General features: G+C 42.1%; 1 protein-coding gene across 1 annotated transcript; it reads left to right on the forward strand.

The window, feature by feature from the left end:
• The first annotated feature begins 6,860 nt into the window (after positions 1 to 6,860).
• On the forward strand, positions 6,861 to 96,179 carry sez6b (seizure related 6 homolog b). The gene is made up of 17 exons (XM_034528481.1): positions 6,861 to 6,867; positions 7,787 to 8,245; positions 9,969 to 10,102; positions 45,985 to 46,174; positions 57,778 to 57,963; positions 60,037 to 60,205; positions 64,287 to 64,453; positions 66,199 to 66,393; positions 68,209 to 68,347; positions 72,403 to 72,599; positions 76,827 to 77,021; positions 79,206 to 79,397; positions 82,527 to 82,721; positions 91,313 to 91,348; positions 91,647 to 91,752; positions 93,211 to 93,310; positions 96,060 to 96,179. The coding sequence occupies exons 1-17, from the start codon at positions 6,861 to 6,863 to the stop codon at positions 96,177 to 96,179; spliced, it is 2,787 nt and encodes a 928-aa protein (XP_034384372.1).
• The last annotated feature ends 10,844 nt before the right edge of the window (positions 96,180 to 107,023 follow it).

A 107,023-nucleotide genomic window follows, 5' to 3' on the forward strand; every position in this document is an offset into this window, starting at 1 on the left:
GGCTCAGTGGTGAGCAGATTCATTCTTCAATTAGAGGTTCGATCCCCGGCTCCACTACTTCATGTCGATGTGTCCTTGGGCAAGAACACCCAAAATGCTCCCGCAGCTGTGTGTGAAAGTTAGTTAGTCCTGGTGTGCAGGTGGAACCTTAGTTCCTCCCATCAGTGTATGAATGGGTGTGAATGGGTGAATGATGACAAGTAGTGTTAAAGAGCTTTGAGTGGTCAGAAGGTCCATTTCATTATCATAATGATGAGTTGCTGATAACCCTGAAGAACAGTTTAAATGAACTCTATAGAGGGAAATCAATAACTATACTAAGCTGCAATGATTAAAATGAAATTTAAAGATGTGTGATATTTACAAATTGATGAGAAATGCCAGCTTTAGACAGGTTCAATAGCTCATTTGTTTCATTGACTGAACAAAACAAAAAGGAAGCTTGAGAAGTATTCTGGCATGTCGGAGCTTGACGAAGAACTAAACTGCAAAGCATGTAAAACAACACATGACATGTGATATGTCACTTTTTCATTCTTAAGCTGACATTAATATCTTAATGACTCAACGGTGACTAAAATGCCACATTTACAGCTGGTGCCTGCTGCAGATATTCACATGTGCCACTGCCTCTCTCATCTGCTGCTAGAAAAACAGGCCGGGCATCTCGGCACAGAGCATCGCTCGTCTTCTCTCTAAGCAGATTAATGCATCCGCACTGATATGAGCTGGAGCCGCCTATTGATCCACTCTGCTTCGTCTTTGTCCTCGGTCATTATGGAGATGAGAGAGTGACCTTTTCCATAGGTGTCAGGAGAGAAAAGGAGACTGTTTAACAGCTTTGAGGAGAATAAAGAGACGCTGCTTTACAGTGCTGGTTACTTCAATGAGCACAAACATTGCTGTATATCCTCATGCTGATATATGCAGTACATGTACAATATGCATCTGCCCCACTATGGTATTAAAAATACCATTCAACATGAATGCAGGTAATTCTCTATCATGTCTCATCATGTCGACATATTTTAATATTTTTCATCTGTTGATTGATTTAAAGAGTGCTCTTCCCTATTGTAGTGACAATAGTAGTAGCAGAAGTTATGTGATAGTAGCACTTGAAGTTCAGTAGCCTCCATAGTTGCAGTACTGGTACCAGTAGAACGAAAGTACAGATATTAATAAATGTACAGTAGCAATTATGATTTTATTAGTACTGTTGTAGTATAGGTGCAGTAGGAGGGTATTAGTAGTTGTATCCAATTCTATTCAGTTTATTTTGTATAGCCCAAAATCACAAATGACAAACTCCCCTCAGAGGGCTTTACAATCTGTACACATATGACATCCCTGTCCCAGGACCTCACATCTGATCAGGAACAACTCCCCAAAAAGATTAGTAGCACGGGGAAAAAAAGAGTTGGTTACTAAAATATTTTTTTGTATTTAAGGAGGACATCCAGACAATTGTATTTCTCCTCACAGCCCAAATACATGCTTATTAAGTCAGACAGGCTTTCACATACTGTAGTTTTCAGCTGCATGAATGAGAGAGTTTTAAAAAGAATCCAGTAATCAGGGTTTGAATCCTTTCTTCCTGGTGGTTTTGTCACCTACTGTTGACTACTCTGAACTTCAATAATTGGGACTCATGGTTTATTCAAGGACACGCTTACATTCTGTTGTGGCTCTCTGACAGCCTAGGGGAAAGACATCAAAGTTTCCCTTAAGGTGGTTCGGACCTTTTCACATTCTTCCTCTTGCTGCATCACGAAGACTAGAAAACTGCTACTGAAGTGAAGAAAAAGAAAAAGAAAGGAACAGCACAAGCTGCATCCTTTGTCGAGAACCTTTAACAGGCTGAGGCTGGAAACGAGTGTCGTGCTCCTTGGATATTATTCTAATGTATAGATTGGATGACCCTGGTGTTTGATATCATGTTGACTCAAAGTTGATCTCTCCTGCATTGTGTGAAAGCAATAATTTACATCTGTAAAATGAACTGACAAATATAGATGTACACCTTCTGAAGTTTCTCTCTTCACTGAACTAAAACAGGCCTTGTTAACTCATCGTAAAACACACTTCCTCCAAACTGACAGAAGCTAAATGAAACTTACAGACCACGTCTTGGTTAGTCTTTCCACTGTTCCAACAATCAGCAGCTGTGGTTTAGTGGAAATAAATCCTTACTTCACAGAGTAAGATGTGAAAACAGTGTTTTCTGCCTGGTTCTGTTGCCCAGCTGCTCTCACTCCTTCAGAGGCAAACCATAAAATTAGAAAGAATTATAAAATCCTCCGGCTGGTCTTGATCTTATTTTCCAGTTTATCTTTGGGATCCTGAACTAGGTCCCCAGTAGAAGAGGAAACACTTTCATGCATAGAAACACGCTCGCACTGGGTTATCGTCGGCATCAGCAATCAACAGAAACGGCCCACACTGACATCCAAAGCAGCAGAATCATTTTTCTGTGGGCATTAGAGTGCAATTGAAGCAAAGGCTTCTCCAATCAGTGTTTGCTTACAGCAGCTCAGATTCCAGAGAGTCCCTGTTGGCCAAAACACTGTCAAATTTAGCCTTGGAAAAATACTTATCTATAACATCTTCTGCACTAATAATAATAATAATGCATTCTATTTGTAAGGCACTACATTCAATCCCAGAGTGCCACAGAGCCAGTACATATAGTTAAAACTAACTATAATTAAAAAAAGGAATAGTGGACAAGTCATAAAACTCAACTCAAAGTCATAAACGCCTTCCTGAATAAAAAGGTTTTTAGACCAGTCTTTAAAGAGTCCAGTGTCTGTGTTGCCCTCAGTTAGTAAGGGAGACTGGTCCATAAGCAAAAGGTCTTTAAAGAGTCCAGGGTCTGTGTTGCCCTCATGTGGTCAGGGAGACTGGTCCATAAGCAAAAGGTCTTTAAAGAGTCCAGTCTCTGTGTTGCCCTCATGTGGTCAGGGAGACTGGTCCATAAGCAAAAGGTCTTTAAAGAGTCCAGTCTCTGTGTTGCCCTCATGTGGTCAGGGAGACTGGTCCATAAGCAAAAGGTCTTTAAAGAGTCCAGTCTCTGTGTTGCCCTCAGTTAGTCAGGGAGACTGGTCCATAAGCAAAAGGTCTTTAAAGAGTCCAGGGTCTGTGTTGCCCTCAGGTGGTCAGGGAGACTGGTCCATAAGCAAAAGGTCTTTAAAGAGTCCAGGGTCTGTGTTACCCTTAGGTGGTCAGGGAGACTGTTCCATAAGCAAAAGGTCTTTAAAGAGTCCAGGGTCTGTGTTGCCCTCAGGTGGTCAGGGAGACTGTTCCATAAGCAAAAGGTCTTAACGAGTCCAGGGTCTGTGTTGCCCTCAGGTGGTCAGGGAGACTGTTCCATAAGCAAAAGGTCTTAACGAGTCCAGGGTCTGTGTTGCCCTCAGGTGGTCAGGGAGACTGGTCCATAAGTGGTGTACTGCTGAGCAGAAGGCCGGTCCCCCATGGGACGGAGCTTGGTGTTGGGGACCCGAAGGAGCGAGCTGTTTGTAGATCTGAGGGTATGGGTGGAGGTTTGGGGAGTAATGGGTTCTTGTAGGTAGGGAGGTGCATGTCCATTTATGCATTTATGGGTGAGTAGGACTTTGTAGTCAATCCGGGTTGAGACAGGGAGCCAGTGGAGTGAGTGGAGAACGAGTGTTATGTGCTCATATTTCTGGACTCTCATCAGGATCCTGGCAGCGCTGTTTTGAATGTATTGTAGTTTCTGGATGTTCTTGCCAGTGATCCTAGTGAAGAGTTAATTACAGTAGTCCAGTCTAGAGGAGATGAATGCGTGGACGAGCTTCTCTGCATCTGACAGGGTTAAAGTGGGGCGGAGTTTGGAGATGTTTTTGAGATGATAAAAGGAGGTTTTGCACAGGTGTTTTATATGATCATTAAAGGTCAGGTGAGGATCAAACCTAACTCCTAGATTAGTGACTGTGGAGGAGAGGGGTTTGACCTGACCGTCAAAGGTGAGATGAGTTATGGAGGATGACTGAACCTGGTGTGTTTTGCTACTGTTTAACTGGAGAAAGTTGTCGCTCATCCATGTCTTTATCTTCCCAAGACTGGCGGTGCAACATGAAACGGCTGCAGAGGGGCTTGGGGCAGTTTTTATATAAAGCTGTGTGTCGTCAGCATAACAGTGGAAGGACATCCTATGTCTGCCGATGACATGACCGAGAGGTGCATGTAAATAATGAAGAGGATGGGGCCGAGGACCGACCCTTGGAGAACACCACAGGAGAAGTCTGGACTTGCATCTTCCTAGTGAGACATATTCAGTTCTGACAGAAAGGTAGGACTGAAACCACTTGAGTGCAGAGTCTGATAGTGGTGTAGAGGCGCTCTAGGAGGATAGTGTGATCCACTGTGTCAGGTCCAGGAGGATGAGGAGTGAGGGTGATCCTGCATCGGCTGTCATTAGCAGATCATTCCTAACCCTGAGCAAAGCTGCTTCAGTGCTCTGGGCTGAACGAAATCCTGTTGTTGTGTTTGAGGTGGTTCTGAAGTTGAGAGGCGACTACCTTCTCTAACACCTTGGACAGGAAGGCAAGGTTGGAGATAGGTCTGTAATTGGCTAGAACCTCCGGGTCCAGGGTGGGCTTCTTTTTCACTAGTATTTTGGAATGCCATTTTTATAGTTGGGATCGTCTTTTGTCATTCCACAGTATACATCAGACTGACACATACGGACGGATACTTTGCAAAATGTCAAAGCCAAGTTATGACAAGTTTGTCTGCATGTATTTCTTGTCAAACCATTATTTGTTTAATAGACATTGCGAACCTTAACGGTCACAGTTCTTATAAATCAAGGGCTATTGATCCCCTTTAGTCTTCCCTGTCCATGTGGAGCAATTACCTGTCATAGTGACTGGATATGGCTTCTCCAAAATATGTTCATCAGGGGAGACCAGTCAGATGAAGAAAAGATAGTTTATGATTAACAGATTATGTGATGATGAGTTTTGACCTGCGTCTTTGGCTCTTGGAATCTACAGGGAGATGTGTGTGCAGCACCTGGTGGTGGTGGTGGTGTCTGATGAGGCCAATAGAAATATGAGTTGATGAAGTTAATGACTCTGAGAATACTGGGTAGGGGTGGGGGGTGCAACAGCAGCATGCATGTACTGAAGGTAGAGAGACAATCATTTAGAAGAACAAAGGCCAGCACCCCTCTCCTTTGTCCACCTGCACACTTATAATGGGGAGCAATCACCATTAGCCCCAGGTGAGGCCAATTAGGCCTCCACCTGGTACTGTTCGCTGAGCGCATTCCCCCATTTCCCTCTGCAGCTGAGCCTAACCACACCCCGCCACCACATATGCTATTTCATGAAGCCAAAAAGTCAGATACAATGTTGTCACTGCACCTTCACAACACACAGTAAAAATGCATGAAAAGGTAATTGTGCATACAGGTAGATGGATCTTGCACAAGTTTCCCGACTTGGAATTCAGACTCGAATGACTGTTCAATTGCACTTTTCTTAAGTTCTGAATTTCTCTTCCTGAGTTCTGAGCACAATGGATTGCAGCTCTTCAAAAAAAATTGAGAAACAGATCATCTGAAAATGACTAATTTTTGCAACTATTTCTATAACTTTTTTTGATTCAACATCATTAATGCTTTTGAGGGAAGATTGTCTTAGAGTTTGCGCTATACTGCATTGGTATGATTGACATGCTAACATGACCAGTACCAGAGTGTGGCTTTATGAAAAGCGTTGTCCCACATTTGACACGTACATTCTCACACCAGTCTTAGCACAGGTGGGAGAGGGTTTCATCTCCAGTTGTTATTCTGACTGGCATTAACTTCGAACTAATCTGATTTCACATATGTGTTAGTTCATAGTTAAATAAATCTTGTAAAGCAAATGTATTTATGTTCAGATTCATCAACATCTTTTTAAAATGAATTTCTTTTTTGTTTGTTTGTTTTCTTAACTACTAATAGTGAAAACAATAGACATTGTAAATTGTTTGTATTAAGACTTACACTATCTGTCACATCTTGTGGCAGCAGGGTCAATTTGGGCTTCTGTGTCATTCACTGTATTTCTTGTGGATTTACCTGCCAATGTGTGCAAAAAGCCATATGTGTTTGAGCATCAAGGAGCAGGGTGGGAATAAACCCTGATTGTTTGAAGCAGATAGCTAATAGCCGGCAGAGAGTGGGAGCTATTATTGTGGAAATGAAGCATTGTTAAAGAAACATAAGAATTCCCTCAGCGGATGATAGCCTCGTGAAGGGGTCTCAGATTAGATCTCACAGGTGCACTTGGGAGGGGAGCGCTGATCATTACACTGGGAGAATTATAGCGGCTCATCAAATCTCCTCAGGAAGGAATATTAAGTCTCATTACAAGGAGGATAGGCAGGGAAGAAGCCACTGATGTGAGCAATTTACGAGAATTGTTTGGCTTTTAAGCTTTGGCTTTTTACAAGACATTTTCAGTCTGCCAATTGACTCACAGTAGTGTAACAGCACTAATGCAGTGCTCCACGTAAAAAAGTGGTGAAGGGAAATACGGCTAAAATTCAGCTTTGAAAGATGGAATGGATGCAGAGCTTTGTGAGTGAATGTTCCTGTCTCTGTCCAGAAGCATAAGACAGGTTATCTCTGCCTTGATGTCAGTGTGAAGTACAGCGAAGAAGAGCAGTGAACGGGCAGAGGGTGACTGAACTTTTGATTTATTCTGCGGCTATGAAGTTATACTTTCTGCTGTCAAATTCACTGCAGCTCTGTGAAATAAAACTTCAATTCTCACATTCAAATATATAGTCATAATGTGCATATGGGCACAGCTTATCGTGGCACATTGTTAAACTCAATCAAAATGTCTGGTCAGTTCTTCCGGGTTTCATTTGACAGCGACTGCTGAATTCAACACTAAATAAAAAGTAATGGATTTGTGTACACTGCGACACAATGTACAATTGCACGGTAAACATCTAGTATTAATAGCTTTATTATTTCACTGTTTAAATGAACAACTGGATTGCACCCAGTTGTTCATTTAAAGTGACAGAAATTGTTGAATGCAACTAAATTCTGACATGGGCCGGGTGGAGGTGAGGGACATGCACACACTGTTTAAAGCACCCTAACTCCTTCACTGCCTGTGACAGTTATACTTAGAACTTAGGTATAACAGCATGTTCCTAAAATGACTGTATGTACTGATTCATAATACTCTCTCTGTCATCCATTCTGACCCACGAGAGGTGTGTGGTGGTTTCTGGTTCTACAGAGACCCTGTCCTCTGCCTTGACAAATATCTGATAATAACAACAGGTTGTGAAGCCTGTTCTCAGTCCCAGGTCATCAAATACTTCCTGTTCCAGATATTCTACGTTTCTATTTTGATGTGTGAAAAGTTTGATGATCATTATTATTATTATTTTAGGCTTTGTTTAAAAAAATTTAAAAAAAATACTAAAAGTAATACATACAGGAAAATAAATATATAAAATATTGCTAGAATATGGCTGCTCCATCACTTGGTGTTTTTTGGATTGAAGCTTTCTGCCATTGTTGCAGCGATGTGTTATGGCACAGGCTGTAGCACCATTCTATATAATCTAACAATTTAAAACGGGACTGGCAGTGTGTTAAATGGCAGTGGATGAAATCCAAAGCAAAGAGCAGGCAGGAAAGTGAAAACAGAAATATCTGCATCTGCACAGCCAAGTGATCATTGAGTCTATGGTACGAATCAACATCCCTCCAGCAATATCTGTTATTCTCTTTCATTCTCTGCAGCCTCTGTCTCTGAGGGTGGTGGATCTACCACCCAAGGGAGCCCTCCAGAGAGCGAGGCCCAGGACTCAGGCAGGGGGCCCCCCGTTGTAACCACCGTCTCGCCTGTCAACATCCCAAACCACCACTCACTCTACCGAAAGCCCCTCTACTTTGAAGACGGCGGGTTATCCGGGTCTCAGCGCACCTTGTCCACCCTGCCATCCAGGGGTTCAGATGAGAGTGCTGAAATCTCCAATGTGCAAACAACCCTTGTAATGCATGCAATAGCAGCCACTTCTCACTCCAATAACCCTGTTCCAGTCACCAGCAGGGCTCCACAACATGCTGCCAGCCTTGCATCTGCTGGTCCTGCTGCAAAGGAGAAAGATGTAGTGAGGCCCGGTCAGCCTGGACTGAAGCCCAATGGCAGTGATGAGGAGGAAACAACCACCACCATCATCACCGGCGTGCAGAGTCCAGGTAAGAGTATTTAGCCTTTTTTAAATATATCACTTGGCATAACAATCATATTCCTTCATGATTCGAAAACAACTGTAGGGGAAAACGTTTTCTTTTAGTGGAGTATGAAAGATGAGGTGGGGTTGAGGAGTCTCACAGCCAGAGAACGGAGCTGCTCTGAAGTCTGCTGGTTCATCAGCTGATACGTCTGCATCTCTTTGAAGGAGCAGCAGGTGAACCGGTTGTGGCTCGATGGGTTTGAACCTGAGAGTCCCGGTGCTGTTGAAGACGTTGTGCCTGGTCCCTGTATCAAAGAAGTCAACTCCATCTGACCTCAAGGACTTCCAACCAGTTGCCCTCACATCCCATGTGATGAAGGTGCTGGAGAGGCTGGTCTTGGCTCACCTTGGACGGCGGGTGAAATCATCACTGGACCCTCTGCAGTTTTCTTACGAGCCTCGTGTGGGAGTGGACGACGCCATCATCTACCTGCTGCAACGAGCTCAGTCCACCTGGCTGGAACCGGTGGCTCTGTGAGAATCACTTTCTTTGACTCCTCCAGTGCCTTCAACACCATCCAACCACTGCTGCTGATTGAGAAGCTGCGGGTTGTGGGGTTCAACGCGTCCACCGTCTCCTGGATCACTGACTACCTCACAGGCAGACGGTGGTCAGTGATATTGGAGCCACACAGGGTACTGTTCCGTCTCCCTTCCTGTTCACCCTGTACACCAGTGACTTCCAGTACAACTCAAACTCTGCAGTGGTCGGGTGTATTAAGGATGGACAGGAGGAGGAGTACAGGGCAGTAACGGATGACTTTGTGGAGCGGGCCGGTAGAAATCACCTCCTTCTGAACGTGGCCAAGACCAGAGAGATGGTGGTGGACTTCAGGAGGAAGACGACGGCTCCACAACCGCTGAGAGTTCTGGAAGAGAATGTGGACATGCTTGAGGAGAACAAGTTCCTGGGTGTCTCTATGGACAGCAGACTGAACTGGAAGGCCAACATCAACGCTGTGTACAACAAGGGGATGAGTCGACTCTTTTACAGGGGAAACGGTTGGAGGGAAAAGTGCTGGAAGAACGATCTGGTAGTGAGTGTGTGTGAAGCTGGGGTTTAAATACTGAACGGAGTAGGTCTGAACACATTTAATGATCTGTAAATACATTTTAAAAAACTACTTTTAGACATTTCTCTACACAGGAAGCTTTTCGAAGGCAAACATGATCAGATCTGTGAAGTTGAAGAAAAAAATCTGTATGTAAATTATGAATATTTATTCAGATTGTGATGTGTGTATTTGTCAAAGTGTTCAAATTGCTTAGTATTTGTGTTTAGATTGGAATATGCATTTGTGAGTACCTCAAATTACACACAAATCCTTACATAGAATACATTGTTCACATTTGAAAATCGTATTTTTTATTGTAGATCTTATAATAGACATTTATGACCATTTTGGGACTAATTTCACACCAAAAAAACTAAATAGAATTTGGGTCAGTGCCTTCCAAAATGACTCATATGCTCATTGAACAACTAAAATGGCCTGGTTAAGGTGAGGGAAAGGTCATTTTCATGGTTTAAAGAACTTAACAGCTGGTAGTTTATGTTGTCCCATGGCCTCAGTGCCATGTCTGGACAATAAAAATACAATATTGAGGGTAAATTCACCAGCCAAAACCAGATTGCGTGTGCGTGCATCTCAGTCTCATTGCCATGCTGCTGTTTGTCCTTTCAGTTGCCTGCCAGCTGAACTTGACTGGGCCAGAAGGATACATAGAGGCTCCGCCACAGTCCAGCTCTGCTCTTCACTCCACTGTGGACTGCAGCTATGTCATCACTGTCTATATGGGCTATGGTGTGGAGGTGCAGGTAAGAGCAACATCCATCACTGCATACGTTGGAGTCCTGATTCTCTCCAGCAAGCCAACAATTCCTACTTAAGAAGTGTACTACTGTGATACATTTCATCTACTAAATGGATGGAAAGGTGTGTACTTAATAACTATAGTAGCTACATAGATGTGAAATAATACTTTTTATATTTGAGATTTATGGTATCAATATTAAAAACATGGCAGTCTGATTTGTATAATATTCAAGTGATGGCTTTCATAGAAGAGAAATGCACCTCGAAGGGAATGCTAATTTATCTTATTACTGGTTATAGTCTGGTTATGGACTGGTTCTAGTGGAAAATAAAGACTGAGTGGATTTGTTATACTGGGACAGAGAAACTGAGAGGACTGGTTAAAGTGGGAGAGAGAGGTTGAGAGGACTGGTTAAAGTGGGAGAGAGAGGTTGAGAGGACTGGTTCTAGTGGGACAGAGAGGCTGAGAGGACTGGTGACCACATATATATATATATATATATATATATATATATATATATATATATATATATATATATATATATATTTATTTATTTAAATATTCATTCACTTCACTAATGCCCAGGATCAGGGTCGGGTGAAAGGATGAACTAGGTGCAAAGAAACCATGACAGCACATTAGTCTAATGTTTTTTACATGGACATATACTGAAAGTGCATATACTGTATGTTGACATCATCGTAGGGGTATGTGGTTATTATATCACGGCTATGAACCAATCAAATTTGAAATTATTTAATTGTATACATATTCACGTTGTGTGTGTCATGTTAATGCTGTGACTGATGTTGAAATTGATTGTCTTCCTAGAATGGAGACAGATTTTATCGCTGTTTAATGATTATACAATATCTTAAAACATGTTGAATTCGAAATTCATAGCATATGCCTGTGGCTCTCAGCTAGAGGTGCTTACAGCGCTAACAGTGTTAAGAGGAAACCAGAGGGTGGTTGCTACCCTTCTACCACATTGACATCAGTCAGGACGGCAGTATCAGCTGCTACCTCCGTGTGAGAGCCGTGCAGCGCGGCGGCTGTGAGCTAACCAGTGGGGCACGCTCACATGCACTTTGTCTTTATATAGTATTTGTTTTTTGTTTTCTTCATTATAACCATCATTTCAAAGGTCCCCTGGCCTTAACGAAGTAGTCATTGTAAAACAAACCACAATGTTTTTGAAACCTTAACACAGTTCTTATTTTGCCCAAATTACAATCTTATTGTGTCTAAACGTAAACAAACCTTAACCGTAGAATCATAAATCTGACTTTTCAACACAGATCTGTAACAGTTTTGAAAGTAACCACATGTTGTCCCTGACCAGGGGTCCAGATCAGAAAACTCCTGTCTTTCAAGAGCAGGGGTATTCAACTAAAATTCAGTGAGGTCCAGTTAGAGAGAATTTCCTCATGCAAAGGTCTGGAACATCAAAATAATGTAAATGATGCGCTCTATGATTTTGTGCCATGTATTGAAGGAAGCCAACAGTTGTATTAACGTCTGTTTGTAGTCAACAACTAAATAAAGAACATCTAAACAATATTTATTATCGAAGTAACTGGATTCATTATCAATAATAAACACTCTAATAATAAATGCATGATCTTCTCTTATTTCAAGTAAACTGAAGGCTGGAACTAAAACAGAAAGCTTTTGAAAAATGTGACTCTTCAAATAAAGTACTACAATTTTCCTGCAGCTTTAAATTCAGTTTATTCGGGCGTCAAGTGATGTCAATCAAAAGAGCTAAGATATTATATTCTTGCCATCTACAAATAAAAATGTGTGTTGTTATTAAACCACTTGTTTCAGCTCATTTCTCCTCTCCGTTCACATCATTGTTGGTCAGTTAATTCATGTGTTAGGATTCTGATCATCTTGGGCTCTAAGGTCCGAATAGCATCACTAGAGAGGATGTACAATGTGTGTTATTGGTTGGTGTTTGGTGGTTGATGTTTCCTGGACTGCTGAACGAGAGCCGGAAATGCTGGAAAAGCTGCGCCGGTTAAATAGAAGTGATCTATGAAAATGTAAGAATTCTCCGGACCGCGGTCCGCTTGTTAGTGACCCCTGTTCTTTGATGGACTTGGTATAGCCCACCAGGAAAAGTCATAATTCAGAAAATTTGTATATGAGTCCTTCAGTAACCCTCTGTTAATTCAGCAATTATGCTAATCATTTCAAAACATTCTAGACATTTTGATCTTTTCTGTAATATTTTTGTTATCTATTTCTGTCAGTGTGTGAAATAACACAGCCAGCTTTCACTCACCCTAAGGCCCATGGTGTTAGCATGCAGCACTTTGAGCCAAGACGCTCCAGCAGAAACACAGATGCATCACTTGGCTACACATCGCTACATTTACCTACATTACCTACATTTACCTAGATAAACTAAAAAGATTTTAACACACACGAGTGAAGGAAGAAATATTTTAACCACCTTTCCAAAAAGTGTGACGTATCAACGAAGACTGTACTTGCATACAGTGGCGATGCAAATGCACTGTAGATGTCCAATGTCACCTCCACAAATGTGTTTGGCCCGTAGACAATGGCGAGCGCTCCAAATGGTTACGGCCACTCTATCCACTACAGGGCATTCACAGTCGCTTTGAAGCGTCTGACCTTTTTGGGGAGGCTTATGTGATGATTTAAGTAGCGCCCTTGTCTCTACCTGAAAACCCCCTCCTCCACATGATTAACTCCAAGAGCTTTGCTTCCTGCTGCTCATAAAATATACAATGGCTATTACACTGCTGACCTTCCAGATGCCTGGCCTAATATATTTAGGATAAAAAATGAATATGTGGTTGCAAATCATGGTCAATGACGTCTTCCAGCTGCCGATGTGGGAAGAAAAGGACAGGGATGAGAAATAAATGACATGAAAGGAAGACATGTCAGAAAGCCAGAAAGCAAAAGGAAGAGGAAGAAAAGAAAATGGCTCAGCTCCTTCCTTCTCAATCTTCAATTTTTTAATATACGCATATTTTTTTGACTGTCTGCAATTTAATTATGTTGCTAGTACATGCCATCTTCAGCATAAAACATCTGATCAGTTCCAGCTCAATTAAATTCAATTCAGTTTATTTTATTTTGTATAGCCCAAAATCACAAATTATCCTCAGAGGGCTTTAAAATCTGTACACATACGACATCCCTGACCTTTGACCTCACATCGGATCAGGAAAAACTCCCCAAAAAACCTTTCACAGGGAAAAAAGTGAAGAAACCTTCAGGAGAGCAACAGAGGAGGATCCCTCTCCACAACCATAGATGTCATGTGTACAGATGAACAGCGTTACATAAACACATTCAATGAATATGACTGACTGATTGTGAATAATGAGTAGTAGGCATGGACCACAATACAGATTTCCACAATCCATTAAACAGAAGGAGATAGAGAGGAGGGCATGGCCATGACAGGAGGCAGGGCCACGGAGGCAGGAGGCACAAAGAAGGAGGCCAATCAGGAAGGAGGCCAAGGCATTTTGGCTTCCTCCAGGCACCTGTTCCCTGAGCCACTCCCCCCACTGTGGGAGTCTTGTATTACCCCCATCTCCAGCAAAGCAGCAAATTCCCTTCGTGTTCAGGTAACCTCTAGGGTCGTGACCGCACCGTCACGTGGAGTCTCAATATGATGCGCTATGAGGTTTGTGCCACCTGGCAGGACTGAGAACAAGTCAGCAAACTGCTAATGCAACCGGGCAATGTCTGTTCTCTGGGTCCCGGAGAGATGGTCTTCACAAAGGAGCGAGGCCGGATTAGTAGATTTTGGAGCCTCAGGCCCCAGCTCCTCTCTCTCAGATACCGCAGACACCAGAGAAACAGACTCCGCCTCCCTCCATGCTTTTAGGAGGTTGAGGTGGTAGATCTGTGTAGCTCCGCCCCTGTCAGAACGCACCACCTCATAGTCGACATCCCCCACTCGCCGTGTGACCACAAAGGGCCCTTGCCACTTGGCGAGGAGTTTAGAGCTGGAAGAAGGAAGCAATACAAGTACCTCCTCTCCCAGTGTGAATTGTCTCAGCCTGCCCCCTCTGTCGTACAGTCGTTGTTGACGCCCCTGGGCCTGGAGCAAATTCTCACGTGACATCCTACCCAGTGTGTGGAGTTTTGGTCGCAGGTCCAGGACGTACTGGACCTTGTTTTTACTGGTGCTTGGCCCCTCCCCCCAGCATTTTTTAATCCGGTTGAGCACCCCCCGCGGAGTCTACCGAACAACAGTTCAAAGGGAGAAAATCCTGTGGAGGCCTGGGGGACCTCCCGCACTGCAAACAACAGAGAAGCTAGCCATTTATCCCAATTACGGACTTCAAAGTCTTTTGCAGATGCTCCACCAGACCGTCGGTCTGTGGGTGGTACACACTGGTCCAAATAGATTTAAATTACTTTTTAGTATACTTACTAGACAGAGGAGAGGTTAATGAGGCCAAATAGAATGATATGACAATTCATGATGAAAGCAAGGGCGTATAGGTTTACTTTTAGCAATGGGCAGATTCTACAGTCAACGAAAAGAAAGAAAAAACTAAAAGAACTATGTGAATAGCTGAGATTTGGCCTCGAAAATCTAGGACTTAACAACAGTCCCGGCCGCATGGAGGGGCATTGTGGGTACAGGCCCTCCCGCGTGTATATGTTCTGTTGGTTTTGCTGTTTGCGACGGCTTTCCCAAACCTAATTACGTGGTGTTGTTGCCTTAACCTTTCGTTCCTTATGTTGCCTAAAACTCCTAAAAAGTAGTTATTTTATGCCCAACCATGTCCATCCTATCCTAACCTAACCTAACTAGGTGTTTTTGTTGCCTAAACCTAACTTTCATTTTGTAGCGTAGAGACAGAAACAGAAATTGCTCCAAGTGACACAAAAAACGTTGATACATGTTTGACTCCGAACAAAACCATTTGCATGTTGTGACTATCACAGGAAATGCGGTGAGGTTGTGTTCCATACACACACACACACACACGGCCTGGTTCCTCGGCGAGTTCTGCTGACCTGGTAATTATGGGCGCAGAATTTTTCATTTTAATATAACCTATTGACCGTCATGGTTAACCGGTCAAAAATCTTCTTGATAGTTAACTATTGGCATCCCAAATTAAGAGCCAATTAATTGGAGCAGCTGTGGCTCAGAGGCAGAGTAGGTCATCCACTAATTGGAAGATTGGCGGTTCGATCAATGGCTCCTCCAGTCCGCATGCCGAAGTGTCCTCGATTGAACCCTAAATTGCTCCCGAACGTGCCATTAATGTGTGTAAATGTGAAGTAGTTTAGATCACCTTACATCCGTATATGAATGTTTGTGTGGATGGCACTTTGATTGGTCGGAAGTCTAGAAAGGTGCTGTAAAAATGCAAAAAAACAACAGAGGTCCAAATGTTATGTTTATATTTATGTATCGATCTGATGGTCCAAAATCATGACACATCTTGTCAGAAGATAGCTGTGCTTTGTGTCCTATGCCTAATGTAGATTAGAAGAAATATTCTCCTGATCAGAGCATTTTGTACACATGGCATCTATAGTTCTTCTGTTTATCCTGACAGAGGAATCCTCCTCTGTTTCTTCCCTTTTTCCCCCATTAAAGTTTGTATTGGGAGAGTTTTCCCTGATCCGATGTGAGGTCCCGGGACAGAGGATGTCGTATGTGGACAGATTGTAAAGTCCCCTGAGGGAAATTTCTGATTTCTGATTTTGGGCTAAACAAAATAAATAATTGTCCAGCTAAGCAACAGTAAAGAGGAGAACGACTCCAATGAAGGCTTTACTTGATGGAAAAGTAGTTTTCACTCTTCTCTCAACTGGCTTCGGCAAGAGTTTGATTGACATATGGTTCATCCAATCACCTGCCAAATATCCTCAGATGGTTCTGCGTAACAAACCATCTGGCAGATCAAGTGACTGTTTACGAGAATTCCCACAAAATAAGTTAGGCTGGTATCATCTAGCATTCGTCATCATCATCTTCCTAAATATCTAGGCAGGGACCCAATTACCAGGGACCCAGTTACTCCTGTCAAACGTGACATTGTGGATCATTTGAAGAAAGGGATTGCCCAATGGATATTTGTGGTCTCTAAAGCCCAAGTGCATCATTCGAACTGTTAACCACCCGATGTGTCCAAGAACATCAGCTGCAGCCACCTTGGTTGATTTTGGAAATGTTGTGATTGTCCAGATCTATCTGATAGATAAAATAAAACATGCCAGGGGCTGGATGCAGGCAGCAGGGGCAAGGAGTCAGGACCCAGGACCAGCTTCAGACACAGCCAGGTCCAATGGACCCTATGAGGCGAGAAAGCAAAAAGTAGAGTTAGTAATGTGTAATGAAGAGACGTATCAGGAGAGAGCGAAGAGGAGAGAAGAGCTCAGTGCATCCTAAAACATCCCCCAGCAGCCTATAAGCCTATAGCAGCATATCAAGGGGCTGGACCAGGGCAAACCTGATTCAGCCCTAACTATAAGCACTATTAAACAGGAAAGTCTTAAGTCTACTCTTGAATGAGGTGACTGTGTCTGCCTCCAGGACTGAAAGTGGAAGCTGGTTCCATAAAAGAGGATCTTGATAACTGAAGGCTCTGGCTCCCATCCTACTTTTTAGGACTCTAGGAACCACAAGTAGCCCCGCATTTAGTGAACATTTAGCCAACACCTCTGGATTAAGAGTGGGCTTTTTCAGGAGAGGTTTAATTACAGCTACTTTGAAGGAATGTGGTACATGGCCTGTTAGCAAAGACACATTAACAATATCCAACAGAGAGGTGCCAATTAAAGGCAACACGTCTTTAAGCAGCCTCGTTGGGATGGGGTCCAAGAGACAGGTAGACGGTTTAGAAGTAGAAACCGTTGAAGACAATTGGTCTAGGTTAATGGGAGAAAAGCTATCCAAATATACACCAGGGCATACAGCCGTTTCCAAGGCCACTCCACTTGAGGACAGATCTGCAGTGGCTGAGGGCAAGAGATCATCAATCTTGCCTTCAATAGAATCTTTTCATTGAAGAAGTTCATGAAGTCGTTACTACTGAGGTCTATAGGAATACACGGCTCCACAGAGCTGTGACTCTCTGTCAGCCTGGCTACAGTGCTAAAGAGAACCCTGGGGTTGTTCTTATTTTTCTCTATTACTGATCAGTAATAGGCTGCTCTGGCATTACGGAGAGCCTTTTTATATGTTTTAAGACTATTTAGCCAAACTAAGCGAGATTCTTCCAGATTGGTGGAACGCCATATGCGTTAAAGCTAATACCTGACAACCTGCCCTTTAGTTACCTAAATTAAACCGAGTTGTATAATCCCAGCCAAACCTTCATTAGCTGGGATGGCTGGTGGCTGTTCCTCAGCTACTGTATTATCAGCTACTTAATTTAACCATAATTAATTTGCAGGCACAGAACTGGAGAAAGTATTGAGTGATGTGGTGTTACATTCAGCAGAGGGATTATTTCATACTGAGCCTAATGACTATCTAGACTATACTATAGTAAGAGCCTTGGTTTCTGACTCCCAAGAAAGAATGCGGGTCCTGCAGTGGCTTTACTTGTCTCCTGAGTTAACTTATTCGCTGCATGGTGAAAGCAGGAAACCACTGGTCCTTGGAACGCCTCGGCAATAGTTGCAGTTAACTTAGGTTAACAAATAAATGCACAAAGTACACCAAATTAATTTAGGGATGAGAGTACTCATTCATCGTCCATAACAGCCTCAACGAAACAGTTGCCTGCTACCTGCAACATACCAACGTTCCTGCATTTACGTCCCCCAATCTCCACCTCCAGTTGAAATGATCCATCCATCCATCCATTTTCAATACCGCTTATCCTCATTAGGGTCGCGGGGGCACTGGAGCCTATCCAGTTGAAATGATGCACAAGGATAACAGAAAATGAGTGGGGAAAGGAGAAAAGGAGAAAAATGGAAATGGAGTGTTGAAGATAGGAAAAGGACAGTGACAGTAAAAGCCATCAGATGCAGAGGAGGGGTGGAAGGCAAACATTGGGAGGAGGGGAGAGAGAGCAAAGAACAAGAAAAGAGGAGATGATGAGCATGCACCTGATAAAATACATGCGTTTTCTCTCATCTTCCAATTACTCATTATCAAAAGTGACTCTATTGTCCTGATGTGGCTGAGCTGACGTGGTTAATTAATTACTCATGGATTATCTGTCCTCTCCTTTTATTTGTTTACAGACCTCTTTAAATGTGGCTCTGCTAAAATGTCTTATCAGCTTCTCTTAACTAAATTGAAAAGCCTCCATCCATGGATAGAGAGATGTAAACACAACTGTAATTAAAATACTCTTGGACAAAGATATCAGGTGGACCTGGGAGGTCAGTCAGAACCTTTTATACAACAAGAGGTGACTCCTAATCAAAAAATCACATTCATTAATCTACTTCAGAGGTCTTTATTAGCCCTGGAGGGTTACCACTTCCTAATTTTAATTTGTATTTGTGTACAAGATAAACCAGATTTTCCCCTGATGCAGGACATTGATAAGATTGATTATCGGGTGGAGTTTGATAAGACCCCAAACCTGCAGCAGTAGCAGTACAGTAAAACAATGAAGAAGCAGGTTGTATGTGCTGTTTGATGGTGGTTGGTTTTAAATTCAGAAATGTAAATACTTTTCATTTTGTTGTTTCCAATGTGTAACATGTCAGAATATTTCCTTCACCCAAATGTCCTCCTGTTCTTCCACTTCTTTTGATATGACATGAATAAAACAATGTGTCATAGCATGGAGCATCATGGCTGCTGAGCTGTTCTTTTAATGTTTTTAACAGACATGATGCCCTCCACCTTTACAATTTCAAATAAACAGAAGATGTATAGCTTCATGCTCATCATCTCATAAACTATGTCACCTATAGATTTCCCCAAAAAAGTGATGGCCGTTTAAAAGTGGATTTAGCCATACACTATCTGAGAACCAGCCACTTCTATAATTAATTCAATTCAGTTTATTTTATATAGCCCAATATCACAAATTACGAATTTGCCTCAGAGTGCTTTACAATCTGTACACGTACAACATCCCTGTCCCAGGACCTCACATCGGATCAGGAAAAACTATGAATGGACCTCTACAATCCATGAAACAGAAGGAGGTAGAGAGGAGGGTGGGGGGGGGCATCAGCAGGGCCAACGCGGGAGGCCGGCTCACCAGGCATCAGACACCTCCAGGTCCAATGGACCCTATGAGACGTGAAGTCACAACGACTCCGGGGAGGAAGCAGAGTTAATAAGGTGCAATGGAGAGATGTAAATTCATCCATAAGGAGAGAGAGAAGAGGAGATAGGTGCTCAGTGTATCCTAAAACATCCCCCAGCAGCCTATAAGCCTATAGCAGCATATCAAGGGGCTGGACCAGGGCAAACCTGATTCAACCCTAACTATAAGCACTATTAAAGAGGAAAGTCTTAAGTCTACTCTTGAATGAGGTGACTGTGTCTGCCTCCAGGACTGAAAGTGGAAGCTGGTTCCATAAAAGAGGAGCTTGATAACTGAAGGCTCTGGCTCCCATCCTAATTTTGAAGACTCGCTGAACCACGAGTTCCTGTTTGCTTTCATGCAAACATGAAATAAAAAAGTCTATCGAGAAGTAGTTTTAAAAAGTCTCAAAAGATGTAATTTATGGCTCACTCTCTGAATCTATGACAACCAAGTCAGTGTCTTGAGGAGCAGCTTTTATCCACAAACTCTAAGTAAATTCAACAATTAATGCAATTAAAAAAGATTCAAGTATACATTAACTTTTCTTCTGATTATCTTATTAGTAGGTAAATACTGAAAAACATTAAGCAGCCCTCACTTCAACCTTAGTATACCACTGACATAGACCTGAGTCTGGAGGAATTCCTGGGATGTTTTATCATATCATGTCTTTCAAGCCGTCGCAGGCCACATAAAATGACATAGCGGGCCTTGTGTTTGACACCCATGTGCTATACAATTAACTTATGTAGATCTATCTTATCAATTATTATTGTATCATTTATTTAATGTATAATCTATGTTGATTTTCTAAATTATTGAACTATTGATATTACATTTTTTTGACTGACTGGTCACTAAAGTCTAATATTATGGCAGCTCTTTAATGCCAGTGGTATTGAATTTACTTTATGGAACCAAATCAAGCGAAAATTAGTCAGATTAACCAAAAATAAGCCTGCCTTAACTCTCTTAAATCGCTTCATGGAATGAGCCCCTCCAAAGCTTCTTCTCACTGGTTTCCTCCACAAAAAGCCAATGGGATTTGGGGATTTGGGATTATTGCACTAAGCTCTGTGGCAAACAAACATATATGATACTTACAAATTTTGCTCGGCAGGATCATCTTCATAAATGAATAACAATTGCATGATTTTTGAAGCGTAAAGGCAATCGGCAGCAGTGAAAGACTAGTGTTATAGTAATGAGGTTTAGTCATTTATTGACTAGTTAATAACTACCTGTTTTAAGACAGACAAATGCTTGCCGTGATTTATATGAGAAAACTGATACCACTCTCATGTTTGTGGCTAAATATGAAGTTATTACAGCAGCTAGTTAGCTTAGCATACAGGTCAGGCGGGGTGAACAGCATCACCGTTGTTAATTAGTGCGCTTTAGAGACACTAGTAGACAGATGTTGTTCCTCTGAACAGAGCCAGGCTTTCTGAATGAAAAAAGAGAAAAAAGTTGACAATTTAGGGAGATTGCTTTTCATACAGTTTTTACATGTATATGTGTACGTTGTGTTTCAGTTATTCGTACAGCAATTATTTGTACATTTATTAATTATTACAGCAGTTTTTCCAACGTGTGTGGTGTTTAAGTAAATTGGCCTCACTATTGATACTGCTGTGAGCTGTGACACTGTGTAGTGAGTCTTCTTCTTTAATGAGAGCCTTCCTGGTCTGTGCAGCCCAAGCACAAATCACATCAGACCATATAAAGATGAGAGCCAAGGCCAAATAGCAATCTCCCTGAAGAGAGCTCGAAACAGACACAAACAACAGTCAGCAAAGGTTTGGCCACGGATAGTGGAGGGTATCGACTGACGGATCAATACCCTCAACTGCTTTAGCTCAGCCAAACTCCACCTCCGTTCGATAAAGGACAGTTCTATCTTCAGTCCCTGCCCGGACTGATGGCAGTGATTGATTAGGAAGCATTTGTCAATGCTGAGACAGTTTCCAATAGGAATAGGTTACATTCACGTCTTGTGGAAGCAGCTGCCACATCGCTTTTCGGTATTTTCTTGCTTTTTGTTAAATGTGCAGGTTTCTCACAGGTTGAGTTTCTCTGCTTAGTTGTTAGCCTGTATTAATAAGCCTTGACGGGGTATTATGAGTGGTTGAGCTTGCGTGCTGTTGCTGTAAACCCACCTAACCGTGTTTCTCTGCTGAGGCCTGTAAGTTTATCGTGTTGTCACGTAGACTATCACTCCCATGCATGCTAAATGACAGGAGCTGAGAAGCAAGAAGAAAATGACATACTTAGGAGGGATACCTGAAGCAGAGGATAATTAATTCAACCTAAGCTGCAGGCCAATGCTACATTATGCATGAGCTTCATTACCATAAACATGTGTATCTCTCCTCTTTGCCTCGTTCATTACTTTGTGCACCGTCAGAGAAGGAGAGGTCGACATGGGTTTCCTTATTTCCTTTCCTTAAAGTTAATTGCATGGGTTACACTGAAAAAACAGCAAAGCAGAAATTCACAAGACTGTAGCCACAGGCTAAACTTTGTTTGCAGTACTGTAAAGGGCACACTTTATTGCCTCATTCATTCTGTTGCTGCATGTGTACAGCAGAGCGCCCAGTTGTGAAAGGGAAAGCTGTTAAGTCATTGAAAGCTATTAGTGGCTTTGCCAGTTCTTTTTCAGTTTTCTTTTCCACCAATACCTCTAGAATCTCAACCCAGTCTTCTATCAAATTCAGCCATATGCAGTTATTCTGCACGGGAGATTTACATTAAATGGCAATGCTGAGTGCAGAGATCAGTGTGACCTTCACATAGAGTAGTGTAAAGTGAGAGGGTGGAGGATGGGTACATAAAGTGTTTGCCTTCATCAGCATCCCAGGTTTCTGCCACGTCAGCATTGATATTGGAACATTTACCTATGACCACAATTTCCGTGACCTTACATTACAGTACCTAATCTGAAGCATACCATAATCCTTTGCACAGGAAGTAGTGTGTCTCTGGGACTGAGAATGTGTTGCCGACATCCTGATCTTATTCTCCACTCACTTCAAACTTGTTAAATCCTGCGGCTTGGTCAGTGGCCCTTGGCATTGGAGATTGTTTCTATAGGTACCCCGCAAGCATTGTGTTGAACCTCACTAGCATTGTGTTGTACCTCACAAGCATTGTGTTGAACCTCACTAGCATTGAACTAGCATTGTGTTGAACCTCACTAGCATTGTGTTGAACCTCACAAGCATTGTGTTGAACCTCACAAGCATTGTGTTGAACCTCACTAGCATTGTGTTGAACCTCACAAGCATTGTGTTGAACCTCACTAGCATTGTGTTGAACCTCACTAGCATTGTGTTGAACCTCACTAGCATTGTGTTGAACCTCACTAGCATTGTGTTGAACCTCACTAGCATTGTGTTGAACCTCACAAGCATTGTGTTGAACCTCACAAGCATTGAACTAGCATTGTGTTGAACCTCACTAGCATTGTGTTGAACCTCACAAGCATTGTGTTGAACCTCACTAGCATTGTGTTGAACCTCACTAGCATTGTGTTGAACCTCACAAGCATTGTGTTGAACCTCACAAGCATTGAACTAGCATTGTGTTGAACCTCACTAGCATTGTGTTGAACCTCACAAGCATTGTGTTGAACCTCACTAGCATTGTGTTGAACCTCACTAGCATTGTGTTGAACCTCACTAGCATTGTGTTGAACCTCACAAGCATTGTGTTGAACCTCACTAGCATTGTGTTGAACCTCACTAGCATTGTGTTGAACCTCACAAGCATTGTGTTGAACCTCACAAGCATTGTGTTGAACCTCACAAGCATTGTGTTGAACCTCACTAGCATTGTGTTGAACCTCACTAGCATTGTGTTGAACCTCACTAGCATTGTGTTGAACCTCACAAGCATTGTGTTGAACCTCACTAGCATTGATGAGTCACGTGGCTAACAACTGATGTGATGTAACTCATGAGTCAAGTGACGGGTTAATCTAATGTGACAGAAATATACGTGAACAGTCAACAGTTACTTTTAGTTCCCCATGGGACACAAATATAGCGGTTTCCTGTATTTGTTTGACCCATCCACCACCCCTGCTGCCCACTTTAAGCAGACTATCACACACTTTATCGTGCGTTATGCACTCTTACCAACCAGTAATGCTGCAGGAGGGTTTACATTGAAGTTAGTTGAAACCTTGGTGTGTTGTGTAGAGTCGATATTGTGCATCTGTGAGTCGATCTCCGATGCTGAGGGACAATGACAAAGCGTTGGTGTTTGATGAGCTGGGAGTGAGAACATTTTAAGTTGGGTAGTCATGTGAATGTGTACCACGTCCCGCCTGTACTGCATCAGACTTTCATACTTGAGAATTGAACTACAATTAATGCAGGTCTTTACTTAACCGTAACAATACCTGTGGATGTTGGGACAGATATGGTGGAACATTCTCACCAACCAGAATCATCATGAACTATGAAAGCTGTATGTGAAATTTCAGTAATAAGGCAATGAATAAACAATTATACAACCAAGCATTGGGGCAAACAAAATCATTCAAATGTGAGATAAAACATGTTATGGACAATGGCAGAATGTGTAAATGAGTGACATTTAGAAGTATGTGTTGCTGTAACCAACAGCAGTGCAGTACACATTTGGACCTATAAAAATTGATGATTTCTAATCCTGAATCAATGACAGACACAAATATGTCTATGTGATTATATTCTATGTGATTATATTCTTCTTAGAGAATGTGTCATATCTGAGTCAGTATGAGTTGGGTAGATTGGTTTAGTAGTTGCAGTTATCCATCTGCAGAGATATCATGTAAGCAAGGTCACAGCTCTACCCTCCTCTCCACAGCTCCTCGCCTACCCTAGCAAGTGTGCCATCCAGAGTGCTTCACATGCACGTAAAGATGACAATCTAATGAAAGATCCTTGTACTGAGTTCATGGTGCCTTCAAGTGCATTCTGCCAAATAGCTATTAAAATGCCCTACACCCTGTGATTGCCTTTCAGAGGGGAGGAAATTGGAGAAGGCAATAGATTGGGCCTAAGGATTAAAATGGTGCAGGGGTTGATTAGGTAGCAGCAGCCTGTCAAGGTCTCATTGACCAGAGGAAAAGATACGATGTTAGGCAACACCCCAATGAGTCCCTCACAGGCCCACTGTATGAATATCTACATTTCCTCATCCAATGAAGCTGTTGTCAGAGTGTATCCTGCAGAAGATTGCAGGAGATTTTTTTCTGAATTACTCCAGAGTGCATGGTAAAATGATATAGTGGTGGGAGTAAAATCTATGTGATGACTGATCTATTAAACCATATGCGCATGTGTAGCGCGCGTTCAACTTCAGATCGTGAGTGGAGCCTGATGACCAAGGCCCCTAGAAGCATCACATTGGTGATGCACTCTTTTCCATTAAGGCAAATATGTTTTTGGGAGCTAAAAATGCTTAAACACACCCAAACCTAGCATAAACGTTTAGTGTCTTAAATGTAGTTGTATGATATGATTTTAATCCTTCAAAATGGCAGTTTGGCTCGATAGCACCCCCTACAAAATTTCAATAAACCTTTGACAAATTTCGACAAAGCAGCCCTCGCAGTAGGTTTGAGATACTTAAAAATAACTCTCTATGGATCATGCTCTAAACTGCACCGGAAGTCGGCCATTTTGACTTTAGTATGATTTTTACGTACATTTTTTCATGCTTTAAAATAACAATCTGCTCCTAGGTAAATCATCGGATAGACTTCAAATTTGGTCACTACAACCTTAGTGATTAACAGTTATTAAACAAAGATGCTTTTCCAGCATCACTCCAGCAAGTACCATGCAGGAAAAAAACATCTAACTCGTGGACGCTCGGTCCAACGGTCACAGACACTCACGTGAACCGGCGTCCACCAAGTACCCTCCACGTGCTGAATTTGCGAGGGCCCGATCAATGCTGCTTGCAGCTTTAATTATCATTATTATTCTATTCTATTTTTGGTAGTTTTATATGCCTACTACTCTCATCGTATGAATAATGTATGTCATATTCATTGAATGTGTTGTAACTCTGTTACGTTGTTCATTCTGTACACATGACATGATCTATTGTACTTCTCTGATAGAGAGATCCTCCTCTCTCACAATGAAGTTCTTTTGTGAAGTGCAGAGACAGATGTCGTATGCATACAGATTGTAAAACCCTCTATGGCAAATTTGTAATTTGTGGTTTTGGGCCATATAAAATAAATGTAATTTAATTTAAATTAAATTACTATTGTTAAATAGCTGGACCTGTATGAGCTCCCACAAACATCCTGGTGTCTTATGTTAGTGGGACATCATCTGGGTTGATCTCCAGAGTGTGTTTGTTGATGAATCTGGACTGGTTTGGGGAGATAAGAAAATCTGGTAAATATAGAATAGTGTTGAGGGCTTAAATACATAATCCAACTGCTATATAGGATTACTGAGGCAGTAGGATTAGTGTTTTAAATATGAAATTATTAATTATTATTATTATTATTATTGTTGAAGTAAAAAGATACTAGCCATATAAACTATGCTAACTGTAGTTAACCAGCTAATATTAACAACATTACTGGTGGCAATAAGTACACAGCTCAATAAATCTTGTTGTCATGGTCCTTTCTCATATGTAGATATTATATGCCAGGAGCAGTGCTTCAGTACAGCGGCTGATGCAAACAGGAAGGCATCCATAGACCAGACCGTCTCATAGACCACTCGGTTCAGCCTACGTGGTCTTTGAAGGACTCAGCATTCGTAGAGTGTGAAGGATGCGGGCGCTCAATTCGGACACAGCTAATAATCCCTCTTACTTTGTGTGACCTCATTTTGACCAGCCACAGTAGACCTGTTACATTATCCTGAATGTATAACATCACCCGTTGCTACATAGACCCTCCACTTTCAGAGGCATTGCAGAAGAATACTGTATCAGTTCAAACTCCCACGATCCATAGCCCACAATAAACCAGGCCAATCTTCCTTTCATCTGTAGAAAGCTGCCTGTCCCTCATGGCTCCAGTGTTTACACTCACTGACAGTGAGCCGCTCAATGAACAGCTGTCAAACAGCTCTATAGACAACAGCATTCAATAAAACAACCGCTGCACTCCTCTGCCACTGCCCGGGAACTGCCCGGTCTATTGTAGTGGCAGGTTCATCGCTCTTTTTCTCTCTTACCTTCACAACCAATTACTTATTCAACCTGTTCAACTCTTGTTTGTCATCGGTTCAGTTTAGACTTTAGGCTTTACTAGCATATCAAATAAGTTCAGGAAATGTTTAAAAAGATAGACTCCCAGCCACGCAGCAACCTCCGAGGGTCAACAAAGAAGCCAATGGGGAAGTGCCAATAACTGCAGTTCTGAAACTGGCCGCTTGAGGCCAGTTCCAAAAGTGAGTCAATCCCAATAGAACTTTGTGGTAAAAAATACCCGTATTTACAGGATAAATACAAAAAACCTATTTGGCCTATAGTCCAAATTACAAATGTGCCTCTGAGGGCTTTACAATCTGTACACATACGACATCCCTGACCTTTGACCTCAGATCGGATCAGGAAAAACTCCCCAAAAAACTAAAAGTGAAGAACCCTTCAGGAGAGCAACATGAGGAGGATCCCTCTCCCCGAATGGACAGATGAATAGATGTCATGTGACCAGATGAACAGAGTTACATAAACATTTAATGAATATGACAGAAATGTATGAACAATTAGTAGTAGGCATGGACCATGATCCAGATTTCCACAATCCATGAAACAGAAGGGGGAAGAGAGGAGAGGGGGGATCATCGCGTATTGCAAAATACGTCACAATTGAACTTTCTTTATAAGGAGACCCCAATTACATTTTTTAAACATCCAATATTTGTTTTTATTTGAGAGAATTGTTCATGTGAATGCCACTTTGAGCTTCATGTTGGCTCTTCAGAGACCAATGGGTGACATCACAGAGACTACAACCATGTTTTATACAGTATGCTCCCAGTTTAATATAAAAAATATAACTAGGGAAACAAAAAGAGTGAAAAAGGCTTGTCATTTCATTTTGATTTACTTCAGTCCCATCCATGTGTCTCTTGACTTCAAGCGTTCTTGGTTTTCCTTAGAGGTGTATATTGAGTAGAAAAAGCATTGAGGCACTATTTTGGGCTTGTTTTGAGATTATTTATAACGATTGTTAAAGGCAGATTTTGATGGTGTTGTTGCTCTATTTCAAAGATATACACACTAAATATACAGTAGACACAATTCTTCTCCCTGGGTTTGTTATGTTTGTTTATAGCCAAACACTCCACATCAGATATTAAAAGATGTGAAATAATGCCATATACTGTTAATTGTAGGCCAGCCTATGTTGTGTCGAATACTGTTTCCATGTCAAAGGTGTTTTCCTCTACCTACACCTGAACCGACCCTTATCCCTAACCCTAGCCCCTCAGGGGGGTGCTATCATTTTAACAGAAGGGAATCACTTTAATATAACACCTAATTTGTCTTTTTACCAGCTCTTCAGTTTCTCTTTTATAAATTTCAGCAGGTCTCTTTGTAGTTTTTCTTCCTCATGTATCCACTCCATCTCTTCCAACCATCCATGCTTAGCCAACATACTAAACCAAAATTCACAACCAAACCAGACATTTTGTAACAATTTGTTTGTTCGTGTGTCTTAAAGTGTCAACTCATTTTAGCAACATTGTCCATCAGATACATAATATTGCACAGCAGGTTGGCTCAGCCAAAACTTTCATTATTTTGTCATTTAAAGCATAATCAAAGATCAATTAGCACTGATTCTGTGTGGGGAGAATAGAGATCATCGGATGTTTTTCTCTCCTATTTGGCTGCAACGAAGGATTACCATTGACATAACATATACTGTAAAACAGTAACATATAACCTTTACATATGTATATATATATATATATATATATATATATATATATATATATATATATATATTCATTTTTTGATTATTTTTTTCAAAGCTGTTTAAATAGAGTTTCATACAGTTGAAACAAAGTAATTATAATGCATAGGCCTAATAAACACATACATATATCTATCCATCTATCTATCTATCTATCTATCTATCTATCTATATATATATATATATATATATATATATATATATATATATATATATTTACATTCAGTGTTGCATGTTGAAAGAATGTCCTTCACCATAACCATTTGAAAAGTTGAGTCTTTTGAATTATGTTGTGGACTCAGACCTCAACTGAGCTCTGTCCGTTTCATCTTCACAGATCAGGTACTGTAGTGGGGACTTGGCTCTCTACTCCAGAAAACATACAGTACAAGTGTGTTGCTGACAGGAAGCATACAGCTTGAGTATGAAAGGCTGGAGATTCAGAGTGAAGGGCACAAGTCTGTTGAACCCATCTCCCTCTCCTCCGTCTCTTTGCCCTCAGCTCCACCTTTTGTGAGCACCCATTGTTGGCTGAGGATTTGAGGCATGTGCACAGTGCAGCAGTGCACTTTAGAAATTCCCTCTGCAGGGGCTTTTTCTGATGTGGGTGTTTTTTATTCTGCTTTAGGTTGGCCACGCTTGATGGGTCAGCTATCAGCTCTGTGCAGCCTTGCACATAAGGGCTTTGATTCGCCACTTGAAGACACACACACACACACACACACACACACACACACACCTAATGCTACACAGATTCATATAAACATGTACATCACGCAGGGTGCAGTGCAGGTACGCACACCTTTGTTCACTGTCTCCTTTTTCTTACTATTGACTTTTCACTTGGCGTTGCGTAACTCCAGCCTCTTCCTCAGCCTTTACACAAGTTGCTTTGGGATAGTGGACGCTTTACACATGTAAAGCCTTTTTGAGTAAAATGTATCTGATAATGGTTATAAATGTGTATTACATGATCCACAAGTGAAAAGTAAGATTTAAAATGTGTACAATGATTTGTGCATAATTTGTGGTATGACATGTTTGTTCCAATCTACACACAAATACCAAGTGACATATACAACAGTTGTACAAATGCATTGTTTCGACTGTGTGCACGGCTCAGTTCCACCCGTAGCACGATGGCTAACCTCTCAGAAACACTGAGGAGAATGGGAAACAGCATAACAAATTCCCTGTAAAAGCTCAAGCAAGCTCAAGTTGCTTTGGAATTAATGGAGAAGATGTCAATGTTTTAGAGTTAACACACTGCATATGTTAAATTCAATTCAATTCAGTTTATTTTGTATAGCCGAATATCACAAATTACAAATTTGCCTCAGAGGGCTTTACAATCTGTACACATACGACATCCCTGACCTTTGACCTCACATCGGATCAGGAAATGTTGTACTGTGCTGTTTGGAACCTCTCAGATTTTCTTAATGATACAACGTAACATTTCTTATTAACTTTTGAACAGTTACAAAGGAATTAGTCAGAAACAAATCTGAAACTAACTGAAAATGAATGGTTTACTAATATGTAAAAGAAGTTGACATTCAGAGTCTCATTAATTCAATAACAGAATGTCACAGAATGCAACTATCGTTTCATATACAGGGACACGAGTAGTCAACAAGTGTAGGTCTCGACTATTTCACGACTTGCCATGTTACTGGGCTATATGAGTAACATCAGTACATTTCCTTTGGATGTTGGGCTGTCTTGGCTGACACATGGAGGTCGGGGACAAACCGGGCTGGTTTTAAAAAGGGACCGGAGAGTGTCCTCCAAGTATCGGCTTCACACTGCTCAGCTTCCCCTGTAAAGTTTACTCAAACCACAGATCCAAGAGGACTTGTTGAAGGCCTACGACTTTGTCCCTCGGCGAGTCCAGTGTGGTTTGGAGTGTGAATACAAGGTACCTGGGTCATTGTTAAGCCATCTGATCCTCGTATGACCAAAGTGAGAGGCTGTCCTGATAGTCTGTACACATTCAAACACGTTTCCAGTGTGTGTTGGCCTTTGCCAGGGATGTCCCTTGTCACCAATCTTGTTTTCATGGAAAGGATGTCAAGGCGCAGCCACCAGGAGCAGAGTGTCCGTTTGGGGACTGTAGAATTGCATCCCTGCTTATTGCAGATGATGTGTTTTTGTTTCCTCCTTCAGAATGTGACCTTCAGCACACACTGGGGCTCTTTGCAGTCGACTCTGAAGGGGTCATGATGAGAGTAGGCCATGATTCTCTGCTGGAAAACTGTGGATTGCCCTTTCCGGGTTGGGAGTAAGTCACTGCCTCACGCGGCAGGTCAAGTAACCGGGGATCTTGCTCACGAGTGAGGGTAAAATGGATCGTGAGATGGACAGGCAGTTCGATAAGTTGTCAGTACTGGACTGTTGTGGTGAAGAGGAAGCTGAGCCGAAAGGCAAGGCTCTTGATTTATTAGTCCATCTACATTGGAAGAGCTGGAAAGCGTTGCAGGGGAGAGGGACATTTGGGATACCCTCCTGAGCTGGCTGCCCCCCCAACACGGCTAGACTTGTGACTTCACGTCTCATAGGGTCCATTGGACCTGGCTGTGTCTGATGAACTCCTGCCGGGTGAGCCGGCCTCCTGCCATGGCCCTGATGATGCGCCCCACCCTCCTGTCCTCTCTACCTCCTTCATGGATTTCATGGATTGTGGAGGTCTGGATCGTGGTCTATGCCTACTACTCATGATTCATAATTTCTGTCATAGTCATTGAATGTGTAGTAACTCTGTAGAGAGGGATCCTCCTCTGTTGCTCTACAGAAGGGTTCTTACCTTTTTTCCTGTGAAAGGGTTTTTTCTGTTTTTTTGGGAGTTGTTCCTGATCCGATGTGAGGTCAAAGGTCAGGGATGTCGTATGTGTACAAATTGTAAAGCCCTCTGAGGGGAGTTTGTAATTTGTGAAATTGGGCTCTATAAAATAAACTGAATTGAATTGAATTGTCTGGTGAAAAACTAGACATGAATGTAATCCATAATGTGATGCCTGATGATGTTGAATCTACCAGAGACAAATTGCTATTTGGAAAGACAATGATTAGTGCTTGGTTTAATTTGAATATGGCGTGTACCTTCAGTATCATCTTAACACTATAGTGTTATCATACCATCGTCATGTTTTTCAATTCTTCTTCATATTGATATCCTAGAGCCCAATTTCTGCATGCTGTTCCCTCGAGAAAAATACTTTATATTTTATTTCCCTCTGCAATTTATTCTCTTCAGCACCATTACCGATGACAAAATAGGCCTGAGAATGTAAATTCCATTCTGTTTTTGTTCATACATACAGTACACTGCAATGAGCCCAAAGATATATTTTCATTACACCTTCACCCTACTTGCTCATCACTTCCTTTTCTGTGTGTTTTTTTCAGCCTCTGCAGTGATTCTTTTTGCCTCTGATTCGGGCATGTTGCATAAAAACAATTTTCTGACTGGCGTGTAGGGATTGTGGTGATAATGAAACAGCAATAGGCGAGGTGAATGTTAAAACAAGATAAATGCCGACCCATAAAGTGAGCGGATGTTCCTTAGAAAATTGAGGGGTTTTGTCCTGCTGGTGGAGGAGTATGTTAAATTGGATGTAGTTCTATATGTAAATGTTTATGAAAGATTGTACAGCCCTCCAGACATACAGAATTCTCAGTATATCCACATAAGTCTATCAGTTGGATTGCAGAGCCTTGATCTTAGTTACAGTGTAGGACAGCTTTCTTTATTAATTCCCTAATCGTGTTTTGCACAACCAATTTCAAAATACAATTAGTCATAAACCAAATGATCTACTGTCCATTTCCCTTTTCCCAGGTTCACAAGATATGTGTGATAATCTATGTCTACACATGTAAATAGAAACAAAACCATTTGTATATTTACACACCTAATTAGTATAATTACCATGTTTCTGTACACATTAAAAACAAATTATTGTAGAGAGCTGAGTTGCTGATTTATTCCAAAGTTCATCATCATTAGTGTGATGAGGGATTTCTGGGAAGTTATTCTGGACTGACAGTGATCTACACTGACACGTCAAACCACTACCTTTCTTTTATTGTTATCTGTGGTCATTGTTATGGTGTTTGTTTGTTTAATTAATGTAATCGTTGGTGTCCTTATCTGTGGTGCTTTCATTTAGCCTCTTAGCTTCACACCAGCGTCATCCGTGGCCGGAGACATTATGGTAAATGGACCTGTCTTCTGACCACTCATAGTGCTTTAACACTTCATGACATCATTCACCCATTCACACCCTGGTGGGAGGGGCTAAGGTTCCACCTGTCCATCAGCAGTAACTAACATTCAGAGTTACAACACACACCAGTAGGAAGAACACAAAGACACAAAGGCAAACGTGTTTAGAACTAAAAGATAACTGTGTTGCTGTCGTTGTCAAAGTGGATCAGATAGTGAAGGCCTAGTCTTATCAGTCTGGTCATTAAGGTGCTGCAGAAACACCAACATGGCTCACACTGAGGCTGTGAGAAGATGTCCATGTTTTGAAAATGGCAACATTTGTGCAATGTATTGCGTCAATCACTCTAGGGAAAATGATGAAAGAATTCTGGTGCACTTAATATGCAATAGTAAAGTTTATTCATTATTGATAAGTACCGCACAGTCCACTAGTGTGTAAAATGTGATACTTGCTAGTTGATGGAAGGCCTTTTTTAATAACCAGCGGGGGAAAGTGGAAATGGTCCATTTATGATTGTATATCTGATAATGAATATCATATATGTTTTTGATCAAATCATTGTGATGAGCAAAGTGGTTCTGCTGGTCTCTTAACACCCCAATAATGAATATGATAACGCGTTATTACCAGTATACTGTAATTTAGACACAACATGTTTTATTTACATTTGAAATAGAAGATGCATAAAATGATTCAAACTTTATTTTGTGGATGTCCCCAAATTGTTACATGACAGGGAGAATACTGTTGAACCTGATGTTGAATTAGTGTCTGATTGAAGAGGATCTAACTAAGCTGATGCTGAAGTGCAGTGTTTTGTTCTCCATCAACCAAACTAAATGTTGTTTTAGTTTTGAGACTGAAATGTTGCACTTGCACTTCCCTCCATGTTGCACCCAAAGGCCCCCGTTCATTTACCAGCAAAAACCCTCTATTTTCACCAATAACTAGTTTCTTACTATTTCCTATGAGTAACAGTTGTTTTATTGTGCACCATAGATAACATATGTTTGGACAAAAGACTTGGATAAAGATGAGGGGAGACCCCCAAATTTGTTAAAACCTGGGTCTTATTCTTTGAGTTTTTAACTTCAAGTTTTATACGTGAATTTTTATGTGTAAATATTAACCCAGAGTTAAGCGGTTCTAGATAACAAAGCAAAAGAGAGAGGAAGGTCTCCATGGACTGCACACAAGGATACGGGGGTCTCTATCGGCCGCAGAAGCTAATAGTGCCGATCTACATATACAGCACTAAGTATAGCAGAAAGTGATAGCAGGGTCAGGACTAACTGCAGAAAGATAGGCCTGGGGTCAGGATGGACCGCAGACGACGACAGATTGGGGTCCCAAGTGGACTGCAGAAAAGGATAGTGTGAATCAGAACTCTCATCCTTCAGTTGAATCTCTAAAACGGACCTCTCCTCCATAGTCTCCAGCATGAAGACCTCCAGTCAAGGCCTGCCTCCCCTCACTCTCCCCTCTCGTCACAAACATCACCTCCTCACTGTCCTCTGGTCTCATACCACCCTTTACAGGCCTTTAAAATCTGTACACATACGAAATCCCTGACCTTTGACCTCACATCGGATCAGGAAAAACTCCCCCAAAAAAAGAGACAAAACCCTTTCACAGGGAAAAAAGGGAAGAAACCTTCAGGAGAGCAACAGAGGAGGATCCCTCTCCCCGGATGGACAGATGAATAGATGTCATGTGACCAGATGAACAGAGTTACAGTTACATAAACATTCAATGAACAGACAGAAATGTCTGAATACGGCTCTGTGGACCAGCAGTGCTATGGCAGGGGGCAGGGCCACGGAAGCAGGAGGCCGGCCCACCAGCCAGGAGGCATCGCAAAAGAGGCCGGACCAATGAGGTCGGCCTTTGAGGCAGGAAGCACAGAGAAGGAGGCTATTGGGAAGGAGGCCCGGTCCAGGCCAGATGCTGGATGCAGGAAGCAGGGGCAAGGAGTCAGGACCAGCTTCAGACACAGCCAGGTCCAATGGACCCTCTGAGACGAGAAGTCACAAAGGTTCAACTGATTGCAGTTAACCAACTAGACTTACTCGCTGGTGGAGCTGGAGAGAAGGAGGCCTGATGCTAGAAAGCACTGTGATCTTCCTCCTTGCTCCTTAGTGGATGCTGCTGAGAGGCATTCATATAACAGGTGTATGTTTAAAGTAAGACATCCGGCCGGGCCTTCATTATTCATGCGTAGGCATGGTCTAAGGAAGAACACCAAAGTGAGATAAGAAAATATGAGGCCCAATGGGACCGTATCCATTTTCATTAATTTAGTTACATTATTGGAAGACAGTCTGCTGCAAAGACAAACTCTACCTGTTAATAACATCTTGGCTATGGTCCTGAGGCAGTTTTGACAGTTAGTGAGTAGAAAAAAGCAGCACGTTCATCATCAGTGGCCTTTACTGACAGGCTGTGGGACACCTCAGTCTGTCTCTTCTCTCTCCACTATGAGCCACTTCTCCTGCTGGAACAGATGTTCCCTCAATGCCACTGTATACTCACTTCCCTCATAATTACTGCTGTTAATTTGCGGACACATACATCCCTCTAGAGGAACAAGCGTGGACTGATGGGCACAGTGATATTACTGGTATGTTTACAACACAGTTTAATACATTTAGGAGACAGGTTCAGCAGTTTATAGAACTGTAATAATGGATGAATGGAGGACGTGTATTGTTTTCAAGGAGGCGAGCAATTAGAGGTAAAGTCCTCTCATTCTCTGCTGGGCCTGGCTTTCTATCTGCGTTACACAAAATAAGAAGATGAACAAAGGAGTTCAGAGGAAAAGAGAAGAATATATAATACAGAATTATAGTACACAACATTGTACACGGATTTGCCTTACACTGGATTTCCCCTTCATTTCTCCCCATCTCCTTCTTTGTGTTGCTGCATTTGTTTTCACTTGTCTCTACACACACACACACACACACACACACACACACACACAAACACACACACACACACACACCCACACACACACACACACATCCATGGACTTTGATCCATTAGTCAACAACATATCCCAGGGTTCCATCTGTCCCTGTTTTGCTCTCATCCTCCATGCTGTCCGACCAAAGTTGTCACTTTATATTTAATGAGGGAGTGTCAGTTGAATTATTCAGCTGCCATTTGTTGCTTTTATAAAGTAAATGGATGTCAGAGAGGATTTTCTCTTTAGAGCACAGCAAACAGTGTTCTCTATTCTCCGCTGCATGAGATAAGAGTTTTTTGTGAGGATTCAGTTATTCGGTATGTAAATATGTAAGTTACATGATGTAATAAAGAGAAATATATTTATGTAAAAGAAAAATGTATCTCTCTGTCACTCTCAATTGTTCAAAATCGTCTTAACGGAACTTAAGTATTCCAATATGGGGGCCACAGTCTAGTACTGTTCACAGTTAGCCTGAAGCACTATCGACAAGATGATCAATGTGGGACGGACTAAAGTTAGCACAGGAGTCCTCTATATATTATATATATATATATATATATATACAGTATATTGAGACATTCCATTCCATTCCACTATCTGAACCGCTTAACCTGTTCAGGGTTGGAGCCGATCCCAGCTGACGTTGGGCAAAGGCAGGGTCCACCCTGGACAGGTCGCCAGTTTATCATTTTGAATTATGATATTGAATCAAATGCAGATGGAATCACTTACATTTAGCTACAGCACTGTCAGATAGACATCTAGTGTAAAATCGTTTGCCTAATTGCGTATACTCCGATAGTAAGATTTCAAAAGTTATTAGGTAATGGTAAAAATGGATTCAGTGGACAAACTATTAAATGTTCTATTCTAATGGCATATGCCAGAACAAGGTTGAGGGTGTGGTTTAAGCAGTGAGTACATTTCTGTACACGTTGGTGTGAAAGATTAAAAACAAGGCTTTCAAATAAGTTATAATTTAATTTAGGTTTAGGATTTATTAATAGGCTTGAGTTAAAGATGGCAGCTACTCCACCTCCTCCACCGGTGCCTCGAGCAATGTGAGTATTTATGACTGGGGGAAGTGGATTAATTTAGGCTGACATATTCTTCATGACACAGCCAGGTTTCAGTAAGACAAAATAAATCAATATGATTATCTGGTATTAAATCATACTAAAACAGCTTTAGATGACAGATATCTGATATTTAAGAGTGCATATTTAATTATTATATTTAGTTGCACTGTTGCCTTTGTGGTATTAACTTTAATTATGTTATTTTGAGAGTTAGCACCTCCAAATCTGAGGCCATGGTGCTCTGCCGGAAACCGGCGGATTGCTCCCTCCAGGTGGGGGCAAACTGCCTACCCCAAGCGAAGGAGTTCAAGTATCTCGGGGTCTTGTTCACGAGTGAGGGTAAGGTGGAGCGGGAGATCGACAGGCGGATCGGTGCGGCTGCAGCAGTAAAACAGGCGCTGTACCGGTCCGTCTTGGTGAAGAGGGAGCTGAGCCGGAAGGCAAAGCTCTCCATTTACTGGTCGGTCTACGTTCCAACCCTCACCTATGGTCACGAACTCTGGGTCGTGACCGAAAGAACGAGATCTCGGATACAAGCGGCCGAAATGAGCTTCCTCCGTAGGGTGGCCGGGCTCAGCCTTAGAGATCGGGTAAGGAGCTCGGACATCAGGGGGCAGCTTGGAGTCGAGTCGCTGCTCCTTCGTGTCCAAAGGAGTCAGCTGAGGTGGTTCATCTAGTCAGGATGCCTCCTGGACGCCTCCCATTAGAGGTTTTCCGGGCACGTCCAACTGGTAGGAGGCCCCCGGGGAAGACCGAGGACACGCTGGAGGGATTATATCTCCCGGCTGGCCTTGGAACGCCTCGGGATCCCCCAGAATGAGCTGGAAAGTGTTGCGGGTGAGAGGGAAGCCTGGGTCGGCCTGCTGAACCTGCTGCCACCGCGACCCGACCCCGGATAAGAGGTGATAATGGATGGATGGATGGATGTTATTTTGTATAACTCTATCCAAAGCATTGATCCTAACCATTGCCCCTTGGTGTTCTGTGACAAGAAACAAACATACAAATTGCAATATAATAAAACAGAACATCAACTTAGTGCCCATTGTGCATCTTTAGCCAGACTAGCAGCATGGCTCTTTTGATGGAAGGTTATACATTCCAACACGTTGGTGCTCACTGAAATATCTATTTGAATGTTTTCCCTTGAAATATTGTACAGATATTCATCATCCCCAGACGAGATATGGGGAGGGCTTTGAGGGATGCCCTAACCTTTTAATCCCATCAACTGGGTGATATTTTTTATTACAAATCACTCAACAGCTAATGGATGGGTTGTCATGAAAATTTAGAGCACGCCTGCAGGATGATTTTTAGGTGATGCTCGGATGTTTCATCTAGTTCAATTCAATTTTCAATTCAGTTTATTTTGTATAGCCCAATATCACAAATTACAAACTCCCCTCCCCTTTACAATCTGTACACATACGACATCCCTGACCTTTGACCTCACATTGGATCAGGAAAAACTCCCCAAAAATAACTTTTCACAGGGAAAAAAGGGAAGAAACCTTCAGGAGAGCAACAGAGGAGGATCCCTCTCCCCGGATGTACAGATGCAAGAGAGTTAATAAGGTGCAATGGAGAGATGTAAATTCATCCATAAGGAGAGAGAGAAGAGGAGATAGGTGCTCAGTGTATCCTAAAACATCCCCCAGCAGCCTATAAGCCTATAGCAGCATATCAAGGGGCTGGACCAGGGCAAACCTGATTCAGCCCTAACTATAAGCACTATTAAAGAGGAAAGTGACAACATTAGATGAAGATATCAGTCTGTACAACACTATGGTTTATGACAAAAGTGTTCATAACTAACGACTAATGAACTAATTCCCATCAGCCTCAGCTGTACTGGTTTTGTGCTACTTAGCAAATGTTAGCATGTTTGCACACCACAAGATGGTGAATATGGTTAACATTATACCACCTTAGCAGCAGCTATTTTCAATGTCAGCATGCTAACATTACCAATGACTGCAAAGCCCTACTGTGCCTAAGTACAACCTAAGAAAGCTGTTAATGTGGCTGTTGACTTAGTCTTGTTTCATGCTTCTTCTTCTTCTTCTTCTTCTTCTTTAAATTAAACGTCTGTGTAGCTATTGCTACAGCTTGAGAGGTGCTTAAGAGGTGAAGCTAATGAATTGTAGAAAGTGAAATTGACAATTGCAGAAAAAGAGTTCCAGACTATTAAGTGTAGACAGACATGTCAACTGCTATCTGTTCCCTAATTACACTGTGATCTCAACTAAACTGTAGTACAAAACATTATCAACCACTGATGTATAATGTGATCATATATATTGTCAGAGCAATAACTCTTGTTGCAGACGTGGGTTCACCCCTCATGATTATGTTTGTGAGGTGCAGCTGGACTGGTGCCAAGGCAAATTGGATTACGTCTTCCAATGTTCTCTCAAGTGTTTTATTATCCCTGAGCTGAAGGCATAATGGGATTACTTGGTTATGCCCTTTGTTGAGCGCACTATTATCCTGATGCTGTGTCCATGAGTTCATTAACAGCACATTATGACTTGTTAGACACAAGCACGCTGCAGAGGCCGCTGAGCTCATACAGTATGAGTCATTCATGTTGCGTTGGATAGACTCCTACTGTACGTGGGCTGAAAGTAAAGTTTAATTTAAACAAGTGCACTATAATTGAATAATGGACTGTACGTGCAGAGCATTATATAAGCAGTAATAAGTGGATTTAGGTGATAACAGTCATGATGAATACCTCCCTCATTTTACATTTAAAAACAAAAGGAACATTTTCTAAAAACGGTAACAGTTTGTCATATGAGGATGACTTTATGTGGATAATATGCTGATTAGTTTGAAAAAAAACAATATTAACTCAATGTTTACTTAGTAGCTGTTTCTCTCCAGAGCTTTTAACTGCATCCTATGGTCTTCATTAGTGGTTGGAGTTTGCACACTTGTCACAGAGAGATATTAAGTTAGATCACTGTGTCACTATTAATTTAGAAATGGATTTATATATAGATGACTGCACAAAAATATGTATCATTGTATATGAATGTAGGAAAGATTCATGTTTAATTAATTTTTTCACGGTATTTCATATTTCAAGCATAATTAGTCATGCAGTCCAACACAGTTTTTACAAACACTTGGACGCCATGTAAGGTTTGACCTCTGACCTTTAAGCAGCTGGATGTAGTTAGCTTATAATAATAATAATACATAGCGCTTTTCAAAACTTAGAAAGATAGACACTTTGCAAAAATTAAAATCATCATAAAAGCTTAATGTTCATGTACCTGTTTGCAATGTAATAGTACATGAACATTAAGCTATGTTTTAGTGTATAGCTCTTTTATGATGATCACATGAAGAAATGTATCTTTATCTAACAAAAAGTTCCTCTTACAAAAGCCAGCAACACTTGTCAAACTAGGCTTGTTACATGCATACAGTATTTTCAAAATAAACTTACGTCTTCACAGGAAACTACTCAGTCAGGTATGTCAAATGATTTGTTTTGAAATCAAAAGTGCATCAGCTTCTGTTAGTTGTTAAGCAAATATATAAAAGTTAAGCATGTATAGCCGATGTTACCAGTGCAATCTATTTTGGATACACAAAAGATAAAAAGAAAACATACACCCTTTCTTTTCATACTCTCTCTCAATAATAGTTTGGAAGAAATATGGTGGATTACCTAATCTTTGACATATTTTAGATTAGCCTATATATCCATGTTATTTTATATAGGTTGTATTTAAATGACATTTCTACAGATTGGACTGTAAGAAAATGTGCACAAAATGAAAACCTATTTATGAGATCAAATTAACCCAACATTATAGTCAAACATTATACACAAATACACAATATTTAATCAATACTATATAATACATCAGTATTCTTCATGTTGTTGCACCCTTAACAATAGTCTGACATCTGCTGTTCACTGAGTATTAACAGACTGTTAAATGACACTTGAGTTCTGTCAGTGGATACACATCCATACAGACTGATCTCAGGAGAGCTGGTAAGATAGGAGGCAGATGATTTGATCTGTGGAGGGCCACGTGAAGGCTTGACTCTCCTTTCCTTTTAACGCCTGAATAAAGATACCCCCGCTGTGATAAAAGCTGATGGAAGCAACCAGGCGTCTCACCAGACGTGCTGTCAGAGAAGGTGACACGCTGACAATTATCAGGCCTATCTGCAGTCTAATCATTGAGCTCTACATTGTCCTTTTGGCTTGTTCCATATTTCTTGCTTTTGATTTGTTACGTTATGCAAAGCAGACTTCCAGCGCTGTTTTGTATGATACATGCTGATGTGAAAATGTCCCTTGGCACACTATATTTGTCACAGACATTGCTTAAATCACATAAGGTCAAGAGTGCTGATTATTATGTTTTTTGCTCTCTAGGAAATTACTGCAAGTTTAAGTGCAAACAAGCCCTTGAAGTGTGCAAGAAAGAAAAACGTCATAACAATGTGCAAATTGCTTCAGATGTCGAATTATTCTAAGAAGGCTGGCACTTCCGCCATGAAGCCCTTTTTATACAATAGGAGCATTTCATTATCTTATATGAAGTTAGAACACTCTCCCTGTTTTTGCTTTCTCACTTGCTGACTTTGCACGGTGTGGCAAAAATAATGGCTGCTAATCTGAATGAATAAACTCTGTGCAAAGCTTTTACGCCATTTTTTAAATCATCCAGTATAATGTGGGTAACTGCTGTTGTAAAGTGCTAGCCAGTTGGGTGCAATTTGTTATGTGAATGGCCATGACTGCAAATACACATTATGTAAATATTATTTACATATGTATGACTGTAACAGGCAGAAAGAGGCTGAAGTTTAGCTTAGCCTTCTACAAATTGTGTATGGTTAGTAAACAACATCACTTTCTGATATGTTCATTCGTGGTGTTCTGTTCTTCTATGTAAATCAGATTTCAATTTAGATGTGTATTGGTCAAGTGTGTTCAAGCATACAAGGAAATTAACTTTGGTAAATAAATAAATGAATATATTTATATTTATATTGTGATGTCATGAGAGGGAGTGTCATCAATGGGAGATACATCCCCTCCTAGTGGTTACATCCGAGACTACAACCCATCATTGCATCTGGTTAGCTGACTACAAATCCCATAGTCAGTGGGGTAGCTGGGGCCCAGTTGAGAGCTGGCTGATTACCGTGGAGAGGGAGTGGATAAAGGACAGGAGCGGACGTAAAGAGAAAGAGTTTTATGTTATGTTAAAGACAATGAACCAGAAATAAACTGAAGATACTTATGTTTGTTTTGTGAAGCGTCTTTCTGCTAGAATTAAGTTGACCTTTTACTAAAAGAATCCGAATATAGTATTTTGAGTCAGAAATCACCGTTTGTCGCTTTGATTTGTGCACCCGGATCTCACAAACCGATCCCGACCTCTCAAGATACCTGAATAAACAGAAAGCCTAGATAAAGTATTAAACCTCCTTGGATGTTTCACCCTTTTGTTGCTTTTATACATGAAAATGGTCAATATAATTTGGCTTCTTTAATGTCAAATTGAAAACCGATTTGTACAAACTCATGCCAATTAATTACAAATATATAAGGTAAAGTAAATGATTGCATAGATATTCATCCCATTTAAAGAGACTGACCTAATTCAACAAAGGTCCAGCTAAAACAAAAATGGAGATTACCTGAGTGCAATTGATGCGTGTCAAGTGATTGTAGTATGGTCCTTGCCCCTGCTTCCTGCATCCAGCCCCTGGCCTGGACCTGGCCTCCTTCCCAATGGCCCTGCCTCCTTCTCTGTGCCTCCTGCCTCAAAGACCTGACCTCATTGGTCCGGCCTCTTTTGCGATGCCTCGTGCCTGGTGGGCCGGCCTCCTGCCTCTGTGGCCCTGCCTCCTGCCTCAGAGAAAAGATCATTAAAAAGTATATAAGTCAGGAGATGGCTACAATGATATTTCATTTAAAAGTTCATTCAAATCTATCATTAATTAATGGAAGCAGTATGGCGCTTGTTTAAATCTGCCACGAGCTAGCCTTCCTCAAAAACTGAGTGACCGGACAAGAAGAAGACTGGTGAGGGAGGCCATCAAGACATCTACGACCACTCAATTGTAAGAAGGTTCTTTGGTCTGATGAGACACACATTTAGCTTTTTAGCCATCAGACAAGACGTTATGTTTGGCGAACACCAAACACTTCACCACAAACGCACCATCTCCACAGTAAAGCATGGTGGTGGCAGCTCATGCTCTGGGGATGCTTCACAGCAGAAGGCCCTGGAAGGCCTGGTAAAGGTAGAGAGGAACATGAATGCAGAACAATATTGCCAAATCTTGGAGGATAATCTTACTCAGTCTGCAAGAGAACTACGAATAGGGAGAAGATTTATTTTCCAGCAGGACAACAACCCCAAGCATACACCAAAAGCTAAACAAAAGCTACATACAAATTGTTCTGGAGTCTTTATGACTTCACGTCTCATAGGGTCCATTGGACCTGGCCTGGTGGGCCTGCTTCCTGCTATGGGACAGGGATGTCGTATGTGTACAGATTGTAAAGCCCTCTGAGGCAAATTTCTCAGGATTTACAGAGCTCATGCAGTTTGCAATAATTCTCTGCCTCTGAAGACTCTGAAACTTCCATCCATCCATTTTCAGCCACTTATGGGGTCGGGTCGCCATGGCAGCAGACCCAGCAGGCTGACCCAGGCTTCCTTCTCAACCGAAACATTCGCAAGCTCATTCTGGGGGATCCCGATATAATCCCTCCAGCATGTCCTGGGTCTTCCCTGGGATATCCTATCAGATGGACGTTCCCAGAAAACCTCTAATGGGAGGCATCAAAATTAGACGCCCGCACCAACTCAGCTGACTCTTTCGACACGAAGGAGTAGCGGCTCAACTCCAAGTTCCCTCCTGATGTGCAAGCTCCTTACCCTATCTCTAAGGCTGAGCCCGGCCACCCTACGGAGGAAACTCATCTCCTTACCTTATCTCTAAGGCTGAGCCCGGCCCCCCTACGGAGGAAACTCATCTCCTTACCTTATCTCTAAGGCTGAGCCCGGCCACCCTACGGAGGAAACTCATCTCCTTACCCTATCTCTAAGGCTGAGCCCGGCCCCCCTACGGAGGAAACTCATCTCCTTACCCTATCTCTAAGGCTGAGCCCGGCCACCCTATGGAGGAAACTCATCTCCTTACCCTATCTCTAAGGCTGAGCCCGGCCACCCTACGGAGGAAACTCATCTCCTTACCCTATCTCTAAGGCTGAGCCCGGCCACCCTACGGAGGAAACTCATCTCCTTACCTTATCTCTAAGGCTGAGCCCGGCCACCTTACGGAGGAAACTCATCTCCTTACCCTATCTCTAAGGCTGAGCCCGGCCACCCCACGGAGGAAACTCATCTCCTTACCCTATCTCTAAGGCTGAGCCCGGCCACCCCACGGAGGAAACTCATCTCCTTACCCTATCTCTAAGGCTGAGCCCGGCCACCCTATGGAGGAAACTCATCTCTTTACCCTATCTCTAAGGCTGAGCCCGGCCACCCTACGGAGGAAACTCATCTCTTTACCCTATCTCTAAGGCTGAGCCCGGCCCCCCTACGGAGGAAACTCATCTCTTTACCCAATCTCTAAGGCTGAGCCCGGCCCCCCTACGGAGGAAACTCATCTCTTTACCCTATCTCTAAGGCTGAGCCCGGCCCCCCTACGGAGGAAACTCATCTCTTTACCCAATCTCTAAGGCTGAGCCCGGCCCCCCTACGGAGGAAACTCATCTCTTTACCCTATCTCTAAGGCTGAGCCCGGCCCCCCTACGGAGGAAACTCATCTCTTTACCCTATCTCTAAGGCTGAGCCCGGCCACCCTACGGAGGAAACTCATCTCTTTACCCTATCTCTAAGGCTGAGCCCGGCCACCCTATGGAGGAAACTCATCTCTTTACCCTATCTCTAAGGCTGAGCCCGGCCCCCCTACGGAGGAAACTCATGTCCTTACCCTATCTCTAAGGCTGAGCCCGGCCACCCCACGGAGGAAACTCATCTCTTTACCCTATCTCTAAGGCTGAGCCCGGCCCCCCTACGGAGGAAACTCATCTCTTTACCCTATCTCTAAGGCTGAGCCCGGCCCCCCTACGGAGGAAACTCATGTCCTTACCCTATCTCTAAGGCTGAGCCCGGCCACCCCACGGAGGAAACTCATCTCTTTACCCTATCTCTAAGGCTGAGCCCGGCCACCCTACGGAGGAAACTCATCTCTTTACCCTATCTCTAAGGCTGAGCCCGGCCACCCTATGGAGGAAACTCATCTCTTTACCCTATCTCTAAGGCTGAGCCCGGCCACCCTATGGAGGAAACTCATCTCTTTACCTAGCAAACTGTGTTGCAGATTAACTTGTGTGGGGTTTTCAGCTAAGTGCGTCCGTGGTTGTTCAAAGTAACTTATGTAAATAGTGCCGCAGATAAACACATATGAGTATGTATTTAAAATTGATTGACGGCTTTTATGTTCTGTTTGTGTTCTCAACAGCTGCCGTCACTACAAGCAACCACAGATGTGGTGAACACAGTCACTTGTTAAACTGAAACACCAGCAAGCTTTTAAAAATGTTGACTGCCATTTGACTTATCAGAAGTGTTATTGTAAAACTCAATAAAGTCAAATCTTAGCATCTGTCATGGTATTTGATGTTCTGTACATGATCACAGATAATGTAGTTGGAAGCATCTATAAACTCTTGTGCTATGTTTCTACTTGTGTAAATCTGGCCACTTAGTACTGGGCTACTTGCTAATGTATTTTACCCCCTCACAGAGCTGGAAAGTAAATTAGTTTGGGTTGCATTCGCCATCTTTGGTTTTTAACTCCCTTTCAGAACTTGACAAACAATAGCACTCAGCAGTACTTCTGTTGCCAGTGTGTGTGCACACTGCCGTACATCATCATTGATACACATTTTAAAAGGGTCTATAGTAGTAACAGTTTTTCTCATGTGTTGGTCAAAGGAAGTACGCATTTTGCACATTATCATCTTCTCTGAGCTTGATGATCTCATCTTGGAGGTCAGTACCAGGCGTCCAGGAGCTGACTGTCTAATGAAATGTTGTCTTGCTTTAAACAGCGCTGAATACATGCAGATTGTGGTTACAAACACAATTAAAACCACAACAGCATTTTAAATCTGGCTCTTGGTGATTGTTGTGCTGAATCAGCTCCTATGTCAGGTTGAGCATCCTCAACTGGCATAAGATGCTGCTGAGCCTTTTGTGATTTTAGAGTTAATGAATGTTGGTCTCCTTCAGGTCCTCGGATACTTTGAATCTTTCAGAATCTTCATCGATTGCTGTTTTGTTTTTACGATGCAAAGATGGTCTAATCCTGTTCTGTTTTCTGTCAGGTGTTGAATGTGAATCTATCTGAGGGAGACAAGGTGGTGTTTGAAGATGTGGGCCACGGGGAGAACACCATGCTGGCCAATGAGTCCATTCTGATGAGGGGGTTGGTAGTGAGAAGCCACAGCAATCAGATCTCTATCCGCTTCCACAACCAGAGGTCTCGGGTTGGATCAGTGCTGCTCAGATACCAAGGTAAGTTTGACTTGCATGGAGCATGACATGTGAATACACCAGCTCAAACATCCTGCAGAGATGACATGAGGAAATCACATGATAAACTGATGTTAAATACCACCGTCGTGCCATATACACAATGGAAATTAGAAGTATGTAAATGGTAATGGACAGTACTTGTATCATGCTTTTCTAGTCTTTCGAGCACTTCCTCTTTAACACTACTTGTCATCATTCACCCATTCACACACTGATGGGATGTGCTACCATGCGAGGTGCCACCAGTCCATCAGGACTAACTAACATTCATACACAGTATGCACAGCTACGGGACATGAACGAGTAGAGCCGGGCGTTATTGCCTTTAGCAGAATTTATCATTAATAAATAACATATCAACATTTATAATGATAATTCATTTAAACGTATTAATCATAAGCCCATGAATTGGTAATGAATTGAACTGATGGCACTCAGCTTTGGCTATCAGACACAATTAGTTTAAAGTAATTGCATTTAACCTTCAGAACACTAATATATGATCAAACACCTATTGTCTATGTAAAGATATAGTGCAGTAATGTCTACCTGAGCAGAGGAAGAAGTCTCTCTCCCTCTGTGTGCTGTTATCAGAGCTTCTCCTTGCTTTGTTTATCAATCAAATTGTGTTTAAATAGATTCATGCAGCGTTTAGCATTTGAGAGAAGATTGTGAAGCTTATAAAATTAGTTATATTATAAGGGAGATACTACTTTAGGTCTAAAGCTTATTGATTTCTCATTTAGTCTAGCAACTAGTATTTGAAGTTAACTTATTAAGTAAATAATTCTAACGGTTTCCTCCGTTACTCCGTGAGTCTCGGACGGAACAGAGGCAGCACCACTGATTGTATGGTTCACAAAGCCCTTTTATTCATCAGAATCAGAATCAGAAACTGTTTTTAGCCAAGTAGGCTTACACCTACAACAACAACAAGCAACAACAGTAGACAATAAATAAACAATCAACAAAGTGCAGAAGACATAGAGTAAAATGTACAGTGTATGATAAAGTGCAATTCTAAAGTGCATAGGTAACACTTCACAGCTGTATGGCAACTAACCGCGAACTCTCGCCTCCTACTCCTCTCGCCTCCTACTCCTCTCGCCTCCTACTCCTCTCGCCTCCTACTCCTCTCGCCTCCTACTCCTTTCGTTTATCCTCGTGGATAAACGTGGTTTAAAGGCCCGCTTTTGAAAACTTCCTCCGGCCGTTTTGAGCACTGTCCCCGGCTCTAAAATTCGGCGTACTGCTCAAAAGTGTGGCCCCCGGATTTCGGTCACTTTGGCTCGGTTGAAAAACCGCAGAAACCGCTTAGAATTGGGTTTTCGACCATCGATAAAAGTGGTTTCCCTGACCGGATTTGAACACTTTTTGGCCGAATGGAGCTCCGTCTCTGGCTCTACAAATCGGCATGCTGGACGAAAGTGTGGCCCCCGGTTTTCGGTCACTTTGGCCTGGTTGAAAAACCGTAGAAACCGGTAAAAATTGGGTTTTCGACTATCAATAAAAGTGGTTTCCCTACCCGGATTTGAACACTTTTTTCGGCCAAATGGAGCTCTGTCCCCGGGAGGGCCTATCGCAGGGGGCGTCCCTTGCACACGTCCCTGGGTGAACCATTGTAGCAAGACCAAGACGTGAGAGGGACAAGTAAATATGGGAAGGTTTCCCATATCTGCATTTCGTTCCTTGTCCCTGTGTCTTGAGTTGATGAGGCACACTGGAGCATGGTACATACCGTTTTCATGTATCCCACATCCGAGTCAAGATGTTCCTGAACCTTGGCTGCCTCGACCTCAGCCACTCTCATGTTAGTGAGGACCCCGGGCCGATGCCCATAGATGGAGCAAACGAATACCGAAAGATACCCGTAGAAATCGTTCCTTAAGCCCGGTTCCTCCTGGTCCTCCATTCTTTCTGAAATGAGCATATTGCAAGAGAAACAGTGAACAAAAAGAGCAAGGTCCAGGGTGTGAGAGTGGGTCCTGGGTCCTAGAGGACCAGGGTCCTGGAGAACCAGGGTCCTGCTGTCTGCTCTTATGCCCGTGATGATGAGTGCATGTGGGGGTGAGAGTATGTGAAAGTGGGTCCTGGGTCCTACAGGACCAGGGTCCTGGAGGACCAGGGTCCTGGAGAACCAGGGTCCTGCTGTCTGCTGTTATGCCCGTGATGATGAGTGCATGTGGGGGTGAGAGTGTGTGGGAGTGGGTCCTGGGTCCTACAGGACCAGGGTCCTGGAGGACCAGGGTCCTGGAGAACCAGGGTCCTGCTGTCTGCTGTTATGCCCGTGATGATGAGTGCATGTGGGGGTGAGAGTATGTGAAAGTGGGTCCTGGGTCCTACAGGACCAGGGTCCTGGAGAACCAGGGTCCTGCTGTCTGCTGTTATGCCCGTGATGATGAGTGCATGTGGGGGTGAGAGTATGTGAAAGTGGGTCCTGGGTCCTACAGGACCAGGGTCCTGGAGGACCAGGGTCCTGGAGAACCAGGGTCCTGCTGTCTGCTGTTATGCCCGTGATGATGAGTGCATGTGGGGGTGAGAGTGTGTGGGAGTGGGTCCTGGATCCTACAGGACCAGGGTCCTACTCTCTGAGTAGGATGTGAGTCAATATCTTCTTTTGAAAAGCCCAGAAAAAAACTAATTAGAATGCTATTGATGTAGATGATGTAAAGTGAATTTAACTGCATGCTTCATGTAATCACTTGATAGTCTTCCATTTGGAGAGTGAGGCTGGGAGAGTGTGCATGTTGAGTGGCAGAAGGACCAGCTCATTCTGCTCCTTGGATAATTATAAACCATTGACATGCTGACAAATTAATTTAAAATGGGCATGTAGCTAATATTCTTTGGGTTATTATGAAGATGTAATTGCAACAGGACTTCATTATGGGGGGGATTACTTTTTACCCGCATTAATTACTGCCATATCGGAAAGTAGGAATAACAGCATACATTAATAGGTTTGGCATTCAGTTGAGTCCGTCAAGCATAAAACAAACATGGGATGAAATGTACACAGTGTTCAGTGGCAGGGGAAGAAAGAGAGAAAGTGTTTGTATCACTCTACATCACACTTTGTGTTCCAACTTGTACTTTCTGTCAGCACATTCATGCCTCTCATCTTGACCTGGTGGTACAACATGTGTGGGAGACGGACTGCTCTCAAAGCACCTGACTTCACAATAAGGTTGAAGATCTAGTACAGGTGTGCTTTGACACCTTCCTGTGGATATTTACTTTCAGCCAAACTCAAATTGTTCATATTAATATACAATGAATTATCAGGTCATATTCTAGCATCCTTTTTATATTCATCCTTAATAATAGGGTAAAAACAGATATCACAATGAAACGTTCCCAGTTGATTCCAAATACAGCTTTAGATTACAGAGATCTAATATTTAGGTTACACTGCTGAAATAGTGGTGTTAACCTTTATGAGGTTATTTTGTATAACTCCTCTTCTGGTTACTTTTGATGTAATTAATTGAAGTGGCCGTGGGACAGACAGAGTTGTGGGGGGTAACTGCTCGAATGGAAGTTCAATTCAATTCAATTCAGTTTATTTTGTATAGCCCAATATCACAAATTACAAATTATCCTCAGAGGGCTTTACAATCTGTACACATACGACATCCCTGACCTTTGACCTCACATCGGATCAGGAAAAACTCCCCAAAAAATAACCTTTGACAGGGAAAAAAGTGAAGAAACCTTCAGGAGAGCAACAGAGGAGGATCCCTCTCCCCGGATGGACAGAAGCAATAGATGTCATGTGACCAGATGAACAGAGTTACATAAACACATTCAATGAATATGAATAAATACATTTTCTGCATGTTCTAGAAGTAAAATGTTGTATAAATACGGCTTTGGGTGATATCTGAACAAACCGCTCTGTAAAATCCTTCAGAATAGAGGAATTAAACTGGAATGCGTGTTCTATGTGAGAGTGACTCACAAAGAAATCCGTACATTGTCCATACCATGAAAAGACGATGGATTTAGTTTCTTATTTAAATTGTTGGGGTTAAAGAAAAAGCTATGAACACTAACACGATAAAAAACAGTGCAGCCCGTAGAATTAGATGCCACACAGTTACAGATACTTACTTTTTTTACCGAATTTGCCACCGGTCCTACAAACTACAACAACACGGTGTAGCTTTATGAATGCTTATATTATTATTAAAAGAAAAATGGATCTGAGTGTCTAAATCAGACCATCCCATTAAGATATTGACAGATAACGTCCTTTGCGTATTTGTACAGGGATATTTCACAAGATAAGTGTGTATTATACGACGGGGTCAAAGCACCATCTCTAGATTGTTTGCACTTAAATGGGAAGAATACAGTTAAGACTGTTTTGATTCAATGTTTCAGTACACTTTACATTACATTTAGCTTTTATCCAAAGTGTCTAACAATCATACACCGTAGAACAGCTACGGCGAGCAGTTCAGGGTTTAAGTGCCTTGCTCAAGGACACATCAACTAGGGCGGGACTCGAACTACATCGACCTGCTAACCACTGACCCACATTTCAGGCCCTCTGTGCTCCTCCGTGTTTTCCCTTCATTGTGTGTCATTGTCCTCCATCTAACTGTGACTCAGACAAGCTGTCATGGCACCAGGATGATGCAGAATCTCTCAGAAGAATGACACATTTCAATTTAAGACATCAAATGCATGTTCAATATAAGCGGTCCAGAAAGGTCTGATAATACTCAGCAGATTTTTGCAGTCCAGAGTTGACTGCACAGTAAAGCATCTCTCCATAGAGACAAGGCCCAGTCCCACAGAGGTTATGACATTCTGTGAAATTGAATCTCATCACTGAAGGATAGTTCCCACCCACAGTGATACAAGCCTGTCACACTCAATTATGCTCAATGAGCTCTGATGAGCGAGGCGTAAACGTATCTCCTCTGTCACTTTCTTTATTGATGTCCAGGGACAGAGGAAAACACATGTATTTTTTATCAGTCCATGCAGAATGCAAGACAGCTAATAGACCATTTATCTTTGTTAGAAGAAGGAAATGTCATTGTGCTACAAATATAGAACATCAGCAGGGCTGTCAGTAAGCAGGGTGGTAACCTGATTGAAGAGACTAGTACTGGTAACTGGGGCAATGTCTGTGTTAGAAACTCACTTGTACTCTGTATCATGAGAGCATTTCAATGTGTTAAGATTAAAGACAATATGTTGGACCAGCATATAACCTTTCAGCTTGACTGTTGAAATTGGAGTGAAAAGAAAGAAATAGAATACTGATATGTATGTATGCATACATTTTAACAAGACCATGGGTCTGATTCAATTCCCTTGCATCGGAAAGGGCCAAAAACATTGGATCCTAACATCGTTCAATATTTCCTCTTTGCCGTGGAACATACCCACATCTTTCAAATGCCACATATCCAGTTTAACAAAACAACTTCCATCCATCCATTTCCAGCCGCTTAGTCTGGGGTTGGGTCGCGGAGGCTAAAACTCGGACACGGGAGGAGTTCGGGGAGGTAATGGAGAAGGACTTTCGGTTGGCCTCAAGGAGGTACTGGCAAACCATCCGACGGCTCAGGAAGGGAAAGCAGGGCCTACCCCATGCTGTTCTCAGCAGGGGGGGGGGGGGTCCTGTGGCCGTTGGAGGTCTGAAAAGTGCGCAACTGCAGAACCCCCAATGGTGGACTGCAGTAACGACTTAAGCATCATCTGCTGATGTTACACCATCATGATATCTCATGAGTTCCTTTATGGTTCCTGTCATTACAAACCTCATGTGACCCAGTATAGCCAGTCAGAGAAAGAGAGCTCTACTGGGTGATTCACCTCTGAGCGGAGGTCTGATGCTCCACACCATGTTAGGTTAATTGAAAGAGAAACAGCAGGGTGATCTTGCTATGACAACGTGTCCACATACTGCAGCCACACGCCACCTCTGCTGAGCTGAGAGGCTGCTGCAATAAAGCACAGATGAAATGGATGGCCGGGGTGGAGGCTGGGTGTGGGGGTTCTACTGCACGTCTATGGCTCATTGACTCACAGGGAGTGGGGGAATACAGAAGAGAGCTGCATTTCCAAAGCCACACAGATTAGACCCTAGTCTGCCTTGTTCTGTTCTAGTCAGCTCATCCTGCATCATCTGTGGACCCCTACTTTATGTATGATCTGGGTGTTTCTGTGCCTTCATCTTCTCTTTCCTGCTGGCTATTTGTCATTGTTGATGGCCTCTTGAGGATGGAGAGAAGAGGAGTGCCGCCCCAGTGGATTCTCCTTGGAGCAGCTACTGCAGGTCTTCTCTATCTCTCTCTTGTTTTGCTCTGACGTTCTCTCTGTCAAGACTTTTCTCCCAGCGGATCACAGGGAAATTAGGGCAGTGCATAATCTGGATTAGTGTTGAAACATCATATGTTTTCTTTAAAACTACCAATGGTATGATGGCAGCTGCTTGAACAAATCTAGTCATTATTAATATAAATATTTTGATGTCACATGTCAGAGCCGAGAAATGATTTCAGAATATTGCGAGGGAGTAAATCAATACTCGCTAATCTAAAATAGATTGTGAATTTAGAACAACATGCCATGTTTACAGGAATAAATTGTTCGAGATAAGAAGAATGGTTATTGCATTCAGGAGGTCAGTGAAGGTCTCATGACCTGTGTAGCCTGTAAAACCTGCCAATCATCCTATCAACCTATGGAGGTGGGTGACACACATGAACGTACCTGGGATTGGAAGGGAGTGAAGTGGGATGCTCGTGTTGCTAGCTGTTGAGAGTTAGTCTGTGATGTCCGGTAGCAGAGTGTGAAGCATGTTACGAGAACGTTAAAGGTGTTGACTGTTGTCTGGTGTAGGCTATGGTCCATATATATATAGATATAGATATATAGATATAGATATATATATATAGATATAGATATATAGATATAGATATAGATATATATATATATATATATATATATCTATATAGATATAGATATATAGATATATAGATATAGATATATAGATATAGATATATAGTTAAAATGACTTTAATTTTTACGTAATTTTACGTTACACTTAAATTTCATATTTGTGGTCGCTAAAGCCATTAGGAACTATATGCACTGAATATGCACATATCTTGTTGAGGGTATTAGTATTAGACTAAGACATTCTAAGAGTTATTGAAGAGCTATTTTTCTACAACCTTCACTATCCGTGTTAACACTGATGTCTTTTTACACTCACCAAACCTAACGAAAGGATTTTACTTTACGTCCCACTGCTCTGAAAAGAGCGCGGTTGACATTAACTTGAATAAAGACTCATGTGACTAGCGAGGGACAAACAAGGTCACGTGGAAAATGTTCCCGGCAGAAATGAAGCGTTAATTGCATCCATACACGTCTGTGCATTGACTTTGTATTAAACTACATCCCCAGTTCTCCCATTGGGAATTCCTCCATCAGGTCTATGTCAGTGTTACCTAAGGTTGAAGTGAGTGCTGCTTATTGTTTTTCAGTATTTAGTTGTTTTTTTTCCGTATTGGCACACTGTGATATTCTTTACTATCTCAGGTTCAAAATGCACAATCTTTTCATTAAATCAATTTGAGAATTTGAAAATGTTCCTCGATTTGGGTCTCGGCTTGTCATTCAGGGGTGATGGTGGGTCCCAGCCAGACCAGTGGAGAACCACTAACGTAGACCAGTTGAGAACTTATTAATCTGTTAACTACACTACTAAACGGACATAATTTACTGTATTTTTATAAAACAAATAATTAGTTAGTTATAAATTGTATTAATGTTCAATAATTGAATATGTTGTTTGACATTCATCAATAACATTTAGTTCAGACGGTTAAAGCAGCACCATGGAAGATGGTGAAGACGTTTCATATTAGTTCTAATTTAAGGGAGATCCTGAAACGTGTTCATTTATATTCATTAATTTCTAAAGATCTAGTACACAAACTCATTGACATTTAGAACAGTGTTGGTTTCACCTGGGCGACTGTGGCTCAGTGGTAGAGCAGGTTTGTCCTTCAATCAGAGGGATCGGAGGTTCGATCCCCGGCTCCGCTAGCCAACGTCGATGTGTCCTTGGATCAGACACTTAACCCCAAACTTGCAGAGCCAAGGTCTGAGTGTCGGTTCGAGCTTGTGCATGTGTGACTGGTTATATTAGCCTGAGAATATTGTCTCCAAAATGTATACTTTGCACAGATTTTGATATTTCTCATGTACAACAGGGAGATTTAGATTGCAAGCGGTGCAAAAGGAAAGGTCAGATGTTACCAACATCTGCAGGATTCATCCTCCTGCTCCTGCTCAGATGGTGTTGATATATCCTGTTTAGGGCTCAAGTGTGTTTTGAGTGCGATGTTGTGCCAACCCCAAATCAGATTGCTTTAAATGTGAAAGAATGTCTGGAGAATGTTTATGGCTGGCATTTGCCTCTTTGACTAAGTGACCTTTTCAGACAATCATCCCATAAATGAACCTTGATACACAGAAAGACCACGGTGGCCTGTGGCAACGAGAGTCCTGACGACTGAAGCCTGGACACAGAGCTGCCAGATGCATTCATCTCTGCAGAGTTTCTCACAGTAATGTGAAGCCAATGGCCAACAGAAATAAATGACCTGGGGGAGCAAACAAGATTGGAGATACGGTTTGATCTGAGCGGAGCCAATCTACATCAAAGCACAATGTGGCCGGAAGAAATAAATACATTTAATTTACATTGGCTAGCTACAGGGAACTAATAAACCTCTCAAATGATTGCTCTTCTCCTGTGATCTACTGATTCGATACAGTGGAGGCCAACAGAGGTTATATAGAGCCGGCGTATGGACAGTCTGGGCTCATGAGTTGGTTAAGCAGCTCAGGAGCAGCAGAGGAAACAATAATAAAGCTTACTGAAGTAGGAAAATACATATTTACCATAATTAATCAGTAATAAGGTTCTGAAATGAATGTGTACATTACAGTAAACGTTTCAGTGTCCATTTAAACATTAAGGAGTTTGCTTGTAGTCTTTGGACATGGCACCCGCCCTTATTTTCAACCTTTTAGAAAAAGTTTAGGTTTGTACATTTGTAAATATCTAGATGGAACGAATGAAACCAACCTTTCTGTCTGACTAGGAGCACTCACGTGGCACTCATCGTACAGAGTGCCACGTGCCCGCGGGTCCACAGGCTAAAAGCAATCTCCTTGCTGATAGTTACTATTGCATTCCTGTGGAATAACAGTATGGTCTGGAACAAAGGTTCTCGTGGGTTTGAAGTACTCTCAGCCGCTGGGCTTATGGCCTTCCATTGGTTCATTTTTCCGGTAACATGCAAATAACCGTCAATAACACTGCATGCTAATGGATTAATGGCTTCACGGGGGCGAGTCCTTCCCTGAAGTAAACAGTCCTACTCAGAAATAGTTCCCCGACTTCCGGTAACTTCTCTACTTCCTGTGAAGCAACAAATAGTTCCTCCTGGAACAGAAGTTATTTTTCTGACCTCTCTACATGCAGCCTCCATTTTGACTATGTCCTCTATGATCAATACATTCCATTCATACCTGAATCAATACGTTCTTCATAATATTCTTCATAATACCCCTTATTAATTATCATATCCTTCTTGTGTATTGTAATTTGAACATAGACATTCTTTATATACATGTGTAAGTCAAAATAAAACTATTACAACCCAAACTAAGATACGTTGAACTGTAGGTCAACTTGTACCCTCTTGTGATTATCAATAACCTTTCATTACAACCAAAAGATGATGTATGGCCTTAAGGTCTACAAAGACAAGACAAAGTGATGTAGCATTCAGCTGGCATTTTACTGCTGCAAGGCCATTTGTCTCAGTGAAAGCTCCCTGTTAGCACCAGTGTTATGATGCCACAATGCTACCATGATGGCTCTTTTATCTCTTCTATTCTCCAGTGAGCCTATGAGCTTCGTAGTTTTGGTTGGCCTGGATATTAATAGCTGCAGCTGACCATGGTAATGATAGGACACAGCTCCACAGCTGCTGCTATGGCTGCACTACTCTGGGATGTTGCTCTAATGAGAAATACTATAAAGACCAACTTCTCTTCTTATCTCTATTTCTTTGAGACACCATAGAGCTGGCCAACATCCCTCAGCTCTAACAGAGTGTTGGAGACGGCTGAGGTCGTAGGATGTCATTTATTGGCCTATTTAATCTCCCTACATATTTCCTCGCCTGAGGCACAGCGCTGTCTCCAACAGACAGAATCAATAGCAGCACTACTGCCATCCAAGGGATAACAATAAAACTAGGACAATTACAGTGAGATGGATCAGAGTCTTTAGCAGAAATATATTATTAATATGTTTGGCAGAATGCCAGAAGCCTGAAGGGAGACAAATCAGTGGCAATAAAAAAGACCAGTTAACTGGTCACCTGAGAACCAGCTTGCACACGATCCCCACATATTGGCATGATGTGACAGGTATGTGTGTGTGTGCGTGTGTGTGTGTGTTGTGTTTGTATGTATGTGTGTGTGTGTGCGGGTGGGTGGGTGTAAATGCTACCTACCGGCAGGTGGTAGCCACAAGGACACTAAATGTCACTGTGGTAGTGTTGCTGTATATTTTCCATTGGATATTTATTGTTTTATTTACTTCTCTTTAAGCAGACAGCTTAATTAAAATTCAATTGGACTGTGGCAGTTTGGAAAGTCAGGGCCTTTGAGGTTTCTATCACAATTACAAAAGGGCCTATGAATACAGTATCATAAGTCAAGTAGATAAGCTAGAGTTTGTATGTCTTTGGGTAAATAAATAATACCTACAACTGTTCTCATACACTCGTCTTTTCAGAGCTGCCAGCAATGAAACAATACTTGTTTAGGGAGTGTTTGTTGAGCTGACAATAGCTATACACCCGATCACGTAAGCAATTTAAGTTCATTAGTGAATGAAAACAGTATTTGTGTTTTAGTCAATCAGAGCAGCAGAGCAGTGAGTTTTCTTGACCAGGAATTATATACAGCTTTATTTTTCTATTTCTTTGGCTATTTTTTGAGACTCAGAAATTATTCTGGACCCATCTCCATCTCCATCTCTATTATTCAGCTCTTGTAACTAAAATGGAGCTGTTGGCCCTCCTACTTTCACATGAATCTCATGAATTAGCTCGGTACACTCTCAAAGCCCGGACACATTGATAAACATCCAGTTTCCTTTCAGCTGTACACGTGACTTTATCAAAACCTTCAGAGGTTTCAGGGTTTTTCTTTCGATTTGTATTGCCCTGGGTTCAGTTACTCCTGCTTCAAAGAATCGCAACACAACCCCTAACCAAAGCTTCAATAGCCTAAGAACATTTCATTCTTGGAGCTCATTGAGGGCTGGATGTATGGAACTTTGCAGGAAACTCTTTTTGCTGTGACACCCGAGCCGCTTGCTCAAACTAACTTGAGTCCTTTCAACTTGTGAAACTAAACCTCAGCTCTTGCTGAAATTTCACTTTCTCTCACAGCTTAATTCCCTCTCCCTTTGTATCTCAAATCTCTCCGTCTCATTTCTTCATCTGTCTGTCTCTCTGCAGCCTTTGTGTTGAGCTGTGTCTTCCCCCAGAGGCCTCTCTACGGTGACGTATCAGTGAGCAGTCTCCACTCTGGAGGTGAGGCTTTCTTCTCCTGCTTGACCGGCTACCAGCTGCAAGGCTCCAGTGTGCTGACCTGCCGCAATGCTAGCACCCCCTATTGGTGTGGCAAGGAACCACACTGCCTAGGTAAGGCAACCAGAACCAGAAGGATACACAATCACAGCGCATACTACATTTCCTCAGTTATTATCAGATATTATTTCACGGTGGTGTAGTGATTGACACTAACAGGGGATCAATGGATATTTGATGAATGCAATTATTATTTAATTAATAAATGAATGGATATAAAAAATACATAATATAACAAGATGTTTAAGTTTATAATTATTTAGAATTCATTTAAACATTCATTACGTAACCATTATTATTAGCATGACATTGTTTGCATAATTAGCATCTTTGCTTCAATCGTCCCCCGCCAGCCTTTTAATTCCCTGTCACAGCATTTTGGGTTATTTTTTAAGAGTCATCTGTTGGACCTTCTGCCACACCTGGACTCTCACAGGAGTGTGTGGATGATGAATGTTTTTCTTTCTTTGCTCCTATGAGGCTGGCTGATGAATAAGAAGTGACCATTTTACTCCTGATCCCACTGATCGACTCTGAAGCACTGCTCAGGGAACGTGTCTCTGAAAGCAACTTCAAACAGACAGTTTGTGTGACTATACATCTGGATCTCTGCCATCTTGATTGGTGTGTGTGTGTGTGTGTGTGTGTGTGTGTGTGTGTGTGTGTGTGTGTGCATGCGTGTGTGTGTGTGTGTGTGTGTGCGTGTGTGTGTGCATGCGTGCGTGTGTGCGTGCGCCACAGCATAAAGCAGGTGTCTCGAGGTGTGATTACTGAAGGCTGGGCAGGATGCCAATGGGTTTATTCTTCCTGCTCTGCCTTAATTAAGCTTTGTCTGCATGAGTAACCTTGACCTAAACAGCTGGGACCCAAAACACACATGCACACACACACACACACACACACACACACACACATTTTCCCATAGCTGGAGATGGATTCTCTGTGAGTGTTGATATCTGATTGTATCTCTGACGCTGTTATCTGTCTCACATCATTTCTCTCCTAACAAGAAGCTCTTGAATTTAAAATCAAAGGTGATGGAAAAGTGAGGAATCTGATTCACTTTCCTACTAATTACAGAATAAGTATTTGGTCAGTTCAAATGTTTGATACATCCAAATGATATGACCATGCACCTATCTGGTATCGAGCCACACTGTCAACAGTCTTCATAGGTACTTGGTAGTGAAACACAGTTTGAGTGAAAGCTGTTGAGGTCTGTGGTTTCTGAGTAACAGGATCTTTTTTTACATTCTAAGAAGGTTTTTAAAGGAGCAGTGCGTCGGATTTCGGAGGGATCTCGTGGCAGAACTGGAATATAATATTGATTATTTTTCATTAGTGTTTGATCAAAACTAATTAAATCTAAGAATGGTTGTGTTTTCGTAAGCTCTGAATGAGCCCTTCGTATCTACATAGTGAGCAGGTCCTTCTCATGGATGTATAGAGAACTGGATACAGCGAAAGTCGCTCAGTGTGCATGAAGCCAAAATGGCTTCGGGAGTATAAAATTACCAAACTTTCACATTTTAATCTTTGTTTATGATCAAGCTGGCTTCTGTTGCAGTATTCTACGCCAGGGGGCGAACAAACAAAACATTCTGTGAGGCAGGAAGTCCACAAATGTTACCAGCAGAACGCCAACAGCTCCTAAATAGCTAGTCTTGAGGTTGACACTTAAAACAACTTCCCCATAGCATTAATTCCTTTATTTACACTACAACATTGAGTTTAGTTTTTTTAAAGACAAATACTGTTTTCATGCTCTCGGTTCTACTTGATCACATTTTTTAGGTGCTGTAAAGTTACTATTAACAAAACACAACACTTCTTACATTATGTACATTATAGGGAATTCCAGCCTTTAGTGGTCTATGCGTATAGTTTTCTTGTAATTTTCTTTGATCAAACAACCTTTCAACAATAATTGAACAGCTCATATGAAAAGAGCTTTCTGGTGCAATCATGAAAAAGAAAAGCATTCATGTTTGTCTCTAAAACCAAAATTTAATTTGGTGAAATAAGGTTATCTTCTGATTATCTCAGGACCAGCTTATGAATTTGAAGTTGACATTAAACACATGCAGTTTGGCATTTCATCTTCACATTCCCTCTCTTTCCTCTCAGCTGCTTGTGGTGGTTTGATCAGGAACATCACAGTTGGCCGCATCGTCTCTCCTGGTTTTCCCAGCAACTATAGCAACAACTTGACCTGCCACTGGCAGCTGGAGGCCCCTCGGGGCCACAGAATACATGTCCACTTTGAGAAGGTGGCGCTGGCTGAGGATGATGATCGGTAAGCAAGACCTTCAGCATTTTCACGAGGATGGTTGAACATTGCAAACAGTAAAACTGTATTTTCTTTATACTAAGGTCATCTGTGCATAAGATTAATTGGTGTCAGCTTACACTGACAAAATCTGGGTATTTTTTTAAATGAGAATCAAAAGGGAAACGCAGTTTAAAGTGATTTCCTGTTGCATTATAAATTTGCCGTCAGACGATGCCGTTCAGTGCATTTTATAGTTAATAGGCTCCTTTGATGGTGGAAAGGACAGCTCAGAATCTGATTCAGCTATTACATGTGAAAATGAAAGAGCCAATGAAAACAATTACAAATACGATACAAAGTGACCCTGTGAAGATATTGACCATAAGTAGTGCTATAGAGCTGTCTGTTCATGGCCTTTGCACAAGCTTGGACGTGCAACTATCACACATCCACTCATGAGAAGAAGAGTGCAAACTAGTAATCATGGGAATTAACAACGCAGGATTTAAAATGTTCCAGAATGTTTCATCGGGAAGGAAATGTGTGTTCAGCACATTTGTTAGACATCGAGGATACACAGATCAAGTTGTAATGAGCACTAAATGTAAAATAAATCCAGCATGCATCTGTAGTTTTGCATTGATAAGGATTAATTAAATATAATCTTATTTTAAATTAGAAGGAAATATCGATAACGTCCTGTAAAATTCTGTCTTCTGTATTGTCTTTTTTATTGTTTCCCTTTGAAGGTTTTTTGGAGAGTTTTTCTCTTATCTAAGAATATATCAAATACTGGTATTTCACTTTCCCTTTACAGACTGTGCAGAGATTTATGGACTCCCCCACTGCCTCATTCAGCTCTTTATCTAACTACCTCCAGTCATTTCAAGTACCAGGAAGTTTGTTTAAAGGTATTCCCATGGCAACCAAACAATAGAGAGATAAAAGCTCTGGTTAATAATGTTAAGACATACAGTGCATCCGGAAAGTATTCACAGCGCTTCACTTTTTCCACATTTTGTTATGTTACAGCCTTATTCCAAAATGGATTAAATTCATTATTTTCCTCAACATTCTACACACAACAACCCATAATGACAAAGTGAAAACTGTTTTTTGCAAATTTTTGAAAATCTATTAAAAATAAAGAACGAAAACATAACATGTACATAAGTATTCACAGCCTTTGCCATGACGCTCAACATGTAGCTCAGGTGCATCCTGTTTCCACAACTTGATTGGAGTCCACTTGTGCTAAAGTTGATTGGACATGATTTAGAAAGGCACACACCTGTATATATAAGGTACCACAGCATATCAGAGCATAAACCAAGCCATGAAGTCCAAGGAATTATCTGTAGACCTCCGAGACAGAATTGTATCGAGGCACAGATCTGGCGAAGGGTACAGAAAAATGTCTGCAGCATTGAAAGTCCCAATGAGCACAATGGCCTCCATCATCTGGAAATGGAAGAAGTTTGGAACCACCAGGACTCTTCCTAGAGTTGGACGCCCAGCCAGACTGAGCGATCAGGGGAGAAGGGCCTTAGTCAGGGAGGTGACCAGGAACCCGATGGTCACTCTGACAGAGCTCCAGTGTTGTTCTATGAAGAGAGGAGAACCTTCCAGAAGGACAACCATCTCTGCAGCACTCCACAAATCAGGCCTGTTTGGTAGAGTGGCCAGACGGAGGCTACTCCTCAGTAAAAAGCACATGACAGCTCGCCTGGAGCTGTGGGGATGTTCTTCAGCAGGAGGAACTGGGAGACTAGTCAGGATTGAGGGAAAGATGAATGCAGCAATGTACAGAGACATCCTGGATGAAAACATGCTCCAGAGCGCTCTGGACCTCAGACTGGGGCGACGGTTCATCTTCCAACAGGACAACGAACCGAAGCACACAGCCAAGATAACAAAGGAGTGGCTTCGGGGCAACTCTGTGAATGTCCTGGAGTGGCCCAGCCAGAGCCCTGACTTGAACCCGATTGAACATCTCTGGAGAGATCTGAAAGTGGCTGTGCACCGACGCTGCCCATCCAACCTGATGGACATTGAGAGGTTCTGCAAAGAAGAATGGGAGAAACTGCCCAGAAATAGGTGTGCCGAGCTTGTGGAATCATACCCAAGAAGACTTGAGGCTGTAATTGCTGCCAAAGGTGCTTCAACAAAGTATTGAGCAAAGGCTGTGAATACTTATGTACATGTTATGTTTTCGTTCTTTATTTTTAATAAATTTGCGAAAAAACAGTTTTCACTTTGTCATAATGAGTTGTTGTTTGTAGAATGTTGAGGAAAATAATGAATTTAATCCATTTTGGAATAAGGCTGTAACATAACAAAATGTGGAAAAAGTGAAGCGCTGTGAATACTTTCCGGATGCACTGTATGCTCTAAGTTACAGGCCTGTGTCACTTGTTCCATCACGTATGTTCAAAGAGGCCTCTCTTGCCTCCGATTCTCTCTTGCCTCCGATTCTCTGCTTTGTCCCTGTAAGAACATCATTTCTAAGCACCCTTCAAGGGAAAAACTGGCTCACAGTGCAGCTCATATAGCGGTGACATTGCAGTGTCATTTCAGCTGCATGGGGCTCCTGTTACAGAGGACAGAAAGGAATAGCCACAGGGGGGGAAATTAGCTGAATAATCTATTGTGTATACCTCCTGCAAATATAGACCTCATCGATATGAAGAGCCATCTGGACCATGAGGAAACTCAAAAGATTGGAGAGAAGTGTTTAGAATAACTTCATTTTTTTGTTAAAGGCCATCTGCTTTTTTGGTCATTCTCTACAATACCACTTCAATGACTTTGGAGATGTAGATACCAAGCTTGACCACATATCCATCCCCAGAAGATGCCAACATAATTTGATGTATCTGGATCCACAAATAGAAGAACTACTCTACCAATCACTGCTTCTTTCAAGTTACCAATTCCAGTCTCTGAACTTCCACATCATGAACCAATTAACCAAACCACGCACCCAATAAACCAAACAGGTGAGGTGTGAAAGCACCCTGAAGCTGCACTAACTGGGCTGTTGTGTGTTTGGGCATTCCAGGCAGCCATTTGGGTTTATTTATTGGCCTGACACCTCAATTGGGTGTCATTAATGGTAGTAAATGGATTCATCAAAGGATGGGTCCCTTTTATATTTTCCATTGGGTCCCATTTTTCTGTGGTTTTGGTGTTGGGTATCACTACCTGCAATAACAACAATGTATTCATCAACATCAATGCTGTCATCTGAAAACAGATTATAAAGAAACATGCAGGTTAGTCAAATGTGCATATGTAGAGGAGAAAACCAAGGTGAATGTTGTGTCAGTCATTAACATCAATCATAGTTTACACGCCAAACTCTCTAAAAGAAAAATGTCCAACGCAAACAAAACTAACAGAGCAGGGAAGTCCAAAAATGAGTAACTGATCAAATCCAAAAAGCCATAACCCGGCAGGAAGTGAAGTGCACATGGAACACAAGAGGCAGGAAACTTCAAAATAAAACTAAATCAAAACCAAGCCAATGACAAGTTGTACTTAAATAGTTTTCTCATATGCAATGAGTTATAGATTATGTGTTTGTTTACAACTAGTTGGATGATTTGACAGCTTGTGTTCAAGAATCCTGCCATGTACGAAGTGTGGTGAACCAGAATGTCCTGTTAAAGTCTTCGTCATCATTTAAACAGGGTATATTTGGAGTGGTTCCTTAACAAGTGAAGCCACTTTCTAACCATCGTTAATAGTGCATTTTCAGCAAATATACAGTTTTCTATACATAGAAACAAACAAACATGCACAATTATAAAGCAGGTCTTGGTGCTTTAAAATACTGTTCAGTATCAAATCCATGAGAAATGCACACAGTGATCTCTGGCTGCATCGATGCCTTGAAGGCGGTGAGGGCTTAAAGAGACAGTACACAGTATATGTAACCCTAACCCTGGGTAAATAAAGTGTTTTTGAACATTAAAGCATGTTAACATGTTCCAGAAGAAACCCAACATACAAAATGAGCATAATATGACTCCAAGGTAGCCCATGTACTGATTACATCTGCAGGAAGAGCCCAGACAAATGATGTTGTGTTCTTCATTCTCAGGTTGCTGATAAAAAATGGTAACAACATAGATGCAGCTGCCCTGTATGACTCATATGAGGTGGAGTATCTTCCCAATGAAGGTCTACTTAGCACGTCCAGGCATCTCTTCACCGAACTGACTACAGACGCTACAGGCACATCCACTGGCATTGCCATCAGGTACCAAGGTAAGCACCAGAGCAATGGATAATCCAAGTATAGCATGGCATTTGTCATGTGGGCTTCATGTCAAAAATTGGAGAAACATGGAGAAAACATGGCAGCAACCCCCATCAGAAAGCATTCATGATAACAACACACAAAGGCACTGTACATAAGAGGATGTAAGCTCACTATTTGTTTCAGGCCCAGAACAGATCAGCATCAGTGAGAAACTTTGGCCTGCTTCTCTGTTATTTATTGATTTAAAGAAAATAATGAACAAAGACCTTCAACAGAATAATTACATTACATTTATTTTGTATACCACGAGGTCTCCGGTTCCATCCCCGCTCTCCCCATAGCTGCATGTCGAAGTGTCCTTGAGCAAGGCACTGAACCTCCAGTTGCTCCCGGGGCGCTTCACTGCAGCCCACTTAATAACTAAAGATGGGTCAATTGCAGAGAAGAATTTCCCCACAGGGATAAATACAAGTGTACATTTCTTTCTTTGTCATTTCTTCCTTAACCACGTGTTTACGTTGTGACCTTAATCTGGCAGAGAAGGTTTCCTTTGATACTTATTTGAGAATTAAATTTAGTGTGGGGGATGTCATTTTGTAGGTCATTCAGCAGATTCTCCTACATTTTTTACATCAAACCTATTACACACCGAGGAAAAGTTATTTAATGAAAATAATCACATCACTAATATGTACCCTTTGTACAGGAGGACTTGTGGGGTCTTTCATGCACATGGTTTGGTTTTGGAAAGATGTAACTCTTTTCTGGAAAATGGTTTATTTGCTTTTGACAAAGATCTTGAACTATGTAATTCATGCACTCCTGCTGTGCTGCTTCTAAATGATTCTTCCACACTGGAATTATCACAAACCCAAAAAACCATTTTATTAACCGGCCTGACAGCCCCCCACACACTCACGAAACCCCAGTGGTTAGCTAGCTATCTTGATGTTGTGAACATGGAACTTTCAATAGCCAGAATACATGGTGCTTATCCTGGTCCTCAACTTTAAACAAAATCCAATAATATATGTAATTGTATCAAATATAATAGAATATCTGGAGATGTATGAAGGGGGTGGGAATCGCTAATAGTGGGAGGTGGGGTAATCAATAATATGTATGTTTAAATGAGGGTATATATGAATGTACTATACTAAATTGCATGGCAACCAGACTGGGCTTCCTCCTACAGTCCAAAGACTGGTTGGGTTCATTGTTGACTCTAAATAGCCCCAAGGTGTACCCTTCCTCTCTGGGATTGGCTCCAGCTTCTCAATGGACTTTGATAAGTGCAGGAGAGACGAAAAAACACTTTTGTGAGTAAAGGCCCCATTTCATAAATACTCTATAGGACATTATTCACCATCATTTCTGCCTTAATTGCAGCTTTTTCAATAAACATATTATTGGATGCATCTAAACACATCCATAACGTGTGAAAAGTACAAACAATGTACGGCTCGAGAAGGTATTTAATAAATGATTCCTAAATGATGGATAGCGCTCGTATAGGAAGTCATCATCACGTGATATAATTGTATCTTGGCGAGAAATAGGGCCCTGTTGTAATACAGGACAATTCTTTATATCCACTTTAGTAACTTCATGATTGGATTAGAAGCCAAACATAAATCCACAGTTTGACAACATCTGTACCCTCTGCATGTGTTGACATCACCACTCTTGTTAAATAAATGTAAAACATAATGGTAAAGTCTCAGTCCAAATCTCTGTCTTTGTACCACAGCCTTCGCAGCAGGCCACTGCTACGAACCCTTCGTGAAGTATGGTAACCTGACCAGTAGCGACAACACCTGGGCAGTGGGAGCTGTGGTGGAGTTTGCCTGTAACCATGGCTATACCCTTGAACAGGGATCTGTCACTATTGAATGCATGGACCCCAAGAATCCCCAGTGGAACGAGACCGAGCCTGCCTGCAGAGGTCTGTATGTCTGTATTGTTGAAATAAAGTGACTCATCTAATGATTAAAAACGAGATGTATTTAAAAATAATTTACATTATCATTTTATTTTAGGCAATAAGCCTTTGTTTGTCTGTAAACACACAAAATCCCAGTATGATTTGATTGAATTAGACGGGACCCAAGAACAACTCATGCTGCCATGTTAGTCAGTCAACAAACAAACAAGAAATTACTGTATTGTAAAACAATGACAACAACCAATATTAAGCTAAATAAAAAATGTTTCACTCCTCAGAGTTTTAGTACAACATAGTTCACACTAGGGCTGTCAGAATTGACCAAAAATGGTATTTAAATATTTCCTCCATAAAAACAACTCTATTGACCGTGTCCTAACTGAGTGTGGTACAAGCAACGTCAGCTACGTTGCCTGATTGCCTTGTTTTCTATTAGAATGTCCAAACCGGCAAAGCACTGCACAGTGCGACACAGTGCGTCATTTTAAGATGAATGTTTGTCAGATGCCCTGTTTCTATATATTTCTACCGCTTTCTTTGAAATAACCACAGTAGATGAAAATGGCTGATTGTTAGAAATTAGCCCTGGCTTGGATCTGAACACGGGTCTCTGGGTCACAGGGAAAACTCTTATGATGTTGCGCCACCGATCAGATGAAAAACTTGATGCCTTCACCGACTAAGAAGATAACATTAGTATAAGTAGAAGACTTTATTGTCTGAAACCTGTCTCTTTTTTTTTTTAGTAGGTGTTCCTATGACAAATTCTAATGTTTCTTCATGTCAATGTGTTCAGGCCTTGATTGACATCATGCATGATTATTTTTGGAAGGATTGGATCAGTTAAAGCATCAGTCTATAACATGACAAAACACAGAAAGTGGGCGTTTATTGGGGTCCACATAACGACAAGTGAAATGCGGTGAAAAAGTCAAAATGTTTCTAACTAATCATCTTTAAGGCCTTCTGATCATCCTGGAAACAAAATTTAAGTCGATCGGATAATTTTTGTGGGAGAAAACCTTAAATGTATAACGGCAAAAAGTGACAAAAACAAGCGAAAAACGCCCAAGTGACAAATTTGGTGAACTATTGTAGCGCCTCCTAGTGTTCAAATCGCACACGTTTTACTTTACGGCGTTAGGCTACGCCTGCGTAACGCCTGCGTAACGCCTGCGCGACGGCCAAAATTCTTGGCGACTCGCCAGGTCATACCTCTAAGATCTTTCTGCTGTTGCCCTTCAAAACAAAAGCTCAACATTGAGCATGAATTGGGGGCGTATCAAGCCTCGAAGCTCCTCCTTCTCAGTGCCCATCTGCCTGTTCCCGAATACACATTCACAAAGCTCACTCCTCCTATCGTTCCCTTCCTAAGACGACCTTTAATAATACAGTATATTGTCAAACAATAATCTACACATATATTCTTCAATAATAAAGTAAACCATTCAAATAATAATCTACACATAGATATTCTTCAATAACCAGTGTGAAGTTATAGCAAATTATTAAATCCATTTATAAATAGCTTTAGTAAATTATCTAATTCTACAGTTTCCTACTTGCTGTTTCTTCTTACAATTGTATTTCAGCAGAACTATTCTCTGGCTGCTTCTTGTGTTTATTTCAACATTCAAGAATGTGTCCTTCTTTTATTTAATAAAGATCAAAACTGAAGTATTGAATTTTTGAAAATGTATTGTTTTGGCATTGAACTTAGACATTGACCACCAACCCTTTTGTTGTATGTGTTCTGATGAAATAAATCTCACCATCGTCTTAATGTCGATGGTTGTGTATGTGCATATGTTCCAGCTGTGTGTAGCGGCGAGATCACAGACTCAGCTGGAGTGGTGCTGTCTCCTAACTGGCCTGAAGCCTACGATAAAGGCCAGGACTGTATCTGGGGAATCCACGTTGAGGAGGACAAGAGGATCATGGTGGACATTCAAGTGTAGGTATTCCACATGTGCAGTTTGATCCGCCTCCTCACCCGTTACCCTTTGATATGCATACAGTATGTGACCACGCCTCCTCACCCGTTACCCTTTGATATGCATACAGTATGTGACCACGCCTCCTCACCCGTTACCCTTTGATATGCATACAGTATGTGACCACGCCTCCTCACCCGTTACCCTTTGATATGCATACAGTATGTGACCACGCCTCCTCACCCGTTAGCCTTTGATATGCATACAGTATGTGACCACGCCTCCTCACCCGTTACCCTTTGATATGCATACAGTATGTGACCACGCCTCCTCACCCGTTACCCTTTGATATGCATACAGTATGTGACCACGCCTCCTCACCCGTTACCCTTTGATATGCATACAGTATGTGACCGCGCTAGTACGCCTTCCTTGGCCTCCTCGAATGAGAATCATTACCAAACCCACATCATCATCTCCTGTGCTCCGTACACCAATCCTCGACTTCTAACAGCGGCGCAGAAACAGTTTGAAGATTACGAAGAACTACCTCACCATGACTGATAACACGTATTGAAAACACAACACGCTGCTAATAAAAGAGCACTCAGCTTGTGAATGAGATGCGTAAAGTGCCACACAGACAAAGGTTAATTAAGTGCGGCAGAGAAAACTAATTATATCAAGGAGGGTTTGTTTGGCAGTCCCCCCCCCCCCACACACACACACACACACACACACACACACACACACACACACACACAGTAACAAAAACACTCCTGTGGCGGCTGCTGTGTGGAGTAGAGGAAGTGTGGAAGTGTGTATTTTCTGTGATTGCGGTGTCGAGGTGAAGACACCCCGCCATTGAACACACAACTCTGCCAGTTAGCTTCAATTCAATGTCGTATGACAGATTATACTAGATTTGTTTGTTTACAGTTGTTTGTGAACTTCGCCATAGTTGTGCATAACAAAATAAGCAAAGATAATAAAGGGAAAGTATGATGTCATAGGGGTGTGATGAATCAGGGAATCAGGGACTTTAAGACCCAATCAACAAGTCAACATGGATGTCCGTTTCTGCCCATCCAGACTAAAATGCAACCACTGAGTTTTAAACCTCAAATGGCTGCAATGCAACCACGGAGTCTCTCAACATGCACCAGATGTCTGAGCATTTACATGAAGCTTATCAAGAGCAGCTGATCTCCCAGAGCTCTCTGGGTTAGACTGTGTACAGAGATATCTGCTCCATCTGTGTGGATGCAGGAGGAACATTATCACAAGGGTGTATCAATGAACTTTTATGGATGGTCTTCAAATTAAAGAGGAGGGAATGAACGATTTGATTAAAGTGAAAGTAAGTGCAGTAAAATAAATGAAAACCCCCTTGCCCCTACACAATTGAGACTACTGTCCACTGCTTCTTGATGGAAATCAAAAACTTTGGCTTTTTAAATTACAGTGGCGTAGTACGAGTCTTTTTGTGCCCTATCTCCGTTGCCTTGCTGCTAGAGTGCATTTGAGAATCGTTAATTGATATAATGTAACAATTCTCAATTGCACTCTAGCATGATGATTAATGAAAAGCGGCAGCTTAATGTGGATTCAATTCATTTTGTATAGTCCAAAATCACACATTACAAACTCCCCTCTTTACCATCTGTACACATACAACATCCCTGTCCCAGGACCTCACATTGGATCAGGAAAAACTCCCAAAAAAACTGAAAAAATGGAAGAAACCTTCAGGAGAGCAACTGAGGAGGATCCCTCTCCCCGGATGGACAGAAGAATAGATGTCATGTGTACAGAATGAAAAGATTGTTCCCCAAAACGGAGGTCTCAAACTAGTGAGTGACTTTACGGCCCCACATAACAACAAATGGCAATCGCAATATTCTTTTGACCTATAGTGACCACAGTAAACAGTTCAAAGTGCATTCTACTCTAATGCTATTTGGTTCAAACCATTCTCTTCCTCTATTTCTTACTTGTGGAAGGATGGAAATAGAAGATCAAATGAATACTTGGGGTAAATGTGTTGGCAGCTGGTCCCATGGGTCAAATTGAACTAAATCAAATTAGTGTCAGGGAATGAAGGCTGTGATTGATTTTTCTCTACAGACGCACTGCAAAGCCTTGTTTAGCTTAATCAAAACAAATATGAAGCCAGCCGACAATACTTCTCAATCTTTTTCGCTCTCTGAGCAGGTGAGAGGCTTTATCCTTTAGCAATCAAATACACATGGAACGCAATGAGTTTAGAAGACTGCACACCCATTTTACTTTGCTTGTGAGGATTGTGTAGATCTTCAGATGAACACAACCCTTATCAAGGGGAAGTCACCTTTCCAGGTCTCACCTCTCATGATGTTTTCAAGTAGGATTTAAGTTTAGCATTATGTTTAAGTTGTTTAGGTGAAATCCTTTTTGTAGGATTATAATTTGAGTTTATGGGGTCATGATTTTCAGAGACTGCATGCATCAAGCATCAAGGCTGCACTGATATTTTGAGGTGGGAATATATTTAGTCAGTTGTTATTATGACATCACCTCTATTAAAACTGACAGACTGAGGTGATTCATTTGATAGAGAGAAAACTAAATAAGATAGGTGAAGTAAGCCTGACCGTTGGCTGTTTGACATTATTTTAGCAGGAAAAGTACATTTTGTATTAGCAGGAAATGATATGGACTTTAAAATGACTTTGTAACAATATGCAGCCAGCGTCAACATTGAATATGTCACAATTATCAGGAAAAAATGTGATTTCCTTTTTGACATTTTTCAGCTGTAGGCGGTTCCTGAATGATTGTTTTTTGGAAAAGATAACATAATCACAACACAGTTGCAATTAGCATGTGGTATGCATTGGTATATTTTGTCACGTACTAGTATGTGTGTAAATGTTTAATGTATCATTTCACACCAGCTGGGACCACCTGAAGACAGTCAGTCAACATTTAAGAATACAAATTAGGACCAATTATCTTCCCTGAGAGACATTAAATACTGGCCCTGGTTTACAACTGGAACAGGTCATGTTCACATCAGAGGTTTACAGTTAGAGTTTGAGAATTACGTATTCCATGGAAAATCCTTGCAAGTGTAGGAATACAAATGCTACTGTGTGTGTGTGTGTGTGTGTGTGTGTGTGTGTGTGTGTGTGTGTGTGTGTGTGTGTGTGTGTGTGTGTGTGTGTGTGTGTGTGTGTGTGTGTGTGATAAACGTGCATCTACAGCTGACAGAGGATTAATGGTTCGGCCAGTGGAAAGACAAACACTCCCCACTCAAGATCTCGTCTGTTCACTACCTCACAGTTATTTCCTACAGTTTTTGTTAAATAAAAAGTCAAAAATAAACATGTCATCCTTTGTCAGGCTTTGCGATGTGTTAACTCAGTCCATGCCTCTTGAACCTTTGATTTTTCTGGCATTCCCATAGTGATAAATAGCTCAATCTCAGGGTGGCTAATGAGTTTAATCAGGAGCCTGCTGGTGATTAATTAGCGACGGCACAGAGCATGTCACTGCTTTATTCTGGTTAAGCCATTTCTTCCATGCTCTAAATCTTCTATGTTATGCCTTTCCAGTCTTCCATAACTAATTCACTTTTACAGATTCATACATCAAAGGAACAGGGTTCAGGGTCTTTCCCAAGGAACTGCCAATCTTACGATTTGGCCTTAGCCACCCATGTAACGGTCTGTCTCAGTAATAAGTACCTTGGTTTGACCTGGAGTTGTCGTTGCCCTCTTTACTGTCATTTAAAAAATGCAAGAACGGACTGTGAGGTGTACTATTAACATTATGTTGTGTCAGACATCTGTCAGGGGGTAAAAAAGGTCAGAATTTGTAAGGTGTGAACCTAGGTGGTGTTTGACCAGTAGGTTGCGACCACGCCATTCACTGGGGGAGAGAGTTTAAAGTCGGGGCCAGAGGGAGCAGAGAGGGACATGTATCTATATCCACCAGTTTTTTTTATGCACATAAAAAGAATAGAATAAAATATTACTAAAGCTGTTTGAGATGGACACTAAAGAGATGTGATTTTGTGTGTCTGCTGTTTCAGGTTGAACATTGGGAAGAATGATCTGTTGACCTTTTATGACGGAGATGACCTTACAGCTAAAGTACTGGGTCAGTATGGAGGATCAAAGTCCATATTTAAGCTCTACACCTCCACAGCAGACCTCACCCTCCAGTTCCAGTCTGACCCTGCCACCAACGTCTACGGCTATGGAAATGGCTTCATAGTCCACTTCTTTGGTAAGCCTTAGAAGCAGTGCCCATAGTTAACTCAATCACATGGACTAAGCTAGGCCACCCACATCATGCCTCCAGCTCTGTACTTCTACTGTCCATCTTCTCATCTCACTTTGGTGTAGTATATTTCTTAGAATGCTGAAGTATTCTTTAATGCCATTTTTTGAATACAATCTAATATTATTCTGGTGTATCAGAAATGTATTAGTGAGTTATACCCAGAGGAAGAGGGAATTTATTTTTGCATTCCTAAAAGATTTGAAGCAATAAGAGGCTGTGCATTGTGTTGGTGGGGCCCTCCCATCAGCATACTATATCTGATAAGAATAATGAATTCAGAAGGAGAGGCAGGTTGTTCAATACAGATGATGGACAACAAAGAATAAAGGGGAAAGCTTACAGTATCCTTGTGAATCTCATTGGTGGAATGTAAACACAAGACATCAACATGGGCAGGTGTCAGAGAATGTTGCTTTTCTATAGTTTTCACATGCAATTATTTTGATGTGTTTGTCTGATTAGACTCCCAGGGGCCTGTGCCTGCTGCTGCTAGAGGTGAACCTAGAGCATCATAGTTTGAAGCTTAGGGCCACTGACCGAGTGTTGTTATTTGATGATGAGTTGGGAATAATAATGTGTTGATAGAGAGGCAGGACCGGCTCCAGACATGATCCATGGAAACCCTGTGAGACGAGGACAAAGCTCAAAGACTCCGGGGAAGAAGTAGAGTTAGTAATGTGCATTAATGGGACATGAATTTATACAGGAGAGAGAGAGAAGCTCAGTGTATCATAAGATGTCCCCAAGCAGTCTAGGTATATAGCAGCATATCTAGGGGCTGGACCATAGCAAACCTGAGTCAGCCCAAATGCTATCAAAGACGAAATTCTTAGGCCTACTCTTAAATGTGGTGACTGCGTATGCCCCCCGGATGGAAAGTGAAAGGACTGAAGGCTCTGGCTCCCATCCTACTATTTAAGACTCTTGGAACCACAAGTAGCCCCACATTTAGTGAGCACAGCTCTCTGGTGGGGCAATATGGTGCTATGAGCTCTCTAGAGCGGTAATATAGTACTATAAGCTCCTTAAGATATGATATTGCCTCACCAATTAAGGCTTTGTAGGTGAGGAGAAGTGTTTTAAATTTGATTCTGGATTTTACAGGGAGCCAGTGCAGAGCAGCTAATACAGGAGTCATGTGATCTCTTTTTAGTTTTAGTTAGTACTTCGTTAGTTAGTAGAGATCGATCTGATAAATAGGATTTAAACCAACTTAGTGCGGTACCTGAAATGCCAATCGACTGATCTAGTCTCTGTAATAGGATGTCATGATCAATGGTGTCGAACGCAGCACTAAGGTCTAATAATACCAGTTATCTGATGCAATTAGGAGGTCATTTGTAATTTTCACCAGTGCTGTCTCTGTGCTGTGGTGTTTTCTAAATCCTGACTGAAACTCCTCAAATAAACTATTCTGATGTAGGAAGTCGCACAACTGATTAGCGACTACTTTCTCAAGGATCTTAGAGAGGAAGGGAAGGTTAGAGATCGGTCTGTAGTTAGCCAACACCTCTGGATTAAGAGTGGGCTTTTTCAGGAGAGGTTTAATTACAGCTACTTTGAAGGAATGTGGTACATGGCCTGTTAGCAAAGACACATTAACAATATCCAACAGAGAGGTGCCAATTAAAGGCAACACGTCTTTAAGCAGCCTCGTTGGGATGGGGTCTAAGAGACAGGTAGACGGTTTAGAAGTAGAAACCGTTGAGGACAATTGGTCTAGGTTAATGGGAGAAAAGCTATCCAAATATACACCAGGGCATACAGCCGTTTCCAAGGCCAATCCTCTTGATGACAGATCGGCAGTAGTTGAGGGCAAGAGATCATCAATCTTGCCTCTAATAGTTAAAATCTTTTCATTGAAGAAGTTCATGAAGTCATTACTACTGAGGTCTATAGGAATACACGGCTCCACAGAGCTGTGACTCTCTGTCAGCCGGGCTACAGTGCTAAAGTGAACCCTGGGGTTGTTCTTATTTTTCTCTATTACTGATGAGTAATAGGCTGATCTGGCATTACGGAGGGCCTTTTTATATGTTTTAAGACTATCTCGCCAAACTAAGTGTGATTCTTCCAGATTGGTGGAACGCCATATGCTTTCGAGCTTTCGTGAAGTTTGCTTTAGGTCGCGGGTCTGAGGGTTATACCAGGGAGCAAACCTCCTTTGCCTCACTGTCTTTTTCTTCAGTGGGGCCATCGAGTCTAGTGTCATTCTCAGTGAGCCTGAAGCACTATCGACAATATGATCAATCTGGGACGGACTAAAGTTAGCACAGGAGTCCTCCGTCACATTGAGACGTGGTATTGAATCAAATGCAGAAGGAATCGCTTCTTTAAATTTAGCTACGGCCTTGTGGCCGGTACAGTATAACAAATATAATTGGCTGCAATGTTTTCCAGGTTGGATGTGAAAGACTAAGAACAAGGCTTTCAAATGAGTTGTAGTTTAATTTAGGTTAAAGATTTATTAATAGGCTTTAGTAAAAAAATGGCTGCTACTCCACCTCCTCGGCCGGTGCCTCGAGGAATGTGAGTATTAATATGACTTAGAGGAGTTGATTCACTTAGACTGACATATTCTTCATGACTCAGCCAGGTTTCAGTAAGACACAATAAATCAATGTGATTGTCTGATATTAAATAATTTCCAAATACAGCTTTAGATTACAGAGATCTAATATTTAGGTTACACTGCTGAAATAGTGGTGTTAACCTTTATGAGGTTATTTTGTATAACTCCTCTTCTGGTTACTTTTGATGTAATTAATTGAAGTGGCCGTGGGACAGACAGAGTTGTGGGGGGTAACTGCTCGAATGGAAGTTCAATTCAATTCAATTCAGTTTATTTTGTATAGCCCAATATCACAAATTACAAATTATCCTCAGAGGGCTTTACAATCTGTACACATACGACATCCCTGACCTTTGACCTCAAATCGGATCAGGAAAAACTCCCCAAAAATAACCTTTGACAGGGAAAAAAGGGAAGACACCTTCAGGAGAGCAACAGAGGAGGATCCCTCTCCCCAGATGGACAGATGAATATATGTCATGTGTACAGAATGAACAGCATTTACAAAGTTACATAAACACATTACATGAATATGACAATGTATGAATGGAACTCCAATCCATGAAACAGAAGGAGGTAGAGAGGAGGGGGCGGGGCATCAGCAGGGCCAAGGTGGGAGGCCGGCTCACCAGGCATCAGACACCTCCAGGTCCAATGGACCCTCTGAGATGTGAAGTCACAACGACTCCGGGGAGGAAGCAGAGTTAATAAGGTGCAATGGAGGGATGTAAATTCATCCATAAGGAGAGAGAGAAGAGGAGATAGGTGCTCAGTGTATCCTAAAACATCCCCCAGCAGCCTATAAGCCTATAGCAGCATATCAAGGGGCTGGACCAGGGCAAACCTGATTCAGCCCTAACTATAAGCACTATTAAAGAGGAAAGTCTTAAGTCTATTCTTGAATGAGGTGACTGTGTCTGCCTCCCGGACTGAAAGTGGAAGCTGGTTCCATAAAAGAGGAGCTTGATAACTGAAGGCTCTGGCTCCCATCCTACTTTTTAGGACTCTAGGAACCACAAGTAGCCCCGCAGTACAGAGAAGGGTGTAGACTCCAACTCTGCTTCTGCTTCCTGATCTGAATGGATATATATGTGGATCTAGGGTATCTGGGTGGTCCTTAGAGAAAGACCATTGGATCATAAATTTCACAAAGTTTCATCTTCTTGAGAACACGAGTGTACGGCAGTCTGCCTATTTCACCAAAGATACTTAGTTTGTAAAATTGATATGGCATGAAGGTGGCTCAAGAAGCGTTCAAAGTGGCAAGGGTTGATCCTATGAGCAGCATGAATGTCCCACCTGAATTTCATGACAGTGTGACACTTCCATTTAGGTATTTCGTCAGTGCAAAAGTAGAAGAGGACAGAAAGTAATTTAGTCTTCAGGGGATCAGGAATACGTTGAAATGTCCTGACAAATTAGCCAGAAGTAAAATTTCTTGCGATGAACCAAAGCGTTCAAAGTGCAGACAGAGACTGACTGATTGACATTAGTATCTTTATGTCACTCAAACCTTTCATTTTTCCTAATGTCCTGCCTTTCTCGCTTCCTTGCTGTCTCTCTCTCTGACCCCTCCCTCCCCCCACATATACCTGCAGAAGTAGCTCGTAATGACACCTGCCCCGAGCTTCCAGAGATCTCTAATGGCTGGAAGAGTTCATCTCATCCTGAGCTGGTTCAGGGCACCGTGGTGACCTACCAGTGTTACCCTAGTTATCAGGTGGTGGGCGCTGAGCTTCTCATGTGCCAATGGGACCTCACCTGGAGCGGCGACCTACCAAGCTGTGAAAGAGGTTGGTAGACAAAATCTTCAGCTGCCACTGAATCATCCACTTGAGAGCATACAATATTTTTTCATATTGTATTGCACCAGAGTGTCCATTGAGCTTGTATCACCAACAAGGAAACATATGTAGGAGATGATATTGGTAGATCATGTTTTTCAAACCACCTTGCAGGTAAATGTATAACGCTGGCTAGAACCAGAACAGGCCTGACTGGATGCTGGGACAGACACAACTCATCTGCAACGCAAAACTAATCTCAACAAAAATGAGGAACATTTAAAAGAACTGCTTGCAAGACAGTTAAAGCAAAATGAATCAATCAAGCAGTTATTTTACCAGCTACAGGCCTATAAGGATTATGGTTTTATTACAAACAAAAAAAAATAAGAGGGGACTTTGTAGATATCTACAAATTAGGAGCTGCATTAAGAGTTTGGGGGTTATTTCAGTGAAAAGTGAAAAAACAAGCAACCTTTTCAAATTTGAACAATTGGCCTCAGTTTTTATAAAATGCAAATACTCTGGTAACTGTTTTGAAAAATCTAGGAAAGAGATCTTTATACAAACAGGAAATATGGAAAAAACATAGTGGCTGATGTCAGGTGGTCAGTTTGATATGCAGAGTGCATATTTACACGGGACTAAATTATTCACAGCTCTTATTATATTTTACACCAGCTAAACGTGAGTTGCAAAATCTGACTCATGGATGATGATTACTGATGGACAGAAGGATGCAGGTATTATGAGTAGTATAGGAGAGAGGTTGCAAAAAGCATTGCCAGAATCTCTCCAGTTGTGTTCATCAAGAGATGGTCTCTCCTAACAATTAGGTATTGTCAAACTAAAAACTAGACCTGCATTGGCATGCGTGTTGGAGGGTCAGTCATGGCCTGTTTTGGATGAATGGTTAAAATAAATGTCTCTTTTGTAGCTTTATTGATGGTTGGTCTAATGACCAAATGCGGTCTGGTCTTATTTTTGGTTTTAGAAAAGGAAAAACATTATAGAATGAAAATATTCCTACCTTTGTTTAATCGAAAATGTGGTACTTCATTTATGTATACTTAGGTGTTATCGACATGTTGTGTTCCTCTTTTTGTCTGCTACTTACCAATGATTATGTATATATGGCAAATATATTACTGTTTATTGTTTTAATGTATTCACTTACTGCAAATGTTTCATCATGGCCCTGTTTACACACCGATGCTCATCGACCACCAAGGCTCATCGTGATCTGACGACCTGGCCCACTTGTTGAAGGTGGTCAGGGACAGAGTTCTCCACATATCTTTTATAGTGACACTTACACTTTAACGTCCTGTTGTGTCCCCCGACAAGCACGTAACATGAAAATACCAAAGCTTCGGCTCTCTGCTTCTGTTCCTGCTTTTTCTAAACTCCATTTACTTTTCAAACAGCGTATGCGGTTGTAGCTGAGGGTTAGGAGTTTGTGCTGATACTTATGGTAATAAAATAAAAACACAAAGGCTCTATAGTCTGAACCAACACAGCCAACTCTGTATTGCTCCAACATTGACAATGGCAACATATTGCACCCACACTTTTTCTGTTCTTATTTTTCATAATAAATGCCCGAGACATATACACCTGCTTACCAGAGGGAACTTAAATTCACTCAGCTAAGAGGCAAGTCAACAGAATGACTTACAGTGGCTTCGTCCGTGACGTCTGAGTGATGTCTTGAAAATCTCATAGAGATATATTACAAGTGCGTGACATATCTTAGGCCTTACGTATTTCTTCTTTTAATTTCCAGCAGACATGGCACAGGAAGTGCATTGCTGTTGGTCTTTGCAAACAGAGTTTATGTACATGTTTATTTCATACAGATCAGGAAGTGGAATCTGATCACAAGTAGTCACTAGAGACGCATGTGGAGACGCATGATAATGCCGGTTGGGAACCTTTGTGTTTGATTATATATAGTTTATTCTGTCTTGTACACCTTCATAATGCTCAATGTGTTTATCATACATCTTTACCTCTCTAATCCCCTTTTCACTACGAACAGTGTTACAGACCAGCTGCTTTGGTAAACATGAATGTGAAGTGTACAATTTGCTGGTGTTGAGTTAAAGTAATATCGCTGTTGAGGGGAGACAAAGAAAGACAGAACATGTTGGTTGACAATAACCAACCCTCTTACCCTGTTTGTCCATCCAGTGTTGTCTTGCGCTGACCCTGGCAAGGTGGAGCACAGCAGGCGGGTGCTGTCAGGTCCCCATTTCACCGTGGCTTCAACCATCCAGTATATTTGTAACAAGGGCTTCACTCTGTCTGGAAACAGCCTGCTCACCTGCTTCAACCGAGGGTCCATGGGCCCCAAGTGGAACCAGAAGCTGCCGGGATGCCTGCGTACGTACAAGTTAGTGTTTCTATGGGCTTTTGTGGTTAGACTAGAAACTGAATTCGAACGATAAGACAGAAATTCCATTTAATTTAGATAGCCAGTGCTTGTCTGGGCTATGGTGCACACTTTATGGATTGATTGGCCTAGGTGTGTGAAAGTATTGTAAATATGGTGTTTGCAGATGAGAGACAAACAATATCATACTCTGTAGACTAAAGGTTAAAAGCTGTTTTTATGCACTATGGCACCTTAATTTCAGTTTTATTAATTTAAAAAGTGAAATGTGTACTTCTAAAAAATAGTTTAGTTGTTAGTAATTAGTATTAGCATGGCATTTATATGGCACATTTATAGCCGAGAGTTAGATGTATTTGTTAACATTAGTTCAAAGGGTTCTGTCTGCCTTCCTCCCTCTCCATCATCATCTGCTGCTGTCTCTCTAGCAACAGTCTTTTGTTTTGGAGCCACATCTTAATGTAAAGTAATATTATGCAACGTGAGGTTTATAAAAATAATTCAAAGGATTTCTTTTTATGAAATTGTATTCATTTATGAGAAGATATACCCCGCTAAAGGGTCAGATGATTATGGCAATCATGATGAAGAGAAATGTATTTATAGGCTAACTTCTTACTCGTCCTTGTATTGAATTAGTTTATGTTTGTTTTTTCTGGATCAGTTGAGAGTTGTTTAAGTAAAGACTCAGACATTCTTCTCATAGGCCGGGTTTCAAAATCATATCTCGGGCTACAGTCAAAACGTTCAGAGCTCAAGCCCCGTCGATGCATGAATCCTTCCAGTCATGGAAGAAAATCATCATGTTTGTTGTTTGTTGGTATACTTATCATTGCACCCTCCTTAATCTGGTTTTGGTATAATGCTGTCTATCACATAGTTTTACTCCCTTAAAGAGCTTCTATTATTAAGAGAAGTTAATTTGTCTGGTTTTGAATTAGCTTTAATGTCAACTTCAAACTGAAAAGATTGAACTAATACAAGTATAAAGTTTCAAGATATTGAATATAAGCCCAAAATATGAGCTGAAGATTAAAGGTTGTATGATATTAGTAGTTGTGTAATTGTTCTTGTTTGCTTATTTAGGTTAGATTGATACATTATAGGATAGCTTTTTCTTTTGATATATTTTAATTTAGTTTAATTCTTTGTTGTTGGTGTTGTCTAGATATACTTAGTCTTTCTGTTGTTCATTTGTTCATTAATTGGGTAACGCTGTGGGCACCTGGGGTTATATGTAAGAGTAGGCAGGTACAGGACCAGCATGCACCTGGGTAGGCCTATGGATTTTTACCAGCGCAGGATTAGGCAGCATTAGGAGTTCCTTTGTTCTTTTGTTGGTCTGCTTGTTTTGTTTAATTAAATACATTACCAGAAAAACTGAATCGTGAATGAACAATAGGTTCATTTGGCTGGCTAAACCACAAACCCATGGTGAGTCAGTGGCAATTTGATTTATGTTTGTTTTTTATTTATTGGACAAATGGCCACTGCAATATTACTAGACACATTTCTTATGTATCAGGTAAGGCTTCTGTAATTAGTTTATTTCTTTAATAAGTAATTGTAATAGAAATGTGTTTGGTCTTCTTGTGATTTTAACGTACTTCTGCTACTCCTCTGTTTCTGATTCAGCTGGCAAGCTAAAGGTGTGTCAGTCTGATTAAAATGTAATTTCCTCTTCAAACAGCCATGAAGGAATTAACCTCATTTGCATGAACGTCTCATACTCTGCCTCACCTACTTAATAGGTTGAGACATAAGGTTTGATGGTCCTGACTAATAATTAATTTAACCGGACAACGGAAATTATTTTGGAGAAGATAAGCCAGTTCATTGTTATGCATGAGCTGGAGATCATGAGCAAGAGAAAATTGTAATGTAAGAAAAGTGAAACATTTTACAAGAATCTTCATGATCAAACAACTGCAGAGAAAAGACGTTTTTTTTTTTCTTAGTTTGGCCTCAGTATCCTTCTCAGATTGTAGAACCTGAAACCTCTTTCAGATGGCAGATGCTGTTTTTTGTAACTTTTTTAAAGAGACAATCACTGTATGCAGAGATTGATGTGGGAAGGAGTGTAAGTGGGAACACATACAATCAAAGTACAGTTTCTGCCCTTGACAAAACTATAACTAGATTAGATTAGATTAGATTTCAACTTGATTGTCATTGCACATGTACTAGTATAGAGCAAATGCAGTGTGGCATCTAACCAGAAGTGCAACAGAGAGTATAACGATATATACAGATTATAAAATACAAATACAGATGAAATTAACATTAAATAGTGCAGAATATAAACGGGGACTACTATAAATGGAAACTATCTAGGGTTACTATCAGATAGAGTGGTGTAATGTAATGGGGGTCAGAGGGGGGTAGAGTTCAGAGTCCAAAGTGACTACAGTGCAGATAGAGTGGTGTAATGTAATGGGGGTCAGAGGGGGGTAGAGTTCAGAAGGGTTAGGGTCTGGGGAAAAAGCTGTTCCTCAGACGGCTGGTCCTTGACCGCAAGCTCCTGAAGCACCTTACTGAGGGCAGGAGGAGGAACAGTCAGTGAGCAGGGTGACAAGAGTCCTTCAGGATGCTGCGGGCTCGACGCAGGCAGCGTTTCTTCTGGACCTCCTCAATGCTTGGGATCGGAGTACCTAGGAGTTTAACGGGATTTTTAACATACCAGGGGCTGGATGCAGGATGCAGGGGCAAGGTTGTCATGACCCAGGACCAGCTTCAGACACAGCCAGGTCCAATGAACCCTATGAGACCTGAAGTCACAAAGACTAGGGGGAAGAAGTGGAGTTAGTAATGTGCAATTTAGAGACGTAAATTAGTCCATAAGGAGAGAGAGAAGAGGAGCTCAGTGTATCCTAAAACATCCCCCAGCAGCCAATAAGCCTATAGCAGCAAATCTAGGGGCTGGACCAGGGCAAACCTGAGAAATATAGGCGCTGTTAAAGTGGAAAGTCTTAAGTCTTTAGTAATTTTTCATACATAATTTGATGGCAGTCTGGACAGAAAGATTATTGTTAAGAAATATCAATAGTGATTATTGTATCTGGTTCCAATGCACATTTCCTACATGGTCAATCTAAAATGTTTCTCCTCGTTAACTCCAGCTGAGGTGTTTGAGCCCTGCGGTCACCCAGGAACACCGACCTATGGGATCCCCAGCTCCAACAAGCTCCACTTCCAGGCTGGAGAGACTCTCCACTACTCCTGTCTGCCTGGCCACCAACTGCTGGGCGAGCCTGTACTTCACTGTGTCCCTGGACACCCTTCCCAGTGGAGTGGGCTGCCTCCTGTCTGCAAGGGTACAGAACTGCAGCCTAATATTTGCACTGCATTGTCAGTTATATATAATGTCAAAGTGTCTGCTTCCTAAAATACATGATCTAATTTGATGCCATGATCTAATTTACCATGAAAATCATCCTTATACAACAATTAAAAGTATACATACTACGTAATAAAACATACATGCTCAGCTCAGCTCAGATGGACTGATCCAGTCTATACAAATAAAAACTGGAGGTAAACTGAAACCGTAATGAAAAATATAGAAACCCCTCCATATCAACTAAAACCTAAAATTCAAATCCTTTTGGCCTTTCTTTAATAGTGCTGATGCAAACTAAAAAACTATTTAGAAAAACAACTTTTAAATTGAAAGCTACATTCATTACTTTGGTTGAATTGAATTGGTTCATTAATTTCATTATGTGCCGCAGTATCATTAGAAAATGAGAATTAAACACGTGTCTAGTCTGTTGCAGCACTATTAGGAAATTGAGCAGATAACAGTTGTGAACTGTTAAATGTATGGACAGATCAACCTGCAAGGAGGTTCTGTGGCTCTTGGTTACTGAGGTCTGGACTGAATGTGTTCAAAACACACATTCTCCTCAGCTGTTTTCTCGCCCTGCTAGTTGCACAGACTATTGATGCACAGCAGTGCACGTCATGGTGTCAAGTTTTTACAACATCCCATTTATTTCACTTTATTTCTTTATAAAGGGCTGCCAGTGTTAACTGTTGCAGTGGCTACTCGCCTAACACAAGAACCACGAGCGAGACCAGTTCTCCTTGATTCCTTTTACTTCCTGGCAGCCTCCAAGCAGCTTTTTTCCGAAACTTTTAATAGTAACACACTAATGATGGCATTAGTCTTTTGCAGGAAGTAGCCATTATCTTGTGTACTTGTTCGCACACTGACTCAAAAATTCTTTACATTCTGGTGTGGGCATTTGGACAGTCAAATCCTCTATTATTTAGTGTCTATATCAGAAAACTTTGAAAGTTATACTGGCTATAGAGGGAGGGTTCCTTGTAATGTTTTTTTTACCAGTCATAAACATCTTCAAAATGTATGTGTCCCTTTTACTGAGACTTTTAGGAATATTCCCATTATTCAGCAGGGATCTCTCCAAAACAAGGAGTCACATGTAGACTGGATTTCCCATTCACGAAGCCTCGATCTGCTCACGTGGAGAAACCCACTCGGTGGAACAACAACCCGTCAAGGGAGAAGGCAGACAGAAAGCAGAGGAAGCAGAGGCTATTCTCGTGTTCGGGGACAGAAGGCTATGGCGGTTTACTGGGGCAGAGACAAGGCGGAAAAGTGCAAACAGGCAGGGTTGGCTACGGGACAACAGTCGGAGGGAAAACGCTGGAAAGTCTGGCATAATGTGGAGAGCAATCTGTCAGTGAGTATGTGTGAGACCTCCTCAGTACTCCGCTGAGGCCACAGAGTTAGAATCCTCAGCGGGATGGGTGGAGGGGGTCTGGAGGTAGAGTTCCTTGGAACCGGAAGAAAAAAGCCCTAATTGTCCAAACAGGGAGCCTGTTGGGTACTGCCGACAGGCGTTTTAGTTCTGGAAGGCTTGTCAGGGTGCTGTCGATGAAACCTGGCGATGAGTCAGGGGTTGAAAATGTTACGAGCCGGAACCCATTGCCTCTCTTCCGGACCGTATCCCTCCCAGTCGACCAGGTACTGAAGACCTCGCCCCCAGCGGTGAAAGAGAAGCAGCCGATTAACCGATTAGACAGGACCGTCTAGGATAAGGCAAGGGGGGCGGAGGAGGAGAAGACCTCAGTTGGCAACTACGTCGACTGGAATCAATTCAGGCAGAAGATATGCAGATAAATTAGTTCTGCCATATCCTTAGCAGATGGGAGTTTGGGCAGAGGAATAAAATGTGCACACTTTTTAAACTTGTCGACCACTGTCAAGATGGCAGTGTGGCCCTCAAATGGTGGTCAGTGAAGTCCAGGGAAATGTGGGACCATGGACGATAAGGCACTGGGAAAGGCTGAAGGAGGCTGGCCAGAGCTTGGAGACACCAGAGCCAGCGGATCATTTAAAAAGTCCTGCCGACATCAGGCTGTTCTCGGCGGCCACACTGAGCGCTGACCAATTGAAAATCCACCAATTGATCGACCAAGCTCGATCAATTGGTGGATTTTCCTGAACGCATCGCTCTCTCTCTTCCGGTAAGCGTATTGCATCACTTTCGGTTGCCAGCTTAGCAGCTCGCGATGTCTTCCTCTCCCCCTCCCGCTCCCTCTTGCTCAGAGTGTCTCATGTATAGCTATTCCTCTGCCTCTCTTAAAGATAACGGTACATGCAACAAGTGTAGTTGATTTGCTGGTTGGAGGCAGTTCTAAGTGGGTTAGATGCACGGCTCCGCACCATCGAAGCTCAGACAGTTACGCTAGTTAGCCCGCCTCCCCCCATAGCCGGTGCGGAGCCTTTAGCGTTAGCCTCTGTTAGCTGTCCCCCGGCAGCCCCCGAGCAGCCGGATGGCTGGGTGACTGTTCGAAGGGGTTTTAAGTCTGAACAGAAGCCCACTGAGCACCGCCAACCTCTTCACGTTTCGAACCAGTTTTCCCCACTCAGTGACGCACCCGCTGAGAAACCCACTCTGGTTATAGGTAGCTCCATAGTCAGAAACGTGAAGCCAGGGACCAAAGTCATATGCATCCCGGGGGCCAGAGCGGGCGACATTGAATCTTGTTTAAAACTGCTGGCTAAAGATGAGCGTAGTTACAGTACGATTATAATACACGCCGGCGGTAATGACCCACCCTTAACCTTAACTCGATAGAGACTGTGTCTGTCCCACGGCCACTTAAATTAATTAAATCAAAAGTAACCAGAAGAGGAGTCATACAAAATAACCTCATACAGGTTAACATCACTACTGCAACAGTGCAACAAAACAGGATAGTTAAATGTGGACTCCTAAATATTAGATCTGTCATCTGCCAGAGCAGCCTATTACTCATCAGTAATAGAGAAAAATAAGAACAACCCCAGGTTTCTCTTTAGCACTGTAGCCAGGCTGACAGAGAGTCACAGCTCTGTGGAGCCGTGTATTCCTATAGACCTCAGTAGTAATGACTTCATGAACTTCTTCAATGAAAAGATTTTAACTATTAGAGGCAAGATTGATGATCTCTTGCCCTCAACTACTGCCGATCCGTCATCAAGAGGATTGGCCTTGGAAACGGCTGTATGCCCTGGTGTATATTTGGATAGCTTTTCTCCCATTAACCTAGACCAATTGTCCTCAACGGTTTCTACTTCTAAACCGTCTACCTGTCTCTTAGACCCCATCCCAACGAGGCTGCTTAAAGACGTGTTGCCTTTAATTGGCACCTCTCTGTTGGATATTGTTAATGTGTCTTTGCTAACAGGCCATGTACCACATTCCTTCAAAGTAGCTGTAATTAAACCTCTCCTGAAAAAGCCCACTCTTAATCCAGAGGTGTTGGCTAACTACAGACCGATCTCTAACCTTCCCTTCCTCTCTAAGATCCTTGAGAAAGTAGTCGCTAATCAGTTGTGCGACTTCCTACATCAGAATAGTTTATTTGAGGAGTTTCAGTCAGGATTTAGAAAACACCACAGCACTGGTGAAAATTACAAATGACCTCCTAATTGCATCAGATAACTGGTATTATTAGACCTTAGTGCTGCGTTCGACACCATTGATCATGACATCCTATTACAGAGACTAGATCAGTCGATTGGCATTTCAGGTACCGCACTAAGTTGGTTTAAATCCTATTTATCAGATCGATCTCTACTAACTAACGAAGTACTAACTAAAACTAAAAAGAGATCACATGACTCCTGTATTAGCTGCTCTGCACTGGCTCCCTGTAAAATCCAGAATCAAATTTAAAACACTTCTCCTCACCTACAAAGCCTTAATTGGTGAGGCAATATCATATCTTAAGGAGCTTATAGTACTATATTACCGCTCTAGAGAGCTCATAGCACCATATTGCCCCACCAGAGAGCTGTGCTCACTAAATGTGGGGCTACTTGTGGTTCCAAGAGTCTTAAATAGTAGGATGGGAGCCAGAGCCTTCAGTCCTTTCACTTTCCATCCGGGGGGCATACGCAGTCACCACATTTAAGAGTAGGCCTAAGAATTTCGTCTTTGATAGCATTAGGGCTGACTCAGGTTTGCTATGGTCCAGCCCCTAGATATGCTGCTATATACCTAGACTGCTTGGGGACATCTTATGATACACTGAGCTTCTCTCTCTCTCCTGTATAAATTCATGTCCCATTAATGCACATTACTAACTCTACTTCTTCCCCGGAGTCTTTGATCAGTTGTGTGACTTTCTACATCAGAATAGTTTATTTGAGGAGTTTCAGTCAGTATTTAGAAAACACCACAGCACAGAGACAGCACTGGTGAAAATTACAAATGACCTCCTAATTGCATCAGATAAAGGACTCATCTACGTACTGGTATTATTAGACCTTAGTGCTGCGTTCGACACTATTGATCATGACATCCTATTACAGAGACTGGATCAGTTGATTGGCATTTCAGGTACCGCACTAAGTTGGTTTAAATCCTATTTATCAGATCAATCTCAATTTGTATTTGTAAACGATGAAGCCTCAATGACCACCAACGTTAATCACGGAGTTCCACAAGGTTCTGTGCTTGGACCAATTTTATTTACCTTATATATGCTTCCTTTAGGGGCTGCACGGTGGTGTAGTGGCTAGCACTGTCGCCTCACAGCAAGAGGGCCGCGGGTTCGATTCCCGGTCGGAGCGGTCCTTCTGTGTGGAGTTTGCATGTTCTCCCCGTGGCAGCGTGGGTTCTCTCCGGGCTCTCCGGCTTCCTCCCACAGTCCAAAGACATGCTGCAGGTTAATTGATCTCTAAATTGCCCATAGGTGTGAATGTGAGAGTGAATGGTTGTATGTCCCTACATGTGCCCTCGATGGACTGGCGGCCTGTCCAGGGTGTCCCCTGCCTTCGCCCTATGTCAGCTGGGATAGGCTCCAGCACCCCCGCGACCCTAATGAGGATAAGCGGTATTGAAAATGGATGGGTGGATGGATGCTTCCTTTGGGCAACATTATCAGGAAACACTCCATAAACTTTCATTGCTATGCAGATGATACTCAATTATATCTATCGATCAAACCAGAGGAGACCAACCAGCTCGCTAAAATTCAAGGATGTCTTAAAGACATAAAAACATGGATGACCTGCAACTTCCTGATGTTAAACTCAGACAAAACTGAAGTTATTTTACTGGGCCCTGAACACCTCAGAGATCAATTATCTGGTGATGTGGTTTCTGTAGATGGCATTGCCCTGGCATCCAACACCACTGTAAAGAATCTCGGCGTTATCTTTGACCGAGAATTGTCCTTTAACTCCCACGTTAAGCAAATCTCAAGGACTGCATTTTTTCATCTACGTAACATTTCAAAAATCTGGCACATCTTGTCCCAAAAAGATGCAGAAAAGCGGGTTCACGCGTTTGTTACTTCCAGACTAGATTACTGCAACTCCTTATTATCAGGCTGCTCTAATAAGTCTCTTAAGCCCCTCCAGTTAATCCAGAATGCTGCAGGTTGTGTACTCATAAAAACTAAGAAAAAAGATCACATTACTCCTGTATTAGCTGCTCTGCACTGGCTCCCTGTAAAATCATGGATCACATTTAAAATTCTTCTCCTCACCTACAAAGCCTTGATTGGTGATGCACCATCATATCTTAAGGAGCTTGTAGTACCATATTGCCCCACTAGAGAGCTGCGCTCACTAAATGCGGGGCTACTTGTGGTTCCTAGAGTCCTAAAAAGTAGGATGGGAGCCAGAGCCTTCAGTTATCAAGCTCCTCTTTTATGGAACCAGCTTCCACTTTCAGTCCGGGAGGCAGACACAGTCACCTCATTCAGGAATAGACTTAAGACTTTCCTCTTTAATAGTGCTTATAGTTAGGGCTGAATCAGGTTTGCCCTGGTCGAGCACCTTGATATGCTGCTATAGGCTTATAGGCTGCTGGGGGATGTTTTAGGATACACTGAGCACCTATCTCCTCTTCTCTCTCTCCTTATGGATGAATTTACATCCCTCCATTCCTCCCCGGAGTCTTTGTGACTTCACGTCTCATAGGATCCATTGGACCTGGCGGTGCCTGATGCCTAGTCATATTCATGTAATGTGTTTATGTAACTCTGTAACTCTGTTCATTCTGTACACATGACATCTATTGCTTCTGTCCATTCGGGGAGAGGGATCCTCCTCTGTTGCTCTCCTGAAGGTTTCTTCCCTTTTTTCCCTGTCAAAGGTTATTTTTGGGGAGTTTTTCCTGATTCGATGTGAGGTCAAAGGTCAGGGATGTCGTATGTGTACAGATTGTAAAGCCCTCCGAGGCAAATTTGTAATTTGTGATATTGGGCTATACAAATTAAACTGAATTGAATTGAATTGACCACCTGGCGCTGCAGGCTCACCGGTCCCGTGAGCCGGAACTCAAATCTCCGAAACTGTCGGCTGAATCTCGACAAACCAACAAAAGATTTGATGATTAAACTAATAACCTCTCGTCTGAAAACATCCTAAAATTACATTCCATGACTCAACAACAGTAGTATTTAGAAAAAGTCAACTTTCAGTTGAGTATTTTCTCCTTCGCCCCCCGTCGCTGGTGCGAAATGCATTGTGGGATATTGGCTGGCCAAAGTACGCACAAGACTCCTCTGATGCATCCTTTGGGAACTGGGCGGATCAAGTCACATCCGGGCATTTTTACCGTGCTTTGCGAGAAGCGGACTTTTAAATTGGAACAGTACTTGGGCCGCGACTGATGACGTTTCACAAGTCCACGAGAACACAAGTACGGACAAGAACGCATATTGAGAAACGGCCTGTGTCTCTTCCCGACTGAGGAAGCGGAAACCAGAGGCGATGGAGCGGAAACAGCCAAAGCCACCGAAGCAACCGGGGAAAGGACAAGTTGCAATGATAAAGAGCACTAAGAACTAAATCATGCATGTTGCCCTCTTTGTGCCTGCTCCAGACAAACGGGGATAATGGAGGAGCATTACAGTGGCGCCCAACGTGTGGCGGGCACATCAATTGCCAAGAGCAGCAATCAGAGATGCCACTGCAACAAGAAAAGGCGGAGACGAACCAGCAGTTCCTGGGGGCTCTCCAGGACCAGGCCGAGAGGCAGGCCTTCGCCCTGGACAGCTGCAGCTCCGCCGGCGCCGGCCCCCTCTGCGCTGGCAGGGGTGGCCATACACAGGATGACTGCAGCGGACGACGCGCAGTCATTCCTGGACTCATTCGATACTCTACGTACAGCCTCTGACCAAGTGATAAGAATTGATGTTCAGTGGGTGCGCCTCGACGCACCACCATTGTACCCGCACTTTTCATTCATTAGGGACAGGTTGTATAGAGTGAGTCGGGACAGGGCAGGAAAAAACCCAGTTGCTGTTGCCGAAGCTTCGCCGGGAAATTATATTCCAGGTGGCTCACTATAACCCCATTTCGAGCAAATCGGCATGGACGGAATGGCTCAGCTGCAGAGGGGACGGAGCGAGGGGGTGGTTCAGAGAACGGAGCCGGGCTGAGGTGTAATCAGCCTCAGCTGGGGTCAATCTGTGTTTCAATACAATTTATTTTGTATAGCCCAAAATCACAAATTTGCCTCTGAGAGCTTTACAATCTGTACGCATACAACAACCCTGTCCCAGGACCTCACATCGGATCAGGAACAACTCCCCAAAAATAAACAGAAGAAACCCTTTCACAGGGAAAAAAGTGAAGAAACAGAGCAACAGAGGAGGATCCCTCTCCCCGGATGGACAGACGCAATAGATGTCATGTGTACAGAATGAACAGAGTTACAACACATTCAATGAATACGACAGAAGTTTATGAATAATGAATAGTAGGCATGGACCATGATACAGATGTCCACAATCCATGATAGAGAAGGAGGAAGAGTGGAGAAAATGTCACATTGTGCACATGGAAATGGGGTACAAATACAATATTCATTGACTTTACGGAAGAAACCTTTAACTCTTATGGATTAAAGTTGAGCAGTTTGGTTTATCTTGTGTTACGGTGGGTTTAGGCAGAACCCAAGAGCAGACAGAGATGGCAGGGTAGGTGAAGGAATGTTGTTTTTTATTGAATGACAGCTTGTGATTTGAAGGGCAGGAGGTGAACGCAGTTAGGGAGCGGCGGCGGCGTGAGCGGCCATGGATATCCTGGGCACAGGGAAAAGAGTCACACTACCACTGAGCTGACAAAACAATCTGGCGATGAGTGGGATGGAAGCCGGGGTATTTCACTGGATGAGTTTGATGAACAGATTACAGGCAGGTGTTGAGATGAGCCCAGGTGCCGGGTGATGGAAGCCACGCCACATGCCACACTCACAGAGAGAGAGAGAGCAGACAGGGACACAGCAGAAGTGGAAGACGTTTGTGAATTTTCTTTAGTAAATAAAAAGGTCAGCCAGAATGAGTCGAGCTGATAACTATTAACTTTTTTTATAATTTAATTCATTATTCCCTTTTTCCCCCTTGTTTCGCATTGTTACTGTAATACTCTCAGCACATCCGGCGGAGTATGATGAGCACAGATTAGATGGTAAGTTATGCCAAGAAAATCATTTTACCTTAAGTTTTCATGAGCATAGACGATCCTAACAGATATTTGTGTGAACAAAAGTTTTCAGCAATTATAATAAACAACTTTGAATCCCTGGAACTCTGCAGCAAAAGGGAATTCATAAGCAAAATACATTTTGCTAATGTATTACCTTCTGTTGCAGAGTTCCAAAACATGACATACAAATGCACTTGAAATGTTTGTTCTAAACAAAAGGGAATGTTAACACTACCTGTCAGGCTGTAAGGTAATTCAATGTTCTTTCTGTCTCCAATAGTGTCTGCAAACCTAAGAATGGAGGGGGCCCAAGTAGCATTTGCTGTCTTCATCCCTATCACCTTCCTCCTCATCCTCATCATTGGGATCTACCTCTACTTCTCAAAGTATGTTCAAATGATCAGTGAAGAAGGAAAGATATGTTGACATGTTTATAAATGTGGCTTTAGCTACTCACTGGCAACAACAGTTAATGATTTAGTCGTGATTTGTCAATTATATAGTTCCCTTTGTATTACGCTTCAATTAAGTGCAGGTCTCCAGAGGGAATTAGTTAGATGTGTATTATCTAATAGCACAAGTAAGAAAACATTAAAATAAATAATACATTAATGGATAGAAAAAGGACTGGGCTTGTGGTATAAGAAAGAAGGTAACATAGACAACAGGAGGCGGCAGCTGGAACCTTACGCCACCGTGGCCCAGAAGTGGCAGCTCAAACTTGACGGCGACATGGTCCAGAGGTTTGGGCCCCCCAACTCCAGGGCTGGGAAGGCGTGAACCTTGGCTACGAGGCCCCCCATAAGCCAGGCGGGTCCCCTCGAAGGGGTTAGGAGCTGGGTCCACCTCGTATTTAGAATATCCCCTTCTAAGGCCACAAGGTCCACCAGAACAGGCGGGATCCAACACGAAAGGGAATAAAAGGGTTGATGGTTGGGTCCATGATGGTTGGTCCGTTCTGTCATGCGTACCACCGAGAGACAGGACCCAAACACCGACAATGTTGAAAAGAAACTTTATTCTTCACTTGTGGAATTATTTGAATTGCAGAATCACAAAAACCGACAGGTCTCCAACAAGCGATCTCTAGGGATCTGACCAGGACGGACCAACACTGGGGAATGAGACAAGCAGGGTTTAAATACACAGGGGAGGGGCAGGTGATCGGACACAGGAGGAAACAATCAGGGGCATGGCAGACAATCACAGGGACAGGAAGTGAAGGGAAACAGAGGACACGAGAGACGGGGACTTCAAAATAAAACAGGAAACAAGACACAAAAACTCCAGATCCTGACATATTTGGGTGGAGATGGAAAAACAACGCAACATAATCACATTGTGTTGGGTTTCACACGGGATACACTGGTCCCGGATTAAAAGTCCTGTGTTTGATCCACCACCCCTTCTACCCACCGTTATGGTGTGTTCAAATAATTGCCAAAACCAGCTAGACCACAAAAAAGAAGAAACCTTATGGAAAGCAAAGGAGGAGGATCCCTCTATCCGGATGGATATAGATGTCATGTGTACAGAATGAACAACATAACACAGTTACAACACATCCCATGCATGTGACATTATTCATAAAAAACTTGAATCAAGGATTTCAGTACACAATGACAACAAATAGAGCAGTGTGTTACCCAAACAGAACATACTGTATGACAGAGAAAGGAAAAATAATTAAATATATAGTCCATGATTTGTCCTTCAGTATTAAAAAGGTGTATTCACTTTATTTATGTTGCTGTTATTATTCCAGGATGGTAATTACTTCCTACATAGGATTAAAACAATGTATATTTTTCCTTCTTTGTCATGTATTCCCCGTCTGTGCTCAGGGTTCAGAAGAAGTCACTGCAGCTCTCCCTGTCCTCCGACCTACCATATGAAAACATCACTGGAGAATCTACATTTGACAACTCAGTTTATGAGACAACAGTAAGTCAACATATGTCAAGCTTTCAAAGGGTTGGTGCATTATTCTACGGGCAATTTGTCCATCTCCAGTGTTCCCCTGTTCCCCATTGCTTCTCTCTCCCATTGCCCATCATCACTGGACCCTTGGTTTGAGACCAGAGAGAAGGTCTTTCAGCATGGCTGGATTAACCTGCTGTACTGACCAAGGACTAATAATGAGTTGTTGGGAACCCATTCCTCTGGCTCTTTGAATAATGTGGACAGTTTTTCTAGACTACTTCCTGGCTCTAGACTAGCTTTGGTAATCTGAATGTGGTATAATGCAACACTTTTGCACAACACTGACATGTAAATCTTAAAAATTACGTAGTTTAAAAGTTGTATCTGTCTTATCTCACAACTTTAAGCCTTTCACTTTTCAGTTTATTAAAGTTAATTGCAAAATATTGGTTTATTAAAGTTAATTGCAACATATTGGTCGCCTAAAATGTTTCATTCCGAGTTCGGCTGTACTTAGCTCCACCGTCCTGTGTCACTTCTGGTTCCAAACAACCAAAATGACAAAAGCCCAAAAATAAGATTTCAGTGGTCTCAAAATGCCGAACTTAAAGCTTCAAACTCAAAGTCCACGTACAAATTGATGGCGTCGCAATGATTACGACCACTTTGTATACACAGTCTATGAGCAGAACCAACTTAAAGGCCCTAAATGTTACTTGTAATTTATTGGTGTGTATTGCTTAAAACAATTTCAATTAAATTAGCATAGAAGAGTTGGCTCACATAAGAGGTTCAGGGGCCTGGACATTACCAACCAGGCAAAGTGGGCAATTGTCCACGGACAGCGTACAATATTGGGGTTCATTAGATAGGGTTGTGTTTAGGATCTCCATCATTCTCTGACGTTGTGGCCCCGTCTTGTTGATACGTCTGATTCCCTTGTCTCAAAGTCAATAGATCATTTCAATGGGTTTTTAGTTAGCTGAGAGTTTTACCTCAAATCTTCTCAGGTCAAGAGCAGAACACAGGATATTTTACTGAGGATCTCCTTAACCCAACAAATTCCTCCATAAAGCACATTTATGTATTTATAATTAATAACTGAATATTTTAAATGTGTAGTGCATTTTACCAATATAGTAGTATATCCCCTTGGACTATATATACTTTATATAATTATTTATAGGGTTCAGCGTCATTCCATCTAGTTAAATTATTACTTGGTGTTGAGTTATTCTTTTTCTTCTTCTTCCATGCTGGCAATCCTGAAGACTAATGAGGTGAGTTAGTTCTGTTACGGCCAGTGAACCACAGAGAGGAACAGGACTTAAATACACAACCAAAAACACAGGATAATGTATAGGTAAAACAGTCTTTATTTGTAGGCAGGGGGAAAACAGGCAGAAATCAGAAAAAACATGAACATGAACCCATGCAGGGTACCGGATTCAGAAAGAATTGATTGAAAAATGGACCAACACACGGTCTTTTCATGGGAATTTGTTGACAATAAGAACAAAATAACACTGCCTTATACTTTAATTAGAATTTTAGAAAATGTGAGGCTTTAAGTGATGTTGCTCTGTGTTGTATTAGCAGCTCCCTCTGTGACCTTATGTGCTTATTCTCTCCACAGGAAGCAAGAGAATACGAAGTTTCGATCTGAAGATGCTAGTGTGTGTCTTTCACTATGGACAGATAAGAAGCCTGCTGGCCTTTTCTTTCTGTCAGACTCACACCTTTAGTGACTCCCTCGACAACTCCTCCCTACACTGAATGTGAGCCTCCCTTTATTTACCCAACAGAGACATCACACTCCCCATGGAAAGGCTGGGACACCGGATTATTTTTCTAGCTCTTCAACAGTTCAGCAGCAGCAGCAGTTTGTACAGTTTTTAATCCTGTGCTTGCATCCTGAGGACTTTCAGTGAAAAGTACCATCTTGGAAAGCAGAGGGAAACAATGCAGGGCTCGTGCCATTAAGTGCAGATATTGATGTTACATTGTGTTATGTACATTATACTCGATATGTATCCCACTACCATTTTGCTTGGATTCATGGGATGTCTCCTAAAAGTAAAATCTCACAGTTGAATGTCAGCAAAAAATAGCATGCTTCTATCAGAGTATGCCAAAAGAAAGTTGCTCCTTGAAATTGATGAAACCTTAAGAAATCAGTATGTGCTTTGAATAAATGGCCCTTGAAGGAATATATTTCTCTTCCTGATATTAAGACGATTAATTAATATTGATATCTCCCTCATGTCTGTGTATCAAGTACAAAGTTGTCGTTAGTCTACCTCAGCATGAAGACGCAATTCAATTCAATTCAGTTTATTTTGTACAGCCCAATATCACAAATTACAAATTGTCCTCAGAGGGCTTTACAATCTGTACACATACGACATCCCTGACCTTTGACCTCACATCAGATCAGGAAAAACTCCCCAAAAATAACCTTTCACAGGGAAAAAAGGGAAGAAACCTTAAGGAGAGCAACAGAGGAGGATCCCTCTCCCCGGATGGACAGAAGCAAGTACTTCTAGTAGACTGGATGCAGGGGGAACAGCTAGCTAGGCTTTAAAACCCAACCAATACCTCTAAGGCTCAAAACAATGTGATCTCATCCCCAGTGTTTCCCATTAATTACCTAGACTCTGGCCCACCAAAGTCTATTCTGCCCTGCCACGGTTTTTATAATTAAGCAAAACTATTCCTCCACTTATTGGGTTGGCTGGCTTGGCCCTCTCTGTGCGCATTTCCCTCACAGCAATGCTCATCAACCGGCTATAGTGCGGCTCTGAAGGTGAGAGTGAAAGTGGCCTGCGCCTCCAGCTGTGTCAGCTTCACAGCACCTCACGCTGCAGTGACGGAGGCCCCAGTTTCCTAGCGCAACTGTTAACTATTGCATAATATATCATTGGTTTATAATTATTGGTAAAGGTTAAGCTAATTGTAACTAACTTGGCTATATACTACTTAATAATGCAGTAAATCCTAGTTTATTGGTTAAGTAGTTTTTTGTATTAAGAATCTGAATCTACAAAGTAGCCTAACTAGTAACTAACATTGTCAATGTAGTGAAGTTTAAAGGACAATATTTGGGTGGAGATGGAAAAACAACACAACATAATCACATTGTGTTGGGTTTCACACGGGAGACACCGGTCCCCGGGTTAAAGGTCGTGTTTGATCCACCACCCCTTCGACCCACCGTTATGGTGTGTTCCAATAATTGCCAAAACCAGCTTTTTATGTTCTGATTGTCCAAAGTGGGAGGGATTTGTAGCTGCCAGGAATATTATTATTAATATACATGCTTTCCAAATGTAGGTCAAACAGATCTGAGGTTTGGTTGATTATAGTGACCAGATATATAATATAATATTATTCTTTTTAATTTGCATTGGTAGGAATGTAAACAGCATGAACAAAAACACTGATGGATTCTCAATATGGAGAACATCTTAGCTTTAATTCAACATCAAGGAAACATTGTCCATCAGCTTTGAATAATTTTGAACACCAAGCATCATTTATGTCAACGCACAGCTTGACTCTTCTTACCAGAGTCCTCCCTTCTGTGGGCACGGTATGAAGTCGGGCCATCAAATTCAATAACTTTATTCGGGATGTGATGAAAACATAATAGCATGGCAGAACAGGGGTTTAGAAAATATCTGTGGACAAGATCTTTGTAGTTTCTCTGTTTCCTATTTCCTTCATTGCTTGGCTCAAAGTCATGTAAATTGTTGGAGAACAATGTTAGCTAATGATGCTACGCATTAGCGTCCGAGCAGAGACAGGCTCACAGCAACAAGGAAGAACTGGCAAAGGCAATGTTGCACAATTAGTGTGTTTTGAGTGGGCTGTTGACATTTCTTTTTCAATTTGAACAGAGCCTAACTAGCTATTTCCCCCTTGCGCCCCGTGTTTATCACTAGCTAGGCTACCCACAAGCCCTGACTCCAGCTCTGTGCTGAACACTAATTGGTATCAATGTTCCCATCTCACTCTCAGAACGAAGGCAATTAGGCATATTTCTCAGGATGTTACTGAACCATAAACAACATCCAATTCCCATGGGGAAGTTTTCATTTATATTTTAGAATGACAATTTGGATTTCATACATTCACATGTCCCATGCAGAGTTGCAGACAAAACTGACCATTACTGACCATTACTGATATGTATCCACATTGGTTTGATGAAAATAATATTAATTAACCTATTTTTGATTCATGTACATACAGTACTTATTAAGCTACTTCACAAACATCTTCAATAAAGGTTGCTGTTCAGATAAAACAATGGATACTTTGACACTGTGTCTCATTTGAATCACTTGTCTCCTTCTTAGCATTGTAGGAGAGTACATAGTTGTTTGGTTCTTTCTATTGTTTTGGGGTCAAATAGATCCAATGTTGTGAATGATTTGTTTAATAAGTTGATTTTTAAGAAACAAGTATTAATCTGTTCGAGAAGAGTTATAGACATCTGGAGAAAAGAAAGCTAATTTACTGACTCCGTATCGCCTACCTGAGAGCAGAAAATAGACTCTACTTGTATGGTGCTTGTCTAGTCTGCCAATCACTCAAAGCTTTAACATTACATTCACACTGATGACAGGGGCTACCATGCAAGGTGCCACCTGCCCATCAGGACTGTCAACCCATTCATACCCCTTCATACATGTTTAATATGTTGGTAGGGTGAGGGTTAAAGGGGCCCTTCAATTATGAAGATATGGGTCAAGTTTATCTGCACCAATGCTTTGCATGATTTTGATCTCAGCAGAAAGTTGTGAACATCTGCACTGATTACCAAGCTCAAATAAACTTTGTGGAATTTGGGGCTCCTCTGCTGGACAGATATGGTAACTGTCTACAGGTAAATTACAGTTTTTTCTCAATTATCGATTTTCTAAAAGCATACCTCATATTCTATGAACTCAACACACAAATATGAACACACGCACACACATAAAATGCAAAACTCCATGAATCTGCTAAATGAAAGTCTGCAATCAAAGTGATGCTATGTGTTAACATTGTAACATTGTAAAAATAACACACACAGAGAAACAAACAAAAAAAGGCCAAACTCCTCAAATGTCCTGCAAAATTAAACTCTGAATTAAAAGCAATGCTCAGTCTGAAATGACACATCATATAAATATAAATGTTTAAAAACACAATAATTATGTGAATTAATGATGAATGTGAATGTAAACCCTAGTATTAATGTTAACACAGGTATGAATACACTAGACACAATATATTACATTAGTAATCTTGAAACTCTACATTCAAAGCTTGTATTTTGTGCTCAAATGATGCAGAGACAAGATGTGCTCAGTGTAAAACAGTAATATAAATGTTAAACACGAGAATAAATGTAAAACAATGGTGAATTTAAACATGAATATAAACACTAGTATGATTGTAAAACACTGGTGTAGAACTTGAATGTTAACACCATATGAATGAAAAACCCTGTTATGAAACTAGTATTATAGTGATTATTAACACTAGTGAGAATGGAAAAAAACTCTGAAACAAGTATAAATGTAAACACCAAAGGATACCACTTGTATAATAATAATAATAATAATAATAATAATAAATTGTATATATAGTGCTTTACAAGATAATCAAGGCACTTTACATGTTTTAAAGATCAAAGAAGACGTTTTTTGTGATGTGCTTGACGTGGTGTTCAAAGGAGAAGGTTGGACCAAAGATGACACCAAGGTTACAGATGTGTGTGGAAGCAGGAACAGTGGGGCCATCAATGGAGAGGGAGAAGCTGTGCTGCAATTTGTTTAGTGATTTGGGTCCGATGATGAGAATTTCGTATTTGTTGGCTTGCATCCAGGTCTTTATATGTGTGAGGCAGTTGGTAGCGGGTGTGATGGAGTTGGTGAAGATGTAAGGCTGTGTGTCGTTGACGTAGCACTGGAAATGGAGACAGTGGTGGCGTATATGACGTTGAGGGAGCAAGTAGAGGATGAAGAGGAGGGGACGGGAAACTTTGAGGGACTGGGGCTCTGTCAGACTCGGATTTATTGATGCTAATAATAACTGTTGGCAGCCGGAGAGGTATGACTTGAACCAGACCTTCCTGCCACTGCAACCCCCATCATCCGCACCCCCTGTGGATTGCTCCACCTCCACCTCCCTCAGCCCCGTTTCAACAACACTCTCTCCCCTCCACACTCCTCATACACAGCACTCCCACCCCTCTACTTGTCCCTTAACAAGGTGAGGAAGGAACTGAGGAAGATCAAGGGGGTGGAAGGCCACGGGGTCAAGAGGGCATCGGCTCAAGGCTCCTCAAATCCTGCGCAGACCAGCTGTGCAAGATAGTGGAGCACCTCTTCAACTTAAGCTTGAGCCTGGGGAAAGTACCACAGCTATGGAAGACCTCCTGTGGTACCAGTTCCAAAGACTTTAACAACTACAGGTCTGTGGCTTTAACATTCCACCTGACGAAGACCCTGAAGAGGTTGGTCCTTGTGCTTCTCCGCCCACTGGTGAGCTCATCTATGGACCCACTTCAGTTGACTTACCAATCTGGCTTCTGGGTGGATGACGCACCTCCTTCACAGATGCCTTTTGCACTGTGAAAGTCATGTTTTTTTTACTTCTTCAGTGCCTTCAACACCATCTAGCCTTTGCTTCTGAGGGACAAGCTGGAGCAGACCGGGATGGACCACCACCTCACTGCATGGATGTTATAAGTACCTGGGTGTTCACTTGAACTATAAACTGGACTGGACTGACCATACACAGGCACTTTATAAAAAGGAACAGAGCATACTCTCTCTGCTGAGGAGACTGAGGTCTTTTGGAGCACTCCTGAAGACCTGCTATGACCCTGTGGTGGCATCAGCCATCTTCTATGGAGTGGTCTGCTGGAGCAGCAGCATCTCGACAGCTGACAGGAAGAGACTGAACAAACTGGTAAAGAAGGCCAGCAGTGTGCTGGGGTGTCCACTTGATGCACTTTGAAAACTCACAGACAGGAGGATGATGGCTAAGCTATCATCCCTGGTGGACAACAGCTCCCACCACATGCAGGACACCCTGGTAGTGCTGTACAGCTCCTTCAGCCACCGGCTGATTCAACCGCGGTGTGTGGAGGAGAGGCACCACAAGTCCTTCCTACCAGCTGAACTCCCACCACAAAAACACTTAAAACACTTTAACCTGTGCAATATTATTACACTGTTGAAAATGTTTATATTTGCTCTGTCTGTATATATATATAATATTCAGTTATTGTAGAGTGTTTTACTGATTTATTAGTTTGTTTATGGTTTATTATTTATATTACTTGTTCTTGATTACTGGTTACTGTCTCTTGTGTGCACTTTACCAGTTTGCTGCTGTAATCCTGCACATTTTCTTACCTTACCTTATCTAATTTACTAGTGACTGTGTTTAAGGTGTTATATATATGATGTTATATATAAGGGTTCATAAAGGGCTCAAAATCAAACTCAAAAAGATTTGATAGTGGGACAGCCCTTAACCCTCACGGATGGAGATCGGAAACTAGTTTATCTTTTTGAAACCCAGTCACCATTGAATCCCTAGATTTCATTGGATACAATCCTCGTTTTTGGATTGGCCAGATATCACTCCCGACACAGACTCTAGGTGGCGGTATAAAGGTGGCACTAAAAAATACTCTACATCTCAGAGGTAAATTATCTACGTTTTACTCCACTACATCCTAGAGATAAATATTGTACTTTTTACTCCACTACATCTCAGAGCTCAGCCAGATATAGGTTTGTAGCGGCTAAATTAATCCTGTAAATATTAGAATTATGAAGTTTTCTATCTAAAAGCTATCCTGAGGCAATCATATGTTGCCCATTTGGCCAAACTAGAGAATGACAACAGATCACTGCTTCCCTCTGCTGGCAAGGGCTACAAATTACCCACCAGTCACAAGGCAGGGAGGTGTCTCATGTTCCTTTAAGCAACCTGGCATTACACTTTGACTCCTGCCTAGGCTCCACAATGTTGTAACTGTTTTGCTCTCGCTGTGATGCAAACAACCAGGAATTACATGTTTGTATTCTAATTAGTAGAAAGAAAACCCTTTTTCTGAAACAATTCAATTCAATTCAGTTTATTTTGTATAGCCCAAAATCACAAATTATCCTCAGAAGGCTTTACAATCTGTACACATACAACATCCCTGTCCCAGGACCTCACATCGGATCAGGAACAACTCCCCCAATTCGCCTTTGAGGCAGGAGGCACAGAGAAGGAGGCAGGCCCATTGGAAATGAGGCCAGGTCTAGGACAGAGGCTGGATGCAGGAAACAGGGTCAAGGACCCAGGACCAGCTTCAGACACCTCCAGGTCCAATGGACCCTATGAGACGTGAAGTCACAACGACTCCGGGGAGGAAGCAGAGTTAATAAGGTGCAATGGAGAGATGTAAATTCATCCATAAGGAGAGAGAGAAGAGGAGATAGGAGCTCAGTGTATCCTAAAACATCCCCCAGCAGCCTATAAGCCTATAGCAGCATATCAAGGGGCTGGACCAGGGCAAACCTGATTCCTGCATCTGTCTGTCTACAACCACCTACTGTCAGTCTGTCAGATTTGCCTCTACTTAACACAGCTATTTGGGTTTGTTGAGATGTACTTATACCCACTGTTTGAGCCTGTGTATTCTTCAAATAAATGTTATATTTTTTGAACAGAAGTAAGAATTATGGGTCATTTCTTTCACAAAACTTATCTTATCTTATATTAGCAATTATCAGTCAAGTCACGTTTGTATGCAAGTTGAAACAAATTTGGAATTAAAATCCTTTTAACTTGAAATAGCAAGTTGTAGACACATGGTTAAGTTATTTTAACTTGAAACTGAGTTAAAATAAGGCAGAAATGTGCGTTTGTTCGACTAGGTAAGGAAAAGTTTTCTTGAACTGATAATGTAAAAGAATTCTTTGTTTTAACTCGGTGGATCAAGTTTAAACAACAAGGGACAAAAAGTTAAATCAACTCTGACAACTTAAAAAATTACGTTTCCAAACCAGAACATTGTAGTTCAATCCACTTAATCAACTTTTGTTTCTTAGTTGAATCAAAGGAGTTGAGTTAACTTGCAGGTGAACTTTCATTTGCAAGTTAACTGGCTTGAAATGTTTTACAGTGTACACGAGCTGCAGCACTCTGGATTAACTGGAGGGACTTAAGAGACTTTTTTTCTGAAACAATTCAACACAATTCTTTTTAGTTATAGTGCATAAAGAACTGTTACAATTTGACAGAGTGGGCCCTGCTGCTATTGGGTCAGCAGTGCTCTTAATGGTTCACCTCACTGATATAGGTTTGTTATTAGTGTTGACTAAAAACCCATAGGCTCTGTTTTTTAATACAAATAGTGAAAATACACATACACCATTTACCAATACCTAAAACTAAGTACACATACTCAAGTACTATACAAATGTGAGGTATTTCTACTTTCTTCTCGTGTCACTTTCTACTCTGTTGGACATTTCTGCACATAAAATGTGAAAATGTACATCATAAATGATAAGTTGACTATTTTGCTAATCGTTTCGATATTTTCAATGCAAAAGAATTCCCCTTAAAAAATTGTTTATGTATATCTGTATTTAATATTTTTGAGGTTTTAAGAAAACAAAAACAAAACATATATATATTGTAAAGGTGTGACTTCTGGCTCAGTAATTGTGATGGCATTTTTCATTATTTTGTGATTATTTACAACCCAAACAATCAATTGATTAATAATCATATACTCATTTTCTTTATTATTTAATTATCTTAAATTGTTTAATATGTCCTGCTCTGCTATTTTATTTATATTGTAACCTTGTTTGCTGCTGCTACAAAGAAATGTACCCCTTGGGATGAATAAAATATATCTATCTATCTATAAGATTGATCTGAAAATAATCATTTGTTGCAGACCGACGCAAAATGTTAAAACAATTTGCTACAAATCACTAATAATCTAATGATATTATATATTATATTATGTAGTATCACTCACATGGGGCATTTTTCTGCATTGAGTACTTTTACTGTCTCTCTGTACACCAACTCTCTCTCTCTGTCATTCGCTCGCATGGCTTCACCTACCACAGCTATGCTGACGACACCCAACTGATCCTCTCGTTTCCCCAATCTGAAACACAGGTAGCAGCACGAATCTCTGCCTGTCTGACCGACATAAGATAAGATAAAATAAGATAATCCTTTATTAGTCCCTCAGTGGGGAAATTACAGGATTACAGCAGCATTGCTCACAGTAATAAGTAAAACAAGTATAATAACAGAATTAAGATAAAAGAGTAAAAAAAACAAGAAGAATATTATATATACAGACGGAGTAGAAATAGAATAAAGTGGATAAAGTGTATAAAATAAATTTAAAAATTAAAAAGTACTTAAACGTATTAGTATTGCACAACTGGGCTAAAGTGCTGTTCAGTGCGAAGTCCAAAGTGTTCAAGTGTTTGTGGCCTACTGGGAGCTCAGTTTGTTGTGTAGCCTGACAGCAGCGGGGAGAAAGGACCTGCGGTACCTCTCCCCCAGACACCGGGGATGAATCAGCCGGTGGCTGAAGGAGAAAGGACCTGCGGTACCTCTCCCCCAGACACCGGGGATGAATCAGCCGGTGGCTGAAGGAGAAAGGACCTGTGGTACCTCTCCCCCAGACACCGGGGATGAATCAGCCGGTGGCTGAAGGAGAAAGGACCTGCGGTACCTCTCCCCCAGACACCGGGGATGAATCAGCCGGTGGCTGAAGGAGAAAGGACCTGCGGTACCTCTCCCCCAGACACCGGGGATGAATCAGCCGGTGGCTGAAGGAGAAAGGCCCTGCGGTACCTCTCCCCCAGACACCGGGGATGAATCAGCCGGTGGCTGAAGGAGAAAGGACCTGCGGTACCTCTCCCCCAGACACCGGGGATGAATCAGCCGGTGGCTGAAGGAGAAAGTACCTGCGGTACCTCTCCCCCAGACACCGGGGATGAATCAGCCGGTGGCTGAAGGAGAAAGGACCTGCGGTACCTCTCCCCCAGACACCGGGGATGAATCAGCCGGTGGCTGAAGGAGAAAGGACCTGCGGTACCTCTCCCCCAGATACCGGGGATGAATCAGCCGGTGGCTGAAGGAGAAAGTACCTGCGGTACCTCTCCCCCAGACACCGGGGATGAATCAGCCGGTGGCTGAAGGAGAAAGGACCTGCGGTACCTCTCCCCCAGACACCGGGGATGAATCAGCCGGTGGCTGAAGGAGAAAGGACCTGCGGTACCTCTCCCCCAGACACCGGGGATGAATCAGCCGGTGGCTGAAGGAGCTGTGCAGCGCTGCCAGAGTACCCTGCATGGGGTGGGAGGTGTTTTCCATCAGGGACGATAGCTTGGCCAAGATCCTCCTGTCCCCCGCCACCTCCACAGTATCCAGAGGACACCGCAGCACGCTGCTGGCCTTCCCCACCAGTTTGTCCAGTCTCCTCCTGTCAGCTGCTGTGATGCCGCTGCACCAGAAGACCACTCCATAAAAGATGGCTGATGCCACCACCGAGTCGAAGAAGGTCTTCAGGAGTGCTCCCTGCACCCCAAAGGACCTCAGTCTCCTCAGCAGAAAGAGTCTGCTCTGTCCCTTCTTGTAGAGTGCATGAGCGTGGTCAGACCAGTCCTGGATGTACATCTCTCAGTGGATGTCCGCTCACCACCTGAAAATTAACCCGGACAAGACTGAACTTCTCCTCCTTCCAGGAAAAGGCTCTCCCACCCACGACCTGACTATTAACTTCAACAACTCAGTGCTGGCTCCGACTCCGACTGCCAGGAACCTCGGTGTGACACTCGACAGTCAACTCTCCCTGACTGCCAACATTACCAACAACAACACGCTCCTGTAGGTACATGCTGTACAACATCAGGAGAATACGACCTCTTCTCACTCAGAAGGCGGCACAGGTTCTGGTCCAGGCTCTGGTCCAGGTTCTGGTCCAGGCTCTGGTCATCTCACGCCTAGACTACTGTAACTCCCTCCTTCAGGTCTACCTGCTAATGCCATTCGACCTCTACAGCTCATCCAGAATGCAGCTGCTCGACTGGTCTTCAACCTAAATGTACCCACACTACTCCGCTCCTCCGCAACCTTCACTGGTTACCGGTGGCCGCCCGCATCCGCTTCAAAACATTGGTACTTGCGTACCGTGCTGCGAACAGATCGGGTCCGGTCTACATCCAGGACATGGTCTAACCTTACACCCAGGACATGGTCTAACCTCACATCCAGGACATGGTCTAACATCACATCCAGGACATGGTCTAACCTCACATCCAGGACATGGTCTAACCTCACACCCAGGACATGGTCTAACCTTACATCCAGGACATGGTCTAACATCACATCCAGGACATGGTCTAACCTCACATCCAGGACATGGTGTAACCTCACACCCAGGACATGGTTTAACCTTACACCCAGGACATGGTCTAACCTCACATCCAGGACATGGTCTAACCTCACATCCAGGACATGGTCTAACCTCACACCCAGGACATGGTCTAACCTCACATCCAGGACATGGTCTAACCTCACATCCAGGACATGGTCTAACCTCACACCCAGGACATGGTCTAACCTCACATCCAGGACATGGTCTAACCTCACATCCAGGACATGGTCTAACCTCACACCCAGGACATGGTCTAACCTCACATCCAGGACATGGTCTAACCTCACACCCAGGACATGGTCTAACCTTACATCCAGGACATGGTCTAACCTCACATCCAGGACATGGTCTAACCTCACATCCAGGACATGGTCTAACCTCACATCCAGGACATGGTCTAACCTCACACCCAGGACATGGTCTAACCTCACATCCAGGACATGGTCTAACCTCACACCCAGGACATGGTCTAACCTCACATCCAGGACATGGTCTAACCTCACATCCAGGACATGGTCTAACCTCACACCCAGGACATGGTCTAACCTCACATCCAGGACATGGTCTAACCTCACATCCAGGACATGGTCTAACCTCACATCCAGGACATGGTCTAACCTCACATCCAGGACATGGTCTAACCTGTCACGACTGTTTGCTGTGCTGGCTCCTCATTGGTGGAACGAGCTCCCCATTGACATCAGGATAGCAGAAAGTCTCTACATCTTCCATCGCAAACTAAAAACACATCTTAGTGACTACACCTTGAATATGGAAGGTAGAGCCGTAGTAGCACTTTGGTAGCACTTAAATGTCTCTTACTGATAGCACTTTGTAGTTTAACACTTTGGTAGCACTTAAATGTATCTTACTGATAGCACTTTGTAGTTTAACTTTATTGAAGAAATTGTACTTGCTTGATTCTTGTTGTTCTGAGTTTGGACTCATGGTTTTATGCACTTATTGTAAGTCGCTTTGGATAAAAGCGTCAGCTAAATGACATGTAATGGAATGTAATGGAATGTAATGTAATGTACTGTACTTATTTTTTCAGAGGGTTTCAGGTTCTGGTCTTTGTGTCTCAAGTGCAGTGTTAGTGTGTAAATAATTAAGAATAACTGTAAATAAAGGATCTGACTTCCTTCATCACTGCCACTGACACCCTGCATAGGCATACGCATATGGTAAAATTATTTAAGATAAGATATTCCTTTATTAGTCCCACAGTGGGTACATTTACCCAAGATGTAAGAGTC

The sequence above is a fragment of the Cyclopterus lumpus genome, chromosome 25 (genome assembly GCF_009769545.1).
Source record: "Cyclopterus lumpus isolate fCycLum1 chromosome 25, fCycLum1.pri, whole genome shotgun sequence".
In the NCBI taxonomy this organism is placed as follows: domain Eukaryota; kingdom Metazoa; phylum Chordata; class Actinopteri; order Perciformes; family Cyclopteridae; genus Cyclopterus; species Cyclopterus lumpus.

Coding starts and splice junctions, on each gene's coding strand:
- sez6b (XM_034528481.1), top strand. Junction 72,600..76,826: donor CTTCATAGTCCACTTCTTTG/GTAAGCCTTAGA, acceptor ATATACCTGCAG/AAGTAGCTCGTAATGACACC. Junction 82,722..91,312: donor GCTGCCTCCTGTCTGCAAGG/GTACAGAACTGC, acceptor TAATACTCTCAG/CACATCCGGCGGAGTATGAT.